At 39.1% G+C, this 144179-nt stretch overlaps 3 protein-coding genes across 5 annotated transcripts; 2 read left to right on the top strand and 1 right to left on the bottom strand.

Moving 5' to 3' along the window:
• Positions 1–8215: 8215 nt before the first annotated feature.
• Positions 8216–10279, bottom strand: LOC311298893 (uncharacterized protein; the record flags this gene model as incomplete). The annotated part of the gene is made up of 2 exons (XM_084422218.1): positions 8216–9146; positions 9966–10279. 2 exons carry the CDS (start codon positions 10277–10279, stop codon positions 8216–8218), a joined length of 1245 nt encoding a protein of 414 aa, XP_084278344.1.
• A 24748-nt stretch (positions 10280–35027) lies between these two features.
• Positions 35028–44339, top strand: LOC311298396 (uncharacterized protein). Its single transcript, XM_084421260.1, has 2 exons — positions 35028–35079; positions 42857–44339. The coding sequence occupies exon 2, from the start codon at positions 42868–42870 to the stop codon at positions 43897–43899; it is 1032 nt and encodes a 343-aa protein (XP_084277386.1). The 5' UTR covers positions 35028–35079; positions 42857–42867; the 3' UTR covers positions 43900–44339.
• Positions 44340–69341: 25002 nt separating this feature from the next.
• LOC311299000 (uncharacterized protein) lies at positions 69342–83410 on the top strand. 3 transcript variants are annotated; one of them, XM_084422380.1, is made up of 2 exons: positions 69342–69453; positions 82094–83410. In XM_084422380.1, the coding sequence occupies exon 2, from the start codon at positions 82105–82107 to the stop codon at positions 83146–83148; it is 1044 nt and encodes a 347-aa protein (XP_084278506.1). In that variant the 5' UTR covers positions 69342–69453; positions 82094–82104; the 3' UTR covers positions 83149–83410. The 3 variants fall into 3 exon arrangements, with proteins under 3 accessions (XP_084278506.1, XP_084278508.1, XP_084278507.1); XM_084422382.1 differs by lacking the exon at positions 69342–69453 and adding an exon at positions 73008–73087; XM_084422381.1 differs by lacking the exon at positions 69342–69453 and adding an exon at positions 73018–73113.
• The last annotated feature ends 60769 nt before the right edge of the window (positions 83411–144179 follow it).

Below are 144179 nucleotides of genomic sequence, written 5' to 3'. Positions count from 1 at the left end.
GGTCGCCTGCACACCCTGTTCCGCCCTGGCCTCCCTTCTTGCCGCAGTCTCCAGGTCCTCTTCCACTTCACGGGCCTGGCCCTCCATCCCGCCCCCCGGGTCCTCCTCTGCTCCACCACCCTCCTGGACAGTTTTTCTGAGCGTCTGGAATCCGCTCCTTAAAGGGGGGGGGGGGTTGGGGGGCTATGTAACGGTCACCAGCTGGAGTGCCCTTTAGAGCCACCAGAGGGCACTCCACACCAGACTCTCATGTTCACTCACAGACTACATATCCCATCATTCTCTGCCTGAACTCATCAGCACTCATCACATTCACTTGTATCTCATCGTCTTGTTTAGTTTACCCCATATAAGCCTGGTTCACCCCTTCACCCACTGCAAAGTTTTGTATGTTGTTGCACTGCATTTCCGAGTGTTTTATCTGGTTTCATGTCTCTTGGTTTTTGGATTTCTTGCCTGTTCCCTGGATTACTCTTTTGCCTCTGACCCCTGCCTGTTTTGTTTGTTTGTTTATTTGTTTGTTTGGACTGCCTTCCGGTGTTTGACCCTCTGCTTGTGTTGATTACGATTCTGGATTACGCCTTCTAATAAAGCTGCATTTGGATCTCCACCTTCGAGTCTCGGAGCAGTTCGTGACACCACGGCTGAAAAACACTGATTAATCCGAGGCATACATTTCGGTAAGTTGTACTATATTTTTCAATATGCCTATTGGTCATTCGTGTTTATTTAGTACTAGTAGCCTAAAGAAGAGTATTAGAGATGACACGCGCCGCTTGAACTGAGGCGCTACAGCGATCTGTCACGACACATTTACAAACGGCATTTGGGTCATTCCTGGGATTCGGTAATATTTCAGCTTGGATTTTTTTTATTTTTGAACTACATATGATTACATTTCGAAATACCCCACATTATTAGGCACATATCAAACCTTCAAAAAATCATATTTTCCCATCTCAGGCATTAAAGACTTTTTATTATTTTCAGTTTTCTTTTTCAGATTTGTACACCTTTTATTCTCAACCCCGTAACGGAAAAAAATTGAATTAGTTTAAACAGGATTTTACACAAAACTTGTTATAAAACAAACATCTACCAACTGCTCATGTGTCCCTCATACCAATTCAATGACTTCAAATGTAACATTTATGCTAATTTTCACATTTGTATGTGATGGAAGTTACAAATATCCAAACTGTTTGTCCGTGGTCTCTTTATTTTAGTAAGAAAAAAAAATATTTAGATGTTTCACTAAAACCACAATTTTACTGTGTTAGCCCTTAACATGTCAGGTGGTAATCAGCAAGAAATGCTTTAATTTTTAATTGACTTCCTTATTTTATTTTCCAAAAATATTAATGTGACAGGGTTGAGAATACTGTAACAGGGTTGAAAGGACACATTGGCCTACTTTTAATTTGTATTTGTTTAATACGAAAATCACTCTTTGAGACTCAAACAAAACACTATTTTATTTTAGGCAACCATATAATAAAGACAGTCATATTTAGTTTTTTCATTTTTACTTTATTATCTGAATTTAAACAAAGAAAACTACTGCAGACAGTATGGTCGTTAGTAACTTTCAAATATTTTTGGTAAGAAAAAACAAAAATAGATTACCAAACAGAACCTTTTATTAAAGGGGCACAATAGGTAAATTCACTAGTGTCTAAAACATTCCTCAGTGCTGGGACATAAAACAAAACTGCAGCAGATTAAAGTTCATAATAACATAACATAAAACAAAACTGCAGCAGTCCCTTTTGAAATTATTTGTTTGTCTTTTTCCTTTCTGGCATTACGATATTTGTGTTTGATGTCTGCAATAAGAGCTTCGTGATACAACAAGGTCTTCCTAATTCTGGCGTTTACAGGGCAATTCAATAATGTAGTTTTCAGGGATGGGCAGTATTTCAGATTCATGTATTTAAAATACGTATTTTAAATACAAAATACTATTTTGTATTTTAAAGCCTTTGAAAAAAATCAAATGTAATTTGTATTTAAATACATTTAAGATGAGTATTTTTGTATTTTCAAAATACATAAAATACTTTTTGCCAGTCAACCTCTTTATCAGGGTACTGATTTTGTGCATCAACTAGTTCAGACATTCACTAGCTCAGCATTGGATCAGCGATATTTTTTTTTTTTTTTTTTATAAGGTGAGAATGTCATGATCAATTCTACTTGTTGATTAAAGTTAAAATAGTGCATTATTCACTTGAAAGAATAAAAGAGCACAGACAAGTGGGAAAATTGAGTAAGCCAATCAGTCTTGACCGGTTGTTGATTTTTATCAAGTAGCTTGTCAAATGTGTTTATAATGGTACATGCACTTTTACAAGTTGATTGTACTGAAATGTGTGTTGTCAGTTCCTGTACACAACCATCATAAAATGATAAAAATCCATCCAGTGTTTTTTTAAATCTTCTTATATGTTTTCCCCCATCTCAAATCAAGCCGTTCAATTTTGTGACGTCACAAAATCGACGCCCCTCCCACGATTGTTGATTGACAGCAGCGTTTTAACACAGACCCGCCCTCGCTCGTGAGCGAGCTGTCAATCACCGGCGCGGTCATTGTTGATAGACACCATTCTGCTCATAGACAGTGCTCCGGTATAAGCGATTGTGGTGTTCTGTTCTTGGGTGTAATAAGGAACACAGTATCATTTTGATGTTCCTAAATCCGAACCGCTGAAGACACAGTGGCTGAGTTTGTTTTCGAAGGGAATATTCCCCACGATCAACGTCAATGCTTTCATGTTTGCGCAAATCATTTCACACACCAGACTGCTTTACACACGAGGGTCAGTAACGTTATAAAGCTGGTTTTGCTAAGAAGCTGCTCCTGAAAAAAGGATCGGTACCAACTATTCGTGTTCCTGCTGCACCTCCAGAATAACTGAAGTGAGTGTAAAGTTTTATTAACCTTTATAATTAATATTTATATTAATCTTTGCAAATCGCTGCACGCTTCACGATGAATGCGGGTGTTTACCCTCAGGGTACATTACGGCATGTTTTCTATGTACGACGTTCTCAATATAATTCATAATCCCACGTTTATAATGAACACCGCGTTATGGTTATTGTGTTATTGTGTTACAAATGGTGTACGCACAGAACAGAGGGGCGGGGTGAGCAAAGCTCATTATCATTTAAAGACACATGCACTTAAACGGCGTGCTGAAAACAGAGCTGTTTTTGACCAGGTAAAATTTGTGTTTTCTTACAATACTAATGAGAATTTTTAATTAAAGTATATTACAAACTTTTAATTTAGACCCTAAAGAATCATATTAGCTTGTACAAAAATGGCATTATATGACCCCTTTAAAGCATCACTGCATGTTAGGGCTGGGTGATATGACACTACATATCATAGCGATGATATAAAGTGTGAATTGATGGAATGTTTTCTAAATCATTTACATAGATAGGCCTATTTGTGGGGTAAGCAAATATCCGTGCAGCTTTTAGTGGAAAGGAATTATTGAAACGTTGGAGTGGAAAAACAAACACTGATGAATGATACACCACAAACATCTTCAGCTTTTAGTTTTATTGTACATAAACAATAATAATCAAAAAGGGGTAAATAGTGTCAAATGAATCTAAATTAATTCTAATTTAAAATTTTAGATACACTTTCTAATTTTAATAAACTTATGGAAACAAATAAACTTTACATAAAATAAACATATAATTTCTTAAAAAGCATTGGACTACCTGCAAAAAGAGTTTGAAATTCAGTTTATGCTGTGGAATCAAAACTGATATTGAGAATTGTGTTGTTACTGTGAAGTAAAATTGAGATCTTGGTCATATCGCCCACCCATATTCTTTGCTAGATAGCAGAAAAGGTTCCCACAGTTTTACATACAGTATGATTTTTTTTATTAGTGTTCACCACAAGTAATAGACTACATTGTAACCAGAAATAAGTATATAAATGTCTGCTATTTTGCATGTTTATTTGTAATAGCCAGAAAGAAAGAAAGAAAGAAAGAAAGAAAGAAAGAAGAAACCCCAGAAAAAAGAAACAGAGAGGGCAGAGAGGGCAGAGATGTGGTTAGGAATGATAAGTCAGTAGGCCTGTGTAGTTTCTTCATTCACTGTGACCTGCACTGGATGGCCAATTTCACATGTATTTTGTGTATTTTCAAAATACAAAATACTGTATTTGTATTTAAATACATTTTTTCACACAGTATTTTGTATTTGTATTTTAAATACATTTCCATGTATTTATGCCCATCTCTGGTTGTTTTCACGTTTGACCGAGGAGATTCTAAGGACTCCTTCTGTCGCTGGACTCTCTTTTTATACTTCTCTGCTAACCGCTTTTGCCTGTCCATGGCTTTCTGGAGCTGTTCAATTTCATTATGTAGCTTATTTCTTTGTTTTCGTGATCGTCTTTTGCCTTCCTCCCTTTGCCTATAAACAAGTAAGCAAACAAATTAGTCAGTCCAACATTGCATGGAAATGCTGAGTGTCACATTAAACCAGGGATTCACAAACTTTTTTTGTTAGCCGAACCCTCTTGACCTCAAATATTGATATGAAGAACCCCCCGATTCTGAGATGTTGGTTTATAACCACATGGCATACAGATAAACAAATAAAATATTTAAATATTTTTAGCAAGTGATTTATTTTAATTTTACGATTTTATAAATTATTGGCTATTCATCAACTCAAACCCCCTGCAGTTCCTTCACATACCCCATGGGTTTAAAAGCCCCAGTTCGGGGAACCGTGCATTATTACACATGCTTATGATTTAGAACTTATGATTATTCTGCCTGTTGCACTTCACCTTGACAGTGGCTGCCGTGGCATATGTTCAGGACTTTGTGCTGGAGTGCTTGTTTCTAAATGCCTCTCTTCTTTCCTTGCTTCTTGTATGCTGCTCTCCACTCTTTACGCCTCTGATGCAGTGCTCTCTCACTTAGGTCACTAATTGTTTTTTTCTTTCCTGCCTCAACATTCCTTCTCCATCTCTGCCTCTCTCTTTTTTTAAGATCATCTGCCCTTTTGTCTGGGTCAGCATCTCTGTGTGCACGAAACTGCCTTTGCCTCTCTGCTGTTGATGTGGGTGCCATTTCTGACTAGGATGCCTGCTGAAGGCAAGGCAAGTTTATCTATATAGCACATTTCATACACAATGGCAATTCAAAGTGCTTTACATAGAAGAAATTAAAATAATAAAAAGAAATAAGAATAATTAAAACAGTTTAGAAAAATAAAATACAGTACAAACAGTCGGACGAACAGCGGCACAGTGCTCATTCAGTAAATGCATAGCTAAACAGATGTGTTTTGAGTCTGGATTTGAATATGACTACAGTAGGAGCACGTCTGATCTCCTCTGGAAGCTGGTTCCAGCATAATAGCTAAAAGCAGACTCACCATGCTTATGGTGCGTTCACACCAAACGCGAATATGCGTCTGGCGCGAGTGATTTCAATGTTAAGTCAATGGTAAGACGCGTCTACGCGCGTCTGGAGGTCTTGCGGCGCGAATGAGGCGTTTAGCGCGGCGCGGTAGACGCGAATTCGCCTCATTCGCGCGAATTGAGCGTTTGGTTACGCGCGAAATTTATTAGTGCTATTTGTGCATTCACGCGTTTGACGGGAATTCGCGTCTGCCGCCCGAGTTGAAAAATCTGAACTTCTGCGTCAATTCGCGCCGCGTTAACCAATCAGGAGCCTGCTTGATGCTGTGGCGGCAGGCCCGCTCGGAGTCACTCATTCAAAATGGAGGAGAGTTTAATTTTGGCAGTGAGCAGTCGGCCTGAGTTGTACGACAGTACTTCTTATTTCTATAGAGACAGGAATAAAAAGGACCTCGCTTGGAAGAGTGTCGGTAAGGAGATTGGGCAACCTGGTAAGTTGTAAATAAGTTACACATTTCACTTTTGAGTCACGTACAGACCTGCGTTTTTTTACAACTATTTTCCCCCTAATATACAGCTACTTTTTGCTAACAAGATAATGTGTTTATTCAGAGGACATGTGCAGGAAAAAATGGAAGAGCCTCAGGGACACATACCTGAAGGAGAAGAGGAAGGAGATGGATAATAAGAGGAGTGGGTCAGCAGCAGGGTCGGTGAAGAAGTGGAAGTACTCACAGATCCTGGGATTCCTCGACCCCTTCGTCACCCCAAGGGAGACCACCAGTAACATGGGAGGGGTCGAGGCCCAGGTCATGGAGTACAACCACCCCAGGGACCAGGGAGAGGGAGAGGCGGAGGCAGGGGATACGGAAATAGGTGAGTTTTCCAATTAAGCCAATTTACAAGGCATATGCTGTCATTGTTTACAGATGAATAGTATAATGTAATTTCTCTATGACTAGTAACATTTAATATTGTCTTGACAGAGCCTACTGATAATGAAGAGGCTGATCCAAGATCCCCTGCCGCTTCTCCTGTCTCCCCAGTCCCTGGTGCTTCGTCCCCTGCTGCTGCACCCACAGGTGTGTGAACATGTTACGTGCAGAAAACATCAGTACAGTATCCACTCATAGCTTTAACATTCACTAATAATCATTGTATTTGTAAATGCAGACTAAATTCTATTGCAATGTATGCCACCAATCATCTGCATACATACTTTTAAATTACTGTTCATTTGCATGTTTATGTTCCTGATGTTTATATGTCTTTATGTAAAATATGTTAAAGCAAGTTCAAAATAATTTCACACTTGTATTTAAGCACTGGCTATGTCACTCACACAGGCACAGATATTATTCTCCCAATATCTAGACAATTTTGTTATTTCAATTATCATCTTTCTGTCTTCTCATTGCACTGTGTGTTGTATTTTTGATTTCACAGGCCAACAGAGGAGGAGAGGCACCCGGCGGCCCCGTGACGGTACGTCGGAGGTGGAGCAGACGCTGCTCGAGCTCCTGAGGTGTCCTCCAGCTCCACCTCCACCACCGCCACCACCACCGCCACCACCGCTGTCTGCGGATGAACACTTCCTCCTCAGCCTTCTGCCTTTTCTGCAGAGCATGCCACCTCAAACAAAAGAAATTGTCAAATTTAAAATGTATAAATTGGCAATGGAAAACAGCACCGTTGTGTTAAATTTGGAACAATTAGACCCCCACAGCCCATAGTAGGCTTTACATTTTTTTTTAAATGAGGCAGCAGGCTCTGCAGGAAACGCAGAATGCCCTCCTTCCTCTTCTCCTTTGTTCCCTGAGGCTTTTCCACTCTTGCATCTTCCAAGCGAGGTCCTTTTTATTTCTGTCTCTGTATGTAAATAGTTTGTACAATATTGTATTTTTTAAAGTTTATTTTGTCATTTTAAATTTATAATCAAATTATTTTATGTTTGGCCTGAATAAATTATTTTGAAATATGACTAAATGCCTAGTGTGGTTCTAATGCACAACAAAGCAAGTGTTTTATCACATATATGACACATATTCATTTTGTATTGAATGCTATTTATTCCATATCTACATCTTAATTATATGAAATAGTATTATAGTGTAGTGTGTCTACTACACTATAATAACAGAACAATAATAACTATACTAGTGTGTATACTTTAGTGTGTCTGAACAGTGTTGTGTGAGGAAAACAAAGAAATCACAGGACAGGTTAAATACTTTTGGAGGTTGGCTCCATTTATCATCAAAACAAAAATAAATAACAGATTTTACAGTAATAACCTGAACAAAGGAGGAATGACATTGTTAACTATGAATGTGACACTGAACACTTGCAGTCATACATTTCTGAATTAGATGAACAACAAATATGGGATTGTTTATCATGTTATATTAATAATAGGCCTACTAAAAATTTATGTTTTTATCACTTTACCTTATAAACTAACGTGGAAAACCTACCATTTGAAAAAGTTAATGACTCAGGGTCTAAAATTATTAAATGTGCATGTTGTGGTGGACCTGACAGCCTGGAACTGGGCCAGCAGGAGTCGAGCAGACAGATAGACCAGACATGACCTGCAAACAGAGAGGAGGCAGAACAAAACAACATACAAACCAACAATCAACATATTGCATTTAATTAAAAAAAATAAAATTTTATATATATATATATATATATATATATATATGTGTGTGTGTGTGTGTATATATATATATATATATATATATAAATAATGGAGGTAAAACTATTTTAAGATAGTCATGCTCTTTATAGGTTTGTGGGTGGCTCTTAAAAGAGCCGTTGTGGGGAAGTCGTGAGGAGGACTTCAAACACTACTCCGTCGGCTGCCATGGTACTGCTCCCTCCGCCGAGAAGTGTTCCATGAAGACGTCCCTCACTCGGACTGCCTCTCTGGAGGAGTTGTTTGCTGCAACCCGACCCAGACCTGGCAGTGGCTCCTCTCCAGCTTGTCCCGCGCCCCTCACAGCAGGTGCCTCTCTCCCCTCCGAACACCTCATGAAATTGTGGAGAACACACGTCGCCTTCACACACTTCAGGGTGGACCTCGATGAGCCGCCGGTACATCCTCCACTGTGAGGAGAGGATGCCAAAGGCGTTCTCCACCACCAGCCTGGCTCTGGAGAGACGGTAATTGAAGACACGCCTCTCTGGAGGAAGCGTGCGTCCAGGGAAGGGCCGCATGAGGTTCCTCCGCAGCGGGAACGCCTCATCAGCCACAAAGACATGGGGCTGGGGTCCTCTGTCTTCAGCACCAGATAGAGGACGGTCAGGAGGCAGATGAAGAGTGCCAGCCTGGAGAGCCTGTCCAAAGGTGGAGTTCGCCAGAATCCCACCATCACTGGTCCTGCCGTACCCCCCAACATCAATCACCCGGAAGCGATACTTCGCATCCACAACTGCAAGCAGAACGATGGAGAACGTTCCCTTGTAGTTGTGGAACTGGGATCCTGAGTTTGGGGGTGCCTTCAGCACCACATGCTTCCCATCCACCGCTCCAACGCACAGAGGGAAGTTCCACCGCTCCTGAAATCCCTCTGCGATGGACCTCCAGTCTTCGGTGGTGGGCACAGCCATGTAGTCCTCCACAAGGCAGTCCCAGATGGCAGTCACTACCAGGGCGACGATCTGGCACACAGTGGAGACACCAACCCGGTAGCTGGACGCTATCGTTCTGAATGAGTCCCCTGTGGCAAGAAACCTAGAAAACATTTTTATAAATATTATTACAAGTACACTTGTAGTTACATATTCAACTATACAATCAACAGGTATACTAGTAAATGGTTTATGGTATATTAAAATGCCAATAATCAAGCACTACATTTTGCTTACAGATAGAGATATTTAATTTCTAGGTTAATCTTATGGCAGTTAACTCAGTACTACTAGAAAGATCACTGTATTTATACAGAGAAACATGACAGTATCACGTCTGCCAAGAGAATAATTTCTAGGTTAATGTCTAGGTTATAGCAGTTAACTCAGTATCACTAGAAAGATCACTGTATTTATACAGAGAAACATGACAGTATCAGTCTGCCAAGAGAATAATTTCTAGGTTAATGTCTAGGTTATAGCAGTTAACTCGGTATCACTAGAAAGATCACTGTGTTTATACAGAGAAACATGACAGTATCACGTCTGCCAAGAGAATAATTTCTAGGTTAATGTCTAGGTTATAGCAGTTAACTCGGTATCACTAGAAAGATCACTGTATTTACAGAGAAACATGATAGTAACGTTATCACGTCTGCCAAGAGAATAATTTCTAGGTTAATGTCTAGGTTATAGCAGTTAACTCAGTATCACTAGAAAGATCACTGTATTTACAGAGAAACATGATAGTAACGTTATCACGTCTGCCAAGAGAATCATTTCTAGGTTAATGTCTAGGTTACAGCAGTTAACTCAGTATCACTAGAAAGAGCGCCAACAGTGGTATCTGTCCCACAGTTAAAAAAAAAAAACATTGATAGCATATTGAATATATTGTAAAATATCATATACATTTACTAACCGAAGACAGATGGACAGGCGCTCCGCAGCCGGGATAGAGCGCCTGTAGTTGGTGTCTTGGAGGGTGATCCTCGCTCCGATGCGGGACAGCAGGTCATCGAACTGGGCGCGGGACAGGCGGAAGTACCGCTGAAAGCGGCCGTCATCCAGGCGCAGCTCCTGGAGCAAATGATGAAACTCGCCGAACTGGGTTCGCCTCCGAAGGGTCTGATGGACCCAAATACGGTGACGATGATCCCTACGCCGCTGTTCTGCTCTCCAGAGCAAATACAGAGCGGCGACTCTCTCGATAAATGACCGATCAATAACAGACATCTTGTAAAAAGATGGCCGCCAACGGGGTTCGAAACTTTTGAAACTTTCGCCTCTGACGCGCGTGACGCGCGTAAATTTCGCTTCAAACTTATTTCGCTCTTGGCGCGCGAATGCACACAAAGTGGTCACGCGTATAACTAGACGCGGCAGGCGCGAATTTTGACGCAGATTCGCGTTTGGTGTGAACGCAGCATAAGGCTAAGGCTAATCACCACCGGTCAAGGCCTCCCTTATACGCTGTGGGTCAAAAAGTGTGGCTTTCAACTAAGAACATTCCGCTCCGCGTCTAATAAATTAGCTCCCAAATTCATCGGCCCGTTCATTGTCACCAAGATCCTAAGTCCGGTGGCAGTCCGACTCGCGCCTTTCATGTCTCCAAATTGAAACCTGTATTTCATTCTTACCTTAATCCGCCAGCCCCGGTTCCCCCACCGCCGCGACTCGTAGATGGGGAGCACCTGTGAAGACTTCAGATGACCCAACACATGTGAAGAGACGGTGCCAACTCCTGCGAAGACTTCAGATGGCCCAACACCTGTGAAGACTTCAGATGACCCAACTCCTGCGAAGACTTCAGATGACCCAACACCTGTGAAGAGACGGTGCCAAGTCCTGCGAAGACTTCAGATGACCCCAACACCTGTGAAGACTTCAGATGACCCAACACCTGTAAAGACTTCAGATGACCCAACACCTGTGAAGAGACATGGCCAACTCCTGCTAAGACTTCAGATGACCCAACACCTGTGAAGACTTCAGATGACCCAACACCTGTGAAGACTTCAGATGACCCAACACCTGTGAAGACGTCAGATGACCCAACTCCTGCAAAGACTTCAGATGACCCAACACCTGTGGAGAGACATCGCCAACTCCTACGAAGACTTCAGATGACCCAACACCTGTGAAGAGACATCGCCAACTCCTGCAAAGACTTCAGATGACCCAACATCTGTGAAGACTTCAGATGACCCAACACCTGTGAAGAGACATCGCCAACACCTGTGAAGACTTCAGATGACCCAACTCCTGCAAAGACTTCAGATGACCTAACACCTGTGAAGAGACGGAGCCAACTCCTGTGAAGACTTCAGATGACCAAACACCTGTGAAGACTTCAGATGACCCAACACCTGTGAAGACTTGAGATGACCCAAAACCTGTGAAGAGACATCGCCAACTCCTGCGAAGACTTCAGATGACCCCAACACCTGTGAAGACTTCAGATGACCCAACTCCTGCGAAGTCTTCAGATGACCCAACACCTGTGAAGAGACATCGACAACTCCTGCGTAGACTTCAGATGACCCAACACCTGTGAAGACTTCAGATGACCCAACACCTGTGAAGAGACATCGCCAACTCCTGCAAAGACTTCAGATGACCCAACATCTGTGAAGACTTCAGATGACCAAATTCCTGCGAAGACTTCAGATGACCCAACTCCTGCAAAGACTTCAGATGACCCGACTCCTGCAAAGACTTCAGATGACCCAACACCTGTGAAGAGATGTCGCCAACTCCTGCAAAGACTTCAGATGATGCAAACTCTGAATCAACATGCACTAATGCTATATTTTTCTAAATGTCATAATCATTTGTTAACAAACAAGTATTCATTACTTCAATGAGCTCATTGTTTCTGCCTTTAATTATTACATTGTTTAAATAATACATGTTTAGCTAACTGTGATTTTAACATTTCTGAAATACATAACTAAAGACAGTTTCCTCTGATAACAGATTACTCTAAATTGTAATATGGACTCGTGCACTTTATGTAAAGCTGCTTTGAAACGATGTGTATTGTGAAAAAAGCTCTATACAAATAAATGTGAATTGAATTGAATTTAATCTTCTGGGGTCATTAGGTATTTTAACCCTCTGAGGTCGAAAAACGCGCCGGCGCGTTTTGCTGGATTTTCTTCACATTGTAGCACTTTAAACTTAAATTACTCTGTCATTTATGGTCATACAGAAAAAAGAAATATAAAAAAAGAATCTGTGATATTTCTACTGTTGTATGTGTCCACTTACAATCAAATCAAAACATTGTGCTTTTGTAAAATAAAGAAAATAAACAGGGTGTGCGTTCTGCCTCTCCGTCGCGGTGAACTTTTTTTTCTTGAGCACGTCTATAAACTGAAACAAAACTCAGCGAATACTTGTCACACATTTATGAGCCATATACCTTTATAAACAAGTGTGTACTTTTAAATGATCGGATTCAAACTGAAAACAAATATTCTCTGTTTAAGTAATTTGTATAAAACCAACAAGATGTCCAGCTTCTCAAACGCTTCCTAATTATTTTTAATTTGACCACGCCCACTCACGCAAAAGATATTCACATGCAAATCTCCACATGGAACGCGAACGAGCTCATTACCTCAAAAACAAAACACTTCATCAGTCTCTGCTTTTCGTCGAGTTTGAAAGACGTGCCGTGAGCTTACATTGGCTTTACCCCAGAAGAAGAAGAACGCGATTTGAAGACAAGAAAGATGTAAGGTAAGAAATTCTTACATATTAGTGTGTTATTGTTGCATAAATTTCACATTGCAGTTGAACTGTTGCTAGATATATGGTGAATATGATAATATTTAGACCTGTGTTTACTGTTACTGTGTTTGTGGATATCTGCTCAAATGTAAATATGTATATGGTTACCATAATGTTTTATATTTGAGCGCGATCGCGTTTGAATGTATCATATTTTGGATCGTTTGAAAAGCAAAACGCACCAAACGGCTTCGTGTTTTTACTATTATCTCATTTCATATCATCATAACGAATGGAAACATTTGAAGTAACATGATAATCAATATATTTTTCTCTAGCTTAGTTGTTACTGAAATCTTTTGGAAGATGTATATGCTGCTATAGGTTATTGTTATTATTTTATGCAGCACTGCGCATAGCCTATGCCTACAAGGCACAACAAACCTGGTGTTCATTATATTATATATTGTTGGAAACATTTGTGTGTGTGTGTGTGTGTATTCTGTGAATTTTAAAAAGCAATTTTAACCAGAAAAATCTAAAATGTATTCCCAAAATCGTGCAGGCCTTTCTCTTGATATCAGTATGTTCACTTTTTTTTTCTTTCAGGGCCCAGATGCCACTGCGTCCTGCTGACTTCAACATTCACATTAGTCTCTGTACATGAACATGGTAAAGTGAAAATCAAACACCTTGGAAATGAAAGGTATGTACAATGTTTTTAGGAATGGCACAAAGGTCTCTTTCTTTGGATCACTGTTTTCAATGAGTGCTTTTTTGTCATTTGTTGTGTATATTTGGATTATGTTGTGTTGTAAATAAATCCAAACAGTCTAAAAGCCATTCTTTTTTAAATCTCCTCATTCTTAGTGCAAGGTTTGTCAGAATGGCAGGGCTTGATAGCTCCTAATAGGGCCATTAGGGAGTGTCTTTGTCTTTCTCAGGTGTGAAAAGCGTACATATTAATGAGGTGATCCGCCCCTCCCGCATAAAGCTTTATCACACAAACCACGTAGTAAAAATTTTAAATAAATATATTGTCTTCTCTGAATGAGCAGTCAGGGTGATTTTCACATAGTTTTAGAGCAAATATTCTAGGCTACGTCATACAATTTCCAAAAGTCTTGTGAAGAAATAATCAGTATGGGTTTCATGGCCTTATTTCAGTGAGAATTGTTTTATGTATTTTCACAAACCACGCATAAATGTCATTATCTAAAAACTACAAACTTTTACACACATGCTGCTGATATATTATTGTAGCAGAGTTTGTGCTGAATACAGTGTAATCAGACTTTAGCCATGAAAATGTCACAAGTAACAGAAATAACCTCAAATGTCAGAGCATGTCAGAACACCTGCAGGGCCAGAAAACAGCTCAGACCCCAGAGGGTTAATGATCAAAATGAAACAATCAACCAATCTGAAAACATCCTCATTAAATTGGCATGTTTTATCCATTTCTACATCATAAAGAATTAAAGGGTGCCTATTATGCCCTTTTTTACAAGATGTAATATTATTCTTGGGTGTCCCCAGAATGTGTCTGTGTAGTGTCAGCTCAAAATATCCCACAGATAATTTATTATAACGAGTGGTTATTTTTGTATTTTTGGGTGGGGTGGGGTGGGGTGGGGTGGGGGTGTGGCTAAAAAAGAGCTGTTTTGGTGTGTATGACTTTAAATGCAAATGAGCTGCATATTCCCGCCCGTCTTCAGAAGAGGGCGAAGTGTATACATCTCTGCTTTGCATAGCTATGGCAATAAACATTCGGTAGATGCAACTTGACTGAGAGCGAGAGACTCTGTATTTAGCCCTACATGTATAAACCGGAGTCAGACTCAGATGAAGGAGAGACTCCGGCAGAAGAAACACCTTTGAGAATGAACCAGGATGTCTCGGAATGCTTATTTGATACATTTATGTACTTGTAGAGTTTTCGTAGCCAACACACACAAATACTGCGATAACGTTCGCTATGCACTTTAATGAAACGACACATGCACTCAAATACGGTTAAAACTTAAAAACGCCTTTGCAAATAAACATTGCTTTCTAAATGTATTGTCTTTACAGAAAAACTGTAGCAAATTAGCTCAAAAGAAATGTGAATAATTTTAATTATAACTCGTTATAATTAATCGTAAATATTTTGATCAGTTAATAGAATTAACTTAATTTAGTAGAATTAATATTACAATCAAGGAACCTGTTTGTCCAGCGAAAACTCAGTGTTAATTGTTTATTAATTCTAAGAAATGTTCGGGGTATGGGAAATGTCTTTCTTACTGTACAGCATGTAGTCAAAATCTGCATTATTAGGGACTCCAGTATATGAGTATATGTGACATGAACTAGACTTTATTACCTAGACCAAACACTATTCTAACATATTCTAACATTCACAACTATACGTGATCTTGTGAACAGTGATTTTAAAGTGCGAAGATGTCACACAGTCTGGAGATGTGTGAGCCAATAAGAAGTTGTTTCTTTGGAGGGAAGTTTTACGATGCTTTGTCCTCTAGCAGGGCATTTTACATTTACATTTATTCATTTAGCAGAAGCAGTTAAACTAACAGTAGGACAACAATATGCAAGTGCTGTGACCCTTCTCAGTTTAAACTAACGCTGTACAGCATTTTTTTTAATTTTTTTTTTATAAATAAATAAATATAATAAAAGAGAAAGTGTTAGTATTACTGGATCAAGTGCTGCCGAAAAAGATGCATCTTCAGCCGTTTCTTGAAAATGGCTACGGACTCAGCAGCTCTTTTACTTTTTCATTTGAATGTGTAATTTGATTGGGTGTTTAAGTGAAGAACCTTCAAGATTCTTATTATACTAATGTGGCACTGAGTTAGCAAAATGTAATGTAAATGAACAAATTGAGAGCGTAGATTGGAGTTCATAGAGACCAAACATTGCTACACATTAATCCAAAAGAGTTTAAAAGAGAGAATGAACACATAGGCCAATTCCTATAAAAGGAAAATCATGAGATGGGTAAATTGGATATGTGTTTATACATTCTGAAGTGGTTGTATATAGAATATATAGGAATAAAAGGGTTTCTTTGTCCTTTTCAACACGAATTAAGTAAGAGCCAAACTTTCTGCAAATTCCTTCTGGTCGTAACAGTCTTATCAGTCTTGCTGTGTCCTGTAACCAGACACCTGGTTCTGCCTGTGTGTTCGCTTCATTTGGGATGTTAGTGGCAGTTTTTAGCAGATGGGTCACACATAGAAATCTAATACAGTTTGTTAGATTGTTCCTTAAATATAATGAATACTTTGTGTGTGTCTGATTGGTCCAGATGCTACAAAACGTACACAGTTTATCAAGACAATCATCTTTTACACTGTTCTTTACAAACGTGTGGTTATACAGCATATAAACAAGGTTTGTAATAGACGAGAGACATCTGGTCTAACAATAGCTTTAGCCGCATTAGTTGTGAAACTGGCTAACAGGCACATCGACTAAAATGGCGATTTGCTCAAAAATCATAAAAAACTAAACAGTGCGACACTTCTTATGGAGGTGAAGCTGATCACCAACAGTTGGTACAGATCCATCCTTCAGTAACAACTTTTTAACAAAGTCTTCCTTGTATTGCCCCTCGTTCACAAAGCAGTATACAGAAGTATAAAGAATCAATCACGTTTTTATTTGTCACGTAAAAATGTATCATGTCAATTACATAACTAGATGGTAAAGTTCGTAGACAAACTTTAAGTTGGCTTGAAAAAGCCTAGCCAGAAAGTTTGAAAAAGTTTTAAACTGTTCTAGCATGGTTTACCATGATTTACCATGTTTCTAGTATGGTTTACCACATTGCTAGCATGATTTACCATGTTTTAACATGACCATGGATGGTTGGATGGATAGATCAAGATTAGTTAGAAAGAAAGATTATAGATAGAAAGAAAGAAATAAATATTAGTTAGAAGAAACAAAGAAAGAAAGAAAGAAAGAAAGAAAGAAAGAACAAAAGATTAGTTAGAAAGAAAGAATCAAAGAAAAATTAGTTAGAAAGAAAAAGATTAGTTTGAAAAGAGAAAGAAAGATTAGTTAGAAAGAAAGAAAGAAAAGTTAAAAAGAAAGAAAGAAAAGTAAAAAAGAAAGAATAGTTAGAAAGGAAGAAAAGTAAAAAAGAAAGAATAGAAAGAAAGAAAGAAAGAAAGAAAGAAAGAAAGAAAGAAAGAAAGAAATATGGATTAGTTAGAAAGAAAGAAAGATAGATTAGTTAGACAGAAAGATCAGTTTGAAAGAAAGAAAAAAAGATTAGAAAGACAGAAAGATTAGTTTGAAAAAAGAAAGAAATAAAGAAAGATTAGTTAGAAATAAATAAAGATTAGTTTGAAAAAAGAAAGAAAAAGAAAAAAGAAAGAAAGAAAAGTAAAAAAGAAAGAAAATGTTAGGAGAAAAGAAAGAACAGTAAGAAAGATAGAATAGTTAGAAAGAAAGAAAGAAAGAAAGAAAGAAAGAAAGAAAGAAAGAAAGAAAGAAAGAAAGATTGGTTAGAAAGAAAGAAAGAAAGATTAGTAAGAAAGAAAGATTAGTTAGAGATAATGAAAGAAAGATTAGTTAGAAAGAAAGATAGATTAGTTAGAAAGAAAGAATGAAAGAAAGACTAGTTAGAAAGAAAGAAAGAAAGAGATTAGTTAGAAAGAAAAAGTGATTTGTTAAAAAGAAAGAAAGATGGATTAGTTAGAAAGAAATATATATTAGTTAGAATGAAAGAAAAAAGATTAGTTAGAAAGAAAGATGGCTTAGTTAGAAAGAAAGAAAGAAAGAAAGAAAGAAAGATTAGTTTGTAAGAATGAAAAAGATAGATAGATAAGTTAGAAAGAAAGAAGGATTAGCTAGAAATAAACATTAGATAGATAGATAGATAGATAGATAGATAGATAGATAGATAGATAGATAGATAGATAGATAGATAGATAGATAGAAAGAATGATTAGTTAGAAAGATAAAATACGATCTGGAGGTCGAGCCTTCTGACACCCAAAGCGAAACGGTCACGTGACTGGACAGAAAGTGAGGCTTCGTTTGTCGTCGATCACGTGACTCTAGTAAACCAATACACACCCCGATACGGAGCTTCACTAGAAATTGTGTCGCTTGTGTGATACGCTCATCGAAGCTTCAGTGTCAGACGTAACATCACTACCCTGCATGGATGACTACGAATTGGATTGCCCTAACAATAAATATACTGCATATGGATCTACCTGTTTTCCTGTGTGTTCCCGTGACAGAACGACTCCGTCACAACATAGATCCAGCGTTATGGATTTTCGTGGCCCTTCCCCAACCACGAAGACAGAGAGGAGGCAGCAGAGGGGAAATTCGCCAGTTGAGGAGGTGCCTCCTCGTATGATCATTTTTCAGTGTCTGGCATTATGGGCACGCCAGACTGAGGAGGCCATGGCGGTCAATTCCCCTGAGCAACCTTCCACCACTGACAGAGAATCTTTTAGGGGAACCCGTCTGGCCAGGTTTTCGGGAACTCGTGGAGGCAGGGGAGGAGGTGCTAGAGGTGATCCCCGGAACCACTCTCCACTTTGGTCTTTCTTCGACCATGGGCCGGTGATGCTCAACCCAGAGCTCCCTTCGCCGCTGGTCCTGTCCAGCCCTGAGCCTTCACCTCGCCATAAAGGACGGCAGAGGAGGAGGAAGACTTCCCGTCTCCCTAATGTCCCGGAGGTCGTCCCCGTGCAGCCCGCTGTCGTCAAGGAGGTCGTCCCCATGCAGCCCGCTGTCGTCAAGGAGGTCGTCCCCATGCAGCCCGCTGTCGTCAAGGAGGTCGTCCCCGTGCAGCCCGCTGTCGTCAAGGAGGTCGTCCCCGTGCAGCCCGCTGTCATCCCGGAGGTCGTCCCCGTGCAGCCCGCTGTCGTCAAGGAGGTGGTCCCCGTACAGCCCGCTGTTGTCCCGGAAGTCGTCCCCGTGCAGCCCGCTGTCGTCCCGGAGGTGGTCCCCGTACAGCCCGCTGTCGTCCTGGAGGTCGTCCCCGTGCAGCCCGCTGTCGTCCCGGAGGTAGTCCCCGTGCAGCCCGCTGTCGTCCCGGAAGTCGTCCCCGTGCAGCCCGCTGTCGTCCCGGAGGTGGTCCCCGTACAGCCCGCTGTCGTCCTGGAGGTCGTCCCCGTGCAGCCCGCTGTCGTCCCGAAGGTCGTCCCCGTGCAGCCCGCTGTCGTCCCGGAGGTAGTCCCCGTGCAGCCCGCTGTCGTCCCGGAGGTCGTCCCCGTGCAGCCCGCTGTCGTCCCGGAGCAGCCCACCATCAGCCCTGCCACGGCCAAGAGGGCTGTCTTCCTCTTTTATGCTGTGGCGATACTGCATGCTTGGAGGAGACACAGCACGTCTGCCGATCCAGAGACTGTTCAGGTCCCGTCTGCCGATCCAGAGACTGTTCAGGTCACGTCTGCCGATCCAGAGACTGTTCAGGTCACGTCTGCCGAGCCAGTGTCTCCGGACAAGATGGTCACCGCCGAGCCTGTGTCTGTTCCTGAGCGGGTGCCTGTTCCTGTTCCCGAGGGGTCGTCTCCGGCGTGGCCGCCCGATGGGTCGTCTCCGCCGTGGCCGCCCGAAGGGTCGTCTTCGCCCCGGCCGCCCGATGGACTGTCTGCTCCACCCCGGCTGCCCGATGAACTGTCTGCTCTTTGCCCTGGCCGCCGGCTAAGCCGTCACCTCTTGTTTCTGTTCCCCCTCCATGGACCTGGCCCACATCCCTCCCCCTGATCCTCCACTGTTCCACCTCCCTCCTGGACTCTTGTGTTGGTTGTTTTTTGTGGGTCTTGGAGCATCTGGTAGCCACTCCGTGGAGGGGAGGTTATGTCACAGTGTCTGGTTTGTGTTTCCCCGGGTGTCCACTAGAGGTCTCTTCCCCATACTGTCACCATTCACTCTGGAACTGCATTTCCCATGACCTTTGTCTGTTCTCATCACTCGTGATTGCACTCAGCTGTTTCCTATCACATTGTTAGTTTCTGTGTATTTATACCCTGTCTGGTTAGTGTTTGTCACGGAGTCGTTGTTTGATGTCACTTACACTTCCAAAGTTTGTTTCTCGCCTGTTCTTGTTTTGTTTCTTGTTTATTTGTTTATTGGACTGCTAATATGGATTTTGAATCCTGCATGGATGACTACGAATTGGATTGCCCTAACAATAAATATACTGCTTATGGATCTACCTGTTTTCCTGTGTGTTCCCGTGACACATTGGGGATGGAGAAACACACCCAAATTAGCTTCTGTTAAACAGGCGTATGATAATTTGGGTAAATGTGTAAGCTAGATTTATGCCTATTTTTCACATCTTCATGGACACAACAATGATTTCCCTCGTGTGTTAATATTGTTCCTTTTAATAATGTATGGTTTTCTAAAAATGTGAACTGCAGCGTCTGTGTGTAGATGAGAGAAGCAAAGTGTATGTGCGTTGTGCACACACTACATTGATTATGGCCAAGCATGCGCCCTTAAAATATCATATGAATAACACAGCCGCAACACGCCACTGACTTTAGACGAGGTTTCTCCTGGTCAGTGGCAGAATTGTTTTCTGAAACTGCAAAATAGCACCAGGGAACGTTTGCGCCGGAACACGCCTCCTCTTATCGCTGAATGGAAATGTCAACAGGCGTGGTTGATGTTTATCTGTAATCGGATACCGCAACAGTTTAATTAAGTTGGCTTGAGAAAGCCAACTTACTGAAATCCTATTTAAACTTCTTCTTCTTCTTCTTCTTCTTCTTTTTCTGACCGCAAATTTTGGGACACTAACTCCTCCTAGACCGTTCAAGCTTCATACTCCAAACTCGGGTCAGACCTTCATACTGTTGGTGTGCTATATCTTTTCAGATTGGTTTGACTTACGGTTTTCTTAGAAATTAATATTAAAAATCATAAAAATCCCATAGACTTTCATTGCAGACTGCTCAAATTGAGCCAAGACTACGGTAGCCCATTAGTGCACAAACCAAAATCTCAAATCTCAAATTCTCTGAAGCCCTAGACTCAATTAAACTACCATTCTATATCTATCTATCTATCTATCTATCTATCTATCTATCTATCTATCTATCTATCTATCTATCTATCTATCTATCTAGCTAGCTTCAAACCTTATCTATCCATCTATCTATCTATCTTCAAACCTTATCTATCTTATCAATCTGTCTTTCTTTCTAACTAATCTATCTATCTTTCTAACTAACTTATCGATCTTTCTTTCTTACTAATCTATCTTTCTAACTAACTTATCTATCTTTCTTTCTTTCTAACTAATCTATCTTTCTAACTAACCTATCTTTCTAACTAACCTATCTTTCTTTCTTTCTTTCTTTCTTTCTTTCTTTCTTTCTTACTAATCTTTCTATTTTTCTAACTAACTTACCTATCTTTCTTTCTTTCTAACTAATCTATCTTTCTAACTAACTTATATTTCTTTCTAACTAATCTATCTTTCTAACTAACTTATATTTCTTTCTAACTAATCTATCTATCTTTCTAACTAACTTATCTATCTTTTTTCTTTCTTTCTTACTAATCTATCCATCTTTCTAACTAACATATCTATCTTTCTTTCTTACTAATCTATCTATCTTTCTAACTAACTTATATATCTTTCTTTCTTAATAATCCATCTTTCTTTCTTTTTAACTAATCTTTCTCTCTTTCTAACTAATCTATCTATCTTTCTAACTAACATATCTTTCTTTCTTAACTAATCTATCTATCTTTTTAACTAACTTATCTATCTATCTTTCTTACTAATCTATCTATCTTTCTAACTAACTTATCTATCTTTCTTTCTAACTAATCTATCTATCTTTCTAACTAAGTAATCTCTTTCTTTCTTTCTTTATTTCTTTCTTTCTTTCTTTCTTTCTTTCTTTCTTTTTTAACTAATCTAGCTATCTTTCTAACTAACTTATCTATCTTTCTTTCTTTCTAACTAATCTATCTATCTTTCTAACTAACTTATCTATCTTTTTTCTTTCTAACTAATCTATCTATCTTTCTAACTAACTTATCTATCTTTGTTTCTAACTAATCTATCTTTCTAACTAACTTATCTATCTTTCTTTCTAACTAATCTGTCTATCTTTCTAACTAACTAACTAATCTATCTTTCTTTATTTCTTACTAATCTATCTATCTTTCTAACTAATCTATCTCTCTTTCTTTCTTTCTTTCTTTCTTTCTTTCTAACTAATCTTTCTTTCTTTCTTTCTTTCTAACTAATATTTCTTTCTTTCTAACTAATCCTTCTTTCTTTCTTTCTTTCTTTCTTTCTTTCTTTCTAACTAATCTTTCTTTCTAACTAATCATACTTTCTAACGAATCAATTTAACTAATCTATCTATCTTTTTAACTAACTTATCTATCTTTCTTTCTTACTAATCTATCTATCTTTCTAACTAACTTATCTATCTTTGTTTCTTACTAATCTATCTATCTTTCTAACTAACTTATCTATCTTTATTTATTTCTTACTAATCTATCTATCTTTCTAACTAACTAAATAATCTATCTTTTCTTTCTTTCTAACTAACTTATCTATCTTTCTTCCTTTCTAACTAATATATCTATCTTTCTAACTAACTTATCTATCTTTCTTTCTTTCTTTCTTTCTTTCTTTCTAACTAATCTATCTATCTTTCTAACTAATTTATCTATCTTTCTTTCTTTCTAACTAATCTATCTATCTTTCTAACTAACTAATCTATCTTTCATTATTTCTAACTAATCTATCTATCTTTCTAACTAATCTATCTCTCTTTCTTTCTAACTAATCAATCTTTCTCTCTTTCTTTCTTTCTTTCTTTCTTTCTTTCTTTCTTTCTTTCTTTCTTTCTAACTATTCTTTCTTTCTAACTAATTAATCTTTTTTCTTTCTTTCTTTCTTTCTTTCTTTCTTTCTTTCTTTCTTTCTTTCTTTCTTTCTTTCTAACTAATTAATCTTTTTTCTTTCTTTCTTTCTTTCTTTCTTTCTTTCTTTCTTTCTTTCTTTCTAACTAATTAATCTTTTTTCTTTCTTTCTTTCTTTCTTTCTTTCTTTCTTTCTTTCTTTCTTTCTTTCTTTCTAACTAATCTTCTTTCTTTCTTTCTTTCTTTCTTTCTTTCTAACTAATCTCTTTCTTTCTTTCTTTCTTTCTAACTAATCTTTTTTTTTTTGTCTTTCTTTCTTTCTGACTAATCTTTCTTTTTCTTTCTTTCTTTGTTTCTAACTAATCTTTCTTTTTTCTTTCTTTCTTTCTAACTAATCTTTCTTTTTTCTTTCTAACTAATCTTTCTTTTTTCTTTCTTTCTTTCTTTCTACCTACTCTTTCCTTCTTATTTCTTTATCTCTTTTTTTATTTATTTCTGTCTTTCCTTTCTTTCTTTCTTTCTAACTATCTTTCTATCTTTCTTTCTTTCTAACTAATCTTTCTTTCTTTCTACTTACCATTCCTTCTTATTTCTCTTTTTTCTTTATTTCTGTCTATCCTTTCTTTCTTTCTAACTAATTTCTTTCTTTCTTTCTTTCTTTCTTTCTTTCTTTCTTTCTTTCTTTCTTTCTTTCTTTCTTTCTTTCTTTCTTTCTTCCCAACTATTATTTCTTTCTAACTAATCTATCAATCTAACTTGAAGCTACTTTAAACTTCTAACTTCTTTAAACTTCTTCAAACTCTCTGGTCAGGCTTTCTCAAGCCAACTTAAAGTTTGTCTCAACAAACTTTTTTTTCTAGTTCGAAGTTGTTAGCTTGCTCTGCCCATTTCACCACGGACTGTTTTTCTAACCTGGGACAATATAAAGCAGGCATCTCTCAGCATCTCATACTGAAGAAGGGCAATTCCAACTATATTCCCGCAAGCGGTAATTAGTGATTTTATTAATGATAATTTACACTGTGTAATCTAGATCCAGCGCAAGATCCTAGTACAGTAACAAATTGCAAACTCCAAGTAACTAGCATACATAACTAAATAGTATGACAAAGTATTTACGCTGAGGTTAATATTTCTTGCCTGTGTTGTCATATAAATCTACTGTAAATACTACTGTAGATACATATGTAAATTCCATTTTGTCAAATAATTTTACTTTCGTCTATTTCATCAACAACACGCTCATATAATGAGCTACACATTTAATTACACATTTTTATTGTAATTTTACACAACTTTGTATGTAATTTAAGAAAACAGAAAAATACTGTAAAAATAATTCAGTAATTGTCCTGTATAAAAAATAAGCATTAATGTAATTTGTCATTAATGATATAATCCTTGCATTAACAGTCAATAAATTAATTTACAGATAGTGTTTGTAATTTTACAGAGTTTTGAATATAATTTAAAATAACAAAAAAAAAGTTATTTTCTGTAAAATTAGGATTTTTGTTTTACAGTGTACAGTGTGTACAATATCCTCCAGCACAACTCTATATCCGCTGCATTTGTTTGTGAAATAGTTAGTGCTCTTATTTCTGTCAAATAGACAATTTAGACAACGGACATTTTGCACCAATTTCTTCAACAAAACGTTACTTTGCGCTGTCGATGTGATTGTACTTTTTTGGGCGCATGCGTACGCAGCGACTGGCAGCATAGTAGCGTGATGGTTGTTTGTTTGTTTGTTTGTTGTGTAACTCGTTAAAGTTATCCGGAGTGCCCCCCCCTTTTTATGTCTGATCGCAGTTTTTTAACGCATATCTTACGCGTGATAAAGATCAGCAGCGATCGATTTCCTGACCGGTTAAAATGGAATGGACTGTTGGATGTATACTGCTGATGGTGTTGTGGGAAACTTTCCATCTGGCGGTAGCCTCTCAGTCTCGGATTTTATACAGCCGGGCCCATCTGTTGAAGTTCGATCAACCAGCGAACTCTAGACCGCCTCTTTTCCCAATATCGCTGACATTAAATGGCAGTATGGTAAGAACGGGAGCTCTATCAACGCATCTCGTCGGAGGACAAGGAAGCGGGGTAGGAGAGGTGGATTACGCGAGTGAGCAAGGCGGCCTTTGTCGCGCGTTCCTTTGCCCTATATCATCCTTGCAAACGTGCAGTCTCTCCGAAACAAGTCTGATGAAGTGCAAGCCCATGTCCGATACCAACATGAATTCAAAGAAGCCTGTATTCTGGCCTTGACAGAGACATGGCTGGGAGAAGCTGACTTGGACGCTGACATTGCATTGGATGGTTTCGGTTTTAGGTGATTTTAATTACTGTTCATTGGATAAAATTTTAAAATGTTTTTATAAATACGTGTCCTGTCCAACCAGAAATGGGAAGATTCTTGATCAGTGTTATGGCTCCATTAAAGGTGCCTACAAATCTGTCCCTCTCCCTCCCCTGGGTTCTGCCGATCACAACTGCGTGCATCTTATACCAGCGTATCGCACTTGCCTTCAGAGGGGGAAAGTGGAAACCAGACAAGTGAAGGTCTGGTCTGAGGAGACTACGCTGGCCCTGCAAGGCTGCCTGGACTGTACCTTGTGGGAGGAGTTTGTTAAATCTTCACGGGACATAGATGAACTGACTGAAGTGGTCAGCTCATGGGTTGCATATTGTGAGGATACTGTAATCCCTAACAAAGTTGTTAAAATATACCCAAATAACAAGCCATGGGTGAGTAAACAACTTAAAGACTTGTTGAAAAAGACAAAGCTAGCATTTAGACAAAATAACCTCCAGGAATTATATAGTATTCAAAAGGAGATTAAACGTGAAATCAAAAGGGCTAAATGGGACTATAAACTCAAAGTGGAATATAAACTGAGCAATAATCTCCTAGGCTCAGCATGGGACAGTATTAAATCAATGGTGGGTCTAAATAATAAAACAAAGAAAAAGGTGGCATTGGAGGGCTTCACTTCAGACATATCACTGGCCCATGAACTAAATACATTTTATTCAAGATTTGATAAACATGATTTTAGCAACGAAATCTTTGGCCAAAAACAGTCTTTACTGTCCCTGTCCCAACCAGCTGTCTGTTTCTCTGTACAAAGTGTTGTGAACACCTTTAAACACTGCAAAGCCAAAACAAGTCCGGGTCCAGACAACATTGGTAGTCGTGTTCTTTCTTGTTGTGCGGAACAGCTAGGCCCCATTTTTAATTATATTTTTAATCAATCATTGTCCCAACAGAAGGTCCCTGACTTATGGAAACAGTCAACTATAGTCCCTGTTGCAAAAAATAGCCACCCAAAGACTTTAAATGATTACAGACCCATAGCCCTTACGTCACTTGTGATGAAGTCTTTTGAAAAGCTGATCAAAAGAGAACTGACATTTAGGACGAACTGTCTTCTCGACCCGCTACAGTTTGCATATAGACTCAATAGAGGGGTCCAGGATGCAACTGTAACAGTACTCAACCTCATCCTTAAACATCTCGAGGGAAGTAAAAACCATGCCAGACTACTGTTTGTGGACTTTTCGTCAGCCTTTAACACTATTCAGCCCCACTTGTTGGTTGAGAAGCTCTTGCATCAGTTTCAACTGGAGGCCAACCTTGTGGGTTGGATATTAGACTTCCTCATGAATAGATCACAGCGAGTGAGAGTAAATAGCCATCTTTCTGATCTGGCCCACACATCAACTGGCTCACCTCAGGGGTGTGTTCTTTCCCCCCTCCTTTACATTTTGTACACCAATGACTGTCACTCTGTGACTGAAAACCGACACTTTGAAATTCGCTGATGATACGGTTTTTGTCAGCTTACTGAACAACGAGGAAACTTCACACGGTCCGGTTATTGACCACTTTGTAACATGGTGTCAGGAAGCCTTTCTTGAACTGAATGCTTCAAAGACTAAAGACATGTGTATTGATTTTAGGCATAATGTCACAAACACTGTAAAAACTAGAATAGATGGTCAGGAAATAGAGGTTGTTAGAGATTATAAGTATTTAGGATCTATTATTGATGATAAGTTGTGTTTCGAGCCAAATACTAGTTTGCTTTGCAAGAAAAGCCAGCAGCGCTTGTATTGCCTTAGGAAGTTGGCCAAGTTTAATGTGGACAAGACTTTGATGACTCTTTTCTATAGGTCCTTTGTTGAGTCAGTTGTCACCTTTTCTTTAATCTGTTGGTACGGGTCCATTACTGTAAAACAAAAAAACTCCCTTTCCAGGTTAATTAAGGTGAGCAGCTGCATTACAGGTTCTAAGCAGAAAGGGTTGGAGGAACTTTATCAGCAGCAGATGCAAAGAAGGGTTGAATCTATCCTGTCAGATAGTTCTCATCCCTTACAGGCTGAATTTCAGATGTTGCCTTCTGGACTACGCTTTAAACTCCCAAAATTTAGAACCAATAGATATAAACATTCTTTTGTACCAACAGCCATTCTGCTTCTTAACTCTACAAAGTACCATAGATAACTTATTTTTACTTTATTTATTAATTTTTGTATTGTTTTTAACTATGCCTGCAAGGGAGGCAATATTTGTATTGTGTGTTTGACTGTGTGTGATTTGTACTCTTTTTGTATACTATTGCTGCACAACAAATTGCCCCATTGGGGGACAATACAAGTTACTTGACTTGACTTGACTTGACTTGATTTCAAATGTTCTTACGTCACGGGAAAAGCACGCTGTGATTGGTGATTTTACACATCGATCTACAGTGGCCTCTCATCTTTTGTAAACACATTTCAGAGTTCAGAAAAATGTGAATCTTTTCCTTCCCTTTGTAAGCGAGACCCAAGCCAGAAGCCAGTGTTCAGCCAAAATAATCTAGGCTATTTCATCTTTTGTTTCTTATGGCTGACCATACTCACAATAAAGTTCAGCCCAATGCTATTCACACAAGGGTGTTAAAACATGATGCCAGGAGCAAACCAGAAGTGCCAGATGTAAGACACATTTGGCCCAAACGTCATTGCTATCTGGAATAATATCCTCAAAACACTTTACGAATGTTGTTTTGATAATGTTCCTCCTTTATTATAGAACATTATGCCAATATTTTATAGGTTAAAAGAACTTTCTACAATCTGTTACCTAAACAGCTTCCCCAAAATATCCTTAAAATGAGCTTTTGTTAACACATCATATTAAAAATGGATAATTTTTATATTATCATTTATATTATTAATTGATAATTTGATTGATAATCATAATCAAAAATTGAACTTATTGCAATATCTGTACATCCTTTTTATCTCCCTCGTGAGTTCCCTCAGCTGTTTTTTATTGTAGTATACACACACCCACGTGCCAAGTTTGACGTGACTCTTGAGACTGTTAAAAACACCCTGGATAAATTTGATAATTTATCCCCAGATGCACCTAAATTTGTTTTAGGTGATTTTAACCATTGTATTATGGATAAGCATCTAGGTGGCTTTTTACACCTGGCCACTTCATACGTTTTCTCAGATGGGATAGCTATCCGATCGTGAAAAGACCAGGTGTAAATGCCCTCCGAAACGCATTCGAGACGGATTTGAATCCGATCGCTCAAACCACTTCAGGAGGAGGTCTGGGCCGAATCCCAGACCAAACTGGACAAGTGTAAATGCATCTGGTTGTTGAAACCACATATGGAAATTGTACTCCTCCCAAAAATGCTAAACAAATAAACGTGTGAGAGCGTGTTATAGGCTATATAATGTTATAGCCAGATATGACGACGCTACTGGAACACGCATCACCGCATGAGAAGCTGAGCATCTATTCATTAAGCCAACATGCAAACTATCGCAAATCAAAGTGAAAGTAAGTCACAGACGCTTAACACACAATCATCATCATTAAAAGTAAAGAAATGAAATGATCTTCCAGGGCTGTTGCCGCTCTCTCTTATTGCGGTCTTTGATTTTGAGATTTTAGCTGATGATCAATAAAATGCAGCTCAGATCTGTTGCTTTCGGTGACGTGCACTCCATTAAATATGCAAATAGAATTAAATCCGTTTCGCAAAAACACATTTATGTGACCAGGTGTAAATGGAATCGTTTTGATAAATCAGATAGCTATCCGATCTGAGAAAACGCATGAAGTGGCCAGGTGTAAACAGCCCCTAGAGGGCTACTATCAATATGTTACATGCGCTACTCGCGCTGATGAAATCCTGGATAGATGTTATGGTCCGATCCTGGGAGCGTACAAGTCTTTACCTCCTCTTGGTTCAGCTGATCATCATATGGTTTTACTGACTTCTGTATAAATTCCAATTGTAAAGCAAGAGAAGAAAGAAATACGGTATATGAAAGAATGATCACCTTATATTGATATATATATATATAATATTGAAGTTTTGAAGGGTTGTTTTGATTACACTGATTGGAATATGTTCTTGAACACATCTTCTGATTTGAACGATCAGGCGGTTACCATTTCTAATTATATCACTTTCTGTGTTTATTCTGCTACACCTACAAAAAAATGATCACTCTGTATCCTTATAACAAACCTTGGGTTACGAAGAGTTAAAATGTATATTGAACATGAAGAAGAGAGTATTTCTTGTGGGGACTAATGAGGAGAAAAAACAGATAAATAGGGCAATTAAAATTGCTAAAAAAATGACAAGAATAAGATTGAGGGTGTGTTCATGCAAGGTAATCTTAAAGCTGCCTGGAAAGGAATTAAGATTATGGCTGCAGTGAGTACATTAGTACCAAATCAACATGAACCAATTGGAAATTATGACACTGATCTAATTTTATCTAAAGAGTTCAATGATTTTTTTCCCCCGTTTGGATACATCCTCTGATGTTGATGATATAACTATTTTTAAAGAGACCTTGAGTTTTTCTAATAATTTTAAAATTAATCAATTTAACATATGAAGACAGTTGAAGGCCACACCACTTAATAAGGCCCCGGTCCAGACGGTATATGTGGCAGAACACTGAGAGACTGCGCCGATCAGCTCAGTGGACTTCTCCACTTACTTTTTCAGCTGTCCTTAGATCAAGGGTTGGCACCGGATTTGTGTAAAAGTTCAATTATTGTACCAATACCTAAAAAAGCTAAACCAGATTCTTTGAACGACTACCGTCCTATTGCCTTGACCTCTTTAGTTATGAAGGTTTGGTAACACTTTATAATAACTGCATGCTATTAATCATTAGTTAAGCATTACTAAACAGTTAATTCATCATTTATAAAGCATTAATAGACATTAATAAGCAGTTTATAAATACAGTTATAAATGCTTTATTCTTGATTTATGAGCATATCTATAATGTGTTAATAATTACTATATGTCTGAATAATAATATGTATTTAAACAGTTTATTAATCATTTACTTACACTTTGTAAGTGATCTTATGAACCACTGACAACTCCTAAATAACCGGTTTGTAAATAATGCCATATTCATTTAGAAATTATAAATTGCTCATTAATAAAGTATGAAAATACAATTATTAAACACATTATAGATATGCTTTAAAATCAAGAATGAAGCATTTATAACTGTATTTATAAACTGCTTATTGATGTCTATTAATGCTTTATAAATTACGAATTAACTGTTTACTAATGCTTAACTAATGATTAATAGCGTGCAGTTATTATAAAGTGTTACCAAAGGTTTTTTAAAAAGAGATCAAGAGGTATATAAAGACATTTGCTGGACCACTTCTAGATCCATTGCAGTTTGCAGTTTTTGATAAATACTCTTAATCGTCATCTGGAAAATAGTGCGGCTTTTGTTTGTGGACTTCTCATCTGCATTTAATCTTTTGCAACCTGTTATGTTAGGGCAAAAACGTATTAGTCAGTTTAATTTTGATCATGGTTTAGTTTTATAGATCATGAATTTCTTAACAGAAAGGCAACAGAGGGTTGGGATTAATGGGGTGTTATCAGATATTGTAAATATCTCTACAGGTACCCCTCAGGGATGTGTGCTCTCTCCTATCTTGACTTCCTATAAATGACTGTCAGAGTTTACAAGATAATAGTTATTTGGTTAAATATGCGGATGATACTGTGTTGCTTTCCTTGCTTTCACATTCAGATCAGGAATATGGTTCAGTTCTGTCCGATTTCATTTCTTGGTGTAGTACTATGAAACTAGATCTGAATGTTTCAAAAACTAAAGAGATGATAATTAATTTTAGTAGGAGAACATTGGCACTTCCACCTATTGTCATTAATGGCACACATGTGGAGGAAGTAGAGCAATATAAGTACCTGGGAACGGTGTTTGATAACAAGTTAAAGTTTGACCAAAATTCTGATGCAATTATCAAAAAGTCACACCAAAGACTGTACATGCTGAGAAAGCTTAATTATTTTAATGTACAGAGAGTTATTCTTAAGTCATTTTATAATTCATTTGTGGAAAGTATCCTGTCTTTTTCTTTTATTTGTTGGTTTTCATCATTGTCTACAAAGAACAAAAATCGGTTGCAGAGTATTGTTAACATGTGCTCTAAAATTATGGGTGTTCCCTTACGAAGCCTTACATCTTATTACGAACAGCAGGTGCTGAGGATGGCTCGTAAAATAATAGGAGATAGTACACACCCGCTGCATTTGGACTTTGAGTGGATGCCCCTGGGGCGACGTCTAAGGGTTAATTACTGTAAATGTTCAACAAATCGCTATAAATTTACTTTTGTGCCTGAAGCAATACGTCTATGTAATATATGTAGGTGATTTTTTATTATTTTTTTTTTATTTATGTATTTGAATGTATGTGATCAGTGTTTTATGTGAGGCACCATGTAAGCTCAAACTAATTGCCCCACAGGGATAAATAAAGCTCTAAACTAAAATAAACTATTATGAGATTTTGTCATCTCAGGCCTAAAAATGTCCTCAAACCATTTTATGAATGTTACTTTGATAATGTTTCTCATTTGTTATTGTCCCAATGATTTATAAAAGATAATTTTACAACCTGCTACCTCAATAACATCCCTAAAGAAATCCTCAAAATGTTTCATGCAGAATGTTCTACTTTTGTTAAAAAGTCATTTGACAGGAATAAAAACATTTCCTCAACACATTTTGCGAACGTTGATTTGATAATGTTTCTCTGTTATTATGAAACATTGTGCCAATGTTTTACTGAGAACAATATATAATCTGTTAGCTCAACAACATCCTCAAAACATCCTCAAAATGTTATAGTTGAAACGTTATATTTTAGTTTACATTTAACCTTACAGGAACATTATTTGAAATGAGAAAACATCCCTAAAACATTCTTTGAACATTACATTCAAATGTTTTCTCTAAAACATTAACCAAACTTGTAGGGAATGTTAGCCAAACCGTTTTGTATTAATTTTATCTAAATTTTAATCAATGTATCATCAACCAATTGCCTGGATTAAATAATAAATAAGAAGTAAATATAGCAGACAGTAGATAATCACGACACGGAGGCGCCGGCGCGTGAACTGGAGCTCGTCTCTTAAATGAACCGAAACTCAGTATAAGATAGCCTACTTGCCTCACAGATCTGAGACATATATCTATAGAAAGCTTGAAATGTCTACTTTTAAACAAAACAATTGAAAATTCTTTCTGCTTTCTGCTTAAGTAATGTCTCTCTGGCGCGTTCACTACTGCGAAGATTGCGAGTTAGCATCGCCAACTTCATCTTTGACACACAAAACACTTGTTTATTAATAGACAATTGAAATGTCTCCTTGCTATATTTGACATATTCATAATCATTACTTTTGCCAGTTCTTTGTGACTGCTTTTAGGTGCGCTTTAGGTCCCTTACATGTTACATGAACCACTGCTCAATAGTTAATATTGTTCTTTGGTGTTCAGTTTATACAGGTTTTTCAAATGATATTTAATAAAAAATGTCAGGATCATTACTCCAGTCTATCACATGATCCTTTAGAAATCATTCTAATATGATGATTCATTATCAAAGTTGGAAACAGTTCTGCTGCTTAATATTTTTTCATAACCTGTGATACTTTTTTAGGATACTTTGATGAATAAAAAGTAAAAAAAATAAAAAAGCAAATGTTTTAAAAATAGAAATCTTTTGTAACAACAATATACACTACTGGTCAGTAATTTGGGGTCAGTTTTTGAAATAAATCAATACTTTTATTCAGCAAGGATGTGTTAAATTGATAAAAAGTGATAGTAAAGAAGATTTATCTTATTAGAAAATATATATATATATATTTTTTAATAAATGCTGTTCTTTTTAACCTTTTATTCATCAGATATATTAGGCAGCAGAACTGTTTCCATAATAAATCTGAATATTAGAATGATTTCTAAAGGATCATGTGATAGACTGGATTTCACATGTGACACTGAAGACTGGAGTAATGATGCTGAAAATTCAGCTTTGATCACAGGAATAAAGTATATTCAAATAGAAAACTATTATTTTAAGTTGTAATAATATTTCACAATATTACAGTTTTTTTCTGTATTTTTGATCAAATAAACGCAGCCTTGATAAGCGTTAGAGACTTCTTTCAAAAATATTAAAAAAATATTAATGTTTCCAAACTTTTGACCTGTGCTGTATATTTTTCCCCTCAACACATCAATATTCATGATGATTCACGTGGACAGGATGATTTTCACACAGTTTTGAAGCAAATATTATAGGCAGAAAACACCTCAGACCCCAGAGGGTTAAAGCACTCCACATGTCCACAATCTCATTTAAAACTAGGTGATTGAGTTCTGGGTCACTGCCACACACAGAACTCATTTGTTCACTGTGAATAAATTGCCATCCAAATGCATGAGTTTTATCACTGACCTGCCATTCAAATTACAAATGCAAAACAGGTCCTATCTGAATATGGCTTTTGTGTGCAACATGTCAGAAGGTTTCTATTAAGTTCCTTAGAAGGCTAGAAGATTTGATTAAACCAATATTATAGTGTTTGGAGTCTGCTTTACATCCAGTCATTAAGCTTCAGTTAAATATTTAAGAGACTACAATCAGCTGGTTTATATTGCTCACAAGCCCTTTCTTTAGAAGTGTATATTTGAGCCATTGAATGATTACTCGAGATTAATCATATGCAAAATAAAAGTTTGTGTTCACATAATATGTGTGTGTGTGTGTGTGTGTACTGTGTATAATTATTATGTATTTATAAAAACACACATACATTTATATATTTAGGAATTATTATTTTTTTATTATAAAATATAAAAATACATACATGTAAACATCTCTTAAGTATATACATGTATCAGTGTGTATTTATATAATGTATTGTACTGTATAAAGCACAATAGAAATAAAGGTGATTTGACTATATGACTGAAGCACTGTCTTGTTTTGGTTTTAGATATTCATTTCAACATTGGTTCAACATGTTATATCTGAAATCAATAGCTGTAGTTAGATCTAACAGCACAATATCAAAGCCTCTGATTATATACAGAGAGACACGACAGGGATGCCCATTGTCATCAACACTCTTTATTTTAGTATTAGAGTCTTTAATAATTGTGGCCAGAAGTAACTCTATCATCAAGAGCATTAGATCACAGCCATCAGACTGTACGCAGATGATACTGCTATTTTTCTCACAAAGCTGGAGAGATCTGTTCCAGCATTGATCAAATTAACTGATAGTTCTGTAAAGTTCTCTGGCTATAAAATTAATAATAAAGGCATCATCCACCTCCACTTTATAAAAGCAATCAATGGCTTCAAATATTTGTGTGTAGTTATAATTCCTGCCAATTACAATCTAGTTACAACAAGAGTCACTGAATCTGTAGACAGGCAGTATTTCCTAACAATTCTTCCTAAATACCTGTATTTATTTTGATCTAATCCACTTTCCCCATCCACTGGGCTTTACACACACACACACACACACACACACACACACACACACACACACACACACACACACACACACACACACACACACACACACACATATATATATAGTGAATTCTTGGCTGCTTAAATTGTCTACTTATGATATATTTTACAGTCTCTTGCTCGAAATGAAATTTAAAACATTGTGTTGTGTGTTACAAAACAGAATGGCTGCCAAAAATGTATAAAATTACCTTACACAGAACTCTGACCAATGAATATTGCGAGCAAAATACACTGTTTTTGCATTTTTTTTTCACATTTTATTAATGTAATAGTATATGTGCTTGTATATTTTTCCCCCCAGGCTCTGCTTGAATACTAGATAAAACAGTAGCCAATTGCAGGGACTAGTCTAATCGAGGCTTGTGGGAGTGTTTGTCCAGCCCTCTGAAGAGCTTTATATAAGACAGAAATCTGTCAGAGACACATCATCTCTCAGACTCGATCCAGGAGAAGCTGCACTTCAGACTCAGTCTACAGTCCACCAAGTAAGTATGTTTCTAACATTGAGCGTCTGTGAGCCCATATTTCATTTAAAGACCTGTATTCTATAGTCACAATTATTTTGTTATGCAGACATTTTAATTGTGCGCATATTATGCAATATAGAGAAATCGAATATTTGATAACATTTTACAATACTGTTCCATCATTACTGAGTATACAATATTAACACTCAAGTAACTACTATTAACTAACAAGAAACTCTAATTAAAGAATTAGTAAGTAATAGTGCTTGGTTGAAAGAGATAGTTCACTATTAGATAATCAGTAACTACTATTTTAATCATACCACTTAGAGGACTATATAATTAATTCTAAACTGAAGATCATAATAACCCACTAGTAATGACTCTAGTATTACAAAATCTGTCAGAAGGAATTACTATCTCACTACCTTACAAGAACCTCAAAAGCTTACAGTGACTTCAGTCATTACTAGAGAGTTATCATGTTTCTCACTTTAGAATACTGATCCAAATCATTAGAAATTCTACCGGAAAGACTCAGGAGGCAAGAGAACGTATGAATAAGATTTATTTAACAGTTGTATGCAAATTGGTATCAAATGGATAAATGATAGAGTTCTTTGGCGTAATCCAAATCTGGAGGGTAGCAGATGCTTGTGGTTCCTGCCTGAAGATGAAGGGGCAGAGCATACCCCTAAAGAACTGAGAAAGGAAATTTGGTAACACTTTATAATAACTGCAGGCTAGTAATCATGAGTTAAGCATTAGTTTATAAGTTTATTCTTGATTTATAAAGCATTAATAGACATTAATAAGCAGTTTATAAATACAGCTATAAATGCTTTATTCTTGATTTATAAGCATATCTATAATGTGTTTAATAACTGTATTTTCATACTTTATTAATGATCAATTTATCATTTCTAAATGAAGTACAGGATAATTTACAAAGCAGTTTAGTAGTTGTCAGTGGTTCATAAGATCACTTAGAAAGTGTAAGTAAATGATTAATAAACTGTTTAAATACATATTATTCACAAATATAGTAATAGTTAGTGTGTTAATAAATGCTTTATCAACATGTATTTCTACTGTAATTCAGGGTTAATTCAGGTAGTTATAAAGCATTTAGTAGTGGTCAGTTCACTATTTTTGTGAGCTCATCTAAAGTGAGGACTAGTTATGCCTTGTAAAGCAGTTATAAAGAAGATTTAAAGGCTGTTAATATTTCTATGTAATAAATGCTTATTATATAAATGCTTTATAACTACCTGAATTTAATACATTTTCTTGCACTTTCTAAGTGACCTTATGAATCACTGACAACTCCTAAATAACTGGTGTGTAAATAATGCTATACTTCATTTAGAAATGATAAATTGATCATTAATAAAGTATGAAAATACAATTATTAAACACATCATAGATATGCTTATAAATCAAGAATAAAGCATTTATAGCTGTATTTATAAACTGCTTATTAATGTCTATTAATGCTTTATAAATGATGAATTAACTGTTTAGTAATGCTTGACTAATGATTAAGAGCATGCAGTTATTATAAAGTGTTACCGGAAAGGGTTACCCACCAGTTGGAGTATTCCTTGGATGAAGAACCTAAAATATTTAGGCAAAGAAAATAGATTATGTTATTGAAAAATATACAGACATTGACATAGGTGTTATAATCATTAAACACAGCTAATCATTCGGCCATTGCCTAAAGTGTTGTGAGTAGTGCCACGTTAGGCAGTTCAGACAGGACCACTTCGGCAGGTTACTGGAGTTTAAACACAATTTATCTTGTTGATCTGCTGAATGTCAAACAATGCTATAACTTCTTGCTTTCCTGTATTCTGCTTCAGCTCTCTTTCCCTGTGTGTATGTGTGTGTGTGTGTGTGTGTGTGTGTGTGTGTGTGTGTGTGTGTGTGTGTGTGTGTGTGTGTGTGTTAGAGTAGTTTAAGTGTTTAGTCTAGTTGATAAAGTCTTGTTCATGTCACACGTAAAGTTGTCCGTGTCTCAAGCTCATATCTGGAGTCTCTAATCATAGATCTTGACTACTTGCTCTTAGTAGTACTGTAAAGTAATAAAGACATTCCCCATGCCCCGGAAATGCACATTTCTTAGAATTAATAAACAATTAACACAGTGTTCACGGGACAAACAGGCTAACTGATTGTAATATTAATATACAACATTAAGTTAATTATATTAACTGATCCAAATATTCATAATCAATTATAACAAGTTATTATTGATTATTCATATTTCATAGAGCTAATTTGCTACAGTACCTTGGCTATGAGGACGAGTGTCTCTCAGCAATGATGTCCATAACAGCTAAGACTTGAAAGCCTTGGTAATCTGAAACAAAAGAAGACGACAGCCAGAAGGCTTACAGTAATATGCTTGATACTTATAGTGGTGAGGGCGGGAGGGTTGAGCAGTTTGAGCATGCTTACTGAGCAGTGGTGCCACGTATATATATCCTCCCGGTCTAATAGGAGAATGGCAGTGGTTGGAGCGATTTGATAATCACAGCCTATGCCTACGTGCCCTGCCTGAACTAACACTGCACTCGATTTCAGACAGGACCACTTTGGCAAGTTACTGGAGTTTATTAAACAATTTATCCTTGGCGGTATGGTTCCTTATGGGGATTCTTGCTCCATAGTTAATGGCATACAGAGCTTAAGCATTAACCCCCCAAACATGATGAGAGGTAATACTTGCCTGAAGAAGAACCCCCCAAACCATATCCATGTTCCGTTCCTGCAAAAGAGAAAATGTTATTGAAGTATAGCTTAATTTGTACTTATGGCTAGCAGAGGGGTATTCACCCCAGTAAGGAAGGAGAGAATAACAGGCCCCTCTTTTAATTAAAGTAGCGTAGGGTGTTCATCCCTCGCTGAGCGACTGAAACCAGGCCCCTACAGATATAGCAGCAAAGGGGTGTTCTCTCCAGAGGGAGAAAAAGTGCAGACCCCCATTTTTTCTTTTTCTTTTTTAATATATATTTGTAGACCCCTACAAATATAACAGCTTGTTGCACTTAAACAGATGACCTAATCAAGTATGTTGCCGATACCCGAAATATCGTACTACATAAGTATAAGTAAACGTACTACAGCGTACTTACTACAGCCTGTCGCTTGCTTGGCCAGATGCTGGATGATGGCGATCTGTCCAACCCATTTGGCATCTCCAATGGTACTAAACAAGACTGTGTGCTTGCCTCACTGCTCCATGATTTTCCGTGAGCTCTTGAATGCGGACGACTGTGCACTGATGGCGCACAACCTCACTGAAGCTCAGTCACTATTAGATTGCTTCAGAACTACAGCTTCTCGGTTTGGGCTCACTGTTAGCTTAAAGAAGACAGAAGTCATGCTTCAAGCGGCTAACAACTCCAATCCACGATAATCACTGCAGGCGACACAGTTCTGAAAAGTGTTGATCATTTCTGCTAGTATTCTTGCAGATGATGCACCAGTAGACTCTGACATCAGTGCTCGCATTGCAATAGCTAGTGTCGCCTTCGCTTGAATGTCTCAGAGAATATGGGATGAGCACGGCATCCGGCTGGACACAAAGGTGGCAGTATAACACAGCCATTCTCACAGTTTTGCTGTCCTGGACCATCTACTGCAAGCAGACTGACAAACTTGACCAGTTCTCCACTGCATTGCACGTTAAATGGCAGGACAAAGTCCCAAATACTGAAGTACTCCAGATCTGTGGCATCACTGGTATTGAGGCCTTCCTGCTTGCTGCTCAGTTTCGCTGGTCTGGACACGTTGTTCGCATGGCAGATTCTCTCCAGATTCTCAAAGCAGGTTTTTCTATGGCCAGCTCTAAAGTGGCACACGCTCTCAAGGAGGGTAATTTAAACATTATAAGGATTGCCTCAAAGCTAACCTGAAAATGTGCAACATGGATCCAAAGGACTTTGAGAACTGGCTGCAGCTAGGGCGTTATGGCGAGAGCAGCACTACACTGCCATTCAGTACTTTGAGTGTAGCCGGGTTACAGCTGCAATTGAAAAATGAAGACGCCGCAAGTTCCACTCCCTAAAAACAACAACATCCAGCCAAATTATGTGCGACATCTGTGGATGACCTTGTGCCTCAAGAATTGGCCTCTATTCACACCGCAGAACACACCAACAACACTAACAATGACATCTGTGATGAGATCTGTTGTGTTGACAGCTCGGACCATGATATAGTAGCTCTGAGTAGTCCTAGGAAAAAAATAGTTGTTATTGATTAGCTAATAGTGAACTACCTCTTTCAAATGAGCACTATTACAAACTAATTTGTTAATTAGTGTTTCTTGTTAGTTAATAGTATTTACTAGAGTGTTAATAATGTGTTACTCATTCGTTCATGTGTAGTTATTCATTAACCCTTAGGGGTCCAACGTGTTTTTGGGGCCTTTGAGATGTTTTGACATGCCCTGACATTTGTATTTTATTCAGTTGCTTATAAACATATTAATGGCACAAGTGTCATTACCCTGTTCAGCTCAAACAGCGCTACCATAACATGTAAGCAACAGGCAGAGCCGATCAGCCCTATACGCACACCACGCAAGTTGCTTAGGGCCCCGCAAATTACTCAAGGCCCCGCCTCCCCCTCGTGTCAAAGCGCGCCAATCAAAGTTTACAACATCGATGAGAAAATTAAACATCACTATCCTTCTGGTCACGAAAAGAGAGAAAAAAAAAACACCATGAGAGTGAATTGCAGGAACAGCAATCGGGCAGACTTGTGTTCTCTCCTCTCCAAGTTTGATGTCAGTAAAGAACAGTAAAGTTAAGTTGCTGTGCATCTCTCTCTAGTCTGTCTGTCTAACTAACCCATCTAGGCATCTTTTGATCTGTCTGTGTCTTGCTTGCTAATGCTGGCCACTTCCAGGGCTGTACTGTGACAGAAATATAACTATTTATTATGTTTGATGAATGACAAAGGGCAACGGTGTTTGTTTATAAACTGCAGCTTGGAAAAGATAACCGTGTCGCGCGTTAACATGCGTTCATTTGGAGCACTTTCCAGCAAAACACCTGTGGGGACCAGTACAATATGGGTGTGATGGCAGATGAAGATCAATACTAGGAGATAGACTTTGATAACAAATATATTGGAGACAGGAATAAATAACACATCAACAGAAATGAGAACCAACAAACACTGAGGTAGACTTATCCCATTAGTTTCTTCGTTTGGTCCATGCTTATAATTAAATAGAAACCAGGTGTAAATAATGACAAATTAGGGCCATTGCTATTTTGAAAAAATGAGACAAATCCCTTCGTCTGTGCCCTTGGTTTATACGCAAATGGAGAATTCGAATTTGAAAACGATTCTTTCTAAAACCTCCGGCCAGAGTGTAGATTTTGGAAAACTTAGATTGCACGTTTGCATGTAAACGGAGAAAAACTGAGTTTTAGGCAGCCGATGTCACAGTATTGCGACAGAACTTGCTCCTGCGTCAAAAGTGCGACCTATGTTTACATTTTAATGTGGCTATGGTGATCATGGATGCATTCAGGGTAGCAGTCTCATTTATGTTGTTGAAAACCCTTTTCGTCTGTTTGCATATGCAAATACAGCTGCCGTTGTTGTTATTTTCGGATTCTGATTGGCGTGGGCTTGAGCTTCTCGTTACACTGCCACCTACAGGTTTGGCATGCTCTTGACGGCATATATGCACTTTTCTGAAAACTGACAGGTGTGCACAATGTTATTTTTGAAAACGGAGAGGGTGCAATGTCCGTTTATGAAAATAGCCGGCCACGTGTAACCGTAGCCCAGGACAACTCAGGGAAACTAAGTCACGGAGAAAACAAGCACATATGACAAAATCCAAAACAATGAAAACAAGGGCAGAACAAGACATACATGTAACATATATAGAGACCCTGAAGACAAAGGATTATTAAAAAGAATTTTGATTTGTCATGTTGTCCAGAAGGTATAGGTTGCTTATATTTTTTTTTAAACAATTTGAAAAAAAATCTTTTGATAGCTTTGTTCATCTCCAGATGACATCAGTCAAGTGGTTATTGAGGCGACTGAAAATTAAGTTCTTCGCAAACTCAAATTAGCAGACAGAGTCAGCAAACACAGAATGTTCACCTAATGTTAGTGTATGGTTGTCATTTGGATATTTCATTTTCTGCCTTAAAGGGGTGGTTGATAATGAATTCACTTCTCTAACTTTAGTTAGTGTGTAATGTTGCTGTTTGAGCATAAACAACATCTGCAAAGTTACGACGCTCACAGTTCAAAGCAAAGGGAGATATTTGCTTTTAAAGAAATAGCTTTTTAAGGACTACAACAAACGGCTGGTAGGAACTACACCACATTCCTCCCGGATTCGTGACATCACCAACCCTAAAATTTACATAAACCCCGCCCCCGGGAACACGATTTATAGATTATCAAGACAGAATATGCTAATCAATGACTAGAAGATAACTACACATCAGATACATAAACTAACCATTCAGAAATGTCCTGTTGCTTCTACATGTTGTCACTTCTTCTTGAATCTCTCGGTCTTTGTATATGTCTAAACCAGCATACAAACTTTTATAGAGATCGGACCATAGGTGGCGCTATAACTGCAAAAAGCTTTAAAAAACCATGTATTGGTTGTAAATGGTCCTTTCCATCTATGATCTAAGTGGTAACAGGCTTGTTGAATAAATCATAGTACCTTTTAATGCATGTGCTTAAAGGCCTTAAAATGCTTGAACCCCGATATTTGCTGACCGCAGCTATATTTAAATACTGTGTTTTGAAATTGAAACTTAATCGTACAATTAATTCCATTAGGCAAAAGCACATAGAATCAACCTTAATAGGTTAAACTGAAATTCATGGCATTTCAACTCGACTTCTGTCCACATATTTTGCCTGCTATTAGATCACTGAAAGTAAAGTCATATTATGTCACTACACGGTATGGAAAGCTTACTACCTGCTAGTGATATTGTGCCTTAAGAGCAAATGGTGAAAAAAAAATGTAAAAAATATTTGGTTACAAACTAATTAGCCTCTAGTGTGGACTTTGTTCCATTTTAAGTAAGAACTTATGAAGAGCAAGTGTAACCCTACCCTGGACCTCTATCCCACAGGCTGCCGGTCTGCTCATCCCAAGACTCATGTAGCCTTAAACAAGACACTTAGCCATAATCACTGCAGTGTAAATGTCCAAAAGGCACAAGTTTGTTTGGACAGACTGTCACAGTTCTGTTTAGTTAGGACTTATAGTTTGTTATTTTCAGTCACATGTGTTTCCTTTGTCTAGTTTCCCGCCACTTATGAGTTGTCATGGTTACTGATATGATTTGTTCTCTCTGTGTCTCCTTACATTAACCTTGTTTGTACCACTACTTCAGTTCCTTTGGTCCCTCAGTTCATTGTCAGCTGTTATTTGTGCTCAGCACACTGTATCGTATTGTTGGAGTTTCCTGTTAAATAAATCCTGTTGTTCTTGTAACGTGCCTTCATCTTCGCCATCTCTGGATCCGCATTACACACACATTATTTATTACAGGTACATAGTGAAATAAAAACCTGGTTGCTGGATGAAAAAGCTCTTTTCTGCTGGATGATTAAACGCATTGAAATAAAAGCTCAGGATTATATAATCGGTTAGCTTTCATTTTTCCTCCCTCATATATAAAGCTGTTATGATGATCAGTGAGCTCAATCTATAGAGGGACTAAAATAACAGCATTCATCTGGTGTGGAGATTGAATGTTTGGTTTATTCTGTGTTGCAGGTTCAGGCACGATGAACGGCATTATTCCCAAGAGCAAAGCAAAAGGCATTGACATCTGTAGAGAGGGCACATACTATTATATAATCCGCTCTGATCTCGGCTGCTTTATGAAGATATACGATCTCAATACAGGTTCAGACATCTCTATTTCCAGTCTGCACCCCTCCTGCAAAGATGGAGAGCATTACGTTGCTGATAGATTCGGCTACTTTTACATCTTCAAGGGCAATTCCTACCGCAAAGTCGGCAGCCTGGAGACAGACAGCGATGCTGAAGTCCACAGCCTTCATCCCAAATTCCAAGGAGGAGACCACTACCTCTACTGCCATTCCAATTTTTTCATCATCTTCCAAGAAAAGGGTATTTACCGAAGAACACAATATTTGAATCGCGACTCGGAAGCTGTAGACTACGCCCTGCCTCCCAACTGCAGTAACGGCCTCTATTACTGGGGCAATCCAGACGACTTCTCCTTCCTCAAGCCAACCTCAGAGTGGGGAGTTGAGTTCCACAGCGGTCCCGAATTCTGCAAAGATGCGTGCTTCGAGGTCAAGTCTGTTCATCCTGATGTTCTTAACTTCCTTCCTGGTGGGCTGGCAGTAACTAAAGGCCCATCCTTTGGCACATGGGAAAAAATTAAAACTATAACTAATGACAGCAATACACCATTAAAATGGCAAAGGAAAATCAATAAAAAGGTTGGATACGATAAGGAGAAGATGACCCAGATCACACACAACTGGAAGATATCCGCGTCAGTCACAGCTGAAACTGGAGGGCTTGCCAAGCTAATTGCGAAGGTTCAGCTCTCCTTTTCTACAGAATACGGAGGTTCACAAGTCAACACTGAAAGAGAAAGCTGGAACGAAGTGATTGAAGTGGAAGAAACACTCTCATTTGAGCTGAAGCCAAACGAGTCTGTATATCTGTGGCAGTACAGACTGGGTTTCGGTCAAGAACCAGTGCTGTTCTGCAAGGATTTAAAGATTAACAAAGATCCAACCCCTCCGACTGAAGTCCCGCTGCCACTCGCTCAATCATGAAAACATATCGGGATTGCTGAATTCCAAAGGATAACCAAGTGCTTCTCAAGTAATTATTTAGATATCTGCATGCATTGCTTAAAATGAGTCTGGAATTGTTTAATGTAGCAAAGAAAATGTTCAATTACAGATGATGTAACTACAGTCAATGAAACTACAATTATTATTGAAACTTTGTGTTTATGATTAAAAGAAACGTACAGAATCTTACTTTAAATCTCCTTCTTAAATCTTCCTTCTTACTTTGAATCTATATTTCTTCTGAAAATCTCACACATGCAGCTGAACTGCAAACCTTTCAATAAATCAGGCTTTGGGAAAGTTTTACTTAGTGTTTATTATTGTAGTTGTAGTCATAGACATTATCACAGTTGTGCATGTTTAATGTTTAACATGTTTAACATATTTCACTATATAGCAAGTACCATTTGGATTGTGCTTTAAATGTGCTTAAATAAAGCTGGATACTGCTTCTAAAGTCTTGTTGTTTTCATTGTCATTCAGTTTCTTTACCAAAACAATATATGTTTGACATATCCACATTCCCAGACAGCAGGTGTGCACAATGCTATTTTTGAAAACGGAGAGAGTGAAATGTCCGTTTATGAAAATAGCCGGCCACGTGTAAACGACATCCCAGCAAACTTTGGTCCGACGGCAACGTCGTGTCCCTGGCCAAAAATAGTCGCGGTAGGACGGCATAAATCGGTAAAAATATGTAACACCGAACATTTCCTAAAAATGCATTCAGATACATTTGTACATGTCTACAGTTCTCTGGGGTTGCATGTATAATTGTTATTTTGACTTTTAGCTACGTGTAGTTCAATAAATAGTGTATCGGGTGAGAGGACCTGGCGACGTCTTTTACACGTGCATTTATAGTCCATCATGACCCTCTATGAAATCCTTGTTAAATATGCAGAAGCTGTGCTTAATCCTTGCATGGTTAATACTGCAATAATTAATTTAATTGCCCAAGTACTTTTTAAGAGGTTGTGAAGACGTCCACTGACGTCATTTACACGTCTAAGGCTGTGAATACACGTCCACTGACGTCCTTTACACATCTAGTCAAGCAAGACAGAAAAAAAAAAACAGGAATTATCTTTATGAAATACACGATTTGTATACAAAGTAAATATATTTACTTTATCTTGTTTAAAAAAAATTATAATCACAGAGTGCCCAGTGTGGTTAAGTGATTGCAAAGCCACTGCATTTTAGTCATTATTTCAACCTAATAACAAACCTTGGGTTACGAAGGAGTTAAAATGTATATTGAACATGAAGAAGAGAGTATTTCTTGCGGGGACTAATGAGGAGAAAAAAACTGATAAATAGGGAAGTTAAAAGGGCAATTCAAATTGCTAAAATAAATGACAAGAATAAGATTGAGATTGTTCATGCAAGGTAATCTTAAAGCTTCCTGGAAAGGAATTAAGAATATGGCTGCAGTGAGTACATTAGTACCAAATCAACACCAATTGGAAATTATGACACTGATCTAATTTTATCTAAAGAGTTTAATGAATTTTTTTCTCATTTGGATACATCCTCTGTTGTTGATGATATAACAATTTTTAAAGAGACCTTGAGTTTTTCTAATAATTTTAAAATGAATCCATTTAACATATGAAGACAGTTGAAAGCCTCACCGCTTAATAAGGCCCCGGTCCAGACGGTGTATGTGGCAGAACCCATCTCTTCCGTGAGCACTTACCTTCATAAAAAAATAAATAAATAAATAAATAAATTCCCTTTAAAACCTCACTTAACGTGCTTATGCTACTCTGAATAATGCCTGAACCTCGTATTCTGAGCACTTCTTGCGTTGTTGTTGTTTTTTGCCTCTTCATGATGACTCGCTTAATTTTAGTCCTAATTTGTAAGTCGCTTTGGATAAAAGCGTCTGCTAAATGACTAAATGTAAATGTAAATGTAGAACACTGAGAGACTGCGCCGATCAGCTCAGTGGACTTCTCCACTTACTTTTTCAGCCGTCCGTAGATCAAGGGTTGGCACCTGATTTGTGGAAAAGTTCAATTATTGTACCAATACCTAAAAAAGCTAAACCAGATTCTTTTAATGACTATCGTCCTATTGCCTTGACCTCTTTAGTTATGAAGGTTTTTGAAAAAGATATCAAGAGGTACATAATGACATTTGCTGGACCTCTTCTAGATCCATTGAGTTTGCATATCGCGCTGAAAGAGGCGTAGATGATGCAAAAGTGTTTTTGATAAATACTCTTAGTCATCATCTGGAAATAGTGCGGCTTTTGCGTGGCTTTTGTTTGTGGACTTCTCATCTGCATTTAATCTTTTGCAACCTGTTATATTAGGGCAAAAACATATTAGTCAGTTTAATTTTGATCATGGTTTAGTTTTATGGATCATGAATTTCTTAACAAAGGCAACAGAGGGTTAGGATTAATGTTATCAGATATTGTAAATCTCTCCACAGTAACCCCTCAAGGATGTGTGCTCTCTCCTATCTTGACTTCCTATAAATGACTGTCAGAGTTTACAAGATAATAGTTATTTGGTTAAATATGCGGATGATACTGTGTTGCTTTCCTTGCTTTCACGTTCAGGTCAGGAATATGGTTCTGTTTTGTACAATTTAATTTCTTGGTGTAGTACTATGAAACTAGATCTAAATGTTTCCCAGTACCTGGGAATGGTTTTTGATAACAAGGTAAAGTTCGACCAAAATTCTGATGCAATTATCAAAAAGTCACACCAAAGACTGTTCGTGCTGAGAAAAGCCTAATTCATTTAATGTACAGAGAGTTGTTCTTAAGTCATTTTATAATTCATTTGTGGAAAGTTGTCATGATTGCTAGCGGAGAAATGGGTGGATCCAAATGCAGCAACACAGTACTCAGGGCAGTCCAAATCATCGTCATCCATGCAAGCGTCTAAGTTATAATAATCAGAATCGTAGTCGTCCATGCCAGTGTCGAAAACCATTTAATCCGTCAGAATAACAATAAAACAAGCAAGAACAAAACTGAGAACAGACTAGAAACAGACCTTAGTGTAGACGAGTGACATACAATAATGACTCCGTGACATGAACTAACACAACAGGGTATTTATGCACAGACACTAACAACATAAATGGAAACAGCTGGGTGTAATCACAAGTGATGGGTGATGGGAACAACCAAGGAATCATGGGAAATGTGGTTCCAGGAAGAATGGAGACTGGAAAGAAGGGACCTCTAGTGACACCCAGTGGAACACAACAGACACTGTGACAAAAGTATCCTGTCTTTTTCTTTTATTTGTTGGTTTTCATCATTGTCTACAAAGAACAAAAATCATGAACAAATTATGTGAGGCACCATGGAAGCTCAAACTACAGACCCTTTCCAAACAATTTGAATATCATGGAAAAGTTCATTTATTTCCATAATTCCATTCAAAACATGAAACTTCCATAGATTATAGATTCAGGGCCCACAACTTAAACGATTTCAAGTATTTAGTTGTTTATTTGTACATAAGTTGGGCTTCCAGCTCATAAAACCCACGAAAACAGGATTTCAAAAAAGTAGAAAATTACATGAAATCACACAGTAATTACACAGTGATACCATGGTCATTGAACCAGGTTTTGGTTCTTTTGGCAGTGTGGGCAGGTGCAAATCCTGCTGGAGAATGAAGTCAGCATCTCCATAAAGCTTGTCTGCTGAAGGAAGCATGAAGTGCTCTGGAAATGTCCTGGTAGATGGCTTGAAATCGTTTAAGCTGTGGGCCCTGAATCTATAATCTATGGAAGTTTAACGGTTTGAATGGAATTATGGAAATAAATAAACTTTTCCATGATATTCAAATTTTTTGGAAAGGGTCTGTAATTGCCCCACGCTGATAAATAAAGCTCTAAACTAAAATAAACTATAATGAGATTTTGTCATCTCAGTCCTAAAAATGTCCTCAAAACATTTTATGAATGTTACTTTGATAATGTTTCTCCTTTGTTATTGTCCCAATGATTTATAAATGATAATTTTACAACCTGCTACCTCAACAACATCCCTAAAGAAATCCTCAATGTTTCATGCAAAATGTTCTACTTTTGTTAAAAAGTTAATTGCCAGGAATGAAAACATTTGCTCAACACATTTTACGAACTTTGATTTGACAATGTTCGTCCTCTATTATTTGGAAACATTGTGCCAAGGTTTTTTTTTTTTTTTTTTTTTTTTTTGAGAACATTGCATAATCTGTTATCTCAATAACATCCCCAAAACATCCTCAAAATCTAGTTCATCTAGTTTTGTTAACACATCACATTAAGAACGTTTTATAAAAAACACTCATCATCTCATGATATCCTCACAACATTTTTCGAACGTTGATTTGATAATGTGTCTCCTCTGTTATTATGGAACATTGTGCCAATGTTTTACTGAGAACAATATATAATCTGTTATCTCAACAACATCCTCAAAATGTTACAGTTGAAACGTTATATTTTAGTTTACATTTAGACTTATTGGAACATTATTTGAAATGAGAAAACGTACTCGGTTACTAACGTAACCTCGGTTCTCTCTAGAGAGAGGAACGAGTACTGCGTAGAATACGCTAGGGGAAAATCCTTTTCCACGAGAATACTGAAGCCAAAAAATTATCCTTTAATTTTGTATTAATGTAAAACGCGTTGCGGCAGCATACAGACATAGGCGAGACAGCTCGCGCGCCTATTGGCTGGTATGCTGGCAACTGCTTGAGCCTATCGAGCGAGACCTAGAGTGACGTCAGACCCAATGAGGGCGCTTCGCGCCCTCTTGCGTCACGTCCCGCCGAAACGGCGTGGCTTAGGTCTATAAATACCGCTCGCAGGCTTCATATCTCTGGTTTTTCATAGTCGAAGCAACCAGAGCGCATGCATGCACGGCAGGATACGCAGTACTCATTCCTCTCTCTAGAGAGAACCGAGGTTACGTTAGTAACCGAGTACGTTCTCTTACGAGAGATTCTCTCGTACTGCGTAGAATACGCTAGGGGAACCTACTGTAAAACGCCGTGCGTGCTGGGATCTGATACTATAGACTCAAGGGCGACAGCCCGGAGTTCATACAGTACACAATCACCCAGGGGACTCACAGGGAATCCTGGAAGAGGAGGGGTTTAGCCACTATCTTCCTATATGGCAGCATAGAGCAGTACTGCAATTCTCAATAGCTGCATAACTGACAGTGTCAGTTTATGAGATTTGGCCGTACTAGACCGACAGTAGTCTGGCTTGTAGTGCGGGAACCTCTAGGTTGTAAAACCTTATAAATGTAGACGGAGAGGCCCAGCCTGCCGCCATACAAATATCTTGCAAGGCAATCCCACTTGACCAGGCCCACGATTAAGCCATGCTTCTCGTGGAGTGCGCCTTGACACCCAGTGGGCACTGCATGCCCTTGGTTGTGTAAGCTAGCGCTATTGCGTCCACTATCCATCTGGATAGGGTCTGTTTCGAAGCGGCTAGTCCCTTAGAACGCCCGCTGAATGAAACAAAGAGCTGCTCCGTCTGTCTGAAAACAGACGAGCGAGACACATAAGCTCTTAATGCCCTGACTGGGCAAAGGGAGCTTTCGTCCATATTTCCTTCAGTGACCGGCAGGGCAGACAGGGAGACGACCTGTGCTCTGAATGGTGTATTGAGGGATTTAGGAACATAACCGTGCTTAGGTTTGAGTATAACTCTAGAGTCATTCGGCCCAAATTCCATGCACGTCGCGCTTACTGAGAGCGCGTGTAAGTCCCCTATGCGCTTCACTGAAGCGAGAGCCAGAAGAAACGCCGTCTTGAAAGAAAGGTGTTTAAGATCAATCTTCTGCAAGGGCTCGAATGGATGACCTTTCATGGCTTCCAGTACCGTAGAAAGGTCCCATATAGGGACTGTGGGAGGTCTGGGAGGATTCAGTCTCTTAGCTCCTCTAAGGAAGCGAATGACTAAATCGTTCCTTCCAATAAACTGGCCAAGCGTGGTCGAAGAGAACACTGCTATGGCCGCCACATAGACTTTGAGCGTGGAAGGGGACCTGCCCTTATCCAACAGCTCCTGTAGGAAGGAGAGAACCTCCGTCACACCGCAATGCAGGGGTGACACACCACGAGTTGTGCACCAGCCAGAAAACACCGACCATTTGGAGGCATAGAGACGTCGCGTAGACGGAGCTCTGGCCTGCGTGATAGTGTTTAACACTCCCTGTGGGAGGTCAGCGGGTACCCATTGATGGCCCACACATGAAGGGACCACAGCTCTGGGTGAGGATGCCAGATCGAGCCGTTGGCTTGAGAGAGGAGATCCCTCCTCAGAGGCACTGGCCACGGGGCGGTGCTTGCTAACTGCATCACAATTGGGAACCAAGGTTGGCTCATCCAAAGTGGGGCTACAAGCAGCACTGAGCATCTTTCTTCCCTGACCCGTTCTACCACCTGTGTCAGGAGGGAGACGGGGGAAAAGCGTAGAGAGGACGGCGAGGCCACTCGTGGGTCAGCGCGTCCTTGCTCTTCGAGAAAAATTCTGGACAGTGAGCGTTTTCTTGAGACGCGAACAGGTCTACTTCCGCTCTGCCGAATTTCCTCCACAGCAGCTGGACTGTCTGTGGGTGCAAAGACCATTCTCCTGTCGGAACCTGGTTCCTGGACAGTCTGTCTGGCCCTATATTTAGGAGCCCTGGCACGTGCGCTGCTCTCAGCGAGAGCAGGTTGCTGCGAGCCCATATCAGGAGGCGCCTGGTTAGCCTGTACAGAGTCAGGGACCTGAGGCCGCCCTGGCGATTTATGTAGGACACCACTGAGACGTTGTCTGAACGTACTAGCACGTGGTGTCCCCTTATCAGGGGACAAAAGCGCGTGAGCGCTTTGCTCACTGCCAACATTTCGAGGCAGTTGATATGTAAGAGCTTCTCCTGCTTTGACCATTGGCCAATGAGCGGTCTGCCCTCGAGCAGCGCTCCCCATCCCGAGGTGGATGCGTCCGTGGACACCACCATCACTCTCGAGGAAGTCCCCAGGCCTACACCTGATTGGTACCCGTCTTTTGCCTCCCAAGGTTTCAAAGCTGCAATGCACGCTTGATTGACCTTGAAGCGAAGCCGACCGGAGGCCCACGCTGTGCGTGGCACTCTCTCTCTGAGCCAGAACTGCAGTGGGCGCATGCGCAGAAGGCCCAACTGGAGAACTGATGATGCTGAGGCCATCAGACCTAGCATCCTTTGAAATATCTTGAGAGGGACTATCATGCCGCAGCGGAACGAGCCGGCTGCGCGCCTAATGTCCAGTGTGCGCTGAGATGACAGGCGTGCTGTCATTGACAGCGAGTTCAGTTCTATTCCCAGAAAAGATATAATCTGTCTGGGGAATAGCGAGCTCTTTTCCCAATTCACTGCGAGACCGAGATTCTCGAGGTGATCGAGTAAAATGGTCCTGTGCTCCACGAGCTCCGAGTGAGATTGGGCTAGAATCAGCCAGTCGTCCAAATAGTTCAGCACTCGTATGCCCCGCAGTCTGAGGGGTGCGAGCGCCGCGTCCATGCACTTCGTAAATGTACGGGGTGCCAGGGACAAGCCGAAAGGCAGGACTGTGTACTGATATGCCTGGCCCTCGAAGGCGAATCTCAAAAATCGCCTGTGACGTGACGCTATCTGTATTTGAAAATACGCGTCCTTTAGATCTATTGACACAAACCAGTCCCCTCGGCGGACATGCGCGAGGATTTTTCTGGTCGTGAGCATCCTGAACTGACGCTTCAGAAGCGCTCTGTTCAGTTGACGCAGATCTAGTATGGGTCTGAGACCCCCGTCTTTCTTGGGCACCAGGAAGTATCTGCTGTAAAGCCCCCCTTCGCTTTGAGCTTGAGATAGGGGTTCTATAGCCCCTTTGCTCAACAGTTTCAGAATCTCGGCTCGAAGTAGGTGTGCTACTTTCGATTCTACCGTGGTCTCGACGCGCGCCATGAAGCGGCGAGGGCGCCGGCGAAACTGCAGCGAATAGCCTTCTTTTATGATGTTCAGCACCCATCTCGAAACCCCGGGAAGCTTTTCCCTCTGATCGGCTCGCGATACAGCGGCTTCGGTGTGCTGTGACATAAGCGTCACGCTCATGACATCTGAGGCAGGGGGCGCGCTGATAACAGCGGGCAGAATGCCCGCGCTCGACTCCTCTGCAGTGTTTAACCGAGAGGGGGAGGGCTGGGCTAGTTCCATGGTAACTGAAATGTCTGTGTGTGGACGTGGGCGCAGGGTAGCGGGCACATATACCACTTTTACAGCATTGCTCGCGTGAGCAGAGCGTATGCATACTGGTCTCGTTTTTTACAGAGACCGTGAGACATGTGGGAAGTAGCGTTTGTGGGCACTGGGTAGTGGGCACGTTTGCTACGTTTGATTCGCAACCGATCTGAGTCGATTTTATGTGCGCGAGCCCTGTGTGAAGGGCTGTGCTTGTGTGTAGGAATGGGCACTGAGTAGTGGGCATTTTTTCTACACATGAAACACCGTCGGCCGTGGCTGGGACACCAGAAAATACACTCTTTAAGGGATTTATCTGGGTAGCCATAAAAACGGCTTTTTTGTGCAGGCAAGCGGGCAATGGAACCGGCTTGTTGGCTGCTAAATACGCTGGACCAGTCACATTTCTTGGAACTGGACGAGCGGCAAGCTTTGGTGGAAGTCCGGCCGCAGCGGGACTTGGACACCGTCGCTTTCCTAGGCGTGCTAGGACGATTTCGGGGCCTCTGGCTTCAACGCAACCTTTGGCCGCGGGCCACGCGGGGCGGGGCGGCGGCCGGATGAGCGAGAGCGCGGTCTCGCAGCTCTGGGTTTGGCGGCATTGAGAAGAGGAGGCGGTGGGCGGAGGCTTAGGCTGTGAGCTCTGAGCAGACGGTTTCGCACAGCCTGCTGCAGAACCAGAGCGCTTCGGAAGGAAGTGCCTCATGGCCTGGGTCGCTTTCTGCACCTCAGCGAACCTATCGGCGAAGTCTTTGACCGAGGTTTCGAAGAGGCCGGCAGGGGAAAGCGGCGCGTCGAGGAACGCGGTGCGCTCTGACTCAGACATGTCCGAGAGCGTCAGCCACAGATGTCTCTCAGACACGGTGAGCGAGGCCATGCTCCGTCCAATGGCCTGTGCCGCCGACTTGGTAGCGCGGAGAGCGAGGTCTGTAGCGCTCCTCAGGTCTGACACGCAGATTGCGTCAGGTCCTTTCTCATCCAGCTTGCGGAGGAGATCAGCCTGGTATATCTGGAGCGTGGCCATGGTGTGCAATGCTGACGCGGCCTGCCCGGCGGCGTAGAAAGCGCGGCGGAGCAGGGCTGACGTCGTGCGGCAGGCTTTTGAGGGCAGCGCCATCTTATCACGCCGTCCAGCGGAGGGCGGGCATAAGTGCGCTGCAACAGCCTCTTCGACCGGCGGCAGGGAGTGGTAGCCTCTGTTTTTAGCGTCGTCGACAGCGGAGAACGCCAGAGAAACAGAGGATCGTGTCCTGGCCGAAAAAGGGGAGTTCCAAGATTTAGTGACTTCTTCATGAAGCTCAGGATGAAAAGGCGCTGGCTTGGATGCAGGTGAAGTGCGCTCCCCAGGCAGGAAGTAGCCGTCCAGCCGGTTGTGAGCAGGCTGCTCAGGCGTAATCCACTCGAGTCCGAGGCTCGCCGTGGCCTGAGTGAGTATGCGCATGAGCTCCGCCTCAATGCTCGCTCTCTTCCCCGTTGAAGACCGCGGCCGTTGTCCGTCAGGAAGTGATGCTGATGAAACCGGAGAAGCAGGTGGGCGCACCGGCGAGCTTTGACGGCTGGGAGAAGGTTCCGGGATTCGCTGAGCGCGGCACTTTTTACGGCGCGGCACAACAGCAGGTGTGGGCGCAGTCTCGCTGAATTGTGCCAAGCGAGTCCTCAGAGTCGCTAATGGCAACAGCTCGCAGTGAGGGCAGCCGCCGTCAGTGAGCGCGAGAGCTGCATGATCTTGACCCAGGCAGGAAGCGCATATCACGCGGCGGTCCCCGTCGCTGAGTATGGCTCTGCACGAGCCGCAGGAAGGCATCTTAAAAAAGACGCAGCTCTTTCAGACAGTGTGTGTCGCGCTGGCGAACACACACACAATGCAGAGAAAGGATATTGGCGCTGGATAGCGCAGCAGGAAGGCGATGAAGGCGGCCCGGCCAGCAGCTTCTCGACTCGTCCCGCTGAAGTGCTTTCTTCGACAGCGCGGCTTCTTCTCGGATCCAGCGATGTGAGTTGCTTCGCTGAAGGATGAAAAATCTGAGATATGAAGCCTGCGAGCGGTATTTATAGACCTAAAGGCGTCACAGACCTATTTATAGACCAAAGCGCCCTCATTGGGTCTGACGTCACTCTAGGTCTCGCTCGATAGGCTCAAGCAGTTGCCAGCAGACCAGCCAATAGCTGCCTCGCCTATGCCTGTATGCTGCCGCAACGCGTTTTACATTAATACAAAATTAAAGGATAATTTTTTGGCTTCAGTATTCTCGTGGAAAAGGATTTTCCCCTAGCGTATTCTACGCAGTACGAGAGTATCTCTCGTAAGAGAACATCCTTAAAACATTCTTTGAACATTACATTCAGATGTTTTCTCTAAAACATTAACCAAACTTGTAGGGAATGTTAGCCAAACCATTTTGTATTAATTGTATCTCAATTTTAATCAATGTATCATCATGAACGCGCACACCACCGCTCAATAGTTAATAATGTTCTTTGGTGTTTAGTTTTTACAGGTTTTTCAAATGATATTTAATTAAAAAATATATATTTTTCCCCTCAACACATCAATATTCATGATGATTCACATGGGCAGGATGATTTTCACACAGTTTTGAAGCAAATATTATAGGCTATGTGATTCAGAGACTTAAACCATGAAAATGTCACAAGTAACAGAAATAAGCACAAATGTCAGCGCATGTCAGAACACCTCCAGGGCCAGAAACACCTCAGACCCCAGAGGGTTAAAGCACTCCACATGTCCACAATCTCATTTAAAACTAAAAGGTGATTGAGTTCTGGGTCACTGCCACACAGAAATCATTTGTTCATCCAAATGAGTTTTATCACTGACCTGCCTTTCATATTACAAATGCAAAGCAGGTCCTATCTGAATAGGGCTTTTGTGTGCAACATGGCAGAAGGTTTCTATTAAGTTCCTTAGAAGGCTAGAAGATTTGATTAAACCAATATTATAGTGTTTGGAGTCTGCTTTACATCCAGTCATTAAGCTTCAGTTAAATATTTAAGAGACTACAATCAGCTGGTTTATATTGCTCACAAGCCCTTTATTTAGAAGTGTATTTTAGAGCCATCCAATGATTACTCGTGATTAATCATATGCAAAATAAAAGTTTGTATTCACATAATATGTGTGTGTGTGTACTGTATATAATTATTATGTATTTATAAAAACACTCATATATTTATATATTTAAGACAACATTTTTTTTATATAAATTATATAAAAATATAAAAATACATATACATCTCTTAAGTATATACATGTATCAGTGTGTATTTATATAATGTATTGTACTGTATAAAGCACAATAGAAATAAAGGTGATTTGACTATATGACTGAAGCACTGTCTTGTTTTGGTTTTAGATATTCATTTCAACATTGGTTCAACATTTTATATCTGAAATCAATAGCTGTAGTTAGATCTAACAGCACAATATCAAAGCCTCTGATTATATACAGAGAGACACGACAGGGATGCCCATTGTCATCAACGCTCTTTATTTTAGTATTAGAGTCTTTAGTAATTGTGGCCAGAAGTAACTCTATCATCAAGAACATTAGATCACAGCCATCAGACTGTACGCAGATGATACTGCTATTTTTCTCACAAAGCTGGAGAGATCTGTTCCAGCATTGATCAAATTAACTGATAGTTCTGTAAAGTTCTCTGGCTATAAAATTAATAATAAAGGCATCATCCACCTTCACTTTATAAAATCAATCAATGGCTTCAAATATTTGTGTGTAGTTATAATTCCTGCCAATTACAATCTAGTTACAACAAGAGTCACTGAATCTGTAGACAGGCAGTCTTTCCTAACAATTCTTCCCAAACACCTGTATTTATTTTGATCTAATCCACTTTCCCCATCCACTGGGCTTTACACACACACACACACACACACACACACACACACACACACACAAACACACACACACACACACACACACACACACACACACATATATATAGTGAATTCTTGGCTGCTTAAATTGTCTACATAATATATATTTTACAGTCTCTTAAAACATTGTATTGTGAACAAACAGAATGGCTGCCAAAAGTTTATAAAATTACCTTACACAGAACTCTGACCAATGAATATTGCTTGCAAAATACACTGTTTTTGCAGTTTTTTCACATTTTATGAATGTAATAGTATATGTACTTGTATACCCCCCCCCCCAATCGAGGCTGGTGTGTGTTTGTCCAGCCCTCTGAAGAGCTTTATATAAGACAGAAATCTGTCAGAGACACATCATCTCTCAGACTCGATCCAGGAGAAGCTGCACTTCAGACTCAGTCTACAGTCCACCAAGTAAGTATGTTTCTAACATTGAGCGTCTCTGAGCCCATATTTCATTTAAAGACCTGTATTCTATAGTCAAAATTATTTTGTTATGCAGACATTTTAATTGTGCGCATATTATGTAATATAGAGAAATTGAATATTTGGTAACATTTTACAATACTGTTCCATCATTACTGAGTATACAATATTAACACTCAAGTAACTACTATTAACTAACAAGAAACTCTAATTAAAGAATTAGTAAGTAATAGTGCTTGGTTGAAAGAGATAGTTCACTATTAGATAATCAGTAACTACTATTTTTATCATACAACTTAGAGGAATATATAATTAATTCTAAACTGAAGATCATAATAACCCACTAGTAATGACTCAAGTATTACAAAATCTGTCAGAAGGAATTACTATCTCACTACCTTACAAGAACCTCAAAAGCTTACAGTGACTTCAGTCATTACTAGAGAGTTATCATGTTTCTCACTTTAGAATACTGATCCAAATCATTAGAAATTCTACCAGAAAGACTCAGGAGGCAAGAGAACGTATGAATAAGATTTATTTAACAGTTGTATGCAAATTAGTATCAAATGGAAAAAATGATAGAGTTCTTTGGCGTAATCCAAATCTGGAGGGTAGCAGATGCTTGCGGTTCCTGCCTGAAGATGAAGGGGCAGAGCCTAGCCCTAAAGAACTGAGAAAGGAAATTTGGTAACACTTTATAATAACTGCACACTAGTAATCATGAGTTAATCATTAGTTTATAACAGTTTATTCTTAATTTATAAAGCAGTAATAGACATAAGCAGTTTATAAATACAGCTATAAATGCTTCATTCTTGATTCATAAGCATATCTATAATGTGTTTAATAACTGTATATTCATACTTTATTAATGATCAATTTATCATTTCTAAATGAAGTATAGCATTATTTACACACCAGTTATTTAGGAGTTGTCAGTGATTCATAAGATCACTTAGAAAGTGTAAGTAAATGATTAATAAACTGTTTAAATACATATTATTATTCAGACATATAGTAATAGTTACTTAGTGTGTTAATAAATGCTTTATTAAAATGTATTTCTACTGTAATTCAGGGTTAATTCAGGTAGTAAGCATTTAGTAGTGGTCAGTTAACTATGTGTGTGAGCTCATCTAAAGTGAGGACTAGTTATGCCTTGTAAAGCGTTTATAAAGGAGATTTAAAGGCTGTTAATATTTCTATGTTCTGTATCACTGTGTGTGTTTGTTTCCTTTTTCTGTTTAGAAGAAAACTGAGTCTTTAAATCTCCTTTATAAATGCTTTACAAGGCATAACTAGTCCTCACTTTAGATGAGCTCTCAAAAAGAGTTCACTGGCCACTACTAAATGGGGTAACACTTTAGAATACTGTTCCTTCATTAATGAATAATTACACAGGAACAAACGAGTAACGCATTATTAACATTCTAGTAAGTGCTATTCACTAACAAGAAACTCTGATTAACAAATTAGTAAGTAATAGCGCTCAGATGAATGTAGTAGTTCCTTATTAGCTAATCAATAACTACTATTTTTTTCATATCTCCCAGAGAACTACTATCTACAGGTTCATAATTAACATGAATAATGCATAATTTATAATAAAAGGTAATGGTAACCCACTAGTAATGACTCAAGTATTACTACATCATTCTAAAGGAACTACTAATTATTTGGATCAGTATTCTAAAGTGAAAAACATGATAAATACCTAATATTGACTGAAGTCATTGTAAGCTTTTGAATAGTAATTCCTTCCAATGGATTTGGTAACACTTGAGTCATTACTAGTGTGTTCCCATGATCTTCACTTTAGAATACTGATCCAAATAATTAGTAGTTCCTTTAGAAAGATGTAGTAACACTTCAGTCATTACTATCAAAAATCTTACAAAAGCCTTAAAACTTACAATGACTTCAGTCAATATTAGGTATTTATCATGTTTTTCACTTTAGAATACTGATCCAAATTATTAGTAGTTCCTTTAGAAAGATGTAGTAACACTTGATTAATTACTAATGAGTTACCATTACCTTATTATATATTATGCATTATTAATATTAATTAGGAACCTGTATATAGTAGTTCTTAGTAGTCTTCAGTGAGGTATGAAAAATAGCAGTTATTGATTAGCTAATAGTGAACTACCACATTCGACTGAATGCTATGACTTACTAATTTGTTAATCAGAGTTTCTTGTTAGTTAATAGTAGTTACTACAATGTTAATAGTGCATTACTCATTTGTTCCTGTGTAGTTATTCATTAATGAAGGAACAGTATTCTAAAGTGTTACCCTAAATGCTTTATAACTCCTGAATTTACTACATTTACTCACACTTTCTAAGTGATCTTATGAATCAATGACAACACTGTTTGTAAATAATAGTAAATAATGTAACTGGTTTGTAAATAATGCTATACTTCATTTAGAAATGATAAATTGATCAATAATAAAGTATGAAAACACAATTATTAAACACATTATAGATATGCTTATAAATCAAGAATAAAGCATTTATAGCTGTATTTATAAACTGCTTATTAATGTCTATTAATGCTTTATAAATGATGAATTAACTGTTTAGTAATGCTTGACTAATGATTAAGAGCATGCAGTTATTATAAAGTGTTACCGGAAAGGGTTACCCACCAGTTGGAGTATTCCTTGGATGAAGAACCTAAAATATTTAGGCAAAGAAAATAGATTATATTATTGAAAAATATACAGACATTGACATAGGTGTTATAATCATTAAACACAGCTAATCATTCGGCCATTGCCTAAAGTGTTGTGAGTAGTGCCACGTTAGTTCAGACAGGACCACTTTGGCAAGTTACTGGAGTTTATTAAACACAATTTATCTTTGGCGGTATGGTTCCTTATGGGGGTTCTTGCTCCATAGTTAATGGCATACAGAGCTTTAGCATTAACCCCCAATAGAACCATCAGCTTGAGTGATATACAGATGATTAGGACACTTTAGTAATGTTTTTAAAGCAAACAGTGTTGACGTGTAGACGTGTCAGTAAATCCCTGGACGTCTATACTGTAGTGTAGCATCTGATCAACTGGAGCCTCAACAAATCGCATCAGGACAGTTTAATTCAAATGGGCGAGACATGCAAGTATCAAACTTAGTCTCATTATTTGATACATTAAGTATCCTTACCCCTTTAAAGAAGGGCGTGTTAGAACTAAACTGATGGTTTGCTCACGGCTGTTGATCTGCTGAGTTTCAAACAATGCTATAACTTCTTGCTTTCCTGTATTCTGCTTCAGCTCTCTTTCCCTTGGTAAACTGTATGCATGTATGTGAGTGTATGTTAGAGTAGTTTATACTACAGGGCCGTTGAATGCTTGAATCTGATTGGTTGACGAACGTTCTAAGGTGTGCATTATTTTCAGGGAAACGCACAGCTAAAGTAGTTCCAGCAGGTCTTGACCGCATTACAGCTCCATATCACTTCGCCTAGTCAACTGTAATAACGGAAAATAGGATACAATTCATAACAAGAAAAAACATTTAGCCCCATGCGCTTGATCTGCAATTTTCAATGTCTAGCTTCACAATCAACGGAAACATTCAGTTTAATTTTAATAAATAAAGTATATAGTCCTATCTATAATCAATAGAAAATGAAACTGAATATAGGCTAAATAAATGGATAGTCCTGCAGCACAGATTTTTATTGCAGATAATATAACAAATAAATAATTATTGATAGGCCTACTTGTTAAAGGGCTTTGTGTTTCATTTATTTGGCTAGTCTACTGTCATCTGTCAATAATAGAAAAAAAAAAAGAATGAACGAATTAATTAAAACAAATTGAATTAATAAATAAATAATAATATTGACGCACATGCTTTTCTGTGTTCAAAGTCGGTGTTTAAAATCTGCTGCGATGAAAACAGTCAGAGAACATGTCAGCTAGTCGTGTGTCCCCAGCATTAGTCTGCTATCAGTGGCTCAAACCTCCGTTACTAACTCTAAAATGACGTTTTGGAATTAGCAACGGTGGCATGGGATTAGATGCGTAAGAAATTAGTCCTACATACAAGAGCGTTTTAATGACAAAAACTTTACGAACGTCTTGAAATACATAATCTGAACAATGTTTCGAGGTGTGGCAACTGTAGTATAAGCGGAATAATTGACTTCAGGCCGTTGAATTATTAGAAAAATAATGCACACCCGATGCACATTTTCTAATAATTCAACGACCTGAAGTCAATTATTCCTTACTTAAGTGTTTAGTCTTGTTAATTAAGTCTTGTTAATGTCACACGTAAAGTTGTCCGTGTCTCAAGCTCATATCTGGAGTCTCTAATCATAGATCTTGACTACTTGCTCTTAGTAGTACTGTAAAGTAATAAAGACATTCCCCATGCCCCGGAAATTTACATTTCTTAGAATTAATAAACAAATAACACAGTGTTCACAGGACAAACAGGTTTAATTGATTGTAACTGATCCAAATATTCATAATCAATTATAACAAGTTGTTATTGATTATTAATATTTCATAGAGCTAATTTGCTACAGTTGGTCTCTCAGCAATGATGTCCATAACAGCTAAGACTTGAAAGCCTTGGTAATCTGAAACAAAAGAAGACGACAGCCAGAAGGCTTACAGTAATATGCTTGATACTTATAGTGGTGAGGGCGGGAGGGTTGAGCAGTTTGAGCATGCTTATTGAGCAGTGGTGCCACGTATATATATCCTCCCGGTCTAATAGGAGAATGGCAGTGGTTGGAGCGATTTGATAATCGCAGCCTATGCCTACGTGCCCTGCCTGAACTAACGCTGCGCTCGACTTCAGACAGGACCACTTTGGCAAGTTACTGGAGTTTATTAAACACAATTTATCCTTGGCGGTATGGTTCCTTATGGGGGTTCTTGCTCCATAGTTAATGGCATACAGAGCTTAAGCATTAACCCCCCAAACATGATGAGAGGTAATACTTGCCTGAAGAAGAACCCCCCAAACCATATCCATCTTCCGTTCCTGCAAAAGAGAAAATGTTATTGAAGTATAGCTTAATTTGTACTTATGGCTAGCAGAGGGGTATTCACCCCAGTAAGGAGAGAGAGAATAGCAGGCCCCTCTTTTAATTAAAGGCACAATATGTATTTTTTTTTTTGCTTTAAAAATATAAAAAATCACTATATCTATGTTATATATTTTTTAAAGTTGTGTATTTACATTATCCCGACAGTTCCAATTAACTTCTAAATCCAGAGAAATTAATATTTTAATTCGAAGACACGGACCGTGTCTTTATTTCCGTTTTGTCGCCGTCAATGCCGTCATATCCGTGTTGTCTCTGGTTTCCGCTCGTGCTGCCATGGCAACCAGAGCTATGACCCAGAGCCCTCTGATAGTAACCAAACTGACGCGGACAACTGTGTAGTTCGCAATGTCTATCTGCACGCTGTTGTTGTTTCGTTCAAACATTATGGACCATGGCAAGCAGACTTTGGATAAAAAAGGAGAACTAAAACGAGAATCAATATCAGCGCGGTGTTCTCGAGATGCCTAGAGCTCCCATAGACAGTATATAAACGAGAGCTCCACATCCGAGACTTCGACAACTCCTACATGTACTTTATTAAACAGATGAGCACATTTACATAAAACTAATCAATATTATATAGTTCAACAATGATAAAATGTTAGAATATGATCTGTATGTTATTCTAATGTTGATCTAGCTTACTGCTAGTCTCATACAGACAAACTAACGTTAACACATACATTTCAACACATTCAAATGCAGTTTAGAGTGATAGTGTAATGTTAGACCAAGTGAAACAGCGCTGCGTTACCTCACAAGTTTAATTTGTCTAGTAAACTGACCTGTGAGTAGTAATTCTGCGTGTAGTTCGGTAGAATGAAATGTCCATATTCCTTTTATATCCGCGGGACTCGCGTCGCGTTTGGAGCTGATAGCTGTCTCTTATCAATCCCGAACTGCTTCATATCACAGTCATGATAAAAGCATCGATGTATTCAGTCATCCATAAACATTATTAGATCGGCCGGCTTGACGTTGACGACAACATCCATAATTCTTAGCATGTGTTGCGTCATCAAACTACGCCTTTGTTATTGTAAATAGGTTAGCGACCCCTAGTGGCGAAAAATTCCATATTGTGCCTTTAAAGTAGCGTAGGGTGTTCATCCCTCGCTAAGCGACTGAAACCAGGCCCCTACAGATATAGCAGCAAAGGGGTGTTCTCTCCAGAGGGAGAAAAAGTGCAGACCCCCATTTTTTCTTTTTCTTTTTTAATATATATTTGTAGACCCCTACAAATATAACAGCTTGTTGCACTTAAACAGATGACCTAATCAAGTATGTTGCCGATACCCGAAATGCTTAAGCAGTAAACGTACTACAGCGTACTTACTACAGCCTGTCGCTTGCTTGGCCAGATGCTGGATGATGGCGATCTGTCCAACCCATTTGGCATCTCCAATGGTACTAAACAAGGCTGTGTGCTTGCCTCACTGCTCCACGATTTTCCGTGAGCTCTTGAATGCGGACAACTGTGCACTGATGGCGCACAACCTCACTGAAGCTCAGTCACTATTAGATTGCTTCAGAACTACAGCTTCTCGGTTTGGGCTCACTGTTAGCTTAAAGGTGCATTGCGCAAGTCTCTGAGTTTTTGCAGAACTATGCCCCCTTCTGGCGACACGCGAAACTGCAACCAGAGTTGTGCACGCGGTTATGTGGAGTTTGCGTTGGGGTTTGGGATGAACTAGAAGCCGGTCTCTTTGAATCCATCTTCTACTTTTGCAAAAGTCGCTCGAGTTGTCTTCGCTGATGCGGATAATGGCGGCGAATACACAAACCTGCCAGACATAGCCAGGTGAGCGTGAACGCGCATGACGTCACACCCAGTCGATTCCGTCCCGAATCCCTCTTATTTATTTTACTGTACAGGATTATAGAGGGGCTCATTCAGCCCATCAGGCAATTGTTTAAGCATGTATGGGTTAGAAAAACGGGTATTTTTAACATGAAATGTTGCGCAATGCACCTTTAAAGAAGACAGAAGTCATGCTTCAAGCGGCTAACAACTCCAATCCACGATAATCACTGCAGGCGACACAGTTCTGAAAAGTGTTGATCATTTCTGCTAGTATTCTTGCAGATGATGCACCAGTAGACTCTGACATCAGTGCTCGCATTGCAATAGCTAGTGTCGCCTTCGCTTGAATGTCTCAGAGAATATGGGATGAGCACGGCATCCGGCTGGACATATAACGCACCCATTCTCACAGTTTTGCTGTGTCCTGGACCATCTACCGCAAGCAGATTGTCAGGGAGACTTGTGTTCTCTCCTCTCCAAGTTTGATGTCAGTAAAGAACAGTAAAGTTAAGTTGATGTGCATCTCTCTCTAGTCTTTCTGTCTGTCTGTCTAACCCAACACCTTTACATACATATAGAAAATAGATACAAAAGTAAAGATACGTAATTGACAAATAAAGTAAACAACATACAGTCAGTTTGAAATGGTGAACAAAATTCACGTATTTGATCAGAAGTTTAACTTTAATGGCCCGTTGCACTTTGAAAAGCCCTTTTGGCTGTCAAAATATTATGAATTATTAAACAAACTATTAAAATGATCCTGACCAGTCCTCAAAAATTACACAAAAAGTTTCAATCAATGCGTCACATTTAAATCTGCAGTGAAATACGAGACTGTCAAACCTAGCCTAGCACAGGATCTACCAATGCATACGAGTGTTAGGCCTGGCGTCGGACGCTCCGCATTGTTTGACTGCCGAGGGGTGTGGAGGAACTCGACAGGGTTCGCCTAAGCGGGGAACTCTACTGGAGCAAAGAGCACACATATCTGCTCCATGTGGAGGGGAGTGGCGCAGCAAGCCAACACTAGAACGGGTACTTCTGTGTTACTGGATGACCAGGGTGGACATCACTTGGCCTGCGGCTTTAAAACACTATGCACAGCTTGCCATATTGGTGCCAAAATGCTTCCATACTGCAAAGAGCAGAGATCCAGGAAGGCACGGGGGCGGGGCAAGGCAATTACGCACCACACTGCGCCCCCAGCGTAACCCGGGAAAGCATGGCTGTCAAGTCTGAATCTGATTCAGCATGGGCACACACACTATTAAAGTGGGAGTTCAGGATCATCTGGATTTTTCCAGAGCGTAACAGCCCTCTTTCTGATGCAGCGATCGACATCTAATCCTCCCCTGGAGCCCCGAATGAAATGCTAGGTCCATCATGAGAATGACCAGCAATCCCATCTAGAAGCTGCCAGGCATGCGAAACAGTGAATGTGGCCGTCAACAAGGATCTTTTGAAAAGTGGATCTATGTGACGCAGGAACCCTTACTAAGCGAAAACAAACAATAGTTTTTAATCCATTCATGCATCTCTCACTTACTGTATGCAATCTCACTGTTTGAAGCACCTGTCAGATGAAATCAACACATGAATAATTAAGCGAGGCTTCTTCTCATAGGATAAAGACATGCAGTCTCATGAATAATTATGGGACACTCATGAGTCATCGCCATACTATAGTACAAGAAAACTTCACATCCTGTGACGTTGACACAAAGACGAATTTAAACCCGGAAGTTGGAAATATCGCAAAAAGGTTTAAAGTTAACTAGTTCCCTTTCGTAAGTGTCATTGATGACACTTTGGGGAACGTCTCTGTGTGAACCGGTGCCTGAAACGCTTATCCAATCACGGCGATCCTATTTACCGACGACAGCCTATGACGTCACTACTATTACGAAGTATACAGTGCTATGCATAAGTTTAGACACCCATGCTAAAGTTGACTAAAAAGAGGAATAAAAAATCATCTTTTGGAAATTGAACTTAATGCTTTTATTAAAAAAATGTGGAAAAATCCAACCTTTAAGGACACCAATTTTCTTTGTGAATGAATAATGTATCGTAAATTAATAAATGTTCTTCCTTAAAATACAGGGTGCATAAGTCTGGACACCCCTATGCTAAATTCCCATAGAGGCAGGCAGATTTTTATTTTTAAAGGCCAGTTACTTCATGGATCCAGGATCCAGGATACTATGCATCCTGATAAAGTTTCCTTGGCCTTTGGAATTAACATAGCCCCACATCATCACATAGCCTTCACCATAACTAGAGATTGGCATGGTTTTATTTCAGTTAGCCTAATAGCTGGTTTGATTTGCATTGAGAGATGATCTTATGGAAAGTACTCCATTGGCGTAATTGTTTTCTAAACCTGTAAAATAGCACCAGGGAACGTTTGCGCCGGAACACGCCTCCTCTTTTGGCTAAACCGCCCCGGGGAGCGCAAGTGTATTTCTTAGTTAACCGACGTGCGTCTGTGGAGGGAAAAGTCCACTGTGCACGGGTGCAAAATAGGAATGAAACATGGTGTACAATGAAACGTAGGAATGAAACGTCGGTGTACAAAGTCAATTGCGCTGGGTGCAAGATAGGGCCCTGAGTGTTAAAGTACAAATTAACAGCTGGCCACTCTTGTGGGTTACAATTAAAAACCGTAGAAGGGTAAAAATACATTGATGCAAGCAACACAGCTACAACTAATAAAATTGATAATGTGTTCGATTTATAGTCAGCGAATAATCAAGCATTGACAATAATCAGTCATATTGGCGACACCGAGGGCCCCAAATACAGTTCAGGGCCCATAAAGGCTTGGGCCGGCTGTGGTGAGGAGACGATTAGGCAAATGGATTTCTGTGTCCTTGCTTCGTGATCTTTTCTTCAGATCAGTGAGTTTATTGTTTTATTGCATGGTGTCTTTTTTTTGTGAGAGCTGTTGTGTTCATTCTTATCAGGAATTTCTGTCTTGCTTTGATGGGGACAGTTAATATTTAACAATATGAGAACTGAACTGAGCTGACGATGATACACTGTTTTCTGTAGAACTGCTTTATAGATGAAATGATTAATGATCTTTACAACGGTACTGAATCAACACTGAACTGACTTAAGCTGAACAATGACACTATTATCTTTAAGAGCGGCTGTACAGCAGAAATGAACTGCATCATTTAAGCATTTTCCTGTTATCACTGTAAAGCTGTTTTATAAAGCGTTATATTAACCCTCTGGGGTCTTTCATTGAACACTCACACTCAGGACATTCGGGTCAAAAATGACCCGGAGGGCAAAATTAATATATATAAAAAAAAATCATCATACATTTTTTTTTTATTGTTTTTAATAATATTTTTTCTTTTCTTTTTTGGTGTTTTGAGAGAATTTTATGATTTATAATTAATATTTATGCAATAATTATAACCCATTTTTCCCCATTGAATATAATGGAAAATTTATATATATATATTTTTATTAATTTTTTTCATATTTCATTTTAGAGTCAAGCCTAGGCCTCATGAAAACAATTTTTGAAACGAGATGGGTGCCATCTGGTGGACACATTGAGCATTTTTATCACGCAATAGCACATTTTTACCACTAGTGGATTTACAGCTCTCTGTAGAAAGGCTTGCGAATTCTAGTGATTTTTGCCTGAACAGATTTAGTCTGTTTTGCACTCTTGATGTTTTAGAGATTCACCCCTTCACTGTTGAGTCCTTTTTTTCTGCATCCTGGCTTATTTGTAGATTGTATGCACAAAAAAACCTCTGTGTTTTCATATTTTTGACAATTTCCCATTCATTTCCTATGGGGTCATTTTTGACCAAAGAGCAGAAGTGTGACTACCACTTAGCATGCTTGGATCATGACCTCAATATTTTTTGTGTGTTCACATACCTAATACCATAAAAGTCACCTAGTTTCGTAACATTCCGATGAAGCTGTGATTTTTAAATATTCAAAACAGATTTTTGTTATCTGAATTTATTAGTGTATATGTGTATAAAAGTGTGTTTGTGTGTGTGTGTGTGTCTGGATGTGTCTGTTTTGCACTCTTGATGTTTTAGAGATTCACCCCTTCACTGTTGAGTCCTTTTTTTCTGCATCCTGGTTTATTTGTAGATTGTATGCACAAAAAAAACTCTGTGTTTTCATATTTTTGACAATTTCCCATTCATTTCCTATGGGGTCATTTTTGACCAAAGAGCAGAAGTGTGACTACCACTTAGCATGCTTGGATCATGACCTCAATATTTTTTGTGTGTTCACATACCTAATACCATAAAAGTCACCTAGTTTCGTAACATTCCGATGAAGCTGTGATTTTTAAAAATTCAAAACAGATGTTTGTAATCTGAATTTATTAGTGTGTATGTGTATAAAAGTGTGTTTGTGTGTGTGTGTGGATGTGTCTGTTTTGCACTCTTGATGTTTTATAGATTCACCCCTTCACTGTTGTGTACTTTTTTTCTGGATCGTGGCTGATTTGTAGATTGTATGCACAAAAAAACCTCTGTGTTTTCATATTTTTGCCAATTTCCCATTCATTTCCTATGGGGGTCATTTTTGACCCGAATGTCCTGAGTGTGACTATTTTTTTTACAGCCACTTAGACTATTCAAATCCTGTCCCCAATTTTTTTGGGTGTTCATATACCAAGTACCAACAAAGTCACCAAGTTTCGGACCATTCTGATGAAGCTACGATTTTTTATATTTTTTTATTTAAACGCTTCGGGTCATTTTTGACCCGAACGACCCCAGAGGGTTAATAGTGACTTGACTTCGCTATATGACTGAAACACTGTCTCATTTTGGTTTAGGATATTCATTTCAACGTTGGGTTAAAATCTTATATTTTAAATTGATAGCTAAAGTTAGAACTAACAATACAATGTAAAAGCATTTTATTATATACAGAGACGCGTGACAAGAATGCCCTTTGTCATCAGTGCTCTTTAACTTAGTACTAGAGCCTTTAGCAAATGCAGTCAGAAGTAACTCTATCATGAAGAGCATGAGATTGTGTAGATCGTGACCATCGGATTGTACGCAGGCGATACAACTCTTTTTCTCATAAAGCTTGAGAGATGTTTCAACGTTGCTCAAATCGATTAATAGTTTTGTATAGTTAATTAATAATAAAGTTCACCTTTTCTTTATAAATGCAATCAGTGGCTTCAAATATTTGGGCATAGCTATTACTCCTACAATTAACAGGTTAACTCCTGTCAATTACAATCTAGTAATAACAAGAGTCTCTGAATCTGTAGAGCGATGATCCTCCCGTATAAACATTATAAAGATGAACATTCTTTTCCACTTTCCCATCCTCTAGGCTTTTTCTCTAGTATGAACTGGATTTAGTAGTATTCTAAGCATTTAGTCGTGGTCAGTTAACTATTTTTGTGAGTGTGCAGTTATCTCCTAAACAGAGAAAGGAAACAAACACACACAGTGATACACAACAAAGAAATATTAAACTGAGTCTTTAAATCTCCTTTATAAACGCTTTACCAGGCATAACTAGTCCTCACTTTAGATGAGCTCACAATAATAGTTAACTGACCACGACTAAATGCTTTATAACTGCCTGAATCTACTACATTTACTTACACTTTCTAAGTGATCTTATGAATCACTGACAACTCCTAAATAACTGGTTTGGAAATAATGCAATACTTCATTTAGAAATGATAAATTGATCATTAATAAAGTATGAAAATACAATTATTAAACATATTATAGACATGCTTTTAAATCAAGAACAAAGCATTTATAGCGGTATTAATGTCTATTAATGCTTTATAAATGATGAATTAACTGTTTACTAATGATTAACTAATGAGTAATAGCGTGCAGTTATTATAAAGTGTTACCCAAATACCTTTTCACATCAATGCACCGACTGTTAATAATTACCGAGCTGTTTCTGACAGATCTGACTGTGTGTGTGTTTGTCCAGCCCTCTGAAGAGCTTTATATAAGACAGAAATCTGTCAGACAAACATCTCTCAGACTCGATCCAGGAGAAGCTGCTCTTCTGACTCCGGCTACAGTCCAACAGGTTAGTGTGTTTCTAATACTGAGCACTTGTGGACTTATAATTCATTTGAACGATGAGCGTATCACATAAGCGACACAATTTCTAGTGAAGCCCCGTATCGAGGTGTGTATTGGTTTGCTAGAGTCACGTGATCGATGACAAACGAAGCCTCACTTTCTGTCCAGTCACGTGCGTGTTTCGCTTTGGGTGTCAGAAGGCTCGAACTTCAGATCGTATTTAACGAGTCATTGTTGCCTCAGTCTGGTTGATATTTACAATTATTGATATTGACATTTAATAACAGATGATCCTATCAGACAATGTCCTTATTCATTGTGTGTGTGTGTGTGTAGAGAGAGAGAGAGAGAGAGAGAGAGAGAGTAGGCACATTAAATCTTGTTGAATCATATAAGCTTATAAGCTATTATATTTTATTGTCACACTTGGGAAAATGAATTTATTTAATGAACAAATCGAACACAAACATGTAAGGCTTTTATTTTTACACATCATTGAAACTATGGAGTGTGTTGTGGTTGCTTCATCTGCCAGAGCTTCTAACACAGGCTTCTGGCTGCTTTATTTTAAATAAGCACCAGATGGCGCTGTTCTCGACACTCTCGAAGCTTTGAATCTTTTCCCGGAACAGTCAGGGGAAAGCCTCAGTGATTTATGAGGCTTCATTTCCCCATCCCTACAGTGAAGCGCCCAGTGCCGCGAACACAAGACTGTGTGAAGATGAACCCCTGTTGCTAGTGATGTTACATATGACACTGAAGCTTCGATGCGCGTATCACAGAAGCGAAACAATTTCTAGTGAAGCCCCGTATCAGGGTGTGTATTGGTTTACTAGAGTCACGTGATCGATGACAAACGAAGCCTCACTTTCTGTCCAATCACGTGCGCGTTTCGCTTTGGGTGTCAGAAGGCTCGAACTCCAGATTGTATCTAACGAGTCATTAGCTGTGTCCCAAAGTGAAGGCTGCGTCCTTCGAAGGCCGTATTTGAAGGCCGGATGGCCGTATTTGAAGGCCGATTGCGTCACCGCGGCGCGACGAAGGACGTCCCAATTCAAAGGCTGCATCCTTGGAAGGTCGCATTTGAAGGCCGATTGCGTCACCGCGGCTCGATGAAGGCTGTCCCAATTCAATTCTCCATCCTTCGAAGGCCATATTCGAAGGCCGGTTGCGTCATCGCGCCGCGACGAAGGCTTCCCTGATTCAAAAGCGACGCCAAATGCACCCTTCGTTTCCCGTGAAAAGAAGGATACATTAATGGACACTTAGCGGCCTATTCTACCCCATAAGTCATTGCGCGCCGTTGACGACAGCATTTATTTATTTATTTTTAAAGGCGGCCGAGATTAGAGATCGGTGGTGGACAGCAAATTCACATTTAAATGTAAGTATTATGTTTTCATTTACTCAAATAGCTAGCGAAACCAGAGTTAAATTTTCTTATAAACTTCTTCTTAACTCCTTCGTCACCATTGCGTGGCTACATTTATCAGGTAGTTTTAGGCAAAACTTGTGGTAATAACGTTATTAGTTTAACGACCTATTTGTAATATTTGCACTTGTATATCATAAGAAATATCACTCACCCAATAAAGCCCAAAACAATAAGAAAAGCAGTAGATACGGCAATAAGGTTTCACTTTGTGTTTTTGTAGTGCTGTCATGCAATGTGGTTTTAACCAAATTTTAGTATACAGAAATATGATTTCTTAAGTATTTTGTATGCATGTCTTGATGTGTCTCATTTTGCAGTGTTAACAATGCACTTAAGATTGCTCCTCTGTGTTAAGTACCCTTTTCTGCTTTTTTAGAACAATTCAGGAAAAAATGGGTCTATATATATATATATATATATATATATATAAAGAAAAGTAATACACACATCTTTGCTGAAATGTATTGTCCTGTTGTTGTTATTAACAAGTCACGGTTCATTTGCTCTGCCTTTAGGATTGCAAGTGTCCTGGGACAGGAGAGGGTGTGAGTGGGAAACCCACTGCTGCAACTTGGCCCTGGTTTGTCCTCATGGATGAGATGTTGGGACAGAGGACACCAACCCCCCTGTCCTCATCGCCTCAATCCCTGAGGACACACTAGGGCCGAGTTCAGTAGTGGGTGCCCACGGTGAGGAGGAGCCAGGGGCAGCAGCACCAGCACGAAGGCGGCGAGACAGGACGAGTTTTTGGACTTGATCAGAGAAGAAATGCAACTAGAGAGGGAGGTAGAGGCAAGGAGTGCACAGGAAAGAAGGGAGAGGATGGATAGGCTGTTTTCTCTTCTTGAGAGAATGATTGAAAAAAATATATATTTTCTACATATTCTTGTTTAACTTTTTTCACTTTTATTTTTTAAAAGAAAAATTATGTACATTTATTTTTATGCAACTTTAATTGTGTAAATAAAAGAGAATGAATTGTTCTGGACATTGTTTATTTTTGTAATGACAGTAATACTTTCTGCATGAAACAAATTCTATACCTTTTTATTTTTTCAAATAAAATTGGTAAATGAAAATCATTTGTTCTTTAGGCTACATTAAAGTACTTTTTCCAACTATTTACAAAATACGTTAAACATATCAAAATCAACATAAACATTTAATTTTACAATACATAAAATAAGAAAAAAATGATGTAGACTCTATTGAGCTGAGCAGGGAGACGCTGGAGCTGCTGGACCGGGATGGGCTGCCCCTGGTAATGCCTCCTGCTGGTGGGACATCATCTGGGATGGTCTCGTGTTAAAGTGCATATTTCCACTATCCACTAAGTTGTCTACCAACAGGTTTGCAGGGCTGATTCAATCGACGGCTTTCTGAAAAAAGTACTTTTAATAACTACTGCATTTATATTAGGCTACTACTGCATTACTGTGTAGGCTATGTTGCATTTTACTTCTGTATATTTTCAATATACAGTAATATCTGGTTGTTACATTATATACTTTTGTGTAGTGTAATGTAATCATATTGTGACGTGAGGGAAAAAAGTACTTCAGGTTACTTCACATTTGTAAGTGAATACTTAACGAAATATGCAGTTCCGAAAATTTAAGTAACAAAATGTAGGCTTATTGTCACAATATTAACAAATTGTTGCTAACTACAGCAGCGTCCCATATCAAAGGGCGCATCTGACGCGCTCGGACCGGTCTAGCCTACGAAGGATTGTTCTTGTCGCCTGGCAACCGTGACAGCTGCAGATGACGAGCGCGAGAAATACTGGACTTTTTATATTAAATTGGGTTTTACCGAAAATACATGATTCGGCAGCGCCGGGGCACACCATGACCTCCAGTAAAATATTAAACATAAAAATGACAATAGCCAATTCTGGCTCCATAGCTGTTTACTCAGTTATCAAAATGAATGATCAGGATAGCAGCTGTCCTCTCGCACCGTTGCTTGGCGCCAGGAGCGGTGATCGGGAACACCTGGTTGCACAATTAGGAAATCCTAGGAAGGCTACATGGTGCGTCCTTCAGAGGACGCATAGGCTGCATCCTTGAAGTCTGCGTCCTTCGAAGGATGCAACCTTCAACTTTGGGACACAGCTTTTGTTGCCTCAGTCTGGTAGATGGGTTTGTGAGGAGAGTGCAAGCGGCAACCTCCCCGTCTCTCTCTTGAAACCAACACGGAAGTGAGTTAAACTGGCTGGCTGCAGAAGTGAGTCAAATCTGTATCTCCCCCATGTTAAAATTACCAACTTTACAGCAGAAAAAAACATGTTTACAGCCTGGATCTCTATGTGGCTTTGGTCTATACAGCTAATTTTGCCCTTCATAACAACTGTGAGGGGGGTGAATTTTTTTTATAACTCATCCGTTTAGTTGATTCATATTTAAATTTAAGGGTGTGGCCACTTGAGTGACAGGTAGGTTGTCGCTGATGTCAATGCTAGCCGTTTGTCTGCTGTTAGCCGTCACTTCACCTCAGCAAATGTTAGCTGCTGAACTTGCCTTCTCTGCAGTGTTTGTGCTTTTTTTCGGGATTATTTCATACTATTTAATACACCCATTACTTGGGTACAAAGCCCACGTCTTTGGAGTCCGTCGTTGTCGTCGAGTATCGTTCGAGAGAACAACCAGCGCTGTATTTCAGTTGTTTTCCTCTGTGAACATGCACTAATGGATATCTGGCAATTTCGTTGCTTTTTGGAGTTTTCAGATTTAAAAACGTCATTAAAGGCTCGTTCGTTCTGCTCTCACGGAACAGATGGATTATAATATGCTTATGTACCGTCAGATGAAATCCTGCAGGCGTCGGCGCTTTCTCCGTCCGTGCTATAAATGCACATGAATGAGCGCGGATTTTCTAGCGCATTTACTTGCACTTCAAAGGCAATATATCTATGGTTTAACGGTACCCATTTGAGAGGCGGCCAAAATCAGAATTTAAAATGGACTGAATAAGCTCTCTGGGTGATTCTATAATTTAGGGTACACTGCATGTCCACTGATGTTAAATATACTTATACAATCAAATTTCTTCAAACAAATAGCATTTTATGTGTAAACTTGCTTCATGAAATAACATCACACAGACAATATGTGCAATATATTCTTCATTTTGCTTAAAATGTGTCATTATGGCCCTAAATGTACAGTTTTGTCCATGTCCGATTTCAATGTGAGAAAGTTGAGGGTCCAAAAACATACATTAAAATCATTAAAACAAATCAATTCTTTTTGCAATCTTTTACAAAAGTCTTAATATTAAAGGAAAATAATAGTTTCAAATAGAAATTATTTATTTAAATATTTAAAATATATTAATTTATTCGTGTCCACAAAATGTTGGTCAACTATGTTACAAACAAAACCTCCCCCCAGCAACTCAAAAATGGTTTGTCCCAAGACCATGTGACCAGCACTATGTGATGTCATTTTCCTCTGTGGAGGCAATTTCAAACACACCATGTTAAATCTCCTCTCAGTTTTTTCAATATTTGATGTAGAAAAGCATATTGTCAACAGCTGTATTATTAACCATCCAGTATGTTATGTACATTGTCATGGCTAAAAAGTTTTATTTATTATAATGAAATTTTGTGTTGAATTCTTACATTAACCTGCTCAAAAAAAATGACATGTGGTTAGCTAGGCTAGGTCCACCATTTCTGTTATGGGGAAGAAATATGGAAATTGTCAACTAAGTTATGGTCAACTAAGTTACGGTCAACTATCTTTCAACTAAGTTACATCAGTGCTCAATGGCATATCATGATCATTAATTGTTTCTATGTTATTTATATGGACTGCATGTGTGTGTGTGTGTGTGTGTGTGTATATATATATATATATATATATATATATATATATACGTACGTACGTACGTAATTACACCACCGCACAGTCCAGACAACCATCCACCTCAGAGCAGCAGGTAGAGTTCATGAGGCGAAACAGGGGCATGTTCAAGTTCAAAACGGTGCGCAACGTTTTGCTACGGTTTCCGGGTTGAGCGTCATGTTTCCTGGAAACGGCGTGCACCGGTGTGCAACGGGGTTTGAGATACGTTTTCTCTTGTTTGGTGGGTGTGTCAGAACTGCAGTCCAATCAGCAGCAACATGTATATAAAGCACGTGGTATTAAAGTGAACTCGCACAATGGGTTCAAGGAGAGTAATGTACAAATGTGTTCGATGCAGCTCGGTATACGCAACAACTGAGGATATTAGAAGACATGTTTGTCGAAAGTTTTATTGTAAAAAATATAGGATATCAACATAATGATGTAGTTGTTTATATTTTTAGCTTCATTGCAAGTGTATGACAGGTATAGAAATAAACAATGGTAATTAAGTGCTTTTCCTAAAAATGAGAAAGAAAATATGGGGTATTAAAACAGTAACTACAAATAAAGTCAGTATGTGAGGCTAAATAGATGTGTTTTAGTCTGAATTAGGTAAGATGTGTGCTTCAGTTTCAGCAATCCCTTCACTCGACTGGGATGTTCTGGGCGGCAAGTGCAGTAACTGTAACATTGCGCATATTTTGTAGTATTAAACACATATTTATACCGACTTCATCAGGCTCAGAAAATTCATCACAAAGAACACAAAGAATGGCCTTCTCAGCTGCCATAGTTGCAACTCTTGCGTCATCAGAACAGTGTGTTCAACACATCACCGTTTCTGTTTAAAAAACGTTGTGCAACGTTTTGTCGGGGCTGAACGCAGCCCAGGTTTATCCATTTAAAGGGATAGTTCACTTTGAAATTAAGTTTTGGTATGTTTTAGCTTACCTCAAGGGCATCCAAGATGTAGGTGTCTTTGTTTCCACAGTAGTTTCAATTTTGATATTTTTAGGTCAAACCGTTCTTGTCTGTCAGTCATATAATGCAGGTCTATGGTCACTGGCTCAAAGAGCATGCACAGAGAAGTCCAAATGAAACAATTCCCCATCGTAAGTACACACTGATGGCCTAAGACACGAAACGAGCGGTTTATGTGAGAAAACGAACAGTATTTATATCGTTTTTACCTTTTGTACACAACTACGGCCAAGTGATCTGAGGGCAGACTAAGCCAGAAGAATGTGTACTTACGATGGGGAATTGTTTAATTTGGACTTCTCTGTGCATGCTCTTTGAGGTGGTGACCATAGACCTGCATTATATGACTGACAGACAAGAACGGTATGACCTAAAAATATCAAAATTGAAACTACTGCGGAAAAAAAGACACCTACATTGGATGCCCTTGAGGTAAGCTAAAACATACCAAAAAATTATTTCAAAGTGACCTATCCCTTTAATGTTCCCAGTTACCCACATGTTTTGTCTTTACATTAATATACAATATACTGGTTGTTTATTTAACAATATGTCCAGTCAACTAGGTTACTAGTGTCAACCGTGTGATTTTCATTGTCACCTAGGTTACACTTAGATTTTTTAAGTTAAAATAGCCAATATTGATGTTTCTGACATTTTTAAGCATTCTACTTATTTGCATAGGTTGGAGTTTACTATAACATCTTTTTTAATGATCAAAAATAACTTTAATGGAGATTTATGATGAAAAACATCCTTGTCCATAAGGACAGTTATAAATGCATTGCATGTTCATCTTTAAAAAAAGGTTGATTATGAAAATCATTTTAAATAACAATTGTATGTGTGGCAGAAATAGACTCAAGAGCCTTCTAAATTGCATTTAATTTCAAGTGCAAGACTGAATTGAATGTTTTTTATAACACCCTGTTTGTCCGTAACATAGTTGACAAACTCTGAAGTAAATACATCTTTTTAATAAAAAAAAAAAGTAAAAACAGTTAATGTTTAAGCTCAGCAGATAACAGATATGTAACACTGAATTAATATACTATATTGAGACACTTAATGTTCCACTGAGAAAGGACAGTGCTCTTGTGCTTTTTTGCTGACATGAAATGTACCCTAAATTAGAGAATGAGCCCTCTACGAACTTGAGCGATGCCGCGCTGACGGACCATAAGAAAGAGTGACTGACATGTATGCACATCAATCACTGTCACACACACACACTCTTGAAGTAATATTAGTGCATAATACATTTTCAACTAGCAGAATAACGTTAGTACAGAATCACAATACACAGTCTCACTTGCAGCCATGTCTTTTAACTATTAATATTTCGAAGGGCAAAAATAGGAACTTTTAATTGGCGTTACATAATCAGCTAACTCGATCACGTCGAGGCTCGAGCTAGTGATTTCGGATAGCCAGGCTCATATCTATGGCCAGGTTCCTCAGCTCCACCAAAGCCCGTCACGCCCCGCCTCTTTGCCCATTTTCTGTTATCCGGGAGTGACGCAAGGCCAAGATGGCTACGGCCGGCTCCGCACACTTTAGGCTTCAAAAATGCTCTTCAGAAACCTACGGGTGACGTCACGGACACTACGTCCATATTTTTTTACAGTCTATGGGAGAGTGCTGTACTTTGAAAGTTAATCAATATATTACATTTAAATAAGCAAAATTAATTTTTTGCTACTTAGGCTATTATTTTTTTGTAGTTGTGTCTTTTTGTTTTTGTAAAATCTTTGCACTTTTTGGTGATTTTATGTAATTTGGTGTTGGTATTTGGGTTTAGGGTGGGATTAGGGGATAGGGTGTTGGTGTTTGGTTAATGGTTTGTATTTAGAGCAATGGCAACAGCCAAAAATACTAAAAATAATTAAAATCTTTATCAACTTTCTGTCATTCCTACAGTTGATAAGCACTATCAGTGACAAGTGTCATAAGCACATTTAATAACAGATGATCCTATCAGACAATGTCCTTATTTATTGTGTGTGTGTGTGTGTGTGTGTGTGTGTGTGTGCGTGTGTGTGTGTGTGTGTGTGTGTGTGTGTGTGTGTGTAGAGAGAGAGAGAGAGAGAGAGAGAGAGAGAGAGAGAGAGAGAGAGAGAGAGAGAGAAGGTCTACATTAAATCTTATTGAATCATATAAGCTCATTTTATATTTTAATTGTCACACTTTAATGGGTAAAATAATTTATTTAATGAACAAATCAAACACAAACATGAAAGGTTTTTATTTGTGAAGAGATGAGTGCTGATGAGTCCGGGCAGTGCGTTATGGGAAATGTAGTGTTTGAAGGAGTGATCACAGTCTAGTGTGGAGTGGCCTCTGGTGGCTCTCGAAGGCACTCCAGCTGGTGACCGTTACAACACCATTGTATGTGAACTAAACTGAGCTGGACGATGACATCACTGTTTTCGATAAATCAAATCTTTGAACAAAAGCAACTCAAAAGAGTGATTCATTTGTGAATGGAGCATTGCTCATAAAGACACAGTGTGCTTGGAATGAACTACGCATTTCTTAAAGGTACAACATGTAATAAGAATAAGAATTTGTATCAAAATATCTAAAAACCACTTGCAGTGTTATATATTTCTTTCAATTGTGTACTTACATTATCCTTAATGTTTCCAAGAATTTGTAAATTCAAAAAAATTCACAATTTTAAATAGTGCCCTTCCCTTGTCACTTGTCCCGTCAATGACGAAATATCCGCGTTATCCCTGGTTTCCACTTGTACTGCCATAGTAACCATGGCGACAGACGTGGACAACTGCGTTACATCTAGCGGCGCGCTCACGCTTTTGTTGTTTCGTTCAGACATTATGGACCATGGCCAAGGCAAGGCAAGTTTATTTATTTAGCACATTTCATACACTATGGCAATTCAAAGCTTTACAGAAAGGAATTAAATAATCACAAAATAAAAGCAAGGGAAATTAAAACAGTTATAACATAAATTAAAAGAGATATATGATACAGTTATAAAATGAATTAAAAAAAGTAAAAAGATAATACATAGATAAACTTCTCATCTGGAAAAACACCAGTGTATCATATTTTTCACAACTCCCAGTTTTACTCTGAGATTTTCCCATGGTGATTACACTGTGTCTGTGGTGTTCTTTCAGCGCGCCTAAGAAATCTATTGGACGTCTTCAATGGACCCGATTTTTTTCCTTAAATCGTACAGGAGTTCTAGGACTGACTCACGGGGTAACCTCGGGTTCATTGCCTCATCAGTCCGCACCCCAAAAACCCATTTGTTCGGAAGCTCTAGGAATGGAGTCGATCCAGTCCGCACCCCACAGAACCTCGAGTTTAATCACGTCAATCTCACTACTCCACCACAGACCCAGGTCATCAGCATGGTTTCATCTCTCTTACTCAATGCTCAGTGCCATTTGAGTTCAGTTTAGAATAAAAAGGATGCAACATAAAATACAGTGTAATCAGTCGGACGAACATTGGCACAGTGCTCATTCATTAAATGCATAGCTAAACAGAAGTGTTTTGAGTCTGGATTTGAATGTGACTACTGTAGGAGCACATCTGTGGCCAGTTGCACAAACTGTTAAGACTAGTCTTACAAGTTAGTCATCTAATTTTATTCTTTAAAACTGTTAATAACTTTTTAAAGTCAGTAACATAAAAACGTAGATTGGTCGAATTTGACACCGAACAGTAAGACTGATTACCCCAAACTAACTTCTAGTTGATCATACTAGTTCTTAAGACACAGTCTTAACATAATGGCTATGTTTATGCAACTGGCCCCTGATCTCCTCTGGAAGCTGGTTCCAGCATAATAGCTAAAGCAGACTCGCCATACTTAAAGTGAACCCTTGGTATTTCTAGCTGATATGATCCTAGTGATCTGAGTGATCTGTTGGGTTTATATTCAGTGAGCATATCTGCAATATATTGAGGTCCTAGGCCATTGAATGATTTATATACCAGTAATAATACTTTAAAATCAATCCTAAATCTAACTGGGAGCCAGTGTAAAGACCTGAGGACTGGTGTGATGTGTTCATATGTTCTGGTTCTGCTCAGCGTTCTGTATGAGCTGCAACTGTCTTATGGTCTTTTTGGGAAGGCCAGTGAGGAGTCCATTACAGTAATCCACCCTGCTGGTGATGAAAGCATGAACAAGTTTCTCTAAGTCTTGTCTGGAAACAAAGCATCTAATTCTTGCAATATTTTTCAGATGATAGTATGCTGATTTAGTTATTGCTTTGACATGACTACTGAAACTAAGGTCTGACTCTAGTGTCACACCAAGATTCCTGACTTGATGTTTAGTTGTTTGACCCCTGGAGTGAAGGTATGCGTTCACCTTGAGAACTTCATCTTTGTTTCCAAACGCAATGACTTCAGTTTTGTCTTTGTTTAACTGAAGAAAGTTTTGACACATCCAACTGTTGACTTCATCAATGCATTGGCACAGGGAGTCAATGGGGCTGTAATCGTTAGGCGATAGGGCTAAGTAGAGCTGTGTGTCGTCTGCATCTGCAAAAGGAGAAATAAAATGAGGATCAATTTTGGCATTGCATTTTCGAGATGCTGAGAGCTCTGCGACAAACTTTGACTTGACCGAGACTCCGCTCTTGCATGTACTTTATTAGACAGGTGAGCAAATATACATAAAACGAATCAATGTTATATAACTATAACATGATGAATATGATCAGTACGATATTCTAATGTTGATATAACTTACTGCTAGTCTCATACAGACAACAAACTAACACATAGAATAACATTATAACTTTCAACACACTGAAATGCAGTTTAGTATGATAGTGTAACATTAGACCAAGTCAAACAGCGCTGCGTTTCCTCACAAGGCAAGGCAAGGCAAGGCAAGTTTATTTATATAGCACATTTCATACACAATGGCAATTCAAAGTGATTTACATAGAAGAAATTAAAATAATAAAAAGAAATAAGAATAATTAAAACAGTTTAGAAAAATAAAATACAGTACAGTACAAACAGTCGGACGAACAGCGGCACAGTGCTCATTCATTTGGGCACAAGTTTAATTCGTCTAATAAACTGACCTGTGTGAGTATTAATTCAGCACTTGCTTGTAGTTCGGTAGAATTAAATGTCCTTATTCCTTTATATCCCCGGGACTCTCGTGTGGCGCTGATATCTGTCTCCCATTTAGCAATCGCGCCCTGCTTCATACCACAGTCATGTTAAAAAACATCAATGTATTCACTCATCCATAAATATTATTAGATCCATCAGCATGACAGCAAGTTCAATGATACCGCTTATCACTACGTCATCAATCTACACCTTTGTTATTGTAAAGGGTCAGCGACCCCTAGTGGCAAGAAAAAAAAAAAAAAAATTATATATATATATATATAGTAGTTTTAACATGTATTGAATTAAAATAAAGTAACAAGAGGAACGCCGCCCAGAGTAACGAAGGAAAAGTACAGTTTTTTTCATTAGAAATGTACTTGAGTCAAAGGGTTAGTTCACCCAAAAAAGAAAATTCCGTCATTAATTACTCTCCCTCAAGTCGTTCCAAACCCGTAAGACCTTTGTTCATCTTCGGAACACAAATTGAGATATTTTTTTATGAAATCTGCTGTAAACCCCTCCATAGACAGCAATTTAACTACCACAACTTTATTCAACAGTTTCTTCTGTTCTGACGTAGAACTCAGAAGTACTGCACTGTTTACACTATATTTCCATCACTGCTAAAAAAATTCTGTCAATGACATAACATTTTCAGTTAACACGACCTCTGGTTTGGACACACATTAATAACACTTTATTTATTAGAGGTACATTTTGAAATAAACATTTTTTTCTGAATTTTCATTGAAAGCTCAGGATTAGATCATCAGTTAGCTTTCATTTTTCCTCTCTCATATTGTCATGATTTGGTTATGTTTCATGTTCCTGTTTCATGTCTGTCATGTGATCCTGCCATGTGTTCCCTTGTCTCATGTGTCATGTTGTCATTGGTTCATTGTTTCATTGTTCACAGGTGTCCCTTGTCTTGTCATTAGTCTTGTGTGTATTTAAATCCTCATGTTTGCCATGTGTCTTTGTCAAATTTTGTTTGTGTAACCATTGATGGTAAGCTCCACGTCCACGTTTATGTTTTGTTCTAAGTTCATGCCACACCATGCTTTTGTTTTATGTTTGTTCACGTTTATCTAAATAATTTGCACTTGGGTTCTCTTAAGACTTGCCTTCAGTGGAATTGTTAAACATATATATAAAGCTGTTTTGGTAATCAGTGAGCGCTATCTATAAAAGGACTAAAATAACCGCATTCATTTGGTGTGGAGATTGAATGTTTGGTTTATTCTGTGTTGCAGGTTCAGGCACGATGAAAGGCATTATTCCCAAGAGCAAAGCAAAAGGCACTGACTTCTTTGGAGTGAAAGACTACTATTATATAATCCGCTCTGATCTCGGCTGCTATATGCAGTCAAGCAATTTCAATAAAGGTTATGGCACCACTATTTTCGGTCTGCACCCTTCCTGCCAAAATGGAGACAATTACCTTGGTAGTGGAGATGGCTACTTTTACATCATCAAGGGCAATTCCTACCGCAGAGTCACCAACCTGACGACAGACAGCGGTGCTGAAGTTTACAGCCTTCATCCCAATTGCCGGGGTGGAGACCACTACCTCTCAGCCTTTGGCAAGTTTTACATCATCTTCCAAGAAAAGGGCACTTATCGAAGAACAACAAACCTGAATTACGACTCAGATGGTGTAGAATACAAGCTCCATCCCGACTGCAGAAACGGCCTCTATTACTGGGGCCTGCCAGACCACTACTACTTCCTCAAGCCAGTCTCAGAGTCGGGAGTCGAGTACTACAAAGGTACCAACTTCAACAAAGATCAGCGCACTGCTGTCTATTCTGTTCATCCCGATGTTGTTAACTTCCTTCCTGGTGGGCTGTCCGTAACTAAAGGCCCATCCTTTGGCATTTGGGAGAATATTGAAACTATAACTAATGACAGCAATACACCAGTGACACGGCAAAAGAAAATCAATAAAAAGGTTGGATACAATAAGGAGAAGATGTCGTCTCAGATCACACGCAACTGGAAGATAGACGCGTCAGTCTCGAATGAATCTGGAGCTCTTGCTGCATTAATTGCGAAATTGCAGTTCTCCTTTTCTGCAGAATATGGAGGTTCACACGTCAGCACTGAAAACGAAAGCTGGAACGAAGCGACTGAAGAGGAGGAACAACTCACATTTCAGCTGAAGCCAAACGAGTCTTTATATCTGTGGCAGTACAGACTGGGTCTCGGTCAAGAACCAGTGTTGTTCTGCCATGATTTAAAGATTGAAGATGATCCAAACCCTCCAACTGAAGTCCCACTGCCACCCGCACAATCAGTTTATGATTAAAAGAAACAGACAGAATCCTACTTTAAATCTCATGAAATTCCTTAAAATCGTACACATGTAACCTAACCTTAAATCTTGTAATAGTGTGGATAAATCAGGCTTTGGGAAAGTTTTGCAAGAAAAAATGTGTGCTCAGTCTGTATTAGCGTAGAAGTAGTCATATTTGGCATAAACATGTAATTAAAAGCTTGTTGTTTTTCCACATATTTTACTTTATAGCATATACATTTTGATTTTGCTTTTAATAAAGCTGGATACTGCTTTTAAAGTCTTAGTGTTTTCATTGCCATTCTGTTTCTTTAACAAAAATACATTGTTGTGGTGTATGTGTAACGCTAGGTGAACTTAAGAAACAAAGGGAGAGCTGGATCCAAATGCAAAGTAGTTTAATCAGAAAAAACATAAACAAAACCATAACAAGAACCACTAATGTTGCTGTTTGAGCATAAACAAAATCTATAGAGGGCTACAACACTCAAAGTTCAAAGCAAATGGAGAGATTTTCTTTCACAGTAATTGCTTTTTAAGGACTGATAGGGACTACACGAGCTTCCTCTCGGGTTAGTGACATCAACACAACAAAGGAATACGCAATAAAGGGGGTGAGTCCATGAGAAGAGGAAGAGTTGTTGTAGTCAAGCACATTTGGGAGTCTGCTCAATCTGTCGCATCCGTCTTTTCACATTTATTGCAATACAGTATGTAACACAAATGCAATAGCATGTCACTCTCTAGGCATATTACAACAGTTCCCACTTGAGAGATTTATAGGTTATCATGACAGAATATGCTAATCAATGACTTGAAGATAGTTAACTCCACATCAACTACATAATTCCATCAATTAACCATTCAGAAACATGCATTCTACATGTTGTCACTTCTTCTTGAGTCTCTCCATAATTGCCTGACTCCGGTTTGAACATAAAAGACAGAACAGTTTCTGACATTTTAGTGCATGTGCAAGCTGCTAAGGATACAAGTTTTTGTAGCTCCGCCCTCTTCTTGAAAGGGGGTGGGGAGCAGCAGCTCATTTGCATTAAAGCAACACTAAGTAACTTTTTTTTTACCTTAAAATAATTTTTCCAAAATCGTTTTATCAAGTCGTAACAGGGTGAAAGGCACTTCTGGATTTGTTTGCAGCCCTATATCGGCTATAACCATACTATGCAAGTTTGCCAAACCAGGTCGCGTTTCTGTAGTTCGAATGAGACATAAGAAAACTACAAATTTGACTTGCTTTACGTCAAGCGTTACAATAGTCATTATTTAGTTTTTCTTCGTTTCTGATGTCGCAATACATCATACTTTAATGAAATCATGCAACATACTCTACCTTGTCTGTGGACATCGTTCATTCCAAAGCCGGTGCTGGATAAACAGCGAGCGTGCGTGCGACAGTCGGCTGCGGGCTGCGAAATTATTTACGACAGCGGTAATGGACAATCTGTAATTTGCTCTGGTCCCCTTCCTGTTCGCAGGAGTGATGAGATACTTAGTAGACTGTCCTCACTCAATGGCTAGTTGTCTAAGTGGTGTCCGCAAAATAATATAGAATTCATAGACAATTGGAAAAGTTTTTGGGGCAGACCTGACCTGTTGAAAAGAGATGGTATTCATCCCTCCTGGGATGGTGCTGCTCTTCTCTCTAGTAATATGGCACATAGTCTTAGAGCTCAAACATGACAATCTGGGGCTCAGGTCAGGAAGCAGACAGACTGGCTAAACCGACCGTCTGCTAGCGGCCTCGCGTCACCAAGGTCAGATAAATCCCATCACATAGAGCCTCTTTCACCTAGATATCATCATATAGAGACTGTGTCTGTTCCCAGAATTAGGACATACAAAAAAAAACTAAACCCATTCAAGGGTAAAAATTGAATTGGTGTTCAACAAATAAAAAACAGATGAACAAATGATAAAGCTCGGATTGCTGAATATTCGATCCCTTACTTCAAAAGCACTCATTGTTAAGGATATGATTACAGATTATAATCTAGATGTGCTGTGTTTGACAGAAACCTGGCTAAAACCAAACGATTACATTACTTTAAATGAGTCCACCCCGCAAGATTACTACTATAAACACTAGGCTCGTTTAAAAGGAAAAGGAGGAGGTGATGCTGTAATTTATAGGAATATCTTCAGTATTACTCAGAAGTCTAGATAATTCCTTTGAAGTGATGGTGCTTTCTGTAACTTCATGTAGCGTAAGTGATAAATCACGTTTGAGATTTGTGCTGGCTACTGTATACAGGCCACCAGGGCACCATACAGACTTTATCAAAGAATTTGCGGACTTTCTATCAGAGTTAGTACTGGCTGCAGATAAAGTACTAATTGTTGGTGACTTTAATATACACATCAATAATGAAAAAGATGCATTGGGTTTGGCATTTAAAGACATTGTAAACTCAATTGGAGTTAGACAACACGTGTAATGACCTACTCATCGTCGTAATCATACTCTAGATCTAATATTATCACACGGAATAGATGTGGATGCCGTTGAAATTCTGCAGCAGAGCGATGACATCTCAGATCATTATCTAGTCTCGTGTAAATTACACTTAGCCAAGGCTGCAAAGCCGACTCTTGTGTTATAGATATGTTAGACCGATCACTTCTGCTACTAAAGATTGCTTTATTAATAATCTTCCTGATCAGTTTCATCTCCTCAGCATCCCAGATAGCTTAGAAGAACTTGATATTGCGACAGAAATGATTGACTCTCTCTTTTCCAGCACTTTAGACACAGTTAGTCCATTGCGCTTAAAGAAGCTTCAAGCCCAGAAGTTTCCAAGCAGCACAGCAGTAATGGCTTTATGAACTTCTTCACTTATAAGATTGATAATATCAGGGAGAAAATTATAACTATGCAACCGTCTACTACAGTATCGCATCAGGCAGTACATTGTAGTCTCCCTGAGGAAAATCTTTATTAATTCATTGCTGTATGTAACCGTGGCGTGAGGTCACACTTGATCCCGACTACGCCACCCGGGTTGAAAACCCACGGAAATAACTTAACAGCAACACAAGTTCAAATAGACAGTACTGAATGGAAGAACGAAGACGTGACTTTCAAGCTCAAAACTTTTATTGAACAGGAGTCATGAAACTCAACAATCAACTTTAACGGTGAATACTATAAAAGAGGGATCACAATTTAATAAATATAGACATTAGGTCAATTATTAAAATCACAACCCGCCACCAGTCTTAAAACAGGAGTAACCAATCCTGTGGGAAGAAGAGGAAGAGTCACTGGGCCATGGACTCGCAGCCCTAAGAGCACACACCGCACGTGCACGGTTCTCAAGATCATTAAACAACCACTTCTAAAGAAAAGTGTAGTGAATAATACAAACCACTCTATACACCCAAATTAATACCCATGCAGTGCAGGAAATCTCACGCCACATGCAGTGAAGAGAGGAAAGGCCCAGAGGAAAGTACTCCCACACAGGCTGGCTCCTAAAACACAGGAGATATGAATTAAACTCTCCTTTCACATCACATTGTAATGGTCTAAACGTTACTTTTTGTATTATTGTATTTTAGCTACTCTTGTTGATGCCCTTGTGGGATGTGTTTGAATCACATGCAGTAACCACAGGAGCAGTTTGAGGGCGCTATTGCCTGGAGGACATATAAACTCAGCTACCATAGAGTAAGTCGGTTTACATATAAAGCACTTGGAAACTAAATGCAAAAAAGTTATAAACCTTCTAAGAGCTGTGTCTGGATGTGACTGGGGTGCAGACAGGCAGTCGTTAATTAAAATCTATAGGGCTTGCCTAAGGTCATCAATAGATTATGGTTGTGTAGCGTGTGGAGCAGCGGCAAAAACAATATTGGGAAAAATTAATAGATTACAATATAGAGCATTACGTGTATGCATAGGAGCAGTTAAGACAACCCCCATTAATGCTATACTTATAGAAGCAGGAGACATACCACTGGAGTTAAGAAGAGAGAAACTGGCGATGGCGTATTAGATCAGATTAAAAGGAAGCGGGAAAGAAAATCCAGCAAAATAAACAATACAGGAATGTTGGGAGTATTCCAAGTTTCAGGGGCTTGGGTTTGGATGGACAAGGGAAATGAGAGTGAGGGAATATGAAATGGAAACCTTAGATTTCACCACGGCCAATCCAGTTAGTAGTATTCCACTATGGCTTTTTCCAGAAGTAAAGGTTGATATTAATATCTTGGAAAAGAAAAGAGGGTGGAGAACGGAGGAAGTGGGAGTTAAAACAAGCATGTACATAAGAAACAGTTATTATAATTATTTAAAGATTTACACAGACGGATCCAAGAACAAACAGGAATGTGTGGGAGTTGGAATATATATCCCAGAATTTAAAATAAATCTCTCCAAAAGACTATCTGATCGGTTATCTGTATATACAGCAGAAATAGTGGCAGCCATTATTGCACTACAGTGGGTTGAAGAGGTCAGACCTGATAGGGTGGTACTATGCACAGACTCGTTAGCGGTCATAAAAAGTATTCAATGACATTGGTAAGAGAAGATCTACTAATAGAACTTTTCCACAGTTTATTTAGATTACATCGGGGTGGCATAGATGTACAGTTTTGTTGGGTGCCAGCACATGAGGGGGTTAAAGGGAACGAGATAGCAGACAAACTGGCTGAAGAGGCACTGCTAAAGGAAATAATAATTGTAATTCCACTAGGAAAAGGCGAAGGTAAAGCAGTCGTTAAGAAGAAAGGACTTGAAATATGGCAGAAATGGTGGGAGGAAGACAGGAAAGGTAGGAGATATTATAAAATACAAAAAATGGTCAGTATAAAGAATTACATGGAAAAGACCAGGCGAGAGGAAATTGTAATAACAAGATTGAGAGTGGATCACACAGGGCTGAATGGCACATTATGTAAAATGTAATATTGTACTGTACATTGAATGAGGTGGAAAGATGGGTGCTTAAAGATAAGGTTCAGGAGAATCCGTGTATCATTCGTTCATTCGTTTTTTTATTTAATATTGAAAGTAGAAAAATGAGAAAACAGTTCCTTTTTCGATTTTCATTTTATCCAAAACAACGAAAATCAAGAATTCAGCTTGATTTTTCGTTTTTCGTTCTGAGGTAGAAAAATTTATAAACAGCTGGAATATTCGAATTTTACACGTGGGCGGGAATGAAACGCTCCTTTCCTTTGATTTGTCAGCCGAAGATCTGTCCCGTCATCAGTTCTTCCCGTCATAAGAGTCCTCGCGTTGTGATTCTTAAAGGGATAGTTCGCCCAAAAATGATATTTAGCCCATGATTTACTCACCCTCATACGGTGACGCATTGCTGCCACATACATATTATTTTTCCCCCTCAATTATGTCGTAATAACGAGACCTTATGTCGTTTTAACGACATCTTTTCTCGCAATAACGAGATCTTATGTCGTTAAAACGACATCTTTTTCTCGTAATAACGAGATGTTATGTCGTTAAAACGACATCTTTTTTGCCCTTATAAGGACATGTGTAGTCATGTACAAAATATGCCTTTATCCACATAAAATTGACAGCCTATCGCGCCTTTATCACACGTTCAAAAAGCTTAAGCAAATATAGCAGCCCCCAATCATGCAAAATTAATCAATGAGGCCCTTTTTTGAAAATATATTTTATATAGGCTTTTTTATATTTTATTTATAAGTTTTTTTTAATATGATATATTATATAGGCCTAATAAGATTTATTTTTGTTAATATGCTATATCTTCATTACCTAGAGATATAATTAAACAAAAAGTAGTCAAAACACATCTAACACAACATAGCCTAAGTTGTTTATTTTTTACAACATTGTGTTCTTATTTTGTTTAATTAACGAAATGTCAATCTTCATCTTTATAACAGAAGATACAATACAATACAAAAATCTTCAAGATGTATAACGGATTTTCACCTTATAAACAGTCCTTTTTTAATGGAATAATACACCCTTATAAGAAAGAAAAAGCTTCAGTGATAAAGAATATGAACGCAATGCATTTAATTATACGTTAAGCGTTTTCCTTCCGTAGAAACCCTTTATTATAAAGAAAATAGGTGGCTCTTAACGTGTCTTTCTATGGGAGGATGGCATTGCGGTGCACAGCAAATATTCAATGCATTCAATGCAAATATTCAATGGTATTCAATGCAAAACAAAAATGAAAAATACAAGTAGCCAATAAAATAAACAAATTATTGTGGCATTAATTAGCCCATAAACAATATTTATTTTAAAGCCTAAACAAATTTGTTTAAAGAAAAACACCAGCGTTGTATAGGCTAAGTGTTTCAGCCCTTTTCAAACTGCCGCAATAAAATGCAACAGAATTTGATTAGTTAAACATGAAGAGGATTATCCGTCTGGCATGGCCGCTCGCTCTAACGTTAACCTAGATAAATGTTTGCTATTATGAAGCGCATATCCGAGTGTTTGTGCAGAGTGTGGAGCGCGCACTGCATGACGGCGCCGGTGCCATCACTCGCATTTTCCTATCAACAGTGGAAACAACTTAAAATACTCCATCATTTCTGGTCATACAGAAAATAATAATACATCAGTCGCAACTACTTTTATTTGTGTAAACTCACAACAACAAGAAAACGGTGTGCTTTTGTAAAATAAAATAAAACGAACAGGGCGCGCTTTCATGATCTCTGTGAATTGGAACGCGCCTCAAAAATGAACTGACAAACAGTGTATAGACAAGCCTCACAGACATGAGAAATATAACTATAAAGTTTATAAAAAAAAAAAAAAAAAGTCCACCAACGAAAAACAAATCCAATCGAAAGCAAATACGGTACCATCTGATAATGTAATCCTGTCTGTATGAAAGGCGCATCTAGGCTACATTACAGCGGAGATGTATGGAGATATGTATGCAGGCAGCCTACACTGAAAAGACTAGTTCATTAATAAACAATTAAAATGCTTCGTTATTTTTTTCAGATACATTTATTATATCATTAGCCTATACTTTTGCCGGCGCTTTTGCAGCAAGTTTAATGCTTGCGCTTGAGCGCGGAATATAGCCTATAGCCTACATGCACCCAGGATTGAATATAAACGTGCGATTAGTCCTAATTGCTTAAATGAATGACTACTAGTCTAGAAAAATCCTTTAGTCTATGGCAACTCTAATCAATAGCCTAATATTTGACATTATTTCGTTAGTAATTAGTATCCAGCTCTTCACATTTAATTAGTTGAGCTAGCATAATTAATGAACTAATAAAATAAAATAAATTTTAAATTAAGATACTAACCATATATTTCTATATAGCATTGCTTATTCCACCACACAAAGGACTGTTTATAAGGTGACATCCGTTATACATGTGAAGATTGTACGCTGTATCTTGAAGATTTTTGTATTTATTGTATTGTTCTTCTTCTTCTGTTATAAAGACGACATTTCGTTAATTAAACAAAATAAGAACACATATGTTGTAAAATTTTCTGTTTTGTGTTTTGACTACTTTTTGGTTAATTATATCTCTAGGTAATGAATGAAGATATAGCCTATTAACAAAAATAAATCTTATATAATATATTATATATATAAAAAAAACTTATAGGCCTATTTAAAATATTTTCCAAAAAGGGCCTCATTGATTAATTTTGCATGATTGGGGGCTGCTATATTTGCTTAAGCTTTTTGAACGTGTGATAAAGGCGCGATAGGCTGTCAATTTTATGTGGATAAAGGCATATTTTGTTCATGACTACACATGTCCTTATAAGGGCAAAAAAAGATGTCGTTTTAACGACATAACATCTCGTTATTACGAGAAAAAGATGTCGTTTTAACGACATAAGATCTCGTTATTATGAGAAAAAGATGTCGTTTTAACGACATAAGATCTCGTTATTACAAGAAAAGATGTCGTTAAAACGACATAAGATCTCATTATTACGACATAATTGAGGGGAAAAAAATAATATGTAAGTGGCAGCAATGCGTCACCGTACCCTCAAGCCGTTCAGATGCATATGTCAATCTTTTTTCAGACGAACACATTTTCAGTTATTTTAGAAAATGTCTTAGATCTTTCAGTGGTTATAGTGTGAGGCTATGGGGTCCAGCTCGTTGAAGTCCTTCACAAGAGTAATCCATCCGGCTCCAGGGGGATAAACGAAGGCCTTCTGAGGGTAATCCGTGCGGTTTTGTCGTAAAAATAAACATATTTAAAACTTTATAAAACGAAAATAACTGGCTTCCGGTCGCGGTCGACGCGCGTTCACGGAGATGGATGCTGGCATATGACGTAGGACGTTGCGTAGAAGGCGTCGTGACTAGAACGAACGTGACAGCGCAGCCAGAGAGCAGAGCAAAACAAAACTCTACGTTCACGTCACGACGCTTCCTACGCTACGTTACGGTCTACGTCATATGCCAGTCCAAGTGGCTACAGTGGCTCAATCTTAAATTTATCGAGCCACGAGAATACTTTTTGTGCGCAAAAACAAACAAAAATATGACTTTTTTCCACTATTCATTTCCTTCTCTCTGAGCCTCGAGTTGGTTTACGTAGTGTTTAAGCGTAGCGCGTCTGTGTTGCACGTCACCACGCACAAAAAGTATTCTCGTCGCTTTATAAACTTAAGATTGAGCCACTGGAGTCACTTGGACTATATTAACGATCTCTTTAATAACTTTTCTGGGCCAGCAAGTTTCAATCACTTAGAAGCCTATGGAGGAGTGATCCAGCTCTCAGATTTCATCAAAAATATCTTAATTTGTGTTCCGAAGATGAACGAAGGTCTTACGGGGTTGGAACAACATGAGGGTGAGTAATTACTGACAGAATTTTAATTTTTGGGTGAACTAACCAGTGGCGGATATAGGTGGGCCTGGTGAATATACGGAGGGGCCTCGTTTTTTTTAAGCTTATACACACCTGATTCCCGGGCTCCGTATTAGAGCTTTCACACTGCGCGCGGATGCGGTCTGGCGATGCGTTCCAGTTGCGGTGCGTATATAGCAGTGCAGAGATCGTTTCCGCACCGAGTCTATTTCTTCTGTGCTGCACGCGCTTAATTAAAGTGACAGCGCATGGTTCGTGGTCAAAATGAACACAGATTGACATGAAAATATAATAATCTCACCATAAATGCGTTTAATTTAATTATACTCTTTTTCACAGTCATCTTTTTTAGGCTACTTTAAGACCGGGGTAAAGCAAGGAAAACTACAATTTACCTCAACAAGGCGACATAATGAACAACCTTGTCTCATTCGTGGAGGTGAAAAAGCAAGTTATTTGTGACATGCAAGATTTATTGTTTTAAAACTTAAATGCAAAAGAAAAGGCATGAGAGTAGGCTGTTTTTGTCAATTTTAAGTTTTAATTTAAAATCTTTGCGATTTTAATATAGGCTAGCTAGCTAAGTACTACTACATGGTTAAATATTTTACCACTTGCTTGAGCAACTTAATATATCTATAGAAGTAGCACTGAATAATACGTTGTTTAAATTGTGTTAAAAAACGTTTATTAAAGAGTGTATGCGTACAAAGAGAATCGCAATTTTTTTAAATAGGCTATAAGTTGCTGTATAACTTCTGGATTTGAACAGTGAGTAAGTAGCCTATCTCAGTATACTTAAGTAAAAGTACAAATAACCAGAGACATATTTACTTCAGTAAAAGTAGAAGTACCACAATGAAAACCCTACTTAAGTAAAAAGTACCTGATTTTAAATGTAGGCTACTTTAAGTATTAAAAGTAAAAGTACTTGCATTAGATTAGCCTACAATTTATTCTCTTAATGTCTATATTCTAATAATTAGGCCTGTAACAATATGAAACCGAAATCGCGACACACACACAATTTGAACTGAACATTAGCCTATACAATACCTACACCACAAATTTAGTTGAGGATAAATTCTTTAAAATTGGGCAATCCCAGCATTATGGACGTTACATTTGCAGTAAAAACTTGAAATATAAATCCTCAGAAAAAGCATTTAATACATATTAAAACTGTTTATATATCCATACTCCCTTAATAAAGGAGTCCAGACATTAGAAAAATATCAGTCCACAAACACATGCGTTTTATATTTATGAAATAGGGTACACATGCCATAACGGTCGTGACACACACAAAAAAGTATTAAGTAATACTACAAACCGGATGAAGAAGGGTTGGCTCTCCACAGAACATAAAATATTAATTTTATTTTTCGTGTTCGCATTTATGAGAAAATAAGCCACTAACGTTAAGTGTCTCACGATCCTCCTCCTCCTCAGGTATGACATGGTCCAGAAGTATATCATCATCTAGACGTGTTTTTTTTTTTTTTTTTTTTTTTTTAAGTGTGTCAATGATAGCTGTTTAGCCATAGCTCAGTTAGGTTGCCGCGGCGACGGAAAACTTTTGGTCCGAAACGCGCCCGCGGTGTTGCGTGATAGCATCACTGGACTGACACGTGATATGTTGACATAATATTTTTATTTTGTAGCTATTGTTCTACGTATCTACTGTACATAAATGTCCTGATTGTCCTCAGGAGACTATTAAAATGAAATTACTTATTAATTCATTATTATTAAAATTAAAAATTGTAATTGTTTTTATTAATCTGATTGGGTGGGCCACCAATCAATCTGGGTGGGCATAAATCCGCGCCTGGTGAGCCCAGTTTGTTTTTCTTGCTGTTTGTGGAACCTGGGCTGTCTACAGAGACCACATTTTTTTACAGTGTGTTCAGGGGACAGGCAGCTAGTGGATGGTGAGGAGATGTTTGTTGTATGTGACAAAAAATGTTTTGGCCTAAAAAACGCATGGCATCGCTTAGAGCACCTTTAAGAGCAGATGTGCTTTTCCTATGGCGGTTTGCTTTTATAACGGCAGATTTGCCAGGCGCGCGCCAAGAGCGGTTCCGAAGAGACGTTCTCGTCAGGGCCGTAAAAGAGAGAGAAGTGACATTGGGGATGGAGAAACACACCCAAATTTGCTTCGGTTAAACAGGTGTATAATAATTTGGGTAAATGTGTAAGCTAGATGTACAGATGGTGGACAACCAGAATGAGACTTTTACCACCGCCGTTCCCGCGGCGGCAAAATTGGGATGTGTATTTGCTGCCTTTTACCGCTGAGTGGCGCTGTAATCACAGACTTTGAAAAGTGTCAGTTTATTCTCTTTAGGATGTAATCTGCCGCGGCAGTAATCTGAGCTGAGGTCACAGATAAATTCAAGATAAATATTGTGGTTAAACGAATTCAAATTCATTAAATTGAATTAGAGACACACGTTAACACGTTAACATTGTGTGCCCAGTTTTTCTAGAATTTAGAAAGGCTATGTCAATAGGTTACTTGTCATTTACTTCGTGTTATTTTAATGTGTTTGTAGATTTATTAACTGAAACATAACAGTGAAATAAATTAAAATAATTTACCGTAAAATTAAAACATTTTCAGGACTTGCAGTTACTAACCGATGTTAGTCGGTTTAAGCATTCTTTGTTATATTCATAATTAAATAGGCTTACATGTTGTTATGATTATCAATTGAATTATTTAATAAATAATCAACCACAATGCCTAAACTGCCGCAGCAAAAATAAACCAGTCGTTCGCGAAATGACTAGGCTATACCGGGTGGCGCAAGTGACAGGGCAAAACAGCAGCAACTGCGGCATTTTAAAAGGTAAGTTTCCTATCTGTTTATTAAAAAAAAAAAAAAAAGAAAGAAACATGGCACAAGATCTTGTAAAAAAAAAAAAAAAAAAAACTTTTTTCATTATTTGAACAAAAATGAGACTGATTGAATATGTAAAAATATAAACAAACAAAGCAGAGAATAAAACAAACTTTTAGGGAAAAATATATAGGCCTATTATGCTACAACAGAATTGGTTAACATTAACGAAAGTAAAATATGTAAAAATACATTTAAAACAAAATAAAACAAAACAAATTCGTGGCCGAATTCAAATCGATTCAAATCCCAAACAAACAGTAGTAGACCTATTTAGAAGATAGCTCTGTGGTCAATGCATTAACAATAGCCTCTCGGAGCTTCTAACGATCTGAGATCGAATCTCAGTGTAGCCGACAGTGTTTATGTTTTTCCGTTCTTGATGCTTAAATATGCATCTGTTTATTAAAGTCAATCGTTTTGTTTAATTATCAATTGTACATTACAACATAAATTTGCTACATTCCAGTTGAGCCGCTGCAAAGACGACACATCTGATGAAGGAAGACTGTCAGCCGATTGCACCAGAAAATGAAGATGATGAAGCTCGTCTTTAATCTGCTAAATTATTTTTGTGTGTGTGTGTGAATCATTCACGAGATTGAGATGACTGACAGTGATACCCGGCCATAGCAACGGAAGACATTTTTCAAAACAGATCGAACAAATCAGAAAAATACTTTCAATACAGTATTGCTTTCAATTAAAAAATAAACAATGAAAATGTAAAAGAAAAAGAAAATTAATTAAGTTTGAAAACCCATCGCACATTTCAAGGTATGAATAAAGTGTCGGGACAGTTTATTTATTTAAACAGGGTTGCATCGATAGAGTTTATTCCCTTTGTGATGCAAAATAAGAAACACAGAATCTTATTCTTGCAACATTTTAAATGTCTATTGTCAAAGAAATTGCAGCTACATTAAAAAATTAAAACGGTACAAAACGAAAAAAGTTCAAAGCAACATAAATTAAGAACAGGCGTTTTTCTTTGCCTCTCTCTCGCGCTGGATATTTTTTTAGTAAGTTTGGTCTCCCTCACTGCGCGCTGCGTGTCTTTCTCGAAATTAAGCATTTCAGCGTAAAAAACACCATACAGCTGATAATATTGTATATGTCGCTGTGTGTCATCCACACAAATCACGAAAGAAAAAACTGTAACAAATAGCTTTTGTTCCTTCAAAGATACAACATGCCTTGCTGAATTCACCTTAAAATAAAACGAGGTGGGTCGCGAATTAAAGAGCTCTGTATCTGCTAAATTGAAATTGTGTGTGGAAAACCTTTAAATACAATCAATAAAACTACAATATATAGGCTAATTTAATAAGATATAGGGCCTACTGTAGGCTACATAGGCTATGGACTTTGGGAGATTTTGAAATTAATCCTTAAAAGAATTTTGCCTTTGCCTGCTCATCAGGCTGGCTCCGACACTATTATGAAAGACGGAACATTAACACCTCTGTCCTGCACCCCCACGATAAAGCAACTATTGCCTTCTCCAAACCCCCCACAGGCTAGCTGAGTTTGCAAAACAAAACAAAGAGTTTGCCACTCGTCGTGTTGTGCCAAAACACTTAATTATAAACTTCAATATTTCATTCAAAACAATCTCAAAACGCTTTGTGACATTTTGAAAAGCTGTGGATGCATTACTGCCACTGGAACCATGAACGCAACAGAATACTAGTTCTGATTTTATTGTTTGTCGTTTAAACGTCATATATATATATATATATATATATATATATATTTTTTTTTTTTTTTTTTTTTTTAACAGAACTGCTTTTGAAATTACGATTGGAATTATTATAGGCTACAGAAGTAAAGTCATTGTATAATATTTGTTCCTAAGTGTAAAATGGAAATGCATGGTAATTTTATTTTGTAAATAGTAGGGGTGTCTTGACTATGGATTTTCATAGTCGAATCAGAATCGTCAAGTCGACTAATAGTCGAATCATGTGTATGGGGGCGGGGCTTTAACATTTCAAAGCCGCGATGTACAGAAAATCACACAAAGATATAGAAGAAAATGTATAAATACATTTTGCATCAATAAAACTAAGAAATAACATAAATAACTCCAGAAAGCCGACACTGCAGACAGGATTTACATTTCACATGCAAATCAAATTAAATCGGCTAAATTACTGGCTGTGCGAGCATGCTCTAAGTACAGCATAACATCGATGCACCGAAAATGCGATCATGGTTTTTCTGATGCTAAATCCAGCCTTGGAGAATATCCTTTCTGATGGTGTACATCCACACTTTAGATTTTCTTATCCCAGACATTGTTAAAGATTTAAATCCTTGCCGCCAAGACGCTCCTCTGTCGGTCACGGATTGAAAGAGAAACTTAAATCGGTCGCGGGGTGTTTTGATTTATTCACGCACGTTAAAAAATATTTATTAAAAGCTTCTTTCTTTGCACATTTTTATATACAACATTATCATAATAGGCTGAATATTAACGTATTGACAGAAACCGGTAGTTCTTTGTGAAATCAAACATTGAGCGCCCTCATATAGCCAAAGTTGCATGATCCTCGTTTCATAACACCTCTGCGAAGATTCGACCGTGAGATCGGTAGTCGAATCAGGCTCCTCCAATCGAAGCATCGAATCTTCGACTATTTGGGGTCACCCCTAGTAAATAGGCTATAAGCAAATAACTATGTTTTAGATCTAGACAAATCTCTCTGCATCAACAATAGACTATAAAATGCATTAATATGCTAATATAAAAATATCAGTAGTCCAAGTTAGTTCGGGATTCGAACCCGTGTCATCTAAATGATCGTTACGTAAGTTCAACCACTCGGCCACGATTCGCTCGTTGCGACATGACCTAACGTTCCAGTGTGTGTTTGCTCACACGAGCGAGAAGCGCTCTTCATTCAAATGAACGCGCCGCCGCGTTTGTCGAACACTAATTCAACATGCCAGAATAAAACCTGGCTTTAGAACAATGCATAGCGCCACTCGTCGTGGTGTGCCAAAAAAATTACAATAATTTAGTTTCATTTATTTCAGTGTTAATGTTTGAGTTAAAAAAAATCCTCTACAAATTAAATTAACACAAAGTCGGCTATAAGAGTCCTTTATAGGCTACGCAAAAAAATAAGGGCTTACAGTCTTAACATTTAGGCTACTTTGCTTAAATTCGATACATTTATTTTCAGTAGGGCCTAATAAATTTGTAGGGATGTAATTTCAGTATGCTTTACCAACGCTATGTATTCAATTAAAGTTCCAAGAGGTCTGGGGTGCGTTCTCCGATAACGTTGTCTCTTAGCGCGCTACGAAGACTCAAAAGGTACACCTTAACTACAGGTATACATTTCCTACGTGTGTTCTCCGAACTATACCTTAGGATGTTGCTTAAGGTAAACCTTCTTAAGTTCGACCTTAGCAGGCGCTGTCCATGGTGGAGGCGCTGAATAGGTTGAAATCGATGCCTCGATGATCGATTGTGCGCTCTTTCCTTCACAGCGGTATAGGTAAAGTATTGAGAAAACAATGTTCTTTATAAAGAAGCGTTTTAGAAATAGTACAAACTGCATTTATCGGGGCTCATTGAAATATGTACATGCAGAAATAAATATGAGTATGTGTTTATAATTTAGCAAGTGTGCAATCCCAAACCCTCACGGCCATAAGTGTGTTAATGTTCTCCACAACGTATGCTGATTATCCACCAGCCATGTAGTTGACATACACTAACTGGCTCCGCGGACGGCGCCGTCTTTGATTTAAAACAAGTACTCGCTGTCTTGCTGCCATAGCTATAAAGTTTGTGTAAACTCATCTTACTTTATATAGACTCCTAAGCCTTTTCTGTCAAATGATTCGCCAGCTGATGTGCCTTAGGATAGTAATTAAAAAAGCTAACAACCATTAGTGTATGGAAACTTTATTAATGAAAACACTTCCATACACTGGGTGTAGGCTATAACAACTTAAGTATTTTATGTGTAAAATTTTAAAGTAAAGTAAAAATGTAATTTTAATACTAAATCAGATTTTATATTAAATGTTCATATAAAATTTTCTATGTGTAATTAAACTGCGATGTAAAAAAGCTTTTTGCGTAGTGGTGGCCACTAGCGGTATGAACCGTCAGCAGCGATAAGGTATAGCTAAGAGCGCTCCAGACCAACCTTACGGACGTATGACTTACAGAAGGTATACTTAACTAAGAAGGTTTCGGAAACCACGTATTAACGATAAGGTACTTCTTAAGGTACAACTTAAGAACGACGTAGCGTTAAGGTAGTTTCGGAGAACGCACCCCTGGTCTCTATATTTCCTTCCCAGCTGACACTAATATGCAAGTGCACAGCAAAAATCACAACTTGTGCTTGCTGCGAACGCAAGTTATTTAAGGTGTCTCAACTGTACACAGTCTACCCTACAATGTGAATTTGTTACAAGGTTTCATTTAATTAAATTAATGTGCAGCAAATTGTACAAATAGAGTCTATAGGCCTACTATACTGTTGTAGCCATTAAATAATCTCATTTAGTATCATATTTGTTAAAATATTATAATGTTATTTTTTTCCATCTATGTTGAATATGAAAAGTGAACAGCACGAGTAAGATAGGATGCATTATATCGAGAGATGGATATGGAGTGGGTCAGACTTGATTTTGACCACTTCATTAAGTTTTGTTTAGTAGAAAACCTCTCTTTAAAGTGAATTTCGTTTTCTATAAATTGTATCTTAATTTTAATCAATTTTTCATCAACCACTTGCCTGGATTTAATAAGTAAGAGAAGCAAATATAACAGACACTAATCATGGAGGCGCCCGCGCGGTCACTTGCATTGCACGTCAGCTGGAGCGCATCTCATCCTCCTAACTTAACGAAACTCAGCGTATGCCTCACACAGACATGATAAATACATCAAATACACAAAGCTTGAAATGTCTTCAAACGAAATAATTCAAAACGAAAAGAAAAAGGCTACTCTCTGATTATGTCTTTATGTGCATTTCTCTCTAGGTGCGTTCACTACAAATATGGCGATCGTCAACTTCATCTTTGCAGTCGACACTGTCAGAAAACACTAGTTTATTATTAAAAATCAATGCACACATCACTGGATTTACAAATACACATCTTGCTTGTTGCACGCACACATTATGTCGAAAAAACTAAATATTATGTTGAAATAACATTATTATTAATAATACATCTTTTAGAATATTTGATTAAATGCTGAGTGTTGCGCTTGTTCAATTTAATAAAATTAAAACTTTAATTGTGATAATTAAAATAATTGAAAATTAAATATTTAGTCAAGTTTTGCTAATTTATTATATAGGCTATTATATGCCTATTGCCTATATTAGGTAGGTCATATTAAGACAAGGCATATATTAGTTATTTTAGCTGTTATGAGAAAAAAAAAAAATCAAACGAAATCTAAAATCTAAATCTAATAAATCAAAAAAAAAAAAAAAAAAAAAATCTAACGCCAATTCAACATGCCAGAATAAAACCTGATTTTTGAACAATGCGTAACGCCACTCGGCCTCGTGTGCCAAAACACTACATTTTAAACTTAAATGTTTAATCCAAAACAATCTCAAAACGCGTTGTGACATTTTTTTAAAGCAGTAGCCTAGCCTATAGACATTAAGGGCATTGAAACCAGGATCTTAACTAAAACGCGTTCCGCGTAATCTCTCAAAAATTATGCCACACTACTCCATGTATTTTTTTTTAAGGACTGCTTTTGAAATCACTATAAATTACTATGCAATTGTATCGCTCACGAGAGCTCTTCATTTATCTAATTCCTCAATAGAATAGTAAAAATATTCAGCGTCATTGCTCCTAATATCGTCTCTATTTTTAACTTTTGATTCTATTTTTTCAGTTCTAAAATTGATTCTATGGTTCTATTCTGTTGTAGCCTAATAGGCCTATTTATATATATGAAAAATATGCCTATTAGGCTTAGGGTTTTATATTTAACCCACTTAGGGTAGAGTGGGGGAAAACGCCCCCCTGGGGTAAAACGCCCCCCACCTGTTTTTCCCAAAATAATCACTAAAAGTAGTCAAGATACATTTTTACTGTTGCTATGCACTAGTGATGTATGTCTCGAGACCGGTCTTGGTCTCGAGACCGGTCTCGAGACCACTTTAACGTGGTCTCGGTCTTGTCACGGCCTTGACGGTCTTTGGTCTTGGTCTCGGACCTCTTGGTCTTGGTCTCGGACCTCTCGGTCTTGTCTAGGTCTCGCTGTCTCAGACCGACATAGTGGTCGGGGGATTTAGCAATACAATACTACAATATCCATGACGACACAACGTTCGATAATGCAATTATTATCCGCAACGGAACGGATTGAAGCGCGCGTCCGAGTGCTGACATTGCGGAGTGTGCGCGAGCCACACGAGAAAACATTTTATCCGCGCCACTGATCGCAGCGGCAACGAGCACTTTGATCACTTGGTTTAAAAAACACATATCAGTGACATGATGGGTTTTAACTTCATTCAGGAGTCATTCATTTTGGGTAACTGCTAACTGCACAACTAACGTTACACAACTGACAGATGACTTTGAGCGCACCGCCAACGGTGTGTGTGTTGTGTGTGTGTAACCATAGCGACAAAACGACCAACTTTCGGATCCCGCCTATAATTTCGTTTTTAAAAATGTAATTATGTATTTAAAAGTTGCAGAATGGGTTAATTTGGAGTCTGAGACTCCGAAATCGGCAGAGATAGGCAGGCATTTGCTTGGATGAATTTGTGTCTTTGATATCTCTCTCTCTGTGTGTGTGTGTGTGTGTGTTGTGTTGTTGTTGTTTGATTACAGTATTGGATTTAAGATGGTGTTAGACTAAATAAATGGTCTTTTAAATATCATCTGCATATCTCCGTTGTGTTGACTAAACATTTGGCCTAATCCAAGTTTATAATTGTGTGATCTTTAATTTGATGTTATACAATTTAATCTAGACATTAAGTATAATTTCAATTGGTTACATATTTCTCATTCTTTAGACAGTTGTTGGAGGAGCAAGATGGTGTTGGAGGTGTTTGATGTTTTGTCAGATGAACCAGTCAGTACCAGTCATGTCAGTCCTCAACAGTACACAAAAGTTAAGGGAGTCTCAATCCTCTAATTGTGCAGTAACAGCCGTCATGCAATTGCTACACATAGTTGATCTCACCCAGTCTGCAAAAAACATTTACAATGAGCTCACAGTCACACACATGACATGGTTTGTCTCTGTATTGTTCTGCCTGTGTAGTTGAAGTAATACCATCTAGTATTGAATGTAAACTGCGGCTGAACCCTATGCTGCTGTTCTTGAATTCACAAGTTATTGCTTAGCTTCAACTAGTCTGTTTTTTCCCCCTCCTAGTGCAGCAGATTAGTAAAAAAATCACTATCCGGTCTCGACTTGGTCTCGGTCTTGGTCTCGACTTGGTCTTGGTCTCGACTTGGTCTGTCTTGGTCTTGGTCTTGGTCTTGTCTTGGTCTCGATACCCTCTGGTCTTGGTAGTGTCTTGGTCTCGGTTTAGGCGGTCTTGACTACAAGTCTACTATGCACTACGTTGATAACGGGGATATACAAATCTCTATGGAGAAGCTGACACCAGCGACACATTTGAAGAGAAGAGGATTACAGGGTAAATGCTATAATTTTCAGATATTAGTAAATAAGTGTTTAAGAGAATATTGTTCTGCAGGATATCGCAGTGATGTATGATAAATGAATAGTGAAGTCTGTAGTTTCTCTATCATAATTACTATAATAAAATATTTCTGTCTATCAAATCCTTTGTTTTACACTTAATGCAGTATAACTAGGTGGTAAAATCTAAATATTTGAACAAAACATGAAAAAATTACCTCAAGTGAGCATTAACTAGCTAGCTTGCTAGCAAAGTTAGCTCACTGATGGAAGGTAGTTAAATTTGGCTATTTTGGACATTGCTGAAATAAATATTAATATATATACATGTTGATACATTACTTGCCTTTTACCTTTAGAGATTAAAAACTATTGTCTGTTAATTTTGCTGTTGATCTATGAAGCAAACTGGTTGGTAAGAAAGGGGGCATTTTACCCCACCTTGGAGGGCGTTTTACCCCACCGCTGGGGCAAAACGCCCCCTTTGTACAAAAATATTTTCAGTGAAAATACTAATTAATTATGAAGGCGGAGCAATTTTAATATTTGGTGAATAACTCCTGCCATAGTCACTCAAAACCGGGATGGCAATTCTAGTCACATTTATGTTTTGTTTCACTGTAATGTCACATTTTCCTTAAGGGGGGCGTTTTCCCCCACTCTACCCTACATTTTAAAATACGGCAATTGCTGCTGTTTTGCACAATGTCCCTTTGCGCCACCTGGCGGTCATTTCGGGAACGACTTTGAAATGCGGCTGGTTTATTTTGGCATTCTGGTTGTCCACCATCTGTATGCTTTTATAATAAATTGTCTCTATCTATCTATCTATTGTAATAATGTATGATTTGCAAAAATGAAAACTACTGCTTCTGTGTAGATTAGAGAATAAAAGTGTATGTGCGTTGTGCCCATGCTACAGATGGTGGACAACCAGAATAACACCGTGTCCTAACTACACGCGACGCGACGCCGCGACACGCGATAAAAGGTATCTTTTCCATGTTAATCAGAGTTTTTGTCCTAACCAGGCGCGACGGCGACACGCGACGTTTCTAATTTAGAAACGGTTTCTATTTTTCTGCGACGTCGCGCTGGAACATCAAACACAAGTGTGGCGATGATAATCTCAGGTACTGTTTATGTGCTTTATTTAATTTTAAAAGCGTGAAATGTGACTTTGAATATCATTTAGTGCTCCAGCTTTGTATCTGTAAAAGCAACAATGGATAATTCACCTCAGATCTTTAAATTAAACAAATGGAAACATGAACGTTCAAACTGTGAACAAACAAGTGTATTATTTGACAAAGATTGTTTTAGTAACTCAGTAGCCTATGTATTTTTTTTTTAAATGGTGTATGGTGTAATATTATGTAGCTACTTATCCATTTTCTTGCGAGTGCCGTCAAGTTTACTCTCTAGTGCTGTGCACTTGCCGCGAGACTCCGCCCACACGCTGTTCTGATTGGCTGTGATTTTTTGATTGACGTTCTGGCGCCTCACAGTCGCGTCGTGTCTAGTGTGGACAGACACACTGCCTGTCGCTGGAATTTTATCGCACTACAGCGGCAAAACTCCGCTCAGTGCCGCTGGCAACGCTATAACGCGTCCGCTTTGGGGTGTGTCTGTTACGAGTGTGTTTAATCTAAGTTTTTTTACAACACACACACAGTATAATCATTAGAGATTCACGGGATTACATTAGAAATAGACCAGCTTTGTTTCCAAATGCACCAAGCAAAGATATCCTTTCAATTGTATACACTTTTATAAAACCAGCCAATATAACACATCCACAATGAAATATTTAACATATATAACAACTGCAAAGCCTCTAATTCGTAAACAAAACGATTTACGTACTAAATTCAGCAATAACACCGGCACAATTTGCATATGTTTAAACTCTCAAGACAGACGTCACATCCCGAACCTCACAGCAATTGGCTGCCGACCGCGTTTTACGCTTGATATTTGCATAAAGTCGAGAACTGCCCAACCTTTTGACGCTCTCGGTCGCTCTCAACGCTTTCTCCGGTCCGCTGTCAATCCCAAAATGCACTGCGCGAGCGTGAAGCTCAACTTCCATAGGAATGAATTGAAAACGCTCGCTCCGCTCCGCTCGCAACGCGCCAGTGGAAACGCACCGTAATGCATTTTTGCATTCCACTGCTGGTTTCCCATTATTTTTCAGTTTCTATGTATTTTTCAACATGCGCTCAATGGACGTCTTTGCTCTCTTACAAACATTTCACCTATTTGATTATATAAGACTTTTACCGCCGCCGTTCCCGCGGCGGTAAAATTGGGATGTGTATTTGCTTCCTTTTACCGCTGAGTGGCGCTGTAATCACAGACTTTGAAAAGTGTCAGTTTATTCTCTTTATGACGTAATCTGCCGCGGCAGTAATCTGAGCTGAGGTCACAGATAAATTCAAGATAAATATTGTGGTTAAACGAATTCAAATTCATTAAATTTAAACAAAGTAGACACACGTTAAAATTGTGTGCCCAGTTTTTCTATAATTTAGAAAGGCTATGTCAATAGGTTACATTTAGCCTACTTACGTAAAATTAAAACATTTTCAGGACTTGCAGTTACTAACCGATGTTAGTCGGTTTAAGCATTCTTTGTTATATTCAGAATTAAATAGGCTTACATGTTGTTATGATTATCAATTGAATTATTTAATTAATAAATAATCAACCACAATGCCTATTACTGCTGCAGCAAAAATAAACCAGTCGAATTTCAAAGTCGATCGTTCGCAAAATGACTAGGCTATACCGGGTGGCGGAAGTGACAGGGCAAAACAGCAGCAACTGCGGCATTTTAAAAGGTAAGTTTCCTATCTGTTTATTTAAAAAAAAAAATTTGAAAAAAAAAGAAACATGGCGCAAGATCTTGTAAAAAAAAAATAAAATAAAAAAACTTTTTTCATTATTTGAACAAAAATGAGACTGATTGAATATGTAAAAATATAAACAAACAAAGCAGAGAATAAAACAAACTTTTAGGGAAAAAATACATGCCTATTATGCTACAACAGAATTGGTTAACATTAACGAAAGAAAAATATGTAAAAATACATTTAAAACAAAATAAAACAAAACAAATTCGTGGCCGAATTCATATCGGTTCAAATCCCGAACAAACAGTGGTAGACCTATTTAGAAGATAGCTCTGTGGTCAATGCATTAACAATAGCCTCTCGGAGCTTCTAACGATCTGAGATCGAATCTCAGTGTAGCCGACAGTGTTTATGTTTTTCCGTTCTTGATGCTTAAATATGCATCTGTTTATTAAAGTCAATCGTCTTGTTTAATTGTCAATTGTACATTACAACATAAATTTGCAACATTCCGCTGCAAAGACGACACATCTGATGAAGGAAGACTGTAAGCCGATTGCACCAGAAAATGAAGATGATGAAGCTCGTCTTTAATCTGCTAATTTTTTGTGTGTGTGTGAATCATTCACGAGATTGAGATGACTGACAGTGATACCCGGCCATAGCAACGGAAGACATTTTTCAAAACAGATCGAACAAATCAGAAAAATACTTTCAATACAGTATTACTTTCAATTAAAAAATAAACAATGAAAATGTAAAAGAAAAAGAAAATTAAGTTTGAAAACCCATCGCACATTTCAAGGTATGAATAAAGTGTCGGACAGTTTATTTATTTAAACAGGGTTGCATCGATAGAGTTTATTCCCTTTGTGATGCAAAATAAGAAACACAGAATCTTATTCTTGCAACATTTTAAATTTCTATTGTCAAAGAAATTCCAGCTAAATTAAAAAAATAAAACGGTACAAAACGAAAAAAGTTCAAAGCAACATAAATTAAGAACAGGCGTTTTTCTTTGCCTCTCTCGCGCTGGATATTTTTTTAGTAAGTTTGGTCTCCCTCACTGCGCGCTGCGTGTCTTTCTCGAAATTAAGCATTTCAGCGTAAAAAACACCATACAGCTGATAATACTGTATATGTCGCTGTGTGTCATCCACACAAATCACGAAAGAACTGTAACAAATAGCTTTTGTTCCTTCAAAGATACAACATGCCTTGCTGAATTCACCTTAAAATAAAACGAGGTGGGTCGCGAATTAAAGAGCTCTGTATCTGCTAAATTGAAATTGTGTGTGGAAAACCTTTAAATACAATCAATAAAACTACAATATATAATTAAATAAGATATAGGGCCTACTGTACATAGGCTATGGACCTTTGGAGATTTTGAAATTAATCCTTAAAAGAATTTTGCCTTTGCCTGTTCATCAGGCTGGCTCCGACACTATTATGAAAGACGGAACATTAACACCTCTGTCCTGCACCCCCACGATAAAGCAACTATTGCCTTCTCCAAACCCCCCACAGGCTTGCTGAGTTTGCAAAACAAAACAAAGAGTTTGCCACTCGTCGTGTTGTGCCAAAACACTTCATTATAAACTTCAATATTTCATTCAAAACAATCTCAAAACGCTTTGTGACATTTTGAAAAGCCGTGGATGCATTACTGCCACTGAAACCATGAACGCAACAGAATACTGGTTCAGATTTTATTGTTTGTTGTTTAAACGTCATATATATATATATATATATATATATATATATATATTATTATTATTATTATTATTTTATTTTTTTTTTTAACAGAACTGCTTTTGAAATTACGATTGGAATTATTATAGGCTACAGAAGTAAAGTCATTGTATAATATTTGTTCCTTAGTGTAAAATGGAAATGCATGGTGATTTTATTTTGTAAATAGGCTATAAGCAAAAAACTATGTTTTAGAACTAGACAAATCTCTCTGCATCAACAATAGACTATAAAATGCATTAATAGGCTAATATAAAAATATCAGTAGTCCAAGTTAGTTCGGGATTCGAACCCGTGTCATCTAAATGATCGTATGGTAAGTTCAACCACTCGGCCACGATTCACTCGTCGTCGTGGTGTGCCAAAAAATTTACAATAATTTAGTGTCATTTATTTCAGTGTTAATGTTTGAGTTAAAAAAATCCTCTACAAATTAAATTAACACAAAGTCGGCTATAAGAGTCCTTTATAGGCTACGTAAAAAAAGCAAAGGGCTTACAGTCTTAACATTTAGGCTACTTTGCTTAAATTCGATACATTTATTTTCAGTAGGGCCTAAATTTGTAGGGATGTAATTTCAGTATGCTTTACCAACGCTATGTATTCAATTAAAGTTCCAAGAGGTCTGGTCTGTATATTTCCTTCCCAGCTGACACTGCAAGTGCACAGCAAAATTCTATTCTAAAAAAAAAAAAGTCTATAGGCCTACTATACTGTTGTAGCCATTAAATAATCTCATTTAGTATCATATTTGTTAAAATATTATAATGTTATTTTTTTCCATCTATGTTGAATATGAAAAGTGAACAGGGGTGCGTTTCCCGAAAGCATCGTTGGCCAACTATGGTCGCAAGTTCCGTCGTTACCAATAGAGTTCAATGGACATTGCGATGAACTTGCGACCATAGTTGGCCAACGATGCTTTCGGGAAACGCACCCCAGCACGAGTAAGATAGGATGCATTATATGGAGAGATCGATATGGAGTGGGTCAGACATGATTTTGACCACTTCATTAAGTTTTGTTTAGTAGAAAAACTTTCTTTAAAGTGGATTTCGTTTTCTATAAATTGTATCTTAATTTTAATCAATTTTTCATCAACCAATTGCCTGGATTTAAATAAGTAAGAGAAGCAAATATAACAGATACTAATCATGGAGGCGCCCGCGCGGTCACTTGCATTGCACGTCAGCTGGAGCGCATCTCATCCTCCTAAGTAACTTAACTAAACTCAGCGTATGCCTCACACAGACATGATACATCAAAAACACAAAGCTTGAAATGTCTTCAAACGAAATAATTCAAAACGAAAAGAAAAAGGCTACTCTCTGATTATGTCTTTATGTGCATTTCTCTCTAGGTGCGTTCACTACAAATATGGCGATCGTCAACTTCTTCTTTGCAGTCGACACTGTCAGAAAACACTAGTTTATTGATAAAAATCAATGCACGCATCACCGGATTTACAAATAGGCCTACACATCTTGCTTGTTGCACGCACACATTATGTCGAAAAAACTAAATATTATGTTGAAATAACATTATTATTAATAATACATCTTTTAGAATATTTGATTAAATGCTGATTGTTGCGCTTGTTCAATTTAATAAAATTAAAACTTTAATTGTGATAATTAAAATAATTGAAAATTAAATATTTAGTGGCCAAGTTTTGCTAATTTATTATATAGGCTATTATATGCCTATTGCCTATATTAAGTAGGTCATATTAAGACAAGGCATATATTAGTTAGTTTAGCTGTTATGAGAAAAAAAAATCTAACGAAATCTAAAATCTAATAAATCAAAAAAAAAAAAAAAATCTAACGCCAATTCAACATGCCAGAATAAAACCTGATTTTTTAACAATGCCTAACGCCACTCGGCCTGGTGTGCCAAAACACTACATTTTAAACTTAAATGTTTAATTCAGAACAATCTCAAAACGCGTTGTGACATTTTTTTAAAGCAGTAGCCTAGCCTATAGACATTAAGGGCATTGAAACCAGGATCTTAACTAAAACGCGTTCCGAGTATTCTCTCAAAAATTATGCCACACTACTCCATGTATTTTTTTTTTTAAGGACTGCTTTTGAAATCACTATAAATTACTATGCAATTGTATCGCTCACGAGAGCTCTTCATTTATCTAATTCCTCAATAGAATAGTAAAAATATTCAGCGTCATTGCTCCTAATATCGTCTCTATTTTTAACTTTTGATTCTATTTTTTCAGTTCTAAAATTGATTCTATCTTTGGTTCTATTCTGTTGTAGCCTAATAGGCCTATTTATATATATGAAAAATATGCCTATTAGGCTTAGGGTTTTATATTTAACCCGCTTACATTTTAAAATACGGCAATTGCTGCTGTTTTGCACAATGTCCCTTTGCGCCACCTGGCGGTCATTTCGGGAACGACTTTGAAATGCGGCTGGTTTATTTTCGCCGCGGTGATTAGGGATTCTGGTTGTCCACCATCTGTACATTGATTATGGCCAAGCATGCGCCCTTAAAATAGCATATGAATAACATGCGCAACGCGCCACTGACTTTAAACTAGTTTGTTCGGTCAGTGGCGGAATTGTTTTCTAAACCTGCAAATAATAAAATAGCACCAGGGAATGTTTGCGCCGGAACACGCCTCCTCTTTTCACTGAACCGCCCCCAGGAGCGCAAGTTAATTCTCCTAGTTTACCGACGTGCATCTGTGGAGGGAAAAGTCCGCTGTGCGCGGGTGCAAAATAGGAATGATACATGCGTCGGTGTACAAAGTCAATTGCGCTGGTGCAAGATAGGGCCCAATGACCAAGGAATGTGAGTTAAAAAATATATAAGGAAAAAAGACAGAAGACAGATATAAACAAGGATGTTTATTTTAAAACGGATGTCATTTCTGGCTAAGTCAGAGTAAAAAGTGAGTAGAATGAAATTATAAAAGTTATAAAAATGCAGAGTTACCAGTCAAATGCTGCGTTCACACCAAACGCGAATAGAGCGCCTGGCGCGAGTTTATGCGCGTCTGGAGGTCCTGCGGCGCGTACTTTACGCACGTTATGTGCAAATGATTTTATTTGGTGCTTTTTGTGCATTCATGCGTTTGACGCGAATTCGCATCTGACGCCCGAGTTGAAAAATCTGAACTTTGGCGTCTGTTCGCGCCGTGTTAACCAATCAGAAGCCTGCTTTCTGCTGTCACGTGGTGAAGTTATGAGATAAACTCCTGCCTAGAGTCACTCATTCAAAATGGAGTATAGCAATATAGCAGAATATAATATTCAATATAGCAGTTAACTGAGTATCACTAGAAAGTGAGTATCACTAGAAAGAGCACCAGGAGTGGTATCCGTACCACAGTTAGTTTTTCAATATTTAATATACTGTATTTAAAATTTCATATACATTTTCTAACCGAAGACAGATGGACGGGCGCTCTGCAGCTGGGATAGAGTAGGGCTGGGCGATATATCGCATGACATTGTTAGGCGCATCTCGTCAGTAAAGCCGGTTCCTTGATTAGTAGTAAATCGCCAACACCTGCTTTCAGATGGAGCGGCATTTACAACACAGAGCCGTAGCCGTAGTTCACTGACAAGCTGAGCCATATCGCATAATTATCGCGGACGTATCGCCTGTCACTTAAAGATGAACTGAACTGAAAAAAATCAACATTGATAACGTGTTGTTTATGACAATTAAAAGTAAATTACACAAAAAAAATTTTTTTTAGATATCAATATAGCTTTTTTTTAAGCAACACAAAAATTGCGTTTGTTAGTATTAGAACGCTGGCAATTCTGATGACATCACTGGCATGGTAGAACCTGCGAAGGTATATAGGCAGCTGCAACTGCAGGTCCTATACACACGAAAATGAGTCATTTTGGTTACGCGTTTGAGCCTGTGAGGTACAGGCCAGTAGTACCTGACTACCACCACAAGGAGGACGATCAGTTTCAGGCTCCACCTACAGTACAGGATCGTTTGGGGGGAAGTGACTGGTGTGGGTGCGGGCGCTGCCGGAGCATGGACACTGCAGCGGGATCGATCTGTTGCAGAGAGTTTAACCTGGAACATTTATTTTTGAAATGCGATATGGAATTAGACCATATCGCATATATCGATATAGTTCAAATTTGTGATCCTTGCTCCCCGCGCCCGCGCCCCCGCTCCTCCTTTTCCAATCTGCGTGCGTGTTTAGAGCATGATATGAGAGGCGAATCATGACTACTTCAGAAAACCCAGCACAATAGGAACTACCAGGCAGTGACATAAGTGTACGCTGAAATAAAGTTTTTCACCTCAGAAAAACTGACTTTCTTGTCCTGTCAGCCGTTATCCTGTTCTCGTAGCGCACACTCTTCAATTGCACGCGCAAATGCAGCGGCGCGCGCTGTATCGCCTCACTGATCCAAGTGCAAAAGAAACTACGAGCATGCAACGCCGTTACGTTGTAAATTACACGAAATAAAAGTAATGCAGGTATGATACAGATTGTATTTGCAATGTACATAGTCAATTATTAATGGAGCAATAGTTCATGGTGTTATAAGAGGTAAATGTGGTGGGAGGTTGGAGGGCTGTAGCCTGTCATGCACTCTCATTTATTGTATACAAGCACATTATGCATTTTAGTAAATAGAGACTGCTTATATATGTCGTGTGCATTTAGAGAAAAATACTAAAACATGTTTGAGGTACTGTGCGTTTTAGAAAGTCGAGGACGATAAATGGCAAATGTGATTGGACGAATTCATCCAATGGGATCAAGATCATGGCGCAAGATCTTGTAAAAAAAAAATAAAATAAAAAAACTTTTTTCATTATTTGAACAAAAATGAGACTGATTGAATATGTAAAAATATAAACAAACAAAGCAGAGAATAAAACAAACTTTTAGGGAAAAAATACATGCCTATTATGCTACAACAGAATTGGTTAACATTAACGAAAGAAAAATATGTAAAAATACATTTAAAACAAAATAAAACAAAACAAATTCGTGGCCGAATTCATATCGGTTCAAATCCCGAACAAACAGTGGTAGACCTATTTAGAAGATAGCTCTGTGGTCAATGCATTAACAATAGCCTCTCGGAGCTTCTAACGATCTGAGATCGAATCTCAGTGTAGCCGACAGTGTTTATGTTTTTCCGTTCTTGATGCTTAAATATGCATCTGTTTATTAAAGTCAATCGTCTTGTTTAATTGTCAATTGTACATTACAACATAAATTTGCAACATTCCGCTGCAAAGACGACACATCTGATGAAGGAAGACTGTAAGCCGATTGCACCAGAAAATGAAGATGATGAAGCTCGTCTTTAATCTGCTAATTTTTTGTGTGTGTGTGAATCATTCACGAGATTGAGATGACTGACAGTGATACCCGGCCATAGCAACGGAAGACATTTTTCAAAACAGATCGAACAAATCAGAAAAATACTTTCAATACAGTATTACTTTCAATTAAAAAATAAACAATGAAAATGTAAAAGAAAAAGAAAATTAAGTTTGAAAACCCATCGCACATTTCAAGGTATGAATAAAGTGTCGGACAGTTTATTTATTTAAACAGGGTTGCATCGATAGAGTTTATTCCCTTTGTGATGCAAAATAAGAAACACAGAATCTTATTCTTGCAACATTTTAAATGTCTATTGTCAAAGAAATTCCAGCTAAATTAAAAAAATAAAACGGTACAAAACGAAAAAAGTTCAAAGCAACATAAATTAAGAACAGGCGTTTTTCTTTGCCTCTCTCGCGCTGGATATTTTTTTAGTAAGTTTGGTCTCCCTCACTGCGCGCTGCGTGTCTTTCTCGAAATTAAGCATTTCAGCGTAAAAAACACCATACAGCTGATAATACTGTATATGTCGCTGTGTGTCATCCACACAAATCACGAAAGAACTGTAACAAATAGCTTTTGTTCCTTCAAAGATACAACATGCCTTGCTGAATTCACCTTAAAATAAAACGAGGTGGGTCGCGAATTAAAGAGCTCTGTATCTGCTAAATTGAAATTGTGTGTGGAAAACCTTTAAATACAATCAATAAAACTACAATATATAATTAAATAAGATATAGGGCCTACTGTACATAGGCTATGGACCTTTGGAGATTTTGAAATTAATCCTTAAAAGAATTTTGCCTTTGCCTGTTCATCAGGCTGGCTCCGACACTATTATGAAAGACGGAACATTAACACCTCTGTCCTGCACCCCCACGATAAAGCAACTATTGCCTTCTCCAAACCCCCCACAGGCTTGCTGAGTTTGCAAAACAAAACAAAGAGTTTGCCACTCGTCGTGTTGTGCCAAAACACTTCATTATAAACTTCAATATTTCATTCAAAACAATCTCAAAACGCTTTGTGACATTTTGAAAAGCCGTGGATGCATTACTGCCACTGAAACCATGAACGCAACAGAATACTGGTTCAGATTTTATTGTTTGTTGTTTAAACGTCATATATATATATATATATATATATATATATATATATATTATTATTATTATTATTATTTTATTTTTTTTTTTAACAGAACTGCTTTTGAAATTACGATTGGAATTATTATAGGCTACAGAAGTAAAGTCATTGTATAATATTTGTTCCTTAGTGTAAAATGGAAATGCATGGTGATTTTATTTTGTAAATAGGCTATAAGCAAAAAACTATGTTTTAGAACTAGACAAATCTCTCTGCATCAACAATAGACTATAAAATGCATTAATAGGCTAATATAAAAATATCAGTAGTCCAAGTTAGTTCGGGATTCGAACCCGTGTCATCTAAATGATCGTATGGTAAGTTCAACCACTCGGCCACGATTCACTCGTCGTCGTGGTGTGCCAAAAAATTTACAATAATTTAGTGTCATTTATTTCAGTGTTAATGTTTGAGTTAAAAAAATCCTCTACAAATTAAATTAACACAAAGTCGGCTATAAGAGTCCTTTATAGGCTACGTAAAAAAAGCAAAGGGCTTACAGTCTTAACATTTAGGCTACTTTGCTTAAATTCGATACATTTATTTTCAGTAGGGCCTAAATTTGTAGGGATGTAATTTCAGTATGCTTTACCAACGCTATGTATTCAATTAAAGTTCCAAGAGGTCTGGTCTGTATATTTCCTTCCCAGCTGACACTGCAAGTGCACAGCAAAATTCTATTCTAAAAAAAAAAAAGTCTATAGGCCTACTATACTGTTGTAGCCATTAAATAATCTCATTTAGTATCATATTTGTTAAAATATTATAATGTTATTTTTTTCCATCTATGTTGAATATGAAAAGTGAACAGCACGAGTAAGATAGGATGCATTATATGGAGAGATCGATATGGAGTGGGTCAGACATGATTTTGACCACTTCATTAAGTTTTGTTTAGTAGAAAAACTTTCTTTAAAGTGGATTTCGTTTTCTATAAATTGTATCTTAATTTTAATCAATTTTTCATCAACCAATTGCCTGGATTTAAATAAGTAAGAGAAGCAAATATAACAGATACTAATCATGGAGGCGCCCGCGCGGTCACTTGCATTGCACGTCAGCTGGAGCGCATCTCATCCTCCTAAGTAACTTAACTAAACTCAGCGTATGCCTCACACAGACATGATACATCAAAAACACAAAGCTTGAAATGTCTTCAAACGAAATAATTCAAAACGAAAAGAAAAAGGCTACTCTCTGATTATGTCTTTATGTGCATTTCTCTCTAGGTGCGTTCACTACAAATATGGCGATCGTCAACTTCTTCTTTGCAGTCGACACTGTCAGAAAACACTAGTTTATTGATAAAAATCAATGCACGCATCACCGGATTTACAAATAGGCCTACACATCTTGCTTGTTGCACGCACACATTATGTCGAAAAAACTAAATATTATGTTGAAATAACATTATTATTAATAATACATCTTTTAGAATATTTGATTAAATGCTGATTGTTGCGCTTGTTCAATTTAATAAAATTAAAACTTTAATTGTGATAATTAAAATAATTGAAAATTAAATATTTAGTGGCCAAGTTTTGCTAATTTATTATATAGGCTATTATATGCCTATTGCCTATATTAAGTAGGTCATATTAAGACAAGGCATATATTAGTTAGTTTAGCTGTTATGAGAAAAAAAAATCTAACGAAATCTAAAATCTAATAAATCAAAAAAAAAAAAAAAATCTAACGCCAATTCAACATGCCAGAATAAAACCTGATTTTTTAACAATGCCTAACGCCACTCGGCCTGGTGTGCCAAAACACTACATTTTAAACTTAAATGTTTAATTCAGAACAATCTCAAAACGCGTTGTGACATTTTTTTAAAGCAGTAGCCTAGCCTATAGACATTAAGGGCATTGAAACCAGGATCTTAACTAAAACGCGTTCCGAGTATTCTCTCAAAAATTATGCCACACTACTCCATGTATTTTTTTTTTTAAGGACTGCTTTTGAAATCACTATAAATTACTATGCAATTGTATCGCTCACGAGAGCTCTTCATTTATCTAATTCCTCAATAGAATAGTAAAAATATTCAGCGTCATTGCTCCTAATATCGTCTCTATTTTTAACTTTTGATTCTATTTTTTCAGTTCTAAAATTGATTCTATCTTTGGTTCTATTCTGTTGTAGCCTAATAGGCCTATTTATATATATGAAAAATATGCCTATTAGGCTTAGGGTTTTATATTTAACCCGCTTACATTTTAAAATACGGCAATTGCTGCTGTTTTGCACAATGTCCCTTTGCGCCACCTGGCGGTCATTTCGGGAACGACTTTGAAATGCGGCTGGTTTATTTTCGCCGCGGTGATTAGGGATTCTGGTTGTCCACCATCTGTACATTGATTATGGCCAAGCATGCGCCCTTAAAATAGCATATGAATAACATGCGCAACGCGCCACTGACTTTAAACTAGTTTGTTCGGTCAGTGGCGGAATTGTTTTCTAAACCTGCAAATAATAAAATAGCACCAGGGAATGTTTGCGCCGGAACACGCCTCCTCTTTTCACTGAACCGCCCCCAGGAGCGCAAGTTAATTCTCCTAGTTTACCGACGTGCATCTGTGGAGGGAAAAGTCCGCTGTGCGCGGGTGCAAAATAGGAATGATACATGCGTCGGTGTACAAAGTCAATTGCGCTGGTGCAAGATAGGGCCCAATGACCAAGGAATGTGAGTTAAAAAATATATAAGGAAAAAAGACAGAAGACAGATATAAACAAGGATGTTTATTTTAAAACGGATGTCATTTCTGGCTAAGTCAGAGTAAAAAGTGAGTAGAATGAAATTATAAAAGTTATAAAAATGCAGAGTTACCAGTCAAATGCTGCGTTCACACCAAACGCGAATAGAGCGCCTGGCGCGAGTTTATGCGCGTCTGGAGGTCCTGCGGCGCGTACTTTACGCACGTTATGTGCAAATGATTTTATTTGGTGCTTTTTGTGCATTCATGCGTTTGACGCGAATTCGCATCTGACGCCCGAGTTGAAAAATCTGAACTTTGGCGTCTGTTCGCGCCGTGTTAACCAATCAGAAGCCTGCTTTCTGCTGTCACGTGGTGAAGTTATGAGATAAACTCCTGCCTAGAGTCACTCATTCAAAATGGAGTATAGCAATATAGCAGAATATAATATTCAATATAGCAGTTAACTGAGTATCACTAGAAAGTGAGTATCACTAGAAAGAGCACCAGGAGTGGTATCCGTACCACAGTTAGTTTTTCAATATTTAATATACTGTATTTAAAATTTCATATACATTTTCTAACCGAAGACAGATGGACGGGCGCTCTGCAGCTGGGATAGAGTAGGGCTGGGCGATATATCGCATGACATTGTTAGGCGCATCTCGTCAGTAAAGCCGGTTCCTTGATTAGTAGTAAATCGCCAACACCTGCTTTCAGATGGAGCGGCATTTACAACACAGAGCCGTAGCCGTAGTTCACTGACAAGCTGAGCCATATCGCATAATTATCGCGGACGTATCGCCTGTCACTTAAAGATGAACTGAACTGAAAAAAATCAACATTGATAACGTGTTGTTTATGACAATTAAAAGTAAATTACACAAAAAAAATTTTTTTTAGATATCAATATAGCTTTTTTTTAAGCAACACAAAAATTGCGTTTGTTAGTATTAGAACGCTGGCAATTCTGATGACATCACTGGCATGGTAGAACCTGCGAAGGTATATAGGCAGCTGCAACTGCAGGTCCTATACACACGAAAATGAGTCATTTTGGTTACGCGTTTGAGCCTGTGAGGTACAGGCCAGTAGTACCTGACTACCACCACAAGGAGGACGATCAGTTTCAGGCTCCACCTACAGTACAGGATCGTTTGGGGGGAAGTGACTGGTGTGGGTGCGGGCGCTGCCGGAGCATGGACACTGCAGCGGGATCGATCTGTTGCAGAGAGTTTAACCTGGAACATTTATTTTTGAAATGCGATATGGAATTAGACCATATCGCATATATCGATATAGTTCAAATTTGTGATCCTTGCTCCCCGCGCCCGCGCCCCCGCTCCTCCTTTTCCAATCTGCGTGCGTGTTTAGAGCATGATATGAGAGGCGAATCATGACTACTTCAGAAAACCCAGCACAATAGGAACTACCAGGCAGTGACATAAGTGTACGCTGAAATAAAGTTTTTCACCTCAGAAAAACTGACTTTCTTGTCCTGTCAGCCGTTATCCTGTTCTCGTAGCGCACACTCTTCAATTGCACGCGCAAATGCAGCGGCGCGCGCTGTATCGCCTCACTGATCCAAGTGCAAAAGAAACTACGAGCATGCAACGCCGTTACGTTGTAAATTACACGAAATAAAAGTAATGCAGGTATGATACAGATTGTATTTGCAATGTACATAGTCAATTATTAATGGAGCAATAGTTCATGGTGTTATAAGAGGTAAATGTGGTGGGAGGTTGGAGGGCTGTAGCCTGTCATGCACTCTCATTTATTGTATACAAGCACATTATGCATTTTAGTAAATAGAGACTGCTTATATATGTCGTGTGCATTTAGAGAAAAATACTAAAACATGTTTGAGGTACTGTGCGTTTTAGAAAGTCGAGGACGATAAATGGCAAATGTGATTGGACGAATTCATCCAATGGGATCGCTTGTTAAGTTAGCTGCACGCAAAATGTTAAAATCAAAATACTGCACAGATACCTCTTACTATGGACCTAGCAGCTAACGTTAGTTCTGCGAGTTGAACTCCCTGCATCAACAATGTTTCCTGACACGATGAACATCAGCTAGCTTCAGGGTGAGTAGAGAGGGACATTGGATTCTGTTTACAGACCTGCTGCGGTTTAGTTAGCTGCTAGTAAACGCATTATTATCTATCTGTGATATCGTCGGAGTCATGATTTATTTATACAGTTTATATAGTCGGAGTGGTGTCTAGCTTGTGGAGTTTGACAAAAGTGCTTCCAACGTGTTTAGCTTTACCTAGGTTGGATCGTTTGGTATCTAGCTTGGTTTTGTGACTCAATTTCAATGAATGCCGAGTGTGTCAGTCTCAGTTTTGTTGAACGCTATAAAGCCTAGTTTCCTTGTCAAAGGTAGCCTGTGAAAATGTATCGTAACCCCAGCTGCCTTAGCACTATACCATTCATTACTACAGCCAGGGGCAATACAGTATGAACCCCCCCTAGACCTGTATGTTTCTGTTTCCTCAGCCATGTCAGCTAGCCTCAGACTATGTACATGCTATGGCTGCTCTGCTTGTTTTGGTTAGCAACAGAGTAGCTTACCATTCCAGTGACGTAGTGGAATGCTGAAATCCAACATGGCGGCGCCCGTGTAACAACAACAACATTTTCAACATACCATTTTATCCCTTTTAACAAATTCTGCCATTTTAATAATTGTACCAATGAGAATAAATAAAATACATCTGTTATATCACCTTTACTCAAATTTTCAGTTCAGTTCATCTTTAACTACGGCTCTGTGTAGTAAATGCCGCTATATATCGCCCAGCCCTAGGACAGAGCGCCTGAAGTTGGTGTCCTGAACGGTGATCCTCGCTCCGATGCGGTAACTCTCTCGATGCTCAATCAACATCAGCCATCTTGCAAACAGACAACCTAGCACTTGCCCCTCCCGCAAGAAGCGGATTTCGCCTCAGACTCGCGTCAATTTCGCTTCAAACTTTTGCTTTTGCTTTTGCTTTTGCTTTTGCTTTTGCTTTGCGTGCGTCAATTTCGCTCTGGACGCGCGAATGGATTCAAAATGTTCAAGCGTCCAACTATTCATTTTTGGTGTGAACGCACTGTAAGGCAGTCTGGACTTGCTCTCAGAGTCTTTCTCTCATTCAAAGTCAGTTAGATGCTGCTATTTGAGCCTGTGTCATAAGTAATAACAAGCTATTTATAGCGAAGCACAGTGTCTCAGTTGGAAACTATAGATACAGAGATGGTAAAAGAAATGCAATTGGTAGTTAAATGTTTCAAGAAATAATAATAAACCTTAAATGACAGAAGTGACCATTTTTATTTGTTTATCCTATGACCAGTAACTTCATCTCATCTTTGTCTTCACCATGTACAGGGTTGATGGCACCGGTTTTTAATGTAACAGAACATTACACTGAATGGACGGTTGTAATAACTAAATTCACTGAGTATAAACTCAGCATTGCTATGCTGATGCTTGAAGATATCCAATGATAGTTTCGAGGGATAGTTTCTTAATATGGGATAGTGGATTGTGCCATGTGTAAGCATGAGGTATACGTTCCATTTTTAAACATAAGCAACATGTTTTTCTACCTTACAAGGAAGTTGCAAGTCGTTCAGTGGTGTATATAAGCTCAATCCTTACTGTACTGACTCAGAGAAACAATCGGTCTTTACAAAAAAGAAAATCACACACATTTTTGTGAGAGCCTTCCCTCATTTTTAGCATGTAATAAAATAGCAGTCAGTTTTTAACTTCTTCTATTGGACTGAATTTCAGGAGCTGGTAGTACTCACAGTTCTGTAGTTGTCGCAAGGCTTCTTTAATACACTGATCTCTCCCCCATACCACAACTGCACCTCCCTTGTCCGCTCTTTTTATTACAAGATCATAGTTATTTGAAAGCCAGTCCAAAACATCTACTTCTAATTTTGGAGGCAAACATATGATCAATTTTATAAGTTACTCATACTCATCTTGTTCTCATTCAACACAATGCAGAAGTTATTTAAATTCGCACATACCAAAATCTCTAAATCTCTGAAATGGATCAAATTTCAAACGGTCTCCCAGGGAAAACGAGTATAAATTTCCGATGATTTTAAATAACAGGTGTAGCAAGGTTTGTTCGCAAGGTGATCGTTTAACAACTATAAATAAATTAACACAAAATGAAAGTAAAGCGGCAGGTCCTCACAGACGACTGCTGCCACATATAATAAAACATATACAAAAAACAACATAAAGTCCAGGCCTGGTCCTCTCTCATCCTTCACTGTCATCGCTCCTCCTCTTATTCTTCCGCTCCTCCGTGAGAGATACGAGACTGGCCCGCAGGTGTCGCTCATCAGTAATCACACCACAACAGGATATAATACAAAACTATATCTCTGATGACATTCAATATAGTAATATTTATTCCTTTAAAGCTGCAGTCCGCCATTTTTCCTCTTTGTCGCCATCTCTGTTCGAAATCTGCAATTGCAGTTATTCGCGGAATTATCAACTTTACGTGCAGTGTGCCTCGGCACGGCACAGCACAGATGAATCCAATATTTTGAGGAGAAAGTGCGGCTGTCAAATCACCGCGCCAGTGAGGATACTGGCATTCGCAATCACAGATTCTACTTTTTGGAAGTATGACCAAAATGCTTACTGTTTTGAATCGAGCTAAGGCAAGCCGATAGTTTTGAACACTGGCTGGTTATATACTTGCTCAAAAATTTATTTTGGATTTATTTTGAAAGCTACGGACTGGCGCTTTAACTAGTCAAGTCTTGGAGATCCTGGATTTCATTTAAAGTATGGTCTTTAACTGATCTGAGCCAAGACATAAATCAGATAAGATCTCATAAAAATCTATTCAGCCAAATGATCTAAATACAGTTTCTAAATACATTTCTGCTCTATCCCTCATTGTCATGCATCTAATCAACAGTATTTTGATCTGATTTTGGATCAGTTGGTATCTGACACATCACATGATTCACCATGGACTTGATATACACATGCTTTTAAGATTAGCAGTGCCCTCGATCTAACACAACAGGGACAGAACAGGATTCGCAACTTCACTGAAGTGAATTTGGGTTACAATAATCTGCTGATTCACAGCTCTACTGTTCCATCTATCCTGTCCAGATCAATTTTGGTAGGCAACTTTAAGGGTGCTTTCACATCTGTAGTTCAGGTCATTTGGTCCGGACCAAGGGTGAAAAATGATACTTTGTAGCATTTTTCAGGCATTTTGGTTCCTTTTCACACCAGACTGATCGCTCTGGTCCGAATCAGTTTATGAGTTGATAAAACGAACCAAAATGCAGTCACGTGACAACATCCACACCACTCATTTACATAACTGCACTTCGTTTGGTCAGAATTAACGTGCGGGAAAATCCGGCAAATAACACACCGCTGTTTACTATGGAGAGACGACTGCGTGGGCTGATTGTATCCTTCGTCATATTTTATTATATAGTTTGTCTACACCACTTCAGACAAACAATAATATTTGAGAATGAAGCGAGGATGCGGCTGTTAATTATTTCTATCAGGCTCCGCACCTCCTCACAAGTTTGTCTGCGAGTGCAAACTGTCAACAAACATTTCTCCTCATCCCATAATCACAGCGTAGCTGACTACGGCAACTGGTTTAGTCCAAAAATGCGCAGTTCTTTGGCAGTTGGTTCTGTTCGAGGTCGGATCACGTTCTCACCACAAACGAACCGCTCCAGAGTTCGTTTCAAAGCGTACCGAGACCACCTCTTTGAGCAGGTCTCGGTACGCTTGTTTGGTCCGCTTTTGGTGCGCACCCGAGTGCGATTGCCGCATTCACACCTGCCCAAACGAACCGCACCAATGGGGAAAACGAACTCTAGTGCGATTCAACCGAACTAAATGAGGCAGGTGTGAAAGCACCCTAAGAATAGAAATTTAGCAGTTTATGTTAGAGATGCACCGATTGATCGGCTGGTGACCGGATTGGCCGATTTTCACGTGATCGGCCGTGACCGGCGACCGGCTGGTCAGTCTGACAAATGCCGATTTTATGCTGGTCAAATGCACTCGGGCGCCGCATGATTAACATCGCGCAACATCAGCATCACACGTGCACACGGAACGCACATGTAGGAAACCTCGTGAATTACGTCGGTTCAGACCGCGTGCATGTTAATCAATGAGTGCATTCACAACGGGAGCAGGAGCAGCGCGTGAGCGTCAAGCAGGAGCCTTGCGAGCAATGAAGCACGTGTTTCGGCGCCGAGTCTATTTGCTGCACTGCTCACGCTCAATTAAAGGTAAAGCACACTTTTGATGGACAAAAAAAGTGCCCAAAATGCACAGAATTTAACAAGAACTGGAGTAGGCCATGTCAGAAAAGAAGACTAATATTTATAGAAAATGTACCCATTTAAACTTGTTTTTTTATTCACTTTGTACAAGTGATTGCAACAGCCCTGTGTGTGTGTGCTTTGAGAAATAATATTTATGCTGCAAGGCTATATATATATTTTTTATTATTTATATATTATTTATTGCCATTCCCTGTTTTCATACAGACGTTTAGTTTGCTAAATACATATATAAAAATTTTTTTGGATATTGAATGTGAAAAGGAAATGGTTCTTCCATAACACTGCACTTCAGATGTGTGTGAATTACCCACACCTGGAGTAATTTTTATAGTTCTATTTTATAGCGTTTATCTGTTCAAAAAAATATGTACTATGCAAATTGTAAAATGTTCTATTACAGAAAATATATCAAATAAATATTTATGTGTGCTGTAAAGTGGTTAGAAAAAATGAAATCGGAATCGGCTAAAATCGGTATCGGCAGGTCAAACTTAATGAAAAATCGTAAATCAGAATCGGCCCAGAAAATTGTAATCGGTGCATCTCTAGTTTAAGTATTAATGCCTTGCAAGGACTTCACAACACAAAGTCTTTCAAATCATTAGAAATTCATTCAATTGTGAAAAAGGACTGAGAGAACCCTAAAATGAAATAGGCTATGAGAGAAAACAAGAGTCTCTATCATCTCAAAATCATTAATTTCTTCTTCCCACAAATAATATTGTGAGGAAAACACTAATAACAAACAGAGGTTGATCAATCCTATATTGTTCTTCCCGTATTTCCTAAAAATACAAGGCTATGCGATTTTACCAAATATGGCAAAAATCGCGGCACGGAAATATAATTATTAATTTCTCAACAGACAGTTAAGATTAACTTTAGAATTGATTTATCTATCTGGAGAAATCCCGGACGAGCCTCCAAAGCTGTTAGATTTTAAACACAATTTTTCTATGCCTCATTCTCAGTTGTTCTTTTTCACTCATTGTTTGTTTATTTATTTGATAGCGACACAATAACTAATATTCAGCTATACACACAACACTACATAAAAGACAATGCCCCAAACACATTATTACATTTTCTAAGTCAAATGTTTACACAACTGATTCGTCATCATAAGCCACTTTTTCAGATGATCTTTAAAAGTGTGATAAGTAGAACTTTGTCCTATTGACTGCAGTAAACCATTCCAATATTTGCTCCATATTACAGGTAATACTTTCTGACCAAAAGATGTTGGCCTATATGGCACTTCACAATCACCTCTAATGAAAGACCTGGTACCAACACCACAATCTGTCCTCTGCTTTATAAACTCATTTAACAGAGGTGAGGCAAGCTTATGCAGGACCTCATGAATAAAATAGGCATATATAAAATAAAATAAAAAATTATTTTTATTTTTTACTTTTTCAAAAAATGTTGAAAAAATGAGGTTTTTTTTTTTATCCAACACTTTTATCACTTTCTTATACAGTGATTCTATTAACTTTAGAGTTGTGTCACCTATGAATGACCAACTATTAACCTCAACCTTTCTGCAGCCGTGTGGGTTGTATAGTACCCCACTTTCCTCTAAGAGTGCAAGTCACTGCTTTGTTTCTGCATCGCTCAGCTAGCTCTGAGGAAAGCTCAGCTAAACATTCCTCTTGCTCTGCTGTCAGCACATTTACCATCCTAATATCCTTTAAAGACCTTTTCTCACTGCCACTCATGGATTCTCTTCTTGGACAGAGGAAATTATCATCAAGTGCATTTGCTTTTCTGTAGTCTCTATTCATACACAAGAATGTGTCTCTGCAGTCGGTGTCACCCTCATGACATCCAAGACACTTCTCACATGCTCCAATTGTAACGATGCATGCAGGAAAGCTGAAGACAGAAGACTCTAAACATACAAACATCTAAACATAACAGAGACTGGACAAAGTGTGAAGGCAAGGGTGAGGCTTAAATAACAACCTGAAACGAGCTAATAAATGACACACAGCTGAACCCAATGAACTAATAATGACGGTAACCATGGAAACCCTAACCCTAAGGTGGGAAACTGCAGCAAAGGAGCTGGTGAAACTCAGACATGAACAAAACAGGGAAACAGATTGAAAACAAACATAACCCTGACACCAATCTTCCTCAGAGCAGCTTTCTTTCAGCAAGCTTTAGCTTCTTACAGAAGAAATTTTTATTTTATCTATTATTTTGAAGGTTTTGAAAGTTTAAAAGAAATATTGAAAAAGGACTGCAGTTGAAAATTAGCCAGCTGACTAACACTGGAACATAGACAGAAAGGATGTTTACTGTGTGTTGTCATTATTAAAAAATAAATAAATAAATGCTTGTCTTTGATTTACAGCTGACCCATTCTGAGCTGTTCGAGTTTGTCAAGAAAGTATTCCCTTTTCCTTAAAAACTTCAAAAGGAGGTCAAAGTGATTCTCTGGAGTTTTGAGGAGACTGGGGAGTGTGTGCGTCAGCAGGACTCAGCTGTGGTCTAGGTTCCTTCCTCAGTATAATTTTCAGTTGTTTTGAGAACTGAAAAAAAAAATAATAATAAATTAAGGGAAAAAAATTAATTCATCTTCAAAAATGGTACAAAAAACTCCCTTACAACACCAAATCTTCTCAAAAGTAAACAAATCATTCATAGTTTTATAAAACTTATAATCAATCAGTACTCTTGATTTCACCAATGTTAAAAAAGTCTCAATAATGTTTTGACCAGGTTTCTGTTCAATTTTATCCCTTCTACTAATATATGAAGAGTTCAGATGCAAAAACCTCTAAGTGCCATCTGAAATTTTCTTCTAGAATGATCATTTTAATCAAGCTCGTATATTTAAGTTCAGTAATTTCACTTAAATGACAATTAATAGGTAATTTGCATTGCCATTTAAGTGGAATTGTTGAACTTAAATATACGAGCTTGATTAAAATGATCATTCTAGAAGAAAATTTCAGATGGCACTTAGAGGCTTTTGCATCTGAACTCTTCATATATTGCCATTTTTGCTTGACCAATAATAAAATTCAGTAACTGACAAATATATTTCTTTTTTTGACTATACTTAAAACCCAAAATAAATACAGTTTCAGTAAATGATTCATTAAAACCACAAAAACATTTTTCTAAAAAATCAAACACCGATTTCAATCTAGCACATTGTACAAATGCATGAAAAATTGTTTCTCTTTGCAAACAAAAGGGACAATCATCATTAACTTCCACATTTAAAACAGAAACAAAAGAATTAACAGCTATAATACCATGAAGAATTCTCCATTGCAAATCCCCAACCTTTTTTGATAATGGCGGTTTATATAGAACTCTCCATTCTGGTTTTACATTTTCCTTTAGCCAAAAAAATTCCTCCACGGTGTATCCGCTTTTCTTGCCAGATGATTCTTATTAAAACCCATTACACAAGCTCCATATAATATCTTTCCTTTAGTAGATAATACATCCAACCACTGCGAGTCCCAAGTTTTAAATGGAAAACCCTTAAAACCATCCAATTTTGGTGAAAACATCAAACAAGGGAAAAAATCATTTTCATCAGGAATAGTTACTTTAGCAAAATATTCTTTTACCATTAGACTCTCCTCTGTCGTGAGGGTAGACTTTAACTTAGCTAAAAAAAGAGCAACTAGTCGAATAGATCTAGTGCCTAAAAATTCAGCTACTTTTACAGCATTGTCCAATTTCTCTCCAGCAATGTCTAACAATTGTCTAAAAATAAACACTTTTGATTCTTGCAACTTAAAACCACAATTAAAAAAACTGTTACTTTCATTTACATCCAGCCGGGCCCCAAGAATTAAAGGTTCCTCAAGAAGCCAGTACAGTGAATAAGGATTTTCAGATTTCTGGACGTGAAACAAACTCCAAACTTTAAAAAGACTCTTATAGAAAGGTGGAAAAACAGACAAGTCCATTTTTAAAGGGTTTAGTAGGAACAGATGTTTGTCTAGCCCGAAGCCTCCAAAATTTTGCAAAACAATATGGGCCATTAGCCTCCAGCTGACATCCGATGCACCGTCTAAAAGTCTCTGCAGAAACTGCAAACGAAAAGCAGCAGTTCTGCTCTGCAAATGGATCAGTCCTTGTCCTCCCTCTTCTTTCGGCAAATAAAGAACACTCTGTCGAATCCAGTGCAATTTGTCCCAAAAAAAGTCTACAAGAATCGCTTGTATTTTCATCAGTAGTTGAGGAGGAGGATCAATACACGCCAACTTATGCCACAGTGAAGACGCGACCAGGTTGTTGATGACAAGAATACGTCCTCTATATGACATTTTAGGGAGCAGCCACTTCCATTTTTCTAATCGTCCTTTAATTTTTTCAACAACTCCTTCCCAATTATTTTGTTGAGTCGTGTCATCACCTAAAAAAACTCCCAAATATTTTAAACCACCTTTACCCCAGACCAAACCTTCAGGCATTTTTGGATTGCCGTTTTTCCATTTACCAACCAGGAGTGTTTCACATTTCTTCCAATTCACCTTTGCAGAAGATACAAGAGTAAAATCATTAATTACATCAAATAAACTTCGCACATCTTTTTGTCCACTTACAAACACCATTACATCGTCAGCATAAGCAGATAAACATATCTTTTTTGTACAGTTAGGCAAATGTAATCCATCAATTTTTTCCCTTATTTTTTGTAATAAAGGTTCAATGGCTAAGGCATACAACATTCCAGATAGAGGACACCCTTGTCTTACACCTCTTTTAACCTGAAATGGAGCACATAAACCGCCATTAATCTTCAATACACTTTCAATCTCACTATAGAGTACCTGGACCATCATAATAAACTCTTTTTTAAAACCGAAAGCTGCTAAAGTTTTCCACAAATAGGGGTGCTCAACCCTATCAAAAGCCTTCTCCTGGTCCAGTGAGATCAATCCAAAATCCAAATCAAGCAACTTTGACACCTCTAAAGCATCCCGAACTAAAGAGATGTTATCAAAAATGGATCTGCGAGGAATACAGTAGGACTGGTCTGGATGTATTACCTGCCTTATTACTTCAGCCAATCTGTTTGCCAACACCTTAGAGAGCAGTTTGTAATCACAACAAAGAAGTGATACAGGGCGCCAATTCTTTATGTCTGTCAAATCTCCCTTCTTTGGTATAAGCGTTATCACTGCCCTCCTGCAGCTCAACGGCAACATACCTTTTGACAGACTCTCACTCAGAACTTGCAACAAGTCCGCTCCCAACTCTGCCCAGAAAGACTTGAAAAAGTCAACTGGGAGGCCATCAATCCCAGGAGCTTTTCCCGATTCCATGTCATGAAGGGCCTTATATAGCTCCCCCAGGCTTAGCACACCTGAAAGAGCCACATTACCCTCTTCTGACATCTTTGGTAGGGAGCTCAAGAAAGTGCTGTCTACATCACCCTCCGTTTCATACTCACTTTTAAACAGATTTTTGTAAAAACCAACTGCTCTCTTTCGAATATCGCTGGGGTTCAGCAAAAACTGACCATCTTCCGACCGCAAGGCTTTAATCAATCTCTTCTGCCCATTTTTTTTCTCTAAACAGAAAAAGAACTTTGACGGTGCATCCATATGATTTATATTTTGAAATCTTGATCTGACCAATGCGCCCTGTGTTCTGTATTCTAGCAGATCCGCTAACTGAGCTTTCTTTTTGAAAAATAGTTCGAAATGATTACTTGTCCCAGTTGATTCAGCTATTTTTTGACACTCACTTAATTCATTCTCCAAAATTTCCAAAGATTTTTTAGCCTCTATAGTGACATTGCGAGTGTATTGTTGACAAAACTGTCTAATTTGAACTTTACCAATGTCCCACCACTGCTGTATTGATCTAAAATTAGTCTTTGATTTTCTATAATTCTGCCAAAAATACTTAAAAGAGTCTCTAAAAAAACTATCACTCAGTAAAGAAATATTGAAATGCCAATAGGCGCTGCTAGGTTTAATGGAATTTAAAATAAAACTACATTGTACCATGCTATGATCAGAAAACCCTACTGGAATTATAGAGCATTTTTTGAAGATATTAAGCTGATGTAAAAACCCATACAATCTGTCTAATCTGGCAAAGGATGCCATGTTTTCCCTCATATGAACCCATGTATATTGTCTCACGTTCCCATTTAATTGTCTCCAAATATCACATAGTTCAAACTTCTTAATGAAATGAATGAGACGTTTCTGAGACGGCAAATGGGGTTCAACGTGGTTCCTATCAATCATATTTTCTGTACAATTAAAATCTCCCCCCAAAAACAAATATTCCTCTTCTGAGCAACTTTGTAAAGTCGTACATAATAAATCTAAAAAAACAACCTTTCCACAGGGACTGTTGGAGCATAAATACAGATAAAAACCAAAACATAGCTTTCATAGACAGCTCTAATTTTTAGTAATCTTCCTTTCACAACTTCATCAACTACGTAAGAAATTGGACTAAAATTCTTAGAAAATAACACTGCAACTCCTGCACTTATTGAAGTGTTATGACTTAAAATTGTTAACCCCTCAAATTCTCTTCCCCAGTCTGCTGCATTCCCCCCATCACTATGTGTTTCTTGTAACATTAAAATATCAAGATTCTTCTGTTTCATTAATTCATTTAACATTCCTCTTTTCTTAATATCTCTAGCACCATTTACATTCAGGGTTGCTATACTAACTTCACTCATGACCAATAGAAGAAAAACCCACCAAAAAAAACCCACACTCAATGTGGAAAATGAGCTTAACTTATTAAACATCATCCTTAAGTTTCTCTACATTCCTCACCAACTTTTTTAAACGATAAACTTCTTTATTTGTGAAGCATCCTTCAGCCATAAAATGTCTTGCTTTCTCAACAAACTGTGTTATATTAGGGAAATAGTCTTGTACACATACCCCTCTCTTGTTCTTCGTTGACTTAAGGAACAATTTTATCTCTTCACTATCATAGCTCCGAACAAAGAAATCACTCAAAGACAACGCCACACTGGAATCTGATGATTCACTATCACTTTCGGTTTCATTATCATTGCTACCATCTAAGTCAGCTTTCTTCCCAGCTTTTTTATTTTGAGACTTATCAATCTTTTTTCTTTTTAGAGGTGCTTTGAATATTTCTATTTGTGCCTCCATGTCCATGTCCACACAATCAATTCCACTCTTCTTCTGTACAACCTGTGTTACATTTCCAATAGTAACATCTTCTCTTTCTTTTTTAGGATGTTTTGATTGTTTTACACCAGATACAATATCAACTTGTTCTTTCTTCTTTGTATCTATACCTGTCACAACAACAGATTTTGTTCCAGCTATCTCTCTACAAGTAACCACTTCAGTCTCACTATGATTGTCACCCTGCAACTCCGAGCTCAGTGAAACTATACCAGCTTCTCCACTACTCGTACTTGGAAACCGTATCCCCTTTCTCAGTGACTTTCTTTTCAGGGCAATTACGAATCAGATGTCCTGCTTTTCCACAACCAAAGCATTTCATCTTCGCAGTTGTTACAAAAATGATGTAATCAAAATCATCAACTTTAAAACTAAGTGAAAAATCCAATTCCTCATCATCCTTAATAATCATGTATGCAAATCTCCTGAAAGACACAATATGTTTCAACAGGGGAGAGCCCGTGCTAATCGGGATTTTTTTTATTGGGGACACCAATTTTCCATAACGTGATAGAGCTTCTGTTATTATCTGGTCACTGAGAAAGGGGGGAACGTTAGATAAGGTGACCCTCTTAGATGGTAATGAGAGGGGAAGAACCTGAACAAAATCACCACCAATTACAATTCCACTCTCAACTGCTTCATTCACCTTTTCAACGTTACTAAGAAAAATCACAGTAGCGTTATTCATCCTCGATGCGGATAGAATAGATCCATGTCCCACAACTTCGCCGATCGCTAAACAAATATCTTCTATGCTCGCCGCAAACGCCACTTTCACCGCATGACGCCGCGTGAGCGTGGACAAACCCTGTGTAGCTGGGGTCGTCATGCTTTCCCCGGTAAAGCCCGGTACCACGCGGCCCAAACCACACACAAAAAAACTACCACAAACTAAAACACAAACACACACAAACAAATAGGCGGAAAAGAGAAAGATATTCAGACACAGAAAACAACTTCACTCACCGCACTCCACTCGCAATACACCACTCACGCACTCAACACCCGCACCGGAAGTGAGAGAGAGAGAGAGAGAGAGAGAGAGAGAGAGATAGAGAGAGACACTTCTGTTGAATGCTCTTGATTGCTGATCGTTCACTCAGCACGTTATTTGGATTAAAACTGAATTGTATATGTAAGTAAAACATTTTTAAAATTGTTACCTGATTTATGTATAACGAGTGGTTCTCTACATTATTACAGGATGTTTGTGGGTCAAGAAGTTCCATGAACACAAACATCCAAAGCGCGCTCCCGAAAACCAGCGTCTGATGCCTGGCACGTGTTAGCAGAGCGGAGGCAGTGCAGAAGCAGTCTGTATGGTGAGCGGGAGCGGGTGGTGAGCAGTGTTGTGTGGGCAGTCTCCAGCCCTCCTCTTATGACCTCAGTCTCCAGCCCTCCTCTTATGACCTCATTCTCCAGCCCTCCTCCTATGGCCTCAGTCTCCAGCCCTCCTCCTATGGCCTCAGTCTCCAGTCCTCCTCCTATGGCCTCAGTCTCCAGACCTCCTCCTATGACCTCAGTCTCCAGCCCACCTCGTATGGCCTCAGTCTCCAGCCCACCTCTTATGCCCTCATTCTCCAGCCCACCTCCTATGGCCTCAGTCTCCAGCCCTCCTCCTATGGCCTCAGTCTCCAGTCCTCCTCATATGGCCTTAGTTTCCAGCCCTCCTCCTATGGCCTCAGTCTCCAGTCCTCCTCCTATGGCCTCAGTCTCCAGTCCTCCTCCTATGACCTCAGTCTCCAGCCCACCTCGTATGGCCTCAGTCTCCAGCCCTCCTCCTATGGCCTCAGTCTCCAGCCCTCCTCTTATGACCTAAGTCTCCAGCCCACCTCTTATGCCCTCATTCTCCAGCCCACCTCCTATGGCCTCAGTCTCCAGCCCTCCTCCTATGGCCTCAGTCTCCAGTCCTCCTCATATGGCCTCAGTCTCCAGCCCTCCTCGTATGACCTCAGTCTCCAGCCCACCTCATATGGCCTCAGTCTCCAGCCCACCTCATATGGCCTTAGTCTCCTGCCCTCCTCCTATGGCCTCAGTCTCCAGCCCTCCTCCTATGGCCTCAGTCTCCAGCCCTCCTCCTATGACCTCAGTCTCCAGCCCTCCTCTTATGACCTCATTCTCCAGCCCACTTCCTATGACCTCAGTCTCCAGCCCTCCTCCTATGGCCTCAGTCTCCAGTCCTCCTCCTATGACCTCAGTCTCCAGCTCACCTCTTATGGCCTCAGTCTCCAGCCCTCCTCCTATGGCCTCAGTCTCCAGCCCTCCTCTTATGACCTAAGTCTCCAGCCCACCTCTTATGCCCTCATTCTCCAGCCCACCTCCTATGGCCTCAGTCTCCAGCCCTCCTCCTATGGCCTCAGTCTCCAGTCCTCCTCATATGGCCTCAGTCTCCAGCCCTCCTCGTATGACCTCAGTCTCCAGCCCACCTCATATGGCCTCAGTCTCCAGCCCACCTCATATGGCCTTAGTCTCCTGCCCTCCTCCTATGGCCTCAGTCTCCAGCCCTCCTCCTATGGCCTCAGTCTCCAGCCCACCTCTTATGGCCTCAGTCTCCAGCCCTCCTCCTATGACCTCAGTCTCCAGCCCACCTCTTATGGCCTAAGTCTCCAGCCCACCTCTTATGGCCTCAGTCTCCAGCCCTCCTCCTATGACCTCATTCTCCAGCCCACCTCCTATGACCTCAGTCTCCAGCCCTCCTCATATGGCCTCAGTCTCCAGCCCACCTCTTATGGCCTATGTCTCCAGCCCAATGACCTCAGTCTCCAGCCCTCCTCCTATGGCCTCATGCTCCAGCCCACCTCCTATGGCCTCAGTCTCCAGCCCAATGACCTCAGTCTCCAGCCCTCCTCCTATGGCCTCATGCTCCAGCCCACCTCCTATGGCCTCAGTCTCCAGCCCAATGACCTCAGTCTCCAGCCCTCCTCCTATGGCCTCATGCTCCAGCCCACCTCCTATGGCCTCAGTCTCCAGCCCAATGACCTCAGTCTCCAGCCCTCCTCCTATGGCCTCAGTCTCCAGCCCAATGACCTCAGTCTCCAGCCCTCCTCCTATGGCCTCATGCTCCAGCCCACCTCCTATGGCCTCAGTCTCCAGCCCAATGACCTCAGTCTCCAGCCCTCCTCCTATGGCCTCATGCTCCAGCCCACCTCCTATGGCCTCAGTCTCCAGCCCAATGACCTCAGTCTCCAGCCCTCCTCCTATGGCCTCAGTCTCCAGCCCACCTCTTATGGCCTAAGTCTCCAGCCCAATGACCTCAGTCTCCAGCCCTCCTCCTATGGCCTCATGCTCCAGCCCACCTCCTATGGCCTCAGTCTCCAGCCCTCCTCCCATGGCCTCATGCTCCAGCCCACCTCCTATGGCCTCAGTCTCCAGCCCAATGACCTCAGTCTCCAGCCCTCCCCCTATTTATTTATTTATTTATTTATTTATTTATTTATTTATTTATTTATTTATTTATTTATTCTGGACAGTGCATATTAATGAACAATCTTACACTTCTGTACAGACTGTAAATGAGCCAGATTATAGCATAGATGCAAATTTTCATCTTTAGTCTTGAGGCAGGAAGACTCTTGAGATCGAAACCGCAGATCATTAGTAAACTTAAAGGGGTCATATAATGCCATTTTTATACAAGTTAATATGATTCTTTAGGGTCTAAATTAAAAGTTTGTAATATACTTTAATTAAAAATTCTTATTAGTATTGTAAGAGAACACTCATTTTCCCTGGTCAAAAACAGCTCTGTTTTCAGCACGCCGTTTAAGTGCATGTGTCTTTAAATGATAATGAGCTTTGCTGAAACCGCCCCTCTGTTCTGTGCATACACAGTTTGTAACACAATAACACAATAACCATAACGCGTTGTTCATTATAAACGTGGGATTATTAATTCTATTGAGAACGTCGTACATAGAAAACATGCCGTAATGTACCTGAGTGTAAACAGCCGCATTCATCTTGAAGCGTGCTAGCGATTTGCAAAGATTAATATAAATATTAATATAAAGGTTAATAAAATGTTACACTCACTTCTTCTTCTGGAGATGCAGCAGGAACACGAATAGTTGGTACAGATCCTTTTTCAGGAGCAGCTTCTTAGCAAAACCAGCTTTACTGCCCCTCGTTTGTAAAGCATTCTGGTGTGTGAAATGATTCGCCAAACATGAAAGCATTGATGTTGATCGTGGGGAATATTCCCTTCGAAAACAAACTCAGCCACTGCGTCTTCAGCGGTTCGGATTTAGGAACATCCAAATGATGCTGTGTTGCTTATTACACCCAAGAACACCACAATCGCTGAGACACCATTCTGCTCATAGACAGTGCTCCAGCGTATCAACAATGACCGTTCCTGTCTGCGCGGTCTATGATTGACAGCTCGCTCACGAGCGAGGGCGGGTCTGTGTTGAAACGCTGCTGTCAGTCAACAATCGTGGGAGGGGCGTCCAACCGTGCTTGATTTGAGAGAGGGGAAAACATATAAGAAGATTTAAAAAAAAAAAAACACTAGATGGATTTGGATCATCATATGATGGTTGTGTACAGGCACTGCCAACACACATTTCAGTTCAATCAACTTGTAAAAGTGCATGTACCATTATATGACCCCTTTAAGACACTGCGTAAAAAAAAATCCACCAAGTGCACGACTACAACAGTCCGGCCTTTCTACAACACATCCTGACGTCACGTGTCTCTGGGATCTTTATGGGATGTGTGTGAATGCACTCACAGATTCCAGAAAAATTAATGGCAGTGTGAACGAACCAAAATCAAACGATACCGGGACAAATCCCGGACACATTATCTGTGTATTTTCCAGAATCTCTGTTTGAAAAGGATTTTTGAGTCTTCTTTGGAAAAAAAAGTTCCTGTCTCTAAAGCATAAATGATAAAGGCATTCCTCTCTCTTCCTAATTCTATATTTACAATTTGTTTTATTGTTTAATGGTTACTGAGATTTCCACACACACACGTTTATTTATTCATTTATTTATGGAGAACTGGATGTAGCTGTTAATTTATTCTTGTTTGAGTAAATCAATTGACATGTACAAAAAATAACTTCTTGTTATGCAGTTACGTTCACATTGAGTATTGTGGTAGATTTTTACCTAAACCTAACTACGTACCTGGAACCTAATTACCTGGGGCGTCTCCAATAGACACCCAAGCATCTACAGTCAACACTTAATAAATAAATTTACCTGGGGCATCTCCAGTCGACACCCAAGCATCTACAGTCGAAACTTAATAAATATATCTGGGGCGTCTACAACCAACCCCCAATAATCTTTATACTCTAGCTCTTGCATCTACAGTCGACAACTGGCTTCAAGTTCCTTACCCTAACTTGTTTGCCTAACTATAATAACCAGACAGTCTTCAACAAATGTAAGAAGAAGAGAAAAAAAGAAGAGATTCCCGAGCAGTTCTCAGAGAATCTCCCCCAAGAAGAAGCACTGCCGGAGGATCTCAGACAAATTTCAGAGAGAATCCCACCAGCAAACACGAATACAACAGTTTTTATAGTAAAGGAGAATGGGCGAAAGTGGCATGATACATTACATAATTTCCCTACAATTTGATTGGTTCTTCATAGACCTTTCTGTTACTAGGTAAAAGAAAACTCTGTTTTAATGATTACTTCATAATCACAAGTTTTTAAGTTTAGACATCTGTCTAGTTTCATTTCCCAGATGTATTATTTTTACACTCACACAACCAAAGTCACAAGTTTTCGCCAAAGAGTTTGGAAACATACAACATTCAAAAACATGATTGTTGTTCCTGCAAGAAAAATAAATGTTGAAATGAAAAAATCCACAGTATGTACAATAGTTAACATTTAATAAAATTGTATTTTTTTCACAGATTCATTCGTCAATTATATATTAAAATAAAACAAAATTGAATATTGTGTAAATATGGTTAATTAGAATTAGATGTCAGAATGTATTTTTATATTCTTCATTTTTTTAGTTTATTCAAATTGTATATACAATTTCTATTTGTTTATCTCTTTTAGATGATCCTCTGCTTTCTGCTGCATCATGCTGCATCAGCTCATTCACAACATCTCCAACTCCAAGGCAGATATTATGCAGCTTTGTGCAGGCAACTACCACTTTTGGGACAACTAGCTGATTCAGAGGTAGAGCCTGAAGAAAGAGGGGCACTTAAGGCACTTATTCGGGTATTTTGGTTTTTTTATTTTTTGCATTTTGGATGTATCTTACATTTATCTTTATTTGTCATATATTCTAGTTTTTTTTATTTTGTGAGTTTCATGTAATTAGTATTAATTTAACTGCAGCCACAACTATATTATTCCCTTTTATAATTTGCAGTGCATTGTGATGTTGATTGGTAACTTAAAGGGTAACTAAACCCTAAACCAACTTTTTTTAGATAATGATCTGTAAGAATGGGGCTTTATTAGTGCTTTTCATTGATTCAAGTAATTTTTTTGACATTTGTGTTTAAAGTATTTTAATTTTACTAAATATGGTGTAAAAACGTCTGAGTGCTGCCCTCTTCAGGTTGAACAGTGGCTACTGCAGTTGAATTTTCCTATTGGAAGTTGTGGTACACTCTGATGTCAGAGTGTACCAGCTAACCACGCCCCTGCCTGCAGAGAGATACGTCCCAGATGCACGCCCCCTCTCCACTGGGCTCTGCCTACTTTTCCAGCATTTTTCAAATATTGCCAGTGGGTGGAGTCAGGCTCTGACCAGGGGTTTAGTTACCCTTTAAAGCTGCATTCAGTAGTTTCGGGATTTCTTCACTGTATTCTCGCTTTTTGCTCGCAGGTTTCTCTCTAGAGCTCCCCCCACAGCTTCGGAATAGATATTTGACAACACTGTTGTAAAAACGCCTCGGTTATGACTGTAACCTCGGTTCCCTGAAGAGGGAACGAGCGTTGCGTCGAGTTTGACGCTATGGGAATGCTTTGCGTGATGATGTCTTGAAGCACATGTAAAATCAGTCCAATGGCATGGCGGAACGTCAGATGCGGGTGACGTCACGTACCAGGAAACTATAAAGCCTGCTTGAAAACAGAGAGCGGCAGCTTCGTAAAGTCTGAAGTAGCAGCTGACAGGCATGAAGGAGATATGGCAAGGTGACGCAACGCTCGTTCCCTCTTCAGGGAACCGAGGTTACAGTCGTAACCGAGGCGTTCCCTTTCAAGGGAACTCGCGTTGCGTCGAATTTGACGCTATGGGAACGTCTATACCAACGCCACCATAGCTACAAGTGTCTGTCCTGTGTGAAATCATGTAGAGCAGCACTAGGATGACAGGACCTGAGACCCTGGTGTAGAGTCCAGGTCCAAGGAGTAAAACCTGACAAAGGTGTGCGGTGAGGACCAGCCTACCGCATCACACACGTCCTGGAGAGAAACTCCTGAAATAAGGGCCTTGGAGGCCGCCATACTCCTTGTAGAGTGCGACCGGACAGCCATAGGAGAAGGCTGCCCGGCCGCTTCATAAGCAAGCGAAATAGCCTCAACCACCCACTTGCTCATTCTTTGCTTAGACACTGGAGATCCCTTGTTAGGGGACCCAAAGCATACAAACAGCTGATCACTTTTACGCCACAGGGCAGCTCTGTGGACATAAGCGCCTAACGCCCAAACTGGGCAAAGCAAATTATTCGTCTCCTGGTCCGCATTCTGAAAGGGAGGAGGACAGAAGGCCTGCAGAACAATAGGTCTAGCCACATTAGTGGGGACCTTGGGGATATAACCCGGTCTCGGATGCAGAAAAGCTTTAACCATACCCGGTGCAAACTCTAAGCATGACGGAGCAACCGACAATGCTTGAAGATCCCCTATTCTCTTAAGAGAAGAAATAGCTAGAAGGAACAGAGTCTTTAGTGTCAAGAACTTCTCAGGAACCTCCTCAATAGGCTCAAAGGGGGCCAGGGAAAGGCCTTGCAGTGCAATGGACAAATCCCATGGTGGCACCCTAGAGCGAACTGCAGGCCTCAGCCTCCAGGTGCCACGAAGGAAACGAGATACCAAAGGGTCTTTCCCCACAGACATTCCACCCAAAGGAATGTGGTAAGCACCTATGGCCGCCACATAAACCTTTAAAGTGGACGGGGTCAGACCTGCAGTGAACCGGTCCTGCAGGAACTCCAGCACTGTACCAACTGGGCAGTTAACTGGGTCCAACCGACGGTCACTACACCAGGAAGTGAAAACTCTCCACTTCAGGGCATAAAGTTTCCTCGTGGAGGGAGCTCTGGACTGTAGAATGGTCTCAACAACCTCAGTTGAGAGACCTGACTCTATGAGCTGGGCCCCCTCAGAGGCCAAGCCCACAGGTTCCACAGTTCTGGTCGGGGGTGAAATATCGAGCCCTCCGCTTGGGACAGAAGGTCCCTCCTGACGGGTAGCTCTAAAGGAGGCCCGTCGAGGAGAGACACAAGATCGGGAAACCATACTCTGCCCGGCCAGCGCGGGGCTATAAGAAGTAGATGGACCCGGTCCCTGCGAACTCTTTCCAGAACTCCCGGGAACAGAGCAACTGGGGGAAAGGCGTACAGACGTAGCCTCGGCCACGTCTGTACCATAGCATCCAGTCCCAGAGGAGCTGGATGCGTGAGGGAGAACCAAAGTGGACAGTGAGACGTCTCTCAAGACGCAAACAGATCCAATTGTGCCTGGCCAAACTCCCTCCATATCAGCTCCACCACCTCGGGGTGGAGCCTCCATTCCCCGGGCCTCAGCCCCTGTCTCGACAGAGTGTCTGCTCCTAAATTCTGGACCCCAGGGATGTAAGCTGCCCTGAGTGACAACAGCTTCCCCTGGGACCACAAGAGGATATGGCATGCCAGATTGCATAATGGGCGTGAGCGCAAACCCCCTTGGTGATTTATATAGGCGACTACTGACGTGTTGTCCGTATGTACTAGCACATGGTGTCCCCTGAGATCTGTGATAAAGCTCCTCAGAGCCCGGAAGACAGCTAACATCTCTAGGCGATTGATATGCCATGAACGATGATGGTCTTCCCACAGACCTTGAGATGAGCGACCCTCTAGAATCGCTCCCCAACCCGTGAGGGAAGCATCCGTCGTTAACAGTTTGCGACGACAAGGAGCTCCCAACACTGGGCCTTGGGACAGGAACCAAGGTTTCTTACACATAACCAAGGCACGTAGGCATCGCCGCGTGACCTTGATTGTGTGCGAAATGGGTTGCCCCTCCGGGAAAACCCCCTGGTCCTGAGCCACCACTGCAGGGGCCTCATGTGCAGCAGTCCAAAAGGTATCACGTTGGAAGCTGCTGCCATGAGACCCAACAGTCTCTGGAACTGTTTGACAGTGAGTAGCTGGCCTAGCTTTACACTTTTCACAGCTGCAAGGATGGACTCTATACGTGGCGGTGACAGGCGCGCCTGCATCGACACTGAATCCCAAACCACGCCTAGAAAAGTGGTCCTCTGGAGTGGAGAAAGCACACTCTTCTTGGTGTTCAGCCGTAACCCCAGCTCTTTCATATGGGCGAGGATGACATCTCGATGCCGAATCGCCATCTGATGCGACTGAGCTAAAATCAACCAATCGTCGATATAGTTCATTATGTGAATACCCTGAAGGCGCAATGGCGCCAGAGCTGCATCCACGCATTTGGTGAAAGTGCGGGGTGATAAAGCTAGACCGAATGGAAGAACTCGATATTGGTATGCTTTGCCCCCGAAAGCAAACCTCAGGAACTTCCAGTGACACGGACGGATGGAAATATGGAAATATGCGTCCTTGAGATCTATCGTGACAAACCAGTCCTCGGACATGATTTGTGGCAAGATTTGTCTCAAAGTCAACATTTTGAACTTGAGCTGCATGACTGACTCGTTCAGAACTCGAAGATCTAAAATGGGACGCAATCCCCCGTCCTTCTTTGGAACTATGAAATACCGGCTGTAAAACCCGGTTTCCCTGTTGGAGGGAGGTACATATTCTATGGCCCCTTTCTCTAACAGAGTGTTCACTTCTTGTTCCATGACCAGAACCTGCTTGGAGTCCACCACTGTGGGTAGGACCCCCATAAACCGAGGTGGGCGTTTCTTGAACTGTATTTGATACCCTTTTTCCACGGTCTGCAGGACCCATTGAGAAACATTTGGCAGTAGCTTCCACGCTGTCAAAGATTCTACTAAAGGTACCAGTCTCTCGAGACTGGCTTCTGGATTTTGTTGTTGTTGAGTAATCGGTTTGTCGCCCTGTAACGGCGCACCGGCAGGGAACGACTGAACGGACTGCTCTAATACCCTCCTCAGAGGGGGCGGGCATCCCGAGGCCACTACGTTTCCGGGTGGTCCTTGAGATATGTGCTCGCCGGAGACCGCTGCGCCCTGAAACACGGAGGTGGCAGGGTTGGCAGAACGGTCCCCTGAGGGTACCGAAGGGAGACGGGCACCATAAAAAGAGGTGTTGACCGTTGCACTTCGGGGGGGACTACCCTCATTGTCCTGAGCCCTCGGACATCAGGACTTTTTCCCTTCTTAGCGGTAATAACGGTCCGCAGATCCGTTCTACCCTTCGAAGGCTTGGGTTGAGAACGTCCTCCCTGTCCCCGAGATCTTTGTGGGGGAGCACGGGAGGAAACGCTCTGCTTCTGAGATGCCCTATAGGAGTTCGAGGTCTGAGGCTGTTCCCGCACAGCAGACTCAGGATGTGAGCGACGGGGGAGCAATTTTTGGAACGCTGCAGCATGTTTAGAAGCATCTTGGAATTTTTCAACTGCAGTATTAACAGCGTTACCAAACAAACCAGACGTAGAAACAGGTGCATCCATTAAAAAGTTTTTTTCTTTCTCCTTAATATTGTTCAAATTGAGCCACAGATGCCTCTCAGTAGCCACCAGGGCTGCCATAGAACGGCCGATAGATTTAGCCGTCTCCTTGGTGGCCCTGAGAGATAAATCCGTGGCTCTACGGAGCTCACACACCACATCTGGGCCAATACCCCCACCCTCATCGAGATCTCCCAATAATTCCGCCTGATAAGCTTGCAGCAAATACATCGTGTGTAAACACGCTGCAGCCTGACCAGACGCGGAATAAGCCTTGCCCACCAGAGAAGATGTAACTCTGAGGGGCTTATTAGGCAATGCCGAAACTTTTAGGGAAGATGCCGTCGCTGGAGAGAGATAGCTCGCAAGCGTCTCTTCCACCTTCGGCATCTCCCCATAACCATGCTCTTTATAACCAGGAGTCTACATACAGAAGTCTTTATAACCTCACTATATAGTCTATCGATTGCTCTTGTCACTACTTCCAGCAATTCTTCAAATGCATAAGACTGAGGTGGGGTGTCCTCAGACTCAGCCTCAACACTAACAACATCCAGTTCCTCAGAACTGGACAATTGCTGTGTTTGTTCCATCATCGGGGCGGAAGAAACCGCAGCGCGTGCTTCCAAACCCTGATGACAGACATCAGGTCTATCAGGTAAGGGCTGAGATAGGGCAGAGCCCGTCTCAGACCCCGCTGATAGATCCATTTGCGAACCCCAGGACTGAGATCGCCGCTGTGCCTCGGCAGCAGCGGGACCCGAGCCCTGGGAAACGCGAGCTTCCCGGAAGAAACTCAGCCGGGATCGGAGCGAGCGCATGGGCAGCGCCTCACAATGCACACAGCCAGCACCCTCGAGTGCTGACTGGGCATGCTCCTCTCCCAAGCAAACAATGCACAGAACGTGAGTGTCCCTACCCGTAATAAAACGCGGACAGGGATGCACACACATTCTGAACTGATCGCTGGAACTCATAATGGTGACAAGACAACAATAAATAGACAGAGACAGATTTCACATAAAGCGCTACTGAAGACACAGAAGCTGCCGCTCTCTGTTTTCAAGCAGGCTTTATAGTTTCCTGGTACGTGACGTCACCCACATCTGACGTTCCGCCACGCCATTGGACTGATTTTACATGTGCTTCAAGACATCATCACGCAAAGCGTTCCCATAGCGCCAAACTCGACGTAACGCGAGTTCCCTTGAAAGGGAACTCGTTGGCGATTCTCAGACACCAGAGGCTAGTAGATCAACAACATCAAAGCAGATGGGATATTCTTTAAAACGTCTTCTTCATTCGGGTTCAAACAGCGTGAGGGAGCGCAATAATGACAGCATTTTAGCAGATTTCTTTTGGCCGTTAAGCAGTTGTTTACATCGCGAGACCTGATATCACGCGATACTTCCTGACGCGGCGGCCGGCGGCCCGCCGGCTCAAAGTTGCAAGTGCGGATTTTCCGCTCACGGGCACCAGAGGGGTGCGAAACGACCACCATTCAACTCCAAATAAGTAATATAACCATTCCAATGACTCCGAAGCTGTTCAGTTAATGTTATGAACAGCAGCTACTCTAATTATTTTCTATTTGCTTCTGGGTTTTTTTCTATTTGCAAACTCAGCTCCAGTTTGGATCCAGCCTTTTATGAAGACTTCAGATGACCCAACACCTGTGAAGAGACATCGCCAACTCCTGCGAAGACTTCAGATGATCCAACACCTGTGAAGACTTCAGATGACCCAACACCTGTGAAGACTTCAGATGACCCAACACCTGTGAAGACTTCAGATGACCCAACACCTGTGAAGACTTCAGATGACCCAACACCTGCGAAGACTTCAGATGATCCAACACCTGCGAAGACTTCAGATGACCCAACACCTGTGAAGAGACGGTGCCAACTCCAGCGAAGACTTCAGATGACCCAACACCTGTGAAGACTTCAGATGATCCAACACCTGCGAAGACTTCAGATGATCCAACACCTGTGAAGACTTCAGATGACCCAACACCTGTGAAGAGACGGTGCCAACTCCAGCGAAGACTTCAGATGACCCAACTCCAGCGAAGACTTCAGATGACCCAACACCTGCGAAGACTTCAGATGATCCAACACCTGAGAAGACTTCAGATGATCCAACTCCAGCGAAGACTTCAGATGACCCAACACCTGCGAAGACTTCAGATGATCCAACACCTGCGAAGACTTCAGATGACCCAACACCTGTGAAGAGACGGTGCCAACTCCAGCGAAGACTTCAGATGACCCAACACCTGTGAAGACTTCAGATGATCCAACACCTGCGAAGACTTCAGATGATCCAACACCTGTGAAGACTTCAGATGACCCAACACCTGTGAAGAGACGGTGCCAACTCCAGCGAAGACTTCAGATGACCCAACTCCAGCGAAGACTTCAGATGACCCAACACCTGCGAAGACTTCAGATGATCCAACACCTGAGAAGACTTCAGATGATCCAACTCCAGCGAAGACTTCAGATGATCCAACACCTGCGAAGACTTCAGATGACCCAACACCTGTGAAGACTTCAGATGACCCAACACCTGTGAAGAGACGGTGCCAACTCCAGCGAAGACTTCAGATGACCCAACTCCTGCGAAGACTTCAGATGACCCAACTCCTGCGAAGACTTCAGATGACCCAACACCTGCGAAGACTTCAGATGACCCAACACCTGCGAAGACTTCAGATGACCCAACACCTGCGAAGACTTCAGATGACCCAACACCTGCAAAGACTTCAGATGACCCAACACCTGCGAAGACTTCAGATGACCCAACACCTGCGAAGACTTCAGATGACCCAACTCCTGCGAAGACTTCAGATGACCCAACACCTGTGAAGACTTCAGATGATCCAACACCTGTGAAGAGACGGTGCCAACTCCAGCGAAGACTTCAGATGACCCAACTCCAGCGAAGACTTCAGATGACCCAACACCTGCGAAGACTTCAGATGACCCAACACCTGCGAAGACTTCAGATGACCCAACTCCTGCGAAGACTTCAGATGACCCAACACCTGTGAAGACTTCAGATGACCCAACACCTGTGAAGAGACGGTACCAACTCCAGCGAAGACTTCAGATGACCCAACTCCAGCGAAGACTTCAGATGATGCAAACTCTGAATCAACATGCACCAATGCTATATTTTTCTAAATGTCATAATTATTTGTTAACAAACAAGTATTCATTACTTCAATGAGCTCATTGTTTCTGCATCAACTTATTACATTGTTTCAATTAATATATTTTTAGCTAACTGTGATTTTGTATATATACGTTTCCTCTGATAACAGATTACTCTAAATTGTAATATGGACTCGTGCACTTTCTGTAAAGCTGCTTTGAAATAATGTGTATTGTGAAAAAAGCTCTTTACAAATAAATGTGAATTGAATTGAATTTAACCTTCTGGGGTCATTAGGTATTTTAATGATCAA

The sequence above is a fragment of the Rutilus rutilus genome (assembly GCF_951802725.1).
Source record: "Rutilus rutilus genome assembly, chromosome: 10".
In the NCBI taxonomy this organism is placed as follows: domain Eukaryota; kingdom Metazoa; phylum Chordata; class Actinopteri; order Cypriniformes; family Leuciscidae; genus Rutilus; species Rutilus rutilus.
This window is presented reverse-complemented; position numbering and strand designations above follow the sequence as displayed.

Coding starts and splice junctions, on each gene's coding strand:
- LOC311298396 (XM_084421260.1), top strand. CDS start 42,868: ATGAACGGCATTATTCCCAAGAGCAAAGCAAAAGGCATTGACATCTGT.
- LOC311299000 (XM_084422380.1), top strand. CDS start 82,105: ATGAAAGGCATTATTCCCAAGAGCAAAGCAAAAGGCACTGACTTCTTT.